A 123931-nucleotide genomic window follows, 5' to 3' on the forward strand; every position below is an offset into this window, starting at 1 on the left:
ATTGGATTTGGGGTAAAGTTAACAAAGATACAAAAGATGCGTTATTTAAGATATTGGATATGTTTCAAAACCAAGATTACGGATTAGGTTTAGTATATTATGAAGCTGTAGATGCAAATGGTAAGTATTTTCGCTAATATATGATAGAATTTGAGAGCCTAGATTGCTTAGAATGCACTTTAATAAACTCGTAAATAACTTATAATGGCACAAATTATTATAGTTAATATGGAAATTTATTTTATTTAAGGCCATTTTAGAGGGCCTAATTCTAAAGAAAGAAAGAAAGCATTGCAAGATATCGATTCAATTCTTCTATCTCTTCAAGAAGAGATCAACAGGCGAAACCTCGAAAACGAAGTAAGTCAATAGTCCCATATATATCAATATTTGGCATTCATGCTACATATTTATGTATTTCTCGTAAATTAAACGTATTAAAATATGATATGTTTATTCAGAATAGATTAAGAAACTAACACAGATAGCCTAATCAAATTATAAGTTTCTTTGAAATTAACAGTAACAACATATAATTTTGGATTTCATAAAAACACTAAAAACTAATTGGTCTCCAACTGTAAAGGATTGGAATCCGTTCATCTTCCAATAATGTCGGTTCCGCAAAGTTTAAAGATAAATATTATCTTTAAAGTTGGCGCCAATGGCATTGGTACTGTAGTTGGTCGCGGGTTCGCTCCTTACTAACATGCTGGCCATGTGGAGTTTTCCGGGTTTTCTTCACGTATGTAACACCTAAATGGAGATCAGTTTCCCATAGAAAGTCTTCACTGGGAACACCCCCTTGGCAGATTGCCCATGTGTTGCGTTGACGTGTTCCACCATTCAAATGAAACACTTAAATGCATTTCGATTCGATATTTTTGATATTCTATGCTCGGTTTATCCTTCTTTAATTAATTTTATTAACTTATTTAATTTTGAATAATTTTTCAAGTCTTTCCTTGAATCCATTTGATACTTTATAACTTATTCTGCATCATGTAATCTTTTGAGATAATGTGCTTCCTAAATCTCTCTTTGCAGATACAAATGATTTTAACTGTGTATTTTTCATTTTCCTCCATGAGATAAAGAGGAAATCTGATGATTCTTTTTATCACTAACATATTCTTTTTATCACTAACATCTTCTATATTTATAAAGTTACTTTCTTTATCTTCTTATCTGTTCTTCAACATATATATTCTCAGGCTCTAGTATAGAAGGAAGCTTTCAGTAAACAAGTTTGACTCAAAGTTTATTATTATATTTTCCTGTTTCAGGTAAATCTAATGATCGTATCGGACCATGGAATGATGCCTGTTAATCAAGATATAAAGATAATTCGAATCGAAAGTGCCATAAAACTTGACGATATTCATCTTATGCTCGATCATGGTCCCATGTCCATGATTCTCCCTAAAGAAGGAAAAGAAGATAAGGTTTAATTATATTTATCTATTTATTTATTTAAAATTATACAGTCTAAACTCGTGACTATCTTATTTACTCGTGATCCACAAGGGTTTTCGGATGATTGAGGTAAGATAGTAGTACAATATGCTAATTAAATGCAGAAAATGTGGTATAATTATATTATGTAACACAATATGCCTTACAAAATATTTTACTAACTGAGGTATTCGGAAAAACCCTCAGAAGGGGATGTAACTGTACTCTGAGCACCCCTAAATCTGCCCTGGGAGTACTCATATGTATGGTGCTCGATGAAATCCGAACTTACCTATTTCAATAAACACTGGTTCTAATCCCACCCAATCCGAAATATATGTTTTTGGGGTAAGCAAGAAATTTTAATCTAATATATAATCGAGACGAGTTGATAATAATAATAATAATTATAATCAGCGCAGAGCCCAAACGGTTAGGAGTTGAAAGTTGAAATTTGGTACACAATTAGGGTACGATAGGAGAACGCACACTAAGAAGGGATTTTTCGAAATTCCTCCCCACGGGGGAGAGGGACAGGATTAAGGCTTAACACTTCCATCAACAATGGAAGTGTTAAGTAACAATGGAAGTGNGTAGAAGTAATTTTTTAAAATATTCTTTTTTCTTGATAAAGTTTTAATACTTATTATTATAATCTAGACATGTTAATTTTTAAATATACTTGTATATTGGGCCACAGTATATATTATATATACTTGTGGCCCAAAACTCCTTGACTTTTTCCAATGCGGCCCAGAAAAACAAAAAGGTTGGACACCCCTGGTATAAATGTTAGCTGTAATTTTTCTATGTATAGCCTAAATTTATGATTTGTGTATGGGTTTGTATATGTGCCGGGCAGTTTTAACCGCTTTTGAGGCTCCGGCCCAATTTCTTTGGATGTATTATACAAATATAGAAGAAAAATATTAGTAGTCAGCAATGAGATATGGCCCCAAAAAAGACAAGGCCCGACCATGACGAGTAAGACCATGCATTACTACGGTTCTATGTATAGAACATGTTTGTGTGTGTGTGCAGCAGCGTAACCAGAGAGGAACCCAAGGGTCTAGGGCCCACCTACAGTAAATAAATAAAGAAAAAAATCAGATAAGTACAGGAAAAAGATTTGAATGTAATCAATGCACTATATATTCTTCATCCACAGTGGTAAAGGGTATTAGAAAGCGAGAAAGTAGCTTATGAGGCAAGGAAGTAGCCCTTTACTACGTTTTAATTCGGGCCTTTACTTAATATTGCCACTGTTATGTGTGAATTGCACATGTGCAAAGTCCCTCAAAGTTCGAAAGAGTCCTGGGTGAATTGCCTTTATTGAGACCCCAGTATATTAAACAATATTAAACTGAGGCCCCAGTATATTGCAAAACAATATTGTATTTTATATTTTAAATACTAATATTTGACAAAAAAAAAATAGAGTTATTTTTCTCCATATACGAGAAATGCAATATAATAATGTGTAACAAATTCGTGGGCCCTTTTTAAATAAGTGATCCACGTAAGTAAGTAGCCCTGCTGGTTTTTTCTATGATAAGGTCTGAGTATGTGTATGCGTGTAGATGTTTATATTTTCTCTCTATCCAACCATTCTATAGATTACTCAGATGAACGTGAGTGTAGATTTCACATTAGCTTACATGTTCACATGCGTTAATTCTTGAAGACACGTATTTCTGCGAAAATTCCTATAGAAATTAATTCATTCGAGGGTGGCATTCAACATAAATCTAATCTGATAAATAAGCTTGATGTTTCCTAACATTATCAGCACTGATTAGAAAGCAAGAAAGTTGCTTATGAGGCAAGAAGGTAGCTTATGAGGCAAGGAGGTAGCTTATGAGGCAAGGTGGTATTCCATTAATTTAGCCATTTTTTGAAAACATTTGCCAATTGTAACAATATTTTGTATTGTAACAAGACTACAGTTTCAATTAATTCTTCGAGAATTCTCAAGAGGTAAACTAATTCTTAACCCATTTATCTAATTTAAAGGTATAGAAGACCTCTAATTCTTGGAATGGTCGAAGGTGAACAGCTCTACTTTCTGTGGCGGAGACAGTTCACCAAGTAACCCAACGACAGGGAAATGTGTTAGGTCAATGCACCTGTAGTGCTATCGCTTGTTGAAGAACGTTGAATGATCGTTTTCTGGGTCACTTTATCGTGTTTTCTAACTTCAGATTATATTCGATCATCAGAATTTTATCTTTATATTATCCGATAGTCAGATTAAATTCTTTGTGTGCGTAACTAAATGCGATCCATTGTGCATGCCAAACATTCAAATGCGATCCATTGTGCAATTAATGAAGAATTGGCACTTATTTCGCGTATTTTGTTACTAAAAATTGTATTTTTTTTTTTACTTGTGTTTTAAAGTGTTTTTCTTGGTAAAATCGGTGTTAAGTGGATTCAATCACGCCCAATTTAGTGGTAGTTTGCACTCACATCGAAATGAATCAACGGAAAAGTCATTGACATGCTTCTTGTAACTTAAATTTTTTCATATTTTTTATAGATTTTTTGAAGTTTTAAGGGGATTTTTTACTTGTTTTTCGCTTTAATTCATCTTAAAATTCCTTACTGGCACGTTTTTGTCAGTAAATCGCTCCATTCACAGCTCATTTACGCCATATCTAATCAGTGAAGAGATAAGTAATATTAACTTCCCATACATGAAAATAGATAAATTATGTTAAATCTCGTTTTAAAATGTATAAATTATGTTAATTTTTCTCATTAAAACATGTAAAATCATATTAATTTTCCATAGTTATCTGCCGTAAAAGAAAAGATCAAAAATTACTCTAATTATCGATACGTTCTGAGTGTTAAAGATTAGAAAAAGCGAGACATTTTTTAATTTTTATACTAATTTTTTCGAATTTTAAAGCATGGCCATTATCCCAAAATTGATTATTTAGCTTTCAATAATCGAAATTTTTCAAAAAATACATTAAAAACATGAGGAAAAGGCATTCAATTACACGCTTCGTTAACTTCGCTTTAGATTTGATATCTGTTATAAATTTAAAAAAAAAACGTTAAAAATAATGTATAAAAAATAAAAATAGGAAGATAAACAAAAAATATATATTATTTTAATGTCAGTTTTTTTTAGAACTTTTCCCAATTTTCATAAATTTCCTTCAATCTCCTCTTTATGTAAAAAAGGACTTCAACCTCCATTTTGTCTTCCTTCCTCGACTTATTCTTTTGTTATGAAAATTTACTATAGAGTTTATTGAATTTTATTAATAAAAATATAACTTACGTCTTCTATTTTTTATATATTTTATCATAATTTTATTATTCATCCTGCTGTGAATGTATATATAACAATTGCATTATGTTGTATACAATGATACAATTAATAACTTCTTTAAGGCTTAATTTTGACTTCTTGAGGGCCTAAATTATAATATAAGAGGCCTTTTACCTCTCTAAAATGAGGCCCTCGTTGCTTGGGGCCTGTAGCTTATGTATAAACCTTTTTTTTTTAATTATATAAAAGGTAAGCTTAATTATTTTATGTAGCATACTTTGATATAATATATAAATATCTCCAGAGCATAATTTAGGCTTTTTTGGACTTAAATTATAATATAAGAGGCCTCTCTTCTTCATTTTTTTTAAAGTACCTTTTTTAAAGACCTGTGCTGTTTAGTCTACGTATAAATCATTCTCTAGCCTTTACAAATGTATAAAAATTTACATATTTTTATTAAAATATTGAACTTAAATTAATATTTTTTAATGAAAGAAGGTGTATATAGTTTATTTATCACATATTTTCCTATACATAATTCAATTCTGTAACGTTATAAGCGATATTTCTTACACACGTGAAAGGCACATAGCATGGTAACTGGTACTAAACATAGCAGCATCTTGAATTTATGAATCATAAAAATAACTTATTTATGCCTCAGACAATTCATTTATTCTGTTTTGTATCACGAAAATATATATATAAATTAACTTTTCCTTTAAGGTTAACACGAGGAAAACAGTGCTTTTAATTGACCAGGTCGTTCACCATTCCATAGTTACATTATGCAACTTGTTCTTCGTTGTAGGGATATTAATAATATAAAATTTCCTAATTTCATATTTAAAAAAACAATAATATGTTTCGTAATTTTGTAAAAACATTATTAAAAATACAGTAGAAATTAAAATAAAATGTAATTTTTAGTAATAAAGTATTGAAAGTGCTTAAGGGGGTTAGAATTAGAAAGGGGTCAATTTACTTGCTAAGATTTACGTAATGTATTGAAGAGAGTTTTAAGGGTTTTAACCTTTAAAACTGCTACAAGGAACTAATAGTATTTTCTATAGTAACTAATTAATTTAAAGAAGGAACTTTCGTGTAAAGAAATAAATAAGGGATAATACTTCTTTAATGATTTAATTTTAGAAAAGAAAAATAATTTAAAGAGATCTTAATAGTGTTAAAATTTGTTATGTTTTTTTATTATTATCATTTTTTACATAAAATACTTAATTTAACTTCTTTCTTTCTATGTACTGGGTTCGTGGGAAAAGATCTTAATGACCCTCCTTTACATACGTGTGTAACATTGAACTCCAGGTTTAAATTGAGTAAAAAATTTAAATATTTTTGTAGAATTAACAATAAAAAAAATATAAGAAAAACCAAGTTTTTATATTTAAATAGCTATAATTATTTATTTAAAAATCTGTCTTAAAGTGAGACGATTATCATTCAATTACAAATATAGAGCTCTTCTCTCTACAAAGATACCAAATTATACGAATAAAACATATTAAAAACAGACTTAATTTAATCTAAATCACTTCCTCCTCATATTTTTAACGTAATTTACTTAAATTTGAGGCCTTTCTGTATTTGAGGCCCGCACAAAATGGTCCATCTCTAAGAGACTTAGAGATGGACCATTTTGTGCGGGCCTCAAATACATAAAGACTAAGGCTTTAATTATATACAGAGGCTCAAATACAGAGACTAAGGCTTCAAATACAGAGACTAAGGCTTTAATACAGAGACTAAGGCTTCAAATACAGAGACTAAGGCTTTAATACAGAGACTAAGGCTTTAATTATATAGGCTACATATAGACTTTGTTCGAACTCAAAAAGCTCAGGACCAGATTCGTACAATAAGCTAAACAAGCAACAGCTTAGGGCCTCGCATTATTAGGGCATTACATTTTTACATGCATTATTATTTGGTAGAAAGGAAGGGCTTATTATGAATTATAGCTTAGGGCCACAACAAGTCTAAGACGAGCCATATGAAAGCTTCTATTTATAACTCTCGATACTCTATAATTATCGAATGTTACTTCTAACAGAAATCATAAGGAAATATACCTTATATTTTAAATATAATTCTGATTATATTTATGAACTGTAATTACTGTAATTTTCCCACGTTTCTTTAGAAGTTCTTAACATTTTTCTTTAGGTCTTGCTGATGATAAAACTTAAATTTAAAATTGATATTAATAATACCTCATTAAACGCTATAAAAACTTATTTATTTTATCAATAAACATTTTAAATTCATATATAAATCATTTTAATAATTATTTAGGCGATAAAACTCAGACTTGTTGTGGGCCTAAGCTATAACATATAACAGGAGGCCCTTTCGCTCTACCAAATAAATGATACATGTAAAATTGTGAGGCCCAAAGTTACAGCTTGTATAGAGAATGAAGCCCTATAAAAAATGATGTTCACTTAAAAGCGTGGGTTCGATTCTCACACAAACCGAATACATTTCCTCGTATTTTACTTTATGATGGGGCATTTACACTTCGTTATTTTTAGCAATGAATAAATTATTTTCAGAATTATGAACCTTCTATAACGACCACCTGTAAATGGAGGCCACTTTTTCAAGAGCATTAGAGGAAAATTGGAGGAAAATTCATACAATTCTACAAACAGCTGCCACTCCCAACAACGGCCTTTTTTATTTATTTATTTATTTATTTTCTTATGTTTTCGTGGCCGTTGTTGGGAAGTTCGATTGTGTACAGGATTCGTTATCTTCCTTCTTAATTTTTTATAATTTTGTATAAATTAATTCTTCGTTATTAATTGCATCATTTTATTAACAAGGAGCTTAATTTTGTAAGCGAATTTTATGAATTTTAAAAAGATTTTTAAACAGAATAATATGAAAATAATTAATTATTAACATCATTTATTGGATAAAATTTTTAAAAAATTAGTATCATATAAGTATTTTTTCCAGTGTTTCCCCATGTTTAGATCACAAGTGAGAACGAAATCTACCTCCTTTCTCGTAACCCCGAAACTCAATTATTAAAAATATTCTTTTATTAATATATAAACCCCGAAAATATAGAAAAAACACTATAAAAAATACCCAAAATTAACAAAAATTTAATTCTTTTGTTATTTTTCTAATGAATATTCATTGTTAAAAACCTTAACAATGACAGTTTGAAAGTTGACAATAAATGGGTTTATTGTCAACTTTCTATAGGGAAAACGAATCAATAACACCAAAATATTGTATTTATATAATAATAATAATAATGAATATAAAGAATTGGGTAATAAAATTCTCACTTTTTACCAAATTTTCCCTACACAATTGTGTCTCGTTACATCTCCACATGATTGAACCTCTTGAAGAGTGTTTGACCTTCCCTGAGGCAACTCTCCCTTATAACCTAGATCGAGTAAATAGGGTCAGATACCCCCCTGAATAAAAATAACTCCTTTCCTTTCTGGTACCGACTAGACTCTCACTTAAATTTACTCCTAAAGCGACTACAAGTTTCCATCACGCGGTTAACTGTGTCAGCGCACAATGTTACTTGACGTAACATTCCTCCTAAAGTTTACCGACCAATAAGCAAGTTGAATTGTAATCATTAAATATTAGAAACTGAGTATATTTTAACTGTTAATTCTTAATTTTCCTACAGTCATGACGCACATATACCGTTTTGGTCTGTTTTTTATGGTACTGTGCTTTGGAGTGTGTTACGCTTCGTATTCCCCTGGCAAACTCTTAGTTATACTTGTAGATGGTGTCAGATGGGATTATATGAATGATAGTAATCTATCGGGATTTCAGATGATTGCTAAAAATGGGATGAAGGCCAATTACGTTACACCTATATTTCCTACAAACTCCTATCCTAATTGGTATACAATTGTTACAGGTAAGCTGTAGAAACGAAAGTAAAATTAATTGTCACACGAAATTTTATATATATATATTTATGAATAATTTACGCTATATTTATGAGGCATTCCATTATATTTTAATCAATACATTGTATAGTGGAAGATATATGTGTTTCAGTGTATTGCTTTATAAGGAAACATCGAAAATATTTAAATTTTCTGTAGAATTACTCGTGAAATTTAGCATAAAACTGGATTATAAACGGTGGTTGTACAAGAGTAATTCAAAAGTCTTCACATTTATGATGCGTGTGTTTGTTTTTTTAACAATAAACATTAGTCTGCATATATTAGGGAGGTTGCGGCCGACGTTTTCAACGCGAAAACGTGTACGTCGGACGTTCAGCACCGCTTTCCTAAAGGCCTAGAAGTTTGGTAATGGTGTTTGGGACGTCGGTCATGATTCCACTGGCTATCCAAACACCATTGTCAAACTTCTAGGCTTATAGGAAAGCGGTGCTGTACGTCCGACGTACACGTTTTCGCGTTGAAAACGTCGGCCGCAACCTCTCTATTGTAAGAGGAATGCATACAGATGTGCATTGGATTAAATCGCATTTATACAGCGTAGGACCTGTATCCTATGATTCACGAGTGTTTAAACAATAAATTGAGTCCTTTGCCTACGTGTACTGACTTATGAATCAGCCTGAATAAACGAATATATTATTATTCCATGTATTTTTTATATTACGTTTCATGTATAGAGTGACCCGCTTAAGAAAGTTTTACAGTGATATTTATATGAGACAAACGTAAAAAAAACACAGAAAGAGGTTAAAATTTAAATGTGCCAAGTGTTCACCATTGTCTTTCACTTAGAAGCGGTTCACACACGACAGACTTTCTAATTTAGATTTTGGCTAATTCTGTATAATGTTATTGTAAATTTTATAGAATTTAAATGTTTATTATAACAAAAATATAATTTTAATATTAAATTTCATGACCAAAAGTAATATATTTTAGGCTAAATTAAATTTTATTATCCCTTCTGAAATGGTTAATTTATGAGATTTTTTTTTTTAATTGTAGAAAGAGAATTTTAATATTTTCGACTATGAAATTTAATTTTAATCCTAATTTAAATTAATATATTAAAAAGAAATACAAATTACTTTAAAAATTAGATAATTTTCTAAGGTAATTCTTAGGGGAAAGAATAAAGGATGATCCGTAAACCCGGCCCTTCTACGTATTGTCCGACAATATCTCACATTGCCACTTTTAAAACCGTATGTAAAATTTAAAAATGAAATATTTTTATTTAAATTATAGGCTTGTACGCCGAAAATCATGGAATAGTACAAAATTACATGTACGACAAAGAGAAAGATGATATTTTCTTGATGGCTCTTCATTCCAACGCTTCCCATGCCCATTGGTGGAATTACGCGGAACCATTATGGATCACAGCTGAAAAAAATGGTATAAAAACTGCAATGTACTGGTGGGATGGATGCCAAGTAGTTATTCGTGGAAAGAAACCGTCTTTCTGTAGAGAATATGAAAATTATTGGATTTGGGGTAAAGTTAACAAAGATACAAAAGATGCGTTATTTAAGATATTGGATATGTTTCAAAACCAAGATTACGGATTAGGTTTAGTATATTATGAAGCTGTAGATGCAAATGGTAAGTATTTTCGCTAATATATGATAGAATTTGAGAGCCTAGATTGCTTAGAATGCACTTTAATAAACTCGTAAATAACTTATAATGGCACAAATTATTATAGTTAATATGGAAATTTATTTTATTTAAGGCCATTTTAGAGGGCCTAATTCTAAAGAAAGAAAGAAAGCATTGCAAGATATCGATTCAATTCTTCTATCTCTTCAAGAAGAGATCAACAGGCGAAACCTCGAAAACGAAGTAAGTCAATAGTCCCATATATATCAATATTTGGCATTCATGCTACATATTTATGTATTTCTCGTAAATTAAACGTATTAAAATATGATATGTTTATTCAGAATAGATTAAGAAACTAACACAGATAGCCTAATCAAATTATAAGTTTCTTTGAAATTAACAGTAACAACATATAATTTTGGATTTCATAAAAACACTAAAAACTAATTGGTCTCCAACTGTAAAGGATTGGAATCCGTTCATCTTCCAATAATGTCGGTTCCGCAAAGTTTAAAGATAAATATTATCTTTAAAGTTGGCGCCAATGGCATTGGTACTGTAGTTGGTCGCGGGTTCGCTCCTTACTAACATGCTGGCCATGTGGAGTTTTCCGGGTTTTCTTCACGTATGTAACACCTAAATGGAGATCAGTTTCCCATAGAAAGTCTTCACTGGGAACACCCCCTTGGCAGATTGCCCATGTGTTGCGTTGACGTGTTCCACCATTCAAATGAAACACTTAAATGCATTTCGATTCGATATTTTTGATATTCTATGCTCGGTTTATCCTTCTTTAATTAATTTTATTAACTTATTTAATTTTGAATAATTTTTCAAGTCTTTCCTTGAATCCATTTGATACTTTATAATTTATCTGGAAAGATTATATGATACAGAATAATGTGCTTCCTAAATCTTTCTTTGTAGATACAAATGATTTTAACTATGCGTTTTTCATTTTCCTCCATGAGATAAAGAGGAAATCTGATGATTCTTTTTATCACTAACATATTCTTTTTATCACTAACATCTTCTATATTTATAAAGTTACTTTCTTTATCTTCTTATCTGTTCTTCAACATATATATTCTCAGGCTCTAGTATAGAAGGAAGCTTTCAGTAAACAAGTTTGACTCAAAGTTTATTATTATATTTTCCTGTTTCAGGTAAATCTAATGATCGTATCGGACCATGGAATGATGCCTGTTAATCAAGATATAAAGATAATTCGAATCGAAAGTGCCATAAAACTTGACGATATTCATCTTATGCTCGATCATGGTCCCATGTCCATGATTCTCCCTAAAGAAGGAAAAGAAGATAAGGTTTAATTATATTTATCTATTTATTTATTTAAAATTATACAGTCTAAACTCGTGACTATCTTATTTACTCGTGATCCACAAGGGTTTTCGGATGATTGAGGTAAGATAGTAGTACAATATGCTAATTAAATGCAGAAAATGTGGTATAATTATATTATGTAACACAATATGCCTTACAAAATATTTTACTAACTGAGGTATTCGGAAAAACCCTCAGAAGGGGATGTAACTGTACTCTGAGCACCCCTAAATCTGCCCTGGGAGTACTCATATGTATGGTGCTCGATGAAATCCGAACTTACCTATTTCAATAAACACTGGTTCTAATCCCACCCAATCCGAAATATATGTTTTTGGGGTAAGCAAGAAATTTTAATCTAATATATAATCGAGACGAGTTGATAATAATAATAATAATTATAATCAGCGCAGAGCCCAAACGGTTAGGAGTTGAAAGTTGAAATTTGGTACACAATTAGGGTACGATAGGAGAACGCACACTAAGAAGGGATTTTTCGAAATTCCTCCCCACGGGGGAGAGGGACAGGATTAAGGCTTAACACTTCCATCAACAATGGAAGTGTTAAGTAACAATGGAAGTGTCAACAATGGAATTGTTACGTAACAATGGAATTATTAAGAGAAAGCGACATGCAAGACGCAGATGCAGTTTTTTCGTTTTTGCGAGAAATCGAACATATTTTTAGACCCATCTAAAAATTCTCTAATTAGTCTGGAAACAAGGGGACCCAATTCTTGCATTCTGTAAAAACGGGTAAGGTTGACTGTAACGTAATAATCTTTATCTTAGTTATCGTTACTTTTGCCCGAACAACGCCAGGCCCACCTGCTAGTAACAGATATATTTAAGAGGCATTAAGAGGAGACTATTAGGATGATTACAGCAACAGCAGTGTATCGAGATTTTGGAAAATTTATCATTTAAACCAGTGTTTTTCCATCTTTCTTTTTATCTCGCGGTACACTCGAACCTATAATTAAATGTCCGCGGAAAAATTACGTAATTTAAAGTAGTGTCTGTAAACATTCTATCGCCATATTACTCGTCACTTAACCTAATCCTGTTTGTCTATATTCTTTGTGAACTAAATAAAACAATATTGTTATTCCTTAAAATAACAGTATTATTAACGTAGGAAATAACATTTGTTATCCATCAGAATACGATGGATCTCAGAGGGATCAATTTAGCTCGATAAGTAACGCGTCATTGACGAATTATTAAATAAATGAGAACTAACTGAAGCAAAAACAAACTGTGCTCATGAAACCATGCTTAGTTTTTATTAATAAAAACAGGAGCCAAAAAAGACTAGTGGTAATACCTCTGAGCATTAAATTAAGATTCAAATTACACAAGACCTGACATTACGTTAAAATCAATTATTAAGTATTTTTTTTTCGTGATAACAACTCGTGTTTCATTATAAGTAAAAGTCAAATTAAATCTTTACTTTTAAGTAAAACGTACAGTTTTTTCGAGACACACACAGAGACACAATGGCGCGTTATAGCTACATGGGGTCTAGGCAAATTTGAATTAGGGGGCCACATGTACAGTGTTGACTTCAAACATTTTTCTTCGGGGAATTTTTTGGGGAATTCCTTGGTATCCTCGTTCGTTTTTTAACGCAATCTCTAGCAGGTTAAGTTCTGCACTGCGCCAGTGCACCCTGAGCCACACCGGCAATCTAGATCCAGATATGGTCAAAATTTAAATTTTGATATTCTTACTACAGTAAGGTGTTTATAAAAGATTGGTTTAGGGGTCCTCTGTTGGTGGAGGCTTCAAGCAATTCCCTATAGGATAAATCGCCATTGAAGACAAACACACACAGGCACACGCTCACAAACTAAATCAGAAAGTATTTATTCAACTGTAATTTAGCTCACAGCATAAATTATCAGCTATTTGCTGCTTCGATGTATGCAGTGTATGTATATCGAAAACACTTAAATCTATTGTAAGTCTTATATTGTTTATATATAGGCCATATACGTAATCGAAGAATTAACGTACGATAATTTTTAGGTATATAACGACTTAAAAAAAGGAAATTTTAAAGGATTGAAAGTATACAAAAAGGAAGAAATGCCAGAAATATATCATTACAAGCACCGACTCGTATTCCCTATTGTTTTAGTAGCCGAAAAAGGATATCTAATACAATCGGTAAATTATTTAAAATAAAAGAAAAATTATATATAAATTTATTTCTTTTTAACCTTATAAATTATATTAAATTATTAAATGCATTTGTTAATTTGTAGCTTTCGGAAAGAATGAAAATGAAGCCGTTTTCTGATAGGATATACAAAGGTTATCACGGATATGACCCATATTTATACGAAGAAATGAGAACTATTTTATATGCCAGAGGGCCAGGTATGAATTTGAATAGTTGTAACACTACTCAGTTATTTATTTTAATTAATATAAGCATAATTTCTACTGTAGCTTTCAAGAAAGGATACATTTCACCACCACTTCAAATGACAGATCATTATAATGTCATGTGCAAAGCGTTGGGTATCGAAGCACTCCCAAATAATGGTTCCTTATCGAGAATTGAGGATATGCTAATACCCGAAGCACTCAATTCTAAGCGCCAAATTAAGAATAAGACGAATAAAAAGGGAAAAAATCGATTTAGTAAGAAGCGTAAGAAGACAATTACACGATTTTGGGGTGGTAGCAGTTCGGTGACGTACTGCAACTGGATTTTACTGTTTTCAGTTATATTAACTGTTTTATTATGAAGATATGTTTTCTCCCATTAACACGTGTATTATAGTCATTTCATAAAGCTTGGCACATTAAATATTTTTTTTTGAATCGTAGAACTGAGTTACAGCGTACTGAGCGGTTAAATGCCATGTTATGATTTTAAAGTACTGGAAAATACAATAATAAATTATTTTATAATAATTATTGATGTATATATCGAATGCCAAGTTAGTTATTGAAGAGAATTGCTCATTTTTTAAAATCGATTTTATCAAATTATCTGGCATTTTTTCTGATGAAGTTTTCATTGACATCGTATTCAACTAACATATTTCAGCAATAAAATTCAATATAAGCGATGCTTTTTGCTTACGTGTGCCGGGCTGTAAACGGCTCACGTATTTGTAAAATCTAAGTGACTTGTACAACATAAAATTCATATAAAACGGAATAATCAACAGTGTTATAGGGAGGGATCGACTGTACTTACTGTATATAATACATAAATGATTCTGGTAGAGTATTATGTCTGTAAGTCAACATTATGCCATGAAAGAATAAGTAAAAACACATGTTGCTACCTTAAATTAAATAGAAACACATAAAGCATTCTATTGCGTAAAATCCAAATATTTAATTTTTTTTAAACCAAAAACATCATATATTTTTGATATAATATGGGTAACATTCATAGCATATACCACGTACATTTATTATTATCTAGAAGCTTGTTTGCATTTATAGCAATTAAATACTCAAATTTCTTAATGGAGATTTTTAAAGGTGATTCAATATATTGTATAATGTTCAATTTAATACATTAATTTAAACAATTTTAAAATAAATTGCTTTTAGTGACTAATTTTCATGTGCATCTAATCTATGTCATCGGGTTGCATGGATGGCCGAGTGGTTAAGAAGTTAGTCTACTGCTATGAGAGACACAGGATCGAATCCTGGCTAGCAACTCCCTGCTATGAGAGACACAGGATCGAATCTTGGCTAGCAACTCCCTAGGTAATTTTCAGGTGTGGTTCTGTTCTATTACGTCAAGCCTGTCCTTCCCTACCCAGTCATCCCCATTGTGGGCATGGAAAAAGGCCATCTTACGTAATGTGCCCACAGAAATGAAAGTAAAGAAAAATTCTATCGTTACTTTTCAGTATCATTATATGGAGAATAATGTTATTATATACAATTTCTTTTATTGTATAATTGATTATAATATTATAATAATTTCTTCCACTTATTTTAATTACTTTAAACCTTAAGAAATGTTTTAATTAATTTAATTAATACTCATTTATTTACTACAAAGTACGCATTCAAACTATAGCTATAATTACCAATTTAAAATTTGTATTACAAATTTATATTATTATAAAAATACTTTGTTAATAACTAAATAAATATTTTAATTAATTATATTTACGTTTGCTCAAAATTCTGTATAATTAAATGTGACTAAAAAGTAAATTAACTGTAATAAATTATGATCTTTATGGTAATATGCAAGCGTGTCAGATGCTTAACAAAATAGATCAGAACTTATCCCCAAACAATTGTAGACCTCACCCCTTTGGAGATAAACCGAAAGAAGAAAAATTTTAATAAATATATTTAAAATTGGTGTTTTATATATTTTTAATACAACTTATTGAAAGCATTTAATTAATATTTCCAATAATTTATACATTAAACTTTTTGCCATATTATAATAATTAAAAATATGAAAAGTTTTTATAATAAAGTCTCATAACAGATAGCGACACACTTAATTTTATTTATTATGATTAAAAACATAAAGGTTTTAATTTAAATAAAACGTTATAACAGCCGGAAAAGTTATAAAACTCGTTGCTGGATTTGTTTTTTACTTTTTTTGGGGTTCAGGTGTCTCAAAACGTGGAGATTTGCAGAAAACTCGGAGGATCAAATTTAGTACGATTACAATACATTACCTTGTTATGTGTATGTAACAGAGGGGAAGTAATACTATCTAAATACGAGATTAAGCAAGTTCGAAAAGAATATAATAATTTTAAATCGTATTTAAATTTGCTGTAGAACGGAATCGTTTCTTTAAACATCGTTCGAAACGTCGAATTCCGTCATTCTGCTTCTATTCCGAAGAAGAAAAACAACGCTATGGACGATCGTCAAAAAAGAAAAGAAGAAACTCGAGCCCCCGAATTAAAGAAAATGACTCCTTTCGACCGAGAAATGATTCGGAGTTTAAAGGATTCCCTCCACGACTTCAGCAGAAATATACGAGGAAATATCCTAAGAAAACGTGGAAGAAGCAGGATAACTCGAAAGAACACATCTAGGAAGATATCGAAGGCCAGCAAAGCCAGGAGAAGACGATCGAAATTAAAAAGGTTGGGGAGGAGGAAGAAAAGAGGAGGATCCAAGGGGAGAAAGAGGAGTTCAGATAGGAGTAATGGCAGCAGAAAAAGAACAGGGCGTCAATAGAACGGAAATCTTCAACCAGAATCGGAATTGCAATTGCTAGATTCCCGTAATTTAGCAATAAAACGGCTCTTTTCAGAGCTATGCTTTTATTGGTGAAGAGTATTGGTAAGAGTGATGCTTTTATTGGTGAAGAGTCGATTTCAACCAACAACGCTTAATGCATTATACGTCGGAGATTCGATTTTATTTTAAATTTTCAAGCGTTTATTCGAATAGACCCCCCCAAACACACCTTAATTAACCCTCGCCCTCCAGTTTAAATCGATGACGACATGATAAAGGCCTTTTCGAAGGCTGAATGGGCGAGCGGTTAAGGTGGTAGCCAGCCTACTGCTCTGGAAATCTGAAATCGAATTCGTATGGGAAAATGCCCAGGAATTCTTCGGGGGGTGGCCCGTTTGGATATGTCGGGCCCCGTCCCTCACCACCCGGTCGCCCCCCTTGTGGGCCTGGCCGAACCTATAATGGGCCTGCTAAAACAAGAGGCCCTCTTAGTGCCCACAGGGTGGAAAGAGTTAAAAAAAACCTACCGCTCTGTGAAATCCATAATCGATTCTGGCCGATAAATTCTCCAGGAAGTTTTCATGGTCAGACTGTCCTGGATACACGGGCCCCGTCCCTCACCATTATTCGTGGACCTAGCCGAATCCATGTTGGGTAAAAATGCCCTTATTAGTGCCCACAGAGCAGAAAGAGCCAAAATTGATAAAAATCTCCGTAATTTATTGTATGCAGTACGGATTGGGACATCGTTCCTATTCCTCATCCATGATGATCCATTAGAGGCAAGTCCTACCAAGTGGATGATTTTTCTTTTACTTTTTCATCCTTGCTGGCATTAAGAGAACTTTTTTCTATGTTCATCTTAAATTTAGCTAGGCCCACAATAAAGACAATTTAGTGATGAGAGTCAGGGCCAGCCACATCAGGGACAGATCACCCACGAAAAATTTCTGGGGTTGCTCTCTCGAATTCGATCTCAGAAGAGTAGGCTGATGCCTTTGCCACCCAGGCTACATTCCTAATTAGTGTAAGAATGGTTGACCGTACGTTGCTTGTTACCTCATAAAGTGGTTTTAATACAGCTTGATAAGCAAACCAATGGTCCGTTTCAAATGAAACGTTCTATGTCATTGGCTTTCTTATATATATCCATTGTTTATCAATGTCCGATGCCTCGGGTTAATCAAATTACATTTGTAAATTCTAACTGCATATATATAAAGAAGTAATACAGTATTAATAAATAATATTTATTTAATTTATTAATTTATTATTTATTTTAAACATTGTAAAAAAAAGTTTCAAAAAGAGGGAAAGAAAAAGGATATTGGCGAATTTTCTACGAACGCAATTTGGTAGGTCGGAAATTTTGGCCACGTGTTTCGTTGTAATTTGGTAGGAGGGAAATTTTAACCACGTGTTCTGTTCTGTTGCGTTGTAATTTATGTTTGTAAACAAACTAAAGCTGTTTTGATATTTTTATATTATTTAAAATGAGTAGCAGCGATGAAGACGACGAGAAATATTTTAAAGAATACGAAATACAATTCAAGAAAGGGAAATATATTAAATGTTTACAATATTTGGAGGAATTATTGAATAATTTGCCTTCAAAAAGCACCTCAGGCAGATTTAGAAAGTTAAATAAAACAAATTTAATTTTTACCCAATGGTCAGTTCAGCATAATATTCTATTATGTAAATTATTAGTGAGTATATGTTCTTATTGTCAAATTTAATTTTGTGTATTTTTAAATTCTTAATTTATAATTAAGTATACAACATCACTACATCCTTTCAGAAATTATTTTTTAAAAATTATGTCAGAAGGGATAAAGATTATTACATCAATATCTATACAGTAAATAAACATATAGCATTGCCTGGTACTGTTAACATTACAGTAATATCAGTTTGATAACACATCATTGACTCTTATCGATATTACATGTTTAATAGCAGTGGTGCATTATCCTATGGACAAAAAGAGCAATTGCCTGGGGCCCAAGCCAATCTTTTATAATAAAATATTTCCCCAAAATATTCTTCCAAAGAAGTCAGCACTATATGTGGGATCCCTAATTCAAATTTGCCTAGGTCCCATGAAGCTATAATGCACTGCTGTTCAACAGATATTACTGATGTCACATGTTTAGGAGTTAGTGCTGGATTAAGCCTCTAGCGGGCCCTAGACAAAATTTAAATTGGCTTTCTTCTAAAATCTTAAATATTGTCACTTAAAATTTTATTAATAAGAGATAATACAAATGCTAATACAATACTAATTCTATAGCAAAAGAGTTTCTGGTATAACAAAAAATATGCATAATTATAGTCATTAATCAGACTTTAAACACTTTAAATTTTTTATTTTCGGATTTTCATATCAGAAATATTCAATAATACATTTTCAATGTAGCCCTTCGAGTATATCTTTTTCTACAGCAAGTATTGCTAAAGACCTTAGCCTTTCCTGTCCTATTGAATTTCTTAAATAATTTTTAACTTCTTTTAAAACAGAGAAAGATCTCTCTCTCTTGTTGCATTACTTACAGGTAAAGTTAAGTAAATTCTTAACATTATTTATGTATTAAGAAAAGAAGATGCACTTTTTGTTATTTTTTATGAACTGGTACTACATATTGTTTGGATTTCACAACTTTGTTTTGTCGCCATTAAAATAAATTGTCAGCTCATCTGGTTCTTCAACATCAATGTCATTGAAGTAAATTTTTTTTTATTTCACTTGTATAATTTGATACATTCTTTTAATCTTCAAATTCTTTAAAAAATACTTTGAGATATTTTGTTAATTTCTTCATACATTTATATGTATTTTGTATCAATTTTGCTAAAAATTTTGTCACAAATAACATTGAATATATATATTTTAAAGTCTGCTTGACCAGTTAAATTGATATCTTCATCTGTTTGGTTATCATCAAAAAATCATTTCTGTTTTCTTCAGTATTAGTGTCAAATTTGATGTCAGATATTGTCACATAAATGAAAAAAATGTTTACGTTACTTGTTACGATAGCAACTGTAGTTGCGTACGAACGAACAGTGAATGATGAACATACAGTTACATACAGTATTTGCGTATTTGAAGTTATCATGTACACATAACTCACGCACACTATACACTGGTACAGTATGTATCACCGAATCCAATGTTATTACTTTATCAATTATTATGATGACATTTATTTGATATTACATGTTCATGGCACATTTAAGAAGTCGACACCAGTATGAGTATTGATATTGACTTATGTGTGCTCTTGAAACATGTCTAGTTGACTATACAATCACAGCAAAGTTTAATAGAAATATTCGTTTTTCAGTTTTTATTACAATATTTACAATTAATTTAGATTTTGCACATGAAACTATGTTTGGTACTAAATATTTTAAATTTCAATAAATATATTTTTAATTTTGTAAACTTTTTAGATTATTATTCATAAATAATTAAAAAATATATATAATTTAAGTTAGCTGAAAACAGAAGTTTAACACCAGTAGCAAATAATAACCAAACTGAAGAGAAAGATGATCTGGTTCTATTAGAACAACTTCAACATCTTTGTTTTCAAGTGAGAGGTAATCTATAAGAATTTAAGTTAATATTAATACTTTTAAATGTTACTAATTTGTAAATCTTTAATTTAAGGTGTTCCTGTAACAAAAGAATCTATAATTTTGGAAATAATAATAATACATAATTGGTTAAATTTCTTACTGTTGAAGGGTGAAAGTAAAATAAAGACTTTGTGTAAAAATGAAGTATGGCAGCAAATAACACTAACTTTACAGCAGTGTAAGTGGTTTATCAATTCAATTTTCAATATCTAATTATTATTTATTCATTATATGATAAATAATGTACAGGGTACAAATGTAGCTCTGAATGAGGTTGTTGGTACCTTATTATACTCTTAAAAGTAAAACACCTCAAAGAAACAGATGGTCTACATGCAACCCTTTGGAAGATATAACCCAGTAATATCTTGACTGGCTGCTTGTTAAACATGCAATAGTCTTAATGGAGCATGCAGTGCGACTCCAATCGTGCCCCAGAAGTAGTCTGTGCAATGGTGTTTTTTGTGTTTTAAGAGCTTTTAGCCATCTCTAGTAAAGTGGAAAACAATTTATTTTTAGCATTGTTTTGAGAAATAGTTCTGGATTTTTTCACTTTTAAATTTTAACCCATTTTTGAGGGTCTTCAAAATTCTAGAGGATGATTTCAGGAAGCTATATCTCATAAAGTATCACATGTAGACCATCAATTTCTTTGATTTTTACTCCTAGGGGCATAGTATACAGCTCTGATAATTTTCCAACTGCCTCATTTAGAACTGCATTTATATCGTAAACAGTCTAAAATAACTTAATTAATTAAGGAAGTTACACTTTAAAAACTTAATGTTTTCTCTACTGTTCTGTTCCATCTTCAGATAACTTTTTAAAACTTACTGTAACTTATTGTACTGGAAGATGGACTCAGAGTAGTCTCAAAATGACTAGTTATTGCTGACTGTTCATTATTAATTTTTGAAATAGTAAATTGAAATAGATATGGGCATTAAATTTCATTTTTTAAACAGTATTTTATGTAGCAACTTCTATAAAACCAACTTCAGGTTCAGTTGATGTTACTACTGCTCTCTCATTTATAGAAGGAATTGGACATCATTTAAATGGTAAATATTTAGCAAGCTTGAGCTTCATATTTAAGCTTGAATTTAAAGTTTTTCTTAATTTCAGAGTTGAAAGACCTTAAGAAAATAGCATTGTTATTTTTCTGCACCATTGCTTGGTTCCTTATACAACATTCAGATGTTAATAATGCTTTGTTATTATTGAAATCTGTAACCTCATTATTAAAAAATTGTGTGTCTGACGATGAAGGTGATGATGAAGAAGTAAGCAGATGTAAATTTATAATTTTTAAATATAAAAAAAATTGTCTAAATATTTTATTCATCAATATTTAACTTAAATAATTATTTAAGTATTAAGTAAATTCTCATTAATTAACAGATGATGATAAATTTCACTTGATTTATATAAATTATCAAACAAGTAACACACAAGCAAGAAATTTTAGGTATAAAAATTAGTGCTACTCAAAGAAAGAAATGAATAGCCAGACAGAGTCAAATACTACAAACATTTGTTTTTATTTTTTAACTCTTCTCCCTGTGTGCACTATGAAAGCCCATTATGTGTTTGGCCAGACCCAAAATGAGATAGCCAGATCGTGAGGGACGTGTGCTGATGTATTCAGACAGATCATCCGAAAAAGTTCCTGGGGTTTTTCCACCCATCCAGATTTGATCCAGGGTCCCTGGAGCAGTAAGTTGCTAACTTAGCCATCTGGCCATCTGTCATAAACAGTTAAGATATTGAAAGTTGTAGTTTTACATTTCAGATAAGATAATCTTTGCCAAGAACTGTGCATTACCTGAAAGTGTCTGTCACGGCAACCTGAGACATGGTTTAGAACCTGTATCCTTCATATAGACTTATCCCTGCTACTTCACATCATAGCTCAGCCAATATTTGTGAAAAATACTCTATGTTTGTGTAGTAACTGAAATATTGCATCTGAAAACTGTAGTACAACATTTAGTAATGTTTCATTACTAAGTTAAAAGTAATTAATAATCATTTTTAACATGTTATATATTGTTAATGGTATTATTTTCATGTACTAAAAGCAACATGGATGTCATACATTCAATTTCAGTACAAAGAAGAGCAGATCTCTTAACTAAATCAATGATCTAATTGTTCTATTCCATCTTTCAAGAACAATTAAAGTCTCAATACCAAGTAAAAAGCTGAATAAATCTTAATTTAACACTACACAAATGTTTTTGAAGCTTAAAAAGTCAAGTATTTAATGTAAAGTTATGACTTTGTTAGTTAATGAAAAGAGTTTTTTACTTGGTTTTTTCAGACTTTCTATATCTTAAGAAGTCAAAAATATTTTGGCATCGTTCAAGATGAATTGGCTTGAATCTTAAGTGGTAGTTAAAAGCTGGCAAAGGTTCTTGCTCAACTTTCCTGGCTTCAGACAGGAAATTAAGAGTCCTGGTAGTGCCTAGTGGAGCGAGATGGCACATATTTGTCTAACAAATAATATTAAAGAAAAAAATTAAGGATAACATTAGGAAGTCCAATAATTTTTAGTTGAACTAGCATATAAAATTTAAATAATAACAAAAGCTTAGAGGGAATAATTTTGTTGAATCATGTTAAAAATCTCCATTTAAAAGACACTATAATATGTGATTTCCTCTATGTTCCAATCCCCTAAATATTAAAGTTTATTATATTAAAAGTTAAGCTAAATTTCATTTCTTTATCTTTGTTTCATCCTGAGATATAAAATGAACAGACACTAACACACTGCATATCATTTATATTTTCTCCAGCACAATAAAGTTTAATAGAGGCACAAATGTTTTCGACTACTTTTAGGGGCCTTCAGGCAAGAGAGCCATTTTTTTCACATTGAATAAGTTACCTTCAACTGAAAAATGGCTCTTTCGCTTGATGAAGGCTCTAAAAGTAGCTGAAAATGTTTGTACTTCCATTAAATTTTATTGTGCTGGAGTAAGTAAAAGTGGCATGTTTCTAACAACTGTTCGAGCTTTTGAGAATGTTAAGAAAAATCAACATGTGGAACTTTTCCCTTCTTTTTGCTTTTATTCTTGTTCAAACTAAGTCAAATATTCAGATAAAAATAAATACATTAATCTAAATATTAAAAATATGTATTTAATTAAACTGTACTATTTAAGATTCTATTTTAATTTTTATAAAGGAGGAAACAGTTAAATTATATTGGAAGACATCAAGCAGTACTCTGCCCATTACACAATGGCAAGACGTCATCAGAATTACTTACGTCTACTGCCTCTCGATGAATGGTAATTTCGAGAAATCATTGAAGGCGTGCAAACGTTTGAATCACTTAAGCAATATTCCATTTCTTCAATACTTAAAAGGTTATTATTGTAAAGATATAATTTTTTAAAATAGTTTATTTCTTTATATTTAGAAAAAAAATTTCATAATGAATTTTAATATTTAAATTTTAAACAGCTGTTTCTTCCTACAAAGTAGGAAAAATATCTGAAGCTGTAAATATTGCTCACGAAGTGTGGAAAAATCAATATAATTGCATTGAAAATTGGCTGAAAGCAAGAATATGTAATCTCCTTGGATGCTGTTTCTCGGATATGGTAAAGAAAATACTGTATACTAAAAATATTATAGATATATAACTTTAAAATATAGGAACTGTTCTACTTTCAGCACCGGGGTGAAATCAACGTTACACTATCTGGAACCTGTGACTGGTGCTATACACGTATATATTGTATATCGCTTGACAAACATTTTCAAGCGATCTGTTCACTCTTCTTTAGGTCAACTGAAAATTCCCTGGACAGAGTGTATATTATTTGTTGGGATTGGGTGTCGGTTCTGACTAGGTGGGTCATTTCTGGCATGCGCGGTTGTGTGGTGGGGGAGGAAGCGGTGGGTTGGCATCTAACAGCGATTGCCAGGCCAGAGACAGGGTTAGCTCTTCCTTCCGGTTAATAATATACACTCCGTCCAGGGAATTTTCAGTCGACCTGAAGAAGAGTGAACAGATCGCTCGAAAACGTTTGTCAAGCGATATACAATATACACGCATAGAGCACCGGTCACAGGTTCCAGATAGCGTAACGTTGATATATAACTTTAAGAGGTTACCTTAACTTTAAAAATATATTAATATTCATAAAGATTTTATAGGAACATTTCAAAGTGTTTGTTAAACTTTCATTGTTATATTTTCAACACTTCCATTATAAGGTTTATTCTGGAGTGGATAAAACCATTGAACACTGGTAGTTGGTTGTGAGTTTGCTCATCATCAATGGGCTGGCCACATGGAGTTTTCTGGATTTTCTTCATGTTTCTAACACCTAAATAAGGACCAGTTTTTCACAGAAAGTCCTTCTGGGAGGATTCCTCCTTCAACAAATCACTCATGTTACATTGCCATTTACAAACAAACCATTGTAAGGTTTATTAAACTTTTAATTTTAATGATCCTTTGATATATAAATTAGATAGAAATGCTTTAACTAAGCTATTATAAATGTTCTAAGTGAATAAAACATTGTTACAACAAATATTTGTGTGTAAATACATGTAATTTTAGGTATAAGTTTTAAAACTTTAACATGTTTATAGTCTCCTTTATTAATCAAACATTACAGCTAGATTCTTATTAGGTTACTATGATGCTGATTAATAATGAATGAAATGTTAAGCAGTTTGGATTAGAAATAGGCATTAAGCCATCATGTTGTGTTAAATCTAATTCATCATCTCTCTAATGTTTACCCTGATTATATTGTTAAAAGTACACTTTTGTACACTTTACAATATAATCAGGATGGGTGGAAAATAAGTAGGCATTGAGAAATCGTTATAATTTCTATACTTCAATTGCAAAGATGATGAAAATTATTTGTACTTTATTAAACATAAATTCAGTTGCATACCTTAACATTCACTGTTGACACTGGCACCATCTACCAACTGTATCAAGCAGCCTTCTGCATGAATTTGAGGTTTTGTTCCGTATGCCTTCTTTGCCCAGCTCCACAGGCATGAGGTTTGGATTTCTTGGGAATCATTCATGAGGTAAGTCCAGACCTCATGCCCTGTGACTTTTTCCTCTGGGCTGGACAATGGAGGAGGTGTACCAAATGAAATCTTGAACACTGGAAGAATTGGACGTATGGATTTGAGATGTTACCACCAACATTCCTCATGACTTCCTGCAAAAGGTTGTGAATTCCATTCCTGGTTGTTTGAGGAAGTTGAGTACATAATGTTGAGGTATGTATCTGTATTTTCATTTAATAAGATGTGTCAAATAATTTTCATTATCTTTGTGTTAGAAATATAGAAATTATAGTGATTTCTCAATGCATAGATATTTCTTGCCCATCCTGTAGATGCTAATGTATTATGGACATTATAAATTTTATTGCTGAATGCACTAACTTAATCTATTAGAAATTAACCATATCTAAAATCTTAGTGTGTAATATCTTTAATGCAACTTTAAGTTTTCCTCCAAATTCCTCTTAATACAAAATTTTCTCATTTTTATTTAAATTATTACAATAATGATCAATGCTTCCAACTGCTTTATATCATTAGTCAATGTAGAAATTATAAATAAATAAAATAAAGTTTATTGCATTCTCTAAAACCTTAAGATTCTTAAAGTGAAGCTATTTCCAATTTAGATTAGAATCATTTTAAACTTAAATTGTTTTATTCATTTAATATTTGTTCCAACAAATGATCTCCTCTTAGTTTAGCTTATTGTATAGCTATTATAAACTTATGAAGTTGCCTTTCTTCAAACATTCTTATCATTGAATGACTACACATGTCCAAAACTTAAGGACAAACAACATTTATATGTGAATAGCCTGTATTTTACACCACTGCAAACACACACTATAATGCTCTCTGGATAAAGGTACACAGACAATAGGCCTTTGAGTATAACCCTACTTTTTGCAGCTGCAAGTCACAGTTTAGTGGGATATTCTTGCTCCTGTACTGGAATGGCGGCAACTTACAAGCTGATTGGCCTTGCCACATTGATTGTGTTTTGCTGTTACTGTTAAATGTAAGTCTCTACATCCAGTCATAGAGTGAGGGCAACCTCCTGCTTTATGCCTGGAACACATTCCAACCCTTTGAAATATTGCTAGCTATCACCTCTAATAATTGCATTCATCCTTAAGTTTGGATATGTATATTCGATCATCTTTATCCAGAAAACATTATAAGAATCAGGAATATCAGGTGATAGTATCTTCTCCTCTATCTCTTCAGTTCACTTTAAATGTGGGGTGCATTTCCTTTTAGTATCTATCCACGTCTTTACTTAAACTTCTCATAACAATCAATTTGTTTTCTCAAGTGTTCGATAGCTAAGAAATATTTTTATGCAATATTATATCTGTAAATGCAATTAAAACATAAAATAATTTAAATTTTATTTTTAATATTACAGAATAAACATCACGTGGCCATGGAATGGTTTGGTCAAGCAATTGACGAAGATGAAACATTTTATTTATCGTTAAAAAATATTTTTGTTGAGTTTCATTTATTAAAACAACCTGATCAGGAGATTGAATCTTTGCAGCTTCTAGTTAAGGTTAATTTCTGTTTAAAGTTTAAAACATTCTATTTTATTTGTAATTTTGGATTATATAATTGTAAAAAAAGCACGTAAATTTTCCATGTTAATCCAGTTCATAATATAATTAACTTTACAGGCTACAGCAAATCAAATTCAACATCCCTATCCTTACAATGCAGATGTAACTCATGTAGAATCACTGTATATGATAGCTAAACATCTTTTAGAAAGAGAACAATATGAAAAATCAGCAGAATGGTTTACACATTTGTTAGAGGTCTTAGAAGAGAAGAATGATAATCAGGTTTGTTTGTGCTATGGCAAGTTTTTTATCATCTTTAAATTTGTTTATAGTTTGAACAAATGAAAAGTTTACTTGCAAGTAAACACTTCAAATATAATCCTTCAAGTTTGGAGTAAATAAATGTGTAAGATTTAAGTGTTTCTCACAATGGATCACAGGGCCTTCTCTTTAAATCTTCTTGCAAGTAAACCTTTAGTACAGTACAGTGATTCTCAACTGTTCTGAGGAACATCATTCATTACTTTTTATTATGAAGAGCAGTAAAAAATACATGAATGTATTGATACAGTATCAATACATTCAAAAATCAATAAGCGATTTCATTTTTATTGTTTCACAAAACAATGAAGCTATAAACTAATAAATTTTATTGTATTGAATAAAATAGAAATATGGAATTGTTTACAAATAAAGTAATATGTTGTTGAACTCTGGAATAAATTTGCAATAAAAACATTGAAATATTTTTTTATTCATGGAACACTCAAGGTAAGTTTGTAGAACATCAGTTGAGAACCACTGATCTAGTATATAATTACAAATAAAAGATTAATTGTGGAGATTTGATTCATTTTCTTAAACTTTATAAGTATTTTAAGTTATTTATGTACAGTTTAATTTCAAAGTAATTTATTTTATAGTGTTACAGAGTATCTAGTAATTTCTTCCTTCAACTTTCAAATATTTATCATCAAGCGGCATATGCTCATTTGCACTCTAAAAATTACAAAAGATGCATTGAAATATGTAGTAAATTAATTGAAGATTATTCTTCTAAAGACGATTTGTTGGAAGAAAATATTTCTAATTCCNAAACTGAAGAGAAAGATGATCTGGTTCTATTAGAACAACTTCAACATCTTTGTTTTCAAGTGAGAGGTAATCTATAAGAATTTAAGTTAATATTAATACTTTTAAATGTTACTAATTTGTAAATCTTTAATTTAAGGTGTTCCTGTAACAAAAGAATCTATAATTTTGGAAATAATAATAATACATAATTGGTTAAATTTCTTACTGTTGAAGGGTGAAAGTAAAATAAAGACTTTGTGTAAAAATGAAGTATGGCAGCAAATAACACTAACTTTACAGCAGTGTAAGTGGTTTATCAATTCAATTTTCAATATCTAATTATTATTTATTCATTATATGATAAATAATGTACAGGGTACAAATGTAGCTCTGAATGAGGTTGTTGGTACCTTATTATACTCTTAAAAGTAAAACACCTCAAAGAAACAGATGGTCTACATGCAACCCTTTGGAAGATATAACCCAGTAATATCTTGACTGGCTGCTTGTTAAACATGCAATAGTCTTAATGGAGCATGCAGTGCGACTCCAATCGTGCCCCAGAAGTAGTCTGTGCAATGGTGTTTTTTGTGTTTTAAGAGCTTTTAGCCATCTCTAGTAAAGTGGAAAACAATTTATTTTTAGCATTGTTTTGAGAAATAGTTCTGGATTTTTTCACTTTTAAATTTTAACCCATTTTTGAGGGTCTTCAAAATTCTAGAGGATGATTTCAGGAAGCTATATCTCATAAAGTATCACATGTAGACCATCAATTTCTTTGATTTTTACTCCTAGGGGCATAGTATACAGCTCTGATAATTTTCCAACTGCCTCATTTAGAACTGCATTTATATCGTAAACAGTCTAAAATAACTTAATTAATTAAGGAAGTTACACTTTAAAAACTTAATGTTTTCTCTACTGTTCTGTTCCATCTTCAGATAACTTTTTAAAACTTACTGTAACTTATTGTACTGGAAGATGGACTCAGAGTAGTCTCAAAATGACTAGTTATTGCTGACTGTTCATTATTAATTTTTGAAATAGTAAATTGAAATAGATATGGGCATTAAATTTCATTTTTTAAACAGTATTTTATGTAGCAACTTCTATAAAACCAACTTCAGGTTCAGTTGATGTTACTACTGCTCTCTCATTTATAGAAGGAATTGGACATCATTTAAATGGTAAATATTTAGCAAGCTTGAGCTTCATATTTAAGCTTGAATTTAAAGTTTTTCTTAATTTCAGAGTTGAAAGACCTTAAGAAAATAGCATTGTTATTTTTCTGCACCATTGCTTGGTTCCTTATACAACATTCAGATGTTAATAATGCTTTGTTATTATTGAAATCTGTAACCTCATTATTAAAAAATTGTGTGTCTGACGATGAAGGTGATGATGAAGAAGTAAGCAGATGTAAATTTATAATTTTTAAATATAAAAAAAATTGTCTAAATATTTTATTCATCAATATTTAACTTAAATAATTATTTAAGTATTAAGTAAATTCTCATTAATTAACAGATGATGATAAATTTCACTTGATTTATATAAATTATCAAACAAGTAACACACAAGCAAGAAATTTTAGGTATAAAAATTAGTGCTACTCAAAGAAAGAAATGAATAGCCAGACAGAGTCAAATACTACAAACATTTGTTTTTATTTTTTAACTCTTCTCCCTGTGTGCACTATGAAAGCCCATTATGTGTTTGGCCAGACCCAAAATGAGATAGCCAGATCGTGAGGGACGTGTGCTGATGTATTCAGACAGATCATCCGAAAAAGTTCCTGGGGTTTTTCCACCCATCCAGATTTGATCCAGGGTCCCTGGAGCAGTAAGTTGCTAACTTAGCCATCTGGCCATCTGTCATAAACAGTTAAGATATTGAAAGTTGTAGTTTTACATTTCAGATAAGATAATCTTTGCCAAGAACTGTGCATTACCTGAAAGTGTCTGTCACGGCAACCTGAGACATGGTTTAGAACCTGTATCCTTCATATAGACTTATCCCTGCTACTTCACATCATAGCTCAGCCAATATTTGTGAAAAATACTCTATGTTTGTGTAGTAACTGAAATATTGCATCTGAAAACTGTAGTACAACATTTAGTAATGTTTCATTACTAAGTTAAAAGTAATTAATAATCATTTTTAACATGTTATATATTGTTAATGGTATTATTTTCATGTACTAAAAGCAACATGGATGTCATACATTCAATTTCAGTACAAAGAAGAGCAGATCTCTTAACTAAATCAATGATCTAATTGTTCTATTCCATCTTTCAAGAACAATTAAAGTCTCAATACCAAGTAAAAAGCTGAATAAATCTTAATTTAACACTACACAAATGTTTTTGAAGCTTAAAAAGTCAAGTATTTAATGTAAAGTTATGACTTTGTTAGTTAATGAAAAGAGTTTTTTACTTGGTTTTTTCAGACTTTCTATATCTTAAGAAGTCAAAAATATTTTGGCATCGTTCAAGATGAATTGGCTTGAATCTTAAGTGGTAGTTAAAAGCTGGCAAAGGTTCTTGCTCAACTTTCCTGGCTTCAGACAGGAAATTAAGAGTCCTGGTAGTGCCTAGTGGAGCGAGATGGCACATATTTGTCTAACAAATAATATTAAAGAAAAAAATTAAGGATAACATTAGGAAGTCCAATAATTTTTAGTTGAACTAGCATATAAAATTTAAATAATAACAAAAGCTTAGAGGGAATAATTTTGTTGAATCATGTTAAAAATCTCCATTTAAAAGACACTATAATATGTGATTTCCTCTATGTTCCAATCCCCTAAATATTAAAGTTTATTATATTAAAAGTTAAGCTAAATTTCATTTCTTTATCTTTGTTTCATCCTGAGATATAAAATGAACAGACACTAACACACTGCATATCATTTATATTTTCTCCAGCACAATAAAGTTTAATAGAGGCACAAATGTTTTCGACTACTTTTAGGGGCCTTCAGGCAAGAGAGCCATTTTTTTCACATTGAATAAGTTACCTTCAACTGAAAAATGGCTCTTTCGCTTGATGAAGGCTCTAAAAGTAGCTGAAAATGTTTGTACTTCCATTAAATTTTATTGTGCTGGAGTAAGTAAAAGTGGCATGTTTCTAACAACTGTTCGAGCTTTTGAGAATGTTAAGAAAAATCAACATGTGGAACTTTTCCCTTCTTTTTGCTTTTATTCTTGTTCAAACTAAGTCAAATATTCAGATAAAAATAAATACATTAATCTAAATATTAAAAATATGTATTTAATTAAACTGTACTATTTAAGATTCTATTTTAATTTTTATAAAGGAGGAAACAGTTAAATTATATTGGAAGACATCAAGCAGTACTCTGCCCATTACACAATGGCAAGACGTCATCAGAATTACTTACGTCTACTGCCTCTCGATGAATGGTAATTTCGAGAAATCATTGAAGGCGTGCAAACGTTTGAATCACTTAAGCAATATTCCATTTCTTCAATACTTAAAAGGTTATTATTGTAAAGATATAATTTTTTAAAATAGTTTATTTCTTTATATTTAGAAAAAAAATTTCATAATGAATTTTAATATTTAAATTTTAAACAGCTGTTTCTTCCTACAAAGTAGGAAAAATATCTGAAGCTGTAAATATTGCTCACGAAGTGTGGAAAAATCAATATAATTGCATTGAAAATTGGCTGAAAGCAAGAATATGTAATCTCCTTGGATGCTGTTTCTCGGATATGGTAAAGAAAATACTGTATACTAAAAATATTATAGATATATAACTTTAAAATATAGGAACTGTTCTACTTTCAGCACCGGGGTGAAATCAACGTTACACTATCTGGAACCTGTGACTGGTGCTATACACGTATATATTGTATATCGCTTGACAAACATTTTCAAGCGATCTGTTCACTCTTCTTTAGGTCAACTGAAAATTCCCTGGACAGAGTGTATATTATTTGTTGGGATTGGGTGTCGGTTCTGACTAGGTGGGTCATTTCTGGCATGCGCGGTTGTGTGGTGGGGGAGGAAGCGGTGGGTTGGCATCTAACAGCGATTGCCAGGCCAGAGACAGGGTTAGCTCTTCCTTCCGGTTAATAATATACACTCCGTCCAGGGAATTTTCAGTCGACCTGAAGAAGAGTGAACAGATCGCTCGAAAACGTTTGTCAAGCGATATACAATATACACGCATAGAGCACCGGTCACAGGTTCCAGATAGCGTAACGTTGATATATAACTTTAAGAGGTTACCTTAACTTTAAAAATATATTAATATTCATAAAGATTTTATAGGAACATTTCAAAGTGTTTGTTAAACTTTCATTGTTATATTTTCAACACTTCCATTATAAGGTTTATTCTGGAGTGGATAAAACCATTGAACACTGGTAGTTGGTTGTGAGTTTGCTCATCATCAATGGGCTGGCCACATGGAGTTTTCTGGATTTTCTTCATGTTTCTAACACCTAAATAAGGACCAGTTTTTCACAGAAAGTCCTTCTGGGAGGATTCCTCCTTCAACAAATCACTCATGTTACATTGCCATTTACAAACAAACCATTGTAAGGTTTATTAAACTTTTAATTTTAATGATCCTTTGATATATAAATTAGATAGAAATGCTTTAACTAAGCTATTATAAATGTTCTAAGTGAATAAAACATTGTTACAACAAATATTTGTGTGTAAATACATGTAATTTTAGGTATAAGTTTTAAAACTTTAACATGTTTATAGTCTCCTTTATTAATCAAACATTACAGCTAGATTCTTATTAGGTTACTATGATGCTGATTAATAATGAATGAAATGTTAAGCAGTTTGGATTAGAAATAGGCATTAAGCCATCATGTTGTGTTAAATCTAATTCATCATCTCTCTAATGTTTACCCTGATTATATTGTTAAAAGTACACTTTTGTACACTTTACAATATAATCAGGATGGGTGGAAAATAAGTAGGCATTGAGAAATCGTTATAATTTCTATACTTCAATTGCAAAGATGATGAAAATTATTTGTACTTTATTAAACATAAATTCAGTTGCATACCTTAACATTCACTGTTGACACTGGCACCATCTACCAACTGTATCAAGCAGCCTTCTGCATGAATTTGAGGTTTTGTTCCGTATGCCTTCTTTGCCCAGCTCCACAGGCATGAGGTTTGGATTTCTTGGGAATCATTCATGAGGTAAGTCCAGACCTCATGCCCTGTGACTTTTTCCTCTGGGCTGGACAATGGAGGAGGTGTACCAAATGAAATCTTGAACACTGGAAGAATTGGACGTATGGATTTGAGATGTTACCACCAACATTCCTCATGACTTCCTGCAAAAGGTTGTGAATTCCATTCCTGGTTGTTTGAGGAAGTTGAGTACATAATGTTGAGGTATGTATCTGTATTTTCATTTAATAAGATGTGTCAAATAATTTTCATTATCTTTGTGTTAGAAATATAGAAATTATAGTGATTTCTCAATGCATAGATATTTCTTGCCCATCCTGTAGATGCTAATGTATTATGGACATTATAAATTTTATTGCTGAATGCACTAACTTAATCTATTAGAAATTAACCATATCTAAAATCTTAGTGTGTAATATCTTTAATGCAACTTTAAGTTTTCCTCCAAATTCCTCTTAATACAAAATTTTCTCATTTTTATTTAAATTATTACAATAATGATCAATGCTTCCAACTGCTTTATATCATTAGTCAATGTAGAAATTATAAATAAATAAAATAAAGTTTATTGCATTCTCTAAAACCTTAAGATTCTTAAAGTGAAGCTATTTCCAATTTAGATTAGAATCATTTTAAACTTAAATTGTTTTATTCATTTAATATTTGTTCCAACAAATGATCTCCTCTTAGTTTAGCTTATTGTATAGCTATTATAAACTTATGAAGTTGCCTTTCTTCAAACATTCTTATCATTGAATGACTACACATGTCCAAAACTTAAGGACAAACAACATTTATATGTGAATAGCCTGTATTTTACACCACTGCAAACACACACTATAATGCTCTCTGGATAAAGGTACACAGACAATAGGCCTTTGAGTATAACCCTACTTTTTGCAGCTGCAAGTCACAGTTTAGTGGGATATTCTTGCTCCTGTACTGGAATGGCGGCAACTTACAAGCTGATTGGCCTTGCCACATTGATTGTGTTTTGCTGTTACTGTTAAATGTAAGTCTCTACATCCAGTCATAGAGTGAGGGCAACCTCCTGCTTTATGCCTGGAACACATTCCAACCCTTTGAAATATTGCTAGCTATCACCTCTAATAATTGCATTCATCCTTAAGTTTGGATATGTATATTCGATCATCTTTATCCAGAAAACATTATAAGAATCAGGAATATCAGGTGATAGTATCTTCTCCTCTATCTCTTCAGTTCACTTTAAATGTGGGGTGCATTTCCTTTTAGTATCTATCCACGTCTTTACTTAAACTTCTCATAACAATCAATTTGTTTTCTCAAGTGTTCGATAGCTAAGAAATATTTTTATGCAATATTATATCTGTAAATGCAATTAAAACATAAAATAATTTAAATTTTATTTTTAATATTACAGAATAAACATCACGTGGCCATGGAATGGTTTGGTCAAGCAATTGACGAAGATGAAACATTTTATTTATCGTTAAAAAATATTTTTGTTGAGTTTCATTTATTAAAACAACCTGATCAGGAGATTGAATCTTTGCAGCTTCTAGTTAAGGTTAATTTCTGTTTAAAGTTTAAAACATTCTATTTTATTTGTAATTTTGGATTATATAATTGTAAAAAGAGCACGTAAATTTTCCATGTTAATCCGTTCATAATATAATTAACTTTACAGGCTACAGCAAATCAAATTCAACATCCCTATCCTTACAATGCAGATGTAACTCATGTAGAATCACTGTATATGATAGCTAAACATCTTTTAGAAAGAGAACAATATGAAAAATCAGCAGAATGGTTTACACATTTGTTAGAGGTCTTAGAAGAGAAGAATGATAATCAGGTTTGTTTGTGCTATGGCAAGTTTTTTATCATCTTTAAATTTGTTTATAGTTTGAACAAATGAAAAGTTTGCTTGCAAGTAAACACTTCAAGTTTGGAGTAAATAAATGTATAAGATTTAAGTGTTTCTCACAATGGATCACAGGGCCTTCTCTTTAAATCTTCTTGCAAGTAAACCTTTAGTACAGTACAGTGATTCTCAACTGTTCTGAGGAACATCATTCATTACTTTTTATTATGAAGAGCAGTAAAAAATACATGAATGTATTGATACAGTATCAATACATTCAAAAATCAATAAGCGATTTCATTTTTATTGTTTCACAAAACAATGAAGCTATAAACTAATAAATTTTATTGTATTGAATAAAATAGAAATATGGAATTGTTTACAAATAAAGTAATATGTTGTTGAACTCTGGAATAAATTTGCAATAAAAACATTGAAATATTTTTTTATTCATGGAACACTCAAGGTAAGTTTGTAGAACATCAGTTGAGAACCACTGATCTAGTATATAATTACAAATAAAAGATTAATTGTGGAGATTTGATTCATTTTCTTAAACTTTATAAGTATTTTAAGTTATTTATGTACAGTTTAATTTCAAAGTAATTTATTTTATAGTGTTACAGAGTATCTAGTAATTTCTTCCTTCAACTTTCAAATATTTATCATCAAGCGGCATATGCTCATTTGCACTCTAAAAATTACAAAAGATGCATTGAAATATGTAGTAAATTAATTGAAGATTATTCTTCTAAAGACGATTTGTTGGAAGAAAATATTTCTAATTCCGAAGCTTCCAGTTATACGGATTCTAAAAAACAATTTGAAACTTTATGCATCGATGATGATAAAGTAATTAGGATATTAGAGAATACATCATCTGATGTAATTTCATTAATGATGAGATCATCTGCTTATTATCATGTAAATGATAAAGAACATGCATTGTTTGATCTTAAAAGGTAATTCACTTTTATTTAAGTAATTTTATATTTAAAAATCTTGTTATTAAATTGATACAGATACTTAATAACTTGCTCTTTTAATTACAAACTGAAGAAAATGTCTATATTCTGTCCCTCTTATGATTCATTCATTTTATAAATATTTGTATTTATTATAAGATGATGTAGCTTGCAAAACAAAATTTAATATAGTGATTGATATTATTTTCCATTTTATGTATGAAAATTCAAAAATAATTATTACAAGACACAAAAAACATTGAGGGTGATCTCATAACTGTAATATTGCATGAATATCATTCAAATACAATACACAAAACCTCAATATACATGATTAATTTACCGTATTTACTCACATATAAGACAAGTTTTTTTATTCATTTATCACAGCTTCAAATTCCTAGATCATCCTATACGCACGAGTGAAGGATTCTTTACATGTTTGCAAATAATTTTTTGAACTGTGTATTTGCATTTTTTACCGGATGCTTGCTCTCTTGTATTTAAAAACATAAGTATATTATCTGGATCATTTCAATCGTTCTTGTATATTGTCAGGAGTAAAGATGAATAGCAATAGGAAAAGCAAAGCTTTTGAATTGAATTCCAGATTGAAATTCCAAAATTATATATGAGCACGATATAAGTTTTAATCCATTCCCATGTGAAAACAGATGATTATTCGGAAATCAGAATTCGGAGAAATTCATAAGTGTAATCGATGGCGAGTGGATTTGACTGTTAAGAATTGGCAAAAAAGGTTTCCGATTGTCCAGCTTTACATGAACAAATTATGTCAATTTTACAAGATTTTTCCTTAAAGTTTAAAATGCCAGTAATTTTTGTAGGACAATGTGTGCATTTACGTTCATTTGATGTTTTACTTGTGATTAAATTAAATAAAATTAGAATTGTGTTAATAAATCGAATTTTCTTTATTTTGGTCTTTAAAGTCACACCTCGTTCTATATGTGAGGTCGTCTTATATGCGAGTAAATACAGTATTTTATAAAAGTATCATATCAAAGTTAACAATCAGTGAAAAATGAATTAATTCTCGAATTAGGACATTGAGCTGTCATCTAAAATCATAAATTTATATTTATTTTCACTTAGATGGAAAATGCAGAAATCAAATTTAAAATTTAAAAACCAAGCAAAATATTTATCAAGCATTATCTGCACAGTTGTTTTCTTTATTTTTTCACAATTTTCTATAAAAGCTGAAGAATTAAAAGTGAAATGTTTGCAGAAATTATACTAAATGTGAAAATAGAAATTAAACTATTCAAATAAGAGCACTGCACTAAGAAAACTATGGTTCAGTTTAGTGGAGAGAAGGAGTCAATTTAGTGTTGCTTTCTCTGAGCTCTGCCAAGCTGGAAACATTGAATTTTCGAATCCGTGCTAACCAAAACCTGTACTGATTGAACAAATCCACGTACATTGAGAATTACCCTTATACAATTTTACATAATATTCATCAGTTTCTGTGTTATATACAAACTTATTTTACATTATTCTGAGTTTAAAATTCATTTTTAATTAAAAATTTACATAGTCAATACTCCAATTCATTCATATTACGAATCTCAAACTGCTTTATTGGAGACTAAATATACATGCAAAATCAACAAGCTATTACAATGAAACACAATTTCCTTGTACTTTCAAACTGTGAAATTCATATTGGAGAACTCTCTAACAGTTCTAAAAATAAAAATGATTATTTAAGAACTGATAAAGAATCCATAATGATGGATATCACAGTATGAAGTTCATAATATGCCATTTTAATTTATACTAGTACATTTCTATTTAGTATGTCTTTGATCATAGCATCATTTAAGCCAAAGTTTAAATAAGACATTTTAAGTTAATGTATTATTAAGTGTAAGTTACATATATCGTCAAACTAACTTTGAAGGAGTTAGTTATTACTGGCAGATAACTGTTTAAAAAACTTTTTTGCTTCATCTTCAGATTAATTTGAAATTTTACACTTTGTTTTTATCCTGCAGATAAGAATAAAAGAACAAAATTTGAATCGGTGATCTAACAATAAAGCAAAGAAACTTTGAAAATGTTCATTAATGAATAATAATTGATTCTTTTAAAGTACTTCTGATGATTTTGATATTATTTTAAGTTATTTGTTCCTTAAAAGGAAGAAAACTGGGCAAAATTAATGGAAGACGTATTTATTAATAAATTATAATTACTTTTAGATTAATAACAATTACATTTGAAGTACATTAAGTAACATTTGAGTGATTTTAAGTTTACTTTTCATGGAATAAATTCTGATGTTTGCACATTAGAAAAAATCTATATTTTATGAGAATTTAATGAAATACAAGTTTATTTATAATATAAAATTGAAATTTCCATAACTTATAGTTTAGCATCACGTGACTTGAAATGAGTGTTGAATAAGATACAGATTTTATTTATGCACACACAATACACTTAATATATATTTTCTTTTTTATTATAGGTTACGCATCATCCTACAGACAAAATCCAGCATGAATACACACACAATACATAATCGTGCAAAACGAATAAAAATTGATGGTAAGTATAATCTGTTTGTTGGATTAAAATTCAACATTTGTAATGGAATTTCCAGTCTCAAACTTCGTGTAAATCCTTCCTAATTGGAGCAGTCGATCATAAACTTATCTTATAAACTTTTGAGCCTTTCAATCCTTCTTTACAATTGAGAGGCTTGAAAATCTGAAAGGAAGACATCACATTGTCTAAAAATTGGAGTTAGAATATCTAAAATTAAGCATGCCATATATAACATATAGAATTTACATGTAAAGTTTACACACTAATTATAATAACTATTTATATTTAGAAATTGAGAAAAAAGAAGAAAATAATGAAGAACCAAGGGAAAATTTAGCAATTATGTGTCTAAGATCTCAAGTGTTTAACAATCTTGGAGTACAGTGTGTGTTAAAAAATCGTTACGAGGAAGCAATGCGACTCTTTCGAATTTCTCTTTCCTGTTTTTCAGGTATGAGTATTTCTAAATATTTATATTTTTTTTATGTACTTTAGATTATGTAACAAAAACTGCAATTATTTAATTTTTCAAAAACCTCTATATGAGTTTGATTCAGATAAACTTCATATATACTGTACCTAGAAAAGGTGCAGCAGGCAAAAGAGGGATTGCTCATTCATTTATCAGATTTCTCAAGATCCTTCCATCTTTGCTTCATCTCTCCTGTAGTATGCTTTCACACATCTCTTATGCTCATAATCTTTTGCATCTTCACACTCATCCACTCACTCCCATCATAATTATCTTGGTTACCTACTTCACTTTCGGTAGATTTTTAAAAGATATCAATAAAACAAATTTTCTTACAGGAAATACTGACGTGGCCTACAATTCTTCCTTGCTTATGGCATTTCTTAATCATAAAGAAGAAGCCATTCTTTCTTGGATTAAGTTCAGAAAAGAAACCGATAATTTCGGTTATCCGACATCTCTTACGATGGAACAAATACAGAATTGCGAGCAAACGATAAAACTTACAACCCCGAAGGAATCCGTATCTCAAATGGTTATCTCGGACAGATTACAATTCTTGCCTTCTACTCATTCGACACATTTAGGATCGATACATATTTTGAAAAATGCTTTTGTTCCGTTATATGCTACCATTCATTAACATATTAAATAAGTATATAATAAGTAATTACCTTTATAAAATCATTTAAATAATTTATTTATGTAATTTTTANATCAATATTTAACTTAAATAATTATTTAAGTATTAAGTAAATTCTCATTAATTAACAGATGATGATAAATTTCACTTGATTTATATAAATTATCAAACAAGTAACACACAAGCAAGAAATTTTAGGTATAAAAATTAGTGCTACTCAAAGAAAGAAATGAATAGCCAGACAGAGTCAAATACTACAAACATTTGTTTTTATTTTTTAACTCTTCTCCCTGTGTGCACTATGAAAGCCCATTATGTGTTTGGCCAGACCCAAAATGAGATAGCCAGATCGTGAGGGACGTGTGCTGATGTATTCAGACAGATCATCCGAAAAAGTTCCTGGGGTTTTTCCACCCATCCAGATTTGATCCAGGGTCCCTGGAGCAGTAAGTTGCTAACTTAGCCATCTGGCCATCTGTCATAAACAGTTAAGATATTGAAAGTTGTAGTTTTACATTTCAGATAAGATAATCTTTGCCAAGAACTGTGCATTACCTGAAAGTGTCTGTCACGGCAACCTGAGACATGGTTTAGAACCTGTATCCTTCATATAGACTTATCCCTGCTACTTCACATCATAGCTCAGCCAATATTTGTGAAAAATACTCTATGTTTGTGTAGTAACTGAAATATTGCATCTGAAAACTGTAGTACAACATTTAGTAATGTTTCATTACTAAGTTAAAAGTAATTAATAATCATTTTTAACATGTTATATATTGTTAATGGTATTATTTTCATGTACTAAAAGCAACATGGATGTCATACATTCAATTTCAGTACAAAGAAGAGCAGATCTCTTAACTAAATCAATGATCTAATTGTTCTATTCCATCTTTCAAGAACAATTAAAGTCTCAATACCAAGTAAAAAGCTGAATAAATCTTAATTTAACACTACACAAATGTTTTTGAAGCTTAAAAAGTCAAGTATTTAATGTAAAGTTATGACTTTGTTAGTTAATGAAAAGAGTTTTTTACTTGGTTTTTTCAGACTTTCTATATCTTAAGAAGTCAAAAATATTTTGGCATCGTTCAAGATGAATTGGCTTGAATCTTAAGTGGTAGTTAAAAGCTGGCAAAGGTTCTTGCTCAACTTTCCTGGCTTCAGACAGGAAATTAAGAGTCCTGGTAGTGCCTAGTGGAGCGAGATGGCACATATTTGTCTAACAAATAATATTAAAGAAAAAAATTAAGGATAACATTAGGAAGTCCAATAATTTTTAGTTGAACTAGCATATAAAATTTAAATAATAACAAAAGCTTAGAGGGAATAATTTTGTTGAATCATGTTAAAAATCTCCATTTAAAAGACACTATAATATGTGATCCCCTCTATGTTCCAATCCCCTAAATATTAAAAGTTTATTATATTAAAAGTTAAGCTAAATTTTATTTCTTTATCTTTGTTTCATCCTGAGATATAAAATGAACAGACACTAACACACTGCATATCATTTATATTTTCTCCAGCACAATAAAGTTTAATAGAGGCACAAATGTTTTCGACTACTTTTAGGGGCCTTCAGGCAAGAGAGCCATTTTTTTCACATTGAATAAGTTACCTTCAACTGAAAAATGGCTCTTTCGCTTGATGAAGGCTCTAAAAGTAGCTGAAAATGTTTGTACTTCCATTAAATTTTATTGTGCTGGAGTAAGTAAAAGTGGCATGTTTCTAACAACTGTTCCAGCTTTTGAGAATGTTAAGAAAAATCAACATGTGGAACTTTTCCCTTCTTTTTGCTTTTATTCTTGTTCAAACTAAGTCAAATATTCAGATAAAAATAAATACATTAATCTGAATATTAAAAATATGTATTTAATTAAACTGTACTATTTAAGATTCTATTTTAATTTTTATAAAGGAGGAAACAGTTAAATTATATTGGAAGACATCAAGCAGGACTCTGCCCATTACACAATGGCAAGACGTCATCAGAATTACTTACGTCTACTGCCTCTCGATGAATGGTAATTTCGAGAAATCATTGAAGGCGTGCAAACGTTTGAATCACTTAAGCAATATTCCATTTCTTCAATACTTAAAAGGTTATTATTGTAAAGATATAATTTTTTAAAATAGTTTATTTCTTTATATTTAGAAAAAAAATTTCATAATGAATTTTAATATTTAAATTTTAAACAGCTGTTTCTTCCTACAAAGTAGGAAAAATATCTGAAGCTGTAAATATTGCTCACGAAGTGTGGAAAAATCAATATAATTGCATTGAAAATTGGCTGAAAGCAAGAATATGTAATCTCCTTGGATGCTGTTTCTCGGATATGGTAAAGAAAATACTGTATACTAAAAATATTATAGATATATAACTTTAAAATATAGGAACTGTTCTACTTTCAGCACCGGGGTGAAATCAACGTTACACTATCTGGAACCTGTGACTGGTGCTATACACGTATATATTGTATATCGCTTGACAAACATTTTCAAGCGATCTGTTCACTCTTCTTTAGGTCAACTGAAAATTCCCTGGACAGAGTGTATATTATTTGTTGGGATTGGGTGTCGGTTCTGACTAGGTGGGTCATTTCTGGCATGCGCGGTTGTGTGGTGGGGGAGGAAGCGGTGGGTTGGCATCTAACAGCGATTGCCAGGCCAGAGACAGGGTTAGCTCTTCCTTCCGGTTAATAATATACACTCCGTCCAGGGAATTTTCAGTCGACCTGAAGAAGAGTGAACAGATCGCTCGAAAACGTTTGTCAAGCGATATACAATATACACGCATAGAGCACCGGTCACAGGTTCCAGATAGCGTAACGTTGATATATAACTTTAAGAGGTTACCTTAACTTTAAAAATATATTAATATTCATAAAGATTTTATAGGAACATTTCAAAGTGTTTGTTAAACTTTCATTGTTATATTTTCAACACTTCCATTATAAGGTTTATTCTGGAGTGGATAAAACCATTGAACACTGGTAGTTGGTTGTGAGTTTGCTCATCATCAATGGGCTGGCCACATGGAGTTTTCTGGATTTTCTTCATGTTTCTAACACCTAAATAAGGACCAGTTTTTCACAGAAAGTCCTTCTGGGAGGATTCCTCCTTCAACAAATCACTCATGTTACATTGCCATTTACAAACAAACCATTGTAAGGTTTATTAAACTTTTAATTTTAATGATCCTTTGATATATAAATTAGATAGAAATGCTTTAACTAAGCTATTATAAATGTTCTAAGTGAATAAAACATTGTTACAACAAATATTTGTGTGTAAATACATGTAATTTTAGGTATAAGTTTTAAAACTTTAACATGTTTATAGTCTCCTTTATTAATCAAACATTACAGCTAGATTCTTATTAGGTTACTATGATGCTGATTAATAATGAATGAAATGTTAAGCAGTTTGGATTAGAAATAGGCATTAAGCCATCATGTTGTGTTAAATCTAATTCATCATTTCTCTAATGTTTACCCTGATTATATTGTTAAAAGTACACTTTTGTACACTTTACAATATAATCAGGATGGGTGGAAAATAAGTAGGCATTGAGAAATCGTTATAATTTCTATACTTCAATTGCAAAGATGATGAAAATTATTTGTACTTTATTAAACATAAATTCAGTTGCATACCTTAACATTCACTGTTGACACTGGCACCATCTACCAACTGTATCAAGCAGCCTTCTGCATGAATTTGAGGTTTTGTTCCGTATGCCTTCTTTGCCCAGCTCCACAGGCATGAGGTTTGGATTTCTTGGGAATCATTCATGAGGTAAGTCCAGACCTCATGCCCTGTGACTTTTTCCTCTGGGCTGGACAATGGAGGAGGTGTACCAAATGAAATCTTGAACACTGGAAGAATTGGACGTATGGATTTGAGATGTTACCACCAACATTCCTCATGACTTCCTGCAAAAGGTTGTGAATTCCATTCCTGGTTGTTTGAGGAAGTTGAGTACATAATGTTGAGGTATGTATCTGTATTTTCATTTAATAAGATGTGTCAAATAATTTTCATTATCTTTGTGTTAGAAATATAGAAATTATAGTGATTTCTCAATGCATAGATATTTCTTGCCCATCCTGTAGATGCTAATGTATTATGGACATTATAAATTTTATTGCTGAATGCACTAACTTAATCTATTAGAAATTAACCATATCTAAAATCTTAGTGTGTAATATCTTTAATGCAACTTTAAGTTTTCCTCCAAATTCCTCTTAATACAAAATTTTCTCATTTTTATTTAAATTATTACAATAATGATCAATGCTTCCAACTGCTTTATATCATTAGTCAATGTAGAAATTATAAATAAATAAAATAAAGTTTATTGCATTCTCTAAAACCTTAAGATTCTTAAAGTGAAGCTATTTCCAATTTAGATTAGAATCATTTTAAACTTAAATTGTTTTATTCATTTAATATTTGTTCCAACAAATGATCTCCTCTTAGTTTAGCTTATTGTATAGCTATTATAAACTTATGAAGTTGCCTTTCTTCAAACATTCTTATCATTGAATGACTACACATGTCCAAAACTTAAGGACAAACAACATTTATATGTGAATAGCCTGTATTTTACACCACTGCAAACACACACTATAATGCTCTCTGGATAAAGGTACACAGACAATAGGCCTTTGAGTATAACCCTACTTTTTGCAGCTGCAAGTCACAGTTTAGTGGGATATTCTTGCTCCTGTACTGGAATGGCGGCAACTTACAAGCTGATTGGCCTTGCCACATTGATTGTGTTTTGCTGTTACTGTTAAATGTAAGTCTCTACATCCAGTCATAGAGTGAGGGCAACCTCCTGCTTTATGCCTGGAACACATTCCAACCCTTTGAAATATTGCTAGCTATCACCTCTAATAATTGCATTCATCCTTAAGTTTGGATATGTATATTCGATCATCTTTATCCAGAAAACATTATAAGAATCAGGAATATCAGGTGATAGTATCTTCTCCTCTATCTCTTCAGTTCACTTTAAATGTGGGGTGCATTTCCTTTTAGTATCTATCCACGTCTTTACTTAAACTTCTCATAACAATCAATTTGTTTTCTCAAGTGTTCGATAGCTAAGAAATATTTTTATGCAATATTATATCTGTAAATGCAATTAAAACATAAAATAATTTAAATTTTATTTTTAATATTACAGAATAAACATCACGTGGCCATGGAATGGTTTGGTCAAGCAATTGACGAAGATGAAACATTTTATTTATCGTTAAAAAATATTTTTGTTGAGTTTCATTTATTAAAACAACCTGATCAGGAGATTGAATCTTTGCAGCTTCTAGTTAAGGTTAATTTCTGTTTAAAGTTTAAAACATTCTATTTTATTTGTAATTTTGGATTATATAATTGTAAAAAGAGCACGTAAATTTTCCATGTTAATCCGTTCATAATATAATTAACTTTACAGGCTACAGCAAATCAAATTCAACATCCCTATCCTTACAATGCAGATGTAACTCATGTAGAATCACTGTATATGATAGCTAAACATCTTTTAGAAAGAGAACAATATGAAAAATCAGCAGAATGGTTTACACATTTGTTAGAGGTCTTAGAAGAGAAGAATGATAATCAGGTTTGTTTGTGCTATGGCAAGTTTTTTATCATCTTTAAATTTGTTTATAGTTTGAACAAATGAAAAGTTTGCTTGCAAGTAAACACTTCAAGTTTGGAGTAAATAAATGTATAAGATTTAAGTGTTTCTCACAATGGATCACAGGGCCTTCTCTTTAAATCTTCTTGCAAGTAAACCTTTAGTACAGTACAGTGATTCTCAACTGTTCTGAGGAACATCATTCATTACTTTTTATTATGAAGAGCAGTAAAAAATACATGAATGTATTGATACAGTATCAATACATTCAAAAATCAATAAGCGATTTCATTTTTATTGTTTCACAAAACAATGAAGCTATAAACTAATAAATTTTATTGTATTGAATAAAATAGAAATATGGAATTGTTTACAAATAAAGTAATATGTTGTTGAACTCTGGAATAAATTTGCAATAAAAACATTGAAATATTTTTTTATTCATGGAACACTCAAGGTAAGTTTGTAGAACATCAGTTGAGAACCACTGATCTAGTATATAATTACAAATAAAAGATTAATTGTGGAGATTTGATTCATTTTCTTAAACTTTATAAGTATTTTAAGTTATTTATGTACAGTTTAATTTCAAAGTAATTTATTTTATAGTGTTACAGAGTATCTAGTAATTTCTTCCTTCAACTTTCAAATATTTATCATCAAGCGGCATATGCTCATTTGCACTCTAAAAATTACAAAAGATGCATTGAAATATGTAGTAAATTAATTGAAGATTATTCTTCTAAAGACGATTTGTTGGAAGAAAATATTTCTAATTCCGAAGCTTCCAGTTATACGGATTCTAAAAAACAATTTGAAACTTTATGCATCGATGATGATAAAGTAATTAGGATATTAGAGAATACATCATCTGATGTAATTTCATTAATGATGAGATCATCTGCTTATTATCATGTAAATGATAAAGAACATGCATTGTTTGATCTTAAAAGGTAATTCACTTTTATTTAAGTAATTTTATATTTAAAAATCTTGTTATTAAATTGATACAGATACTTAATAACTTGCTCTTTTAATTACAAACTGAAGAAAATGTCTATATTCTGTCCCTCTTATGATTCATTCATTTTATAAATATTTGTATTTATTATAAGATGATGTAGCTTGCAAAACAAAATTTAATATAGTGATTGATATTATTTTCCATTTTATGTATGAAAATTCAAAAATAATTATTACAAGACACAAAAAACATTGAGGGTGATCTCATAACTGTAATATTGCATGAATATCATTCAAATACAATACACAAAACCTCAATATACATGATTAATTTACCGTATTTACTCACATATAAGACAAGTTTTTTTATTCATTTATCACAGCTTCAAATTCCTAGATCATCCTATACGCACGAGTGAAGGATTCTTTACATGTTTGCAAATAATTTTTTGAACTGTGTATTTGCATTTTTTACCGGATGCTTGCTCTCTTGTATTTAAAAACATAAGTATATTATCTGGATCATTTCAATCGTTCTTGTATATTGTCAGGAGTAAAGATGAATAGCAATAGGAAAAGCAAAGCTTTTGAATTGAATTCCAGATTGAAATTCCAAAATTATATATGAGCACGATATAAGTTTTAATCCATTCCCATGTGAAAACAGATGATTATTCGGAAATCAGAATTCGGAGAAATTCATAAGTGTAATCGATGGCGAGTGGATTTGACTGTTAAGAATTGGCAAAAAAGGTTTCCGATTGTCCAGCTTTACATGAACAAATTATGTCAATTTTACAAGATTTTTCCTTAAAGTTTAAAATGCCAGTAATTTTTGTAGGACAATGTGTGCATTTACGTTCATTTGATGTTTTACTTGTGATTAAATTAAATAAAATTAGAATTGTGTTAATAAATCGAATTTTCTTTATTTTGGTCTTTAAAGTCACACCTCGTTCTATATGTGAGGTCGTCTTATATGCGAGTAAATACAGTATTTTATAAAAGTATCATATCAAAGTTAACAATCAGTGAAAAATGAATTAATTCTCGAATTAGGACATTGAGCTGTCATCTAAAATCATAAATTTATATTTATTTTCACTTAGATGGAAAATGCAGAAATCAAATTTAAAATTTAAAAACCAAGCAAAATATTTATCAAGCATTATCTGCACAGTTGTTTTCTTTATTTTTTCACAATTTTCTATAAAAGCTGAAGAATTAAAAGTGAAATGTTTGCAGAAATTATACTAAATGTGAAAATAGAAATTAAACTATTCAAATAAGAGCACTGCACTAAGAAAACTATGGTTCAGTTTAGTGGAGAGAAGGAGTCAATTTAGTGTTGCTTTCTCTGAGCTCTGCCAAGCTGGAAACATTGAATTTTCGAATCCGTGCTAACCAAAACCTGTACTGATTGAACAAATCCACGTACATTGAGAATTACCCTTATACAATTTTACATAATATTCATCAGTTTCTATATTATATACAAGCTTATTTTACATTATTCTGAGTTTAAAATTCATTTTTAATTAAAAATTTACATAGTCAATACTCCAATTCATTCATATTACGAATCTCAAACTGCTTTATTGGAGACTAAATATACATGCAAAATCAACAAGCTATTACAATGAAACACAATTTCCTTGTACTTTCAAACTGTGAAATTCATATTGGAGAACTCTCTAACAGTTCTAAAAATAAAAATGATTATTTAAGAACTGATAAAGAATCCATAATGATGGATATCACAGTATGAAGTTCATAATATGCCATTTTAATTTATACTAGTACATTTCTATTTAGTATGTCTTTGATCATAGCATCATTTAAGCCAAAGTTTAAATAAGACATTTTAAGTTAATGTATTATTAAGTGTAAGTTACATATATCGTCAAACTAACTTTGAAGGAGTTAGTTATTACTGGCAGATAACTGTTTAAAAAACTTTTTTGCTTCATCTTCAGATTAATTTGAAATTTTACACTTTGTTTTTATCCTGCAGATAAGAATAAAAGAACAAAATTTGAATCGGTGATCTAACAATAAAGCAAAGAAACTTTGAAAATGTTCATTAATGAATAATAATTGATTCTTTTAAAGTACTTCTGATGATTTTGATATTATTTTAAGTTATTTGTTCCTTAAAAGGAAGAAAACTGGGCAAAATTAATGGAAGACGTATTTATTAATAAATTATAATTACTTTTAGATTAATAACAATTACATTTGAAGTACATTAAGTAACATTTGAGTGATTTTAAGTTTACTTTTCATGGAATAAATTCTGATGTTTGCACATTAGAAAAAATCTATATTTTATGAGAATTTAATGAAATACAAGTTTATTTATAATATAAAATTGAAATTTCCATAACTTATAGTTTAGCATCACGTGACTTGAAATGAGTGTTGAATAAGATACAGATTTTATTTATGCACACACAATACACTTAATATATATTTTCTTTTTTATTATAGGTTACGCATCATCCTACAGACAAAATCCAGCATGAATACACACACAATACATAATCGTGCAAAACGAATAAAAATTGATGGTAAGTATAATCTGTTTGTTGGATTAAAATTCAACATTTGTAATGGAATTTCCAGTCTCAAACTTCGTGTAAATCCTTCCTAATTGGAGCAGTCGATCATAAACTTATCTTATAAACTTTTGAGCCTTTCAATCCTTCTTTACAATTGAGAGGCTTGAAAATCTGAAAGGAAGACATCACATTGTCTAAAAATTGGAGTTAGAATATCTAAAATTAAGCATGCCATATATAACATATAGAATTTACATGTAAAGTTTACACACTAATTATAATAACTATTTATATTTAGAAATTGAGAAAAAAGAAGAAAATAATGAAGAACCAAGGGAAAATTTAGCAATTATGTGTCTAAGATCTCAAGTGTTTAACAATCTTGGAGTACAGTGTGTGTTAAAAAATCGTTACGAGGAAGCAATGCGACTCTTTCGAATTTCTCTTTCCTGTTTTTCAGGTATGAGTATTTCTAAATATTTATATTTTTTTTATGTACTTTAGATTATGTAACAAAAACTGCAATTATTTAATTTTTCAAAAACCTCTATATGAGTTTGATTCAGATAAACTTCATATATACTGTACCTAGAAAAGGTGCAGCAGGCAAAAGAGGGATTGCTCATTCATTTATCAGATTTCTCAAGATCCTTCCATCTTTGCTTCATCTCTCCTGTAGTATGCTTTCACACATCTCTTATGCTCATAATCTTTTGCATCTTCACACTCATCCACTCACTCCCATCATAATTATCTTGGTTACCTACTTCACTTTCGGTAGATTTTTAAAAGATATCAATAAAACAAATTTTCTTACAGGAAATACTGACGTGGCCTACAATTCTTCCTTGCTTATGGCATTTCTTAATCATAAAGAAGAAGCCATTCTTTCTTGGATTAAGTTCAGAAAAGAAACCGATAATTTCGGTTATCCGACATCTCTTACGATGGAACAAATACAGAATTGCGAGCAAACGATAAAACTTACAACCCCGAAGGAATCCGTATCTCAAATGGTTATCTCGGACAGATTACAATTCTTGCCTTCTACTCATTCGACACATTTAGGATCGATACATATTTTGAAAAATGCTTTTGTTCCGTTATATGCTACCATTCATTAACATATTAAATAAGGATATAATAAGTAATTACTTTTATAAAATCATTTAAATAATTTATTTATGTAATTTTTATATCACGTAATAAATTGATTCATTGGATTTATGAAATAAAAATTATTTTTAAAGTTTATTTGATAACATGTAATATATAATTTTAAAAATACAGTAAATTTATATACAGACAATATTTTTATAACAAATTCATTTAGCATAATCATCATCATCATCATCATGGCCATAACTGCATAACCATACTTTTCATAATGATGGCGATTAGAAAGATCAAGACAATCTTTGTCTTATTTATTTAAGTACAGAAATAATACTGTTCAACAAAAATAAAAGCTTCCAGAATTAGCAAGCATAGTACTATACAAATAAGCAGAAGATGGAATGAAGTGGAACAAGGAGCCATGCCTTAACATCAGTTGAAGGTGATCCAAGGTCGGGAAGATCTTCGACACAATACGTATAAACATGACACTTCATCAGCAAAGATGCCTCAGTAGAAGGGAAAATGTTGAGCATATTATTTGAAAATGTATGTTGAATATTCTTTGTAAATGAGTTTCTTTTATGGTTCCAGACTTTCTATAGTATATGCCTGTACTGTATATGCATTCACATTTATGTTATCATCATCACAGAATGGAAGGAAGAAACTGATAAATCTCTGAATTTGAATTCACTTTAAAAATGAGAAATAGATCTGTTTCTATAAATTATAAATAAATTGTAAAGGAGTTTTAATATGTATTCAGAAATCCTACAATTAAATTTTTAACATGTTTGTTACTACATGAGCCATTTGTATATAAAAGATAACATAGATGATGAAAACTAAGGTGGTGATGATGATGATGATGATGATGAAATTATATTTCGTTTAAATATTTCTATAGCAATTATTTTTTATAATAAAATGATTAGTTTTGACATATTTCTGAGGAGTAACTCATACTGTATAAAATGCTTCCATTACTGCCTATTGTTTGTTTCCTTGCATAGCTTACCATACATACAGAGAAGCCGAACATTTACAGGTTCCTCTTGAGAAAAATTATGTACCAGGTATGTAAATGCATTTAAAACGTTTTTAAAAAAGGTAAAGAGAAAGACCTAGAACAGGGTTGTCCAACTTTTTTTTCTAATGGGCCAAATTAGAAATTTACGTATATTCAGCGAGTCATAAAGGTATCTTATATAAATATATTCTTTTAAAAAGTGAATAACAAATTTTAATAACAAATATATATATATNATGCATAGTTATTTCTTGCCCATCCTGTAGATGCTAATGTATTATGGACATTATAAATTTTATTGCTGAATGCACTAACTTAATCTATTAGAAATTAACCATATCTAAAATCTTAGTGTGTAATATCTTTAATGCAACTTTAAGTTTTCCTCCAAATTCCTCTTAATACAAAATTTTCTCATTTTTATTTAAATTATTACAACAATGATCAATTCTTCCAACTGCTTTATAATATTAGTCAATGTAGAAATTATAAATAAATAAAATAAAGTTTATTGCATTCTCTAAAAGCTATTTCCAATTTAGATCAGAATCATTTTAAACTTAAATTGTTTTATTCATTTAATATTTGTTCCAACAAATGAGCTCCTCTTAGTTTAGCTTATTGTATAGCTCTTATAAACTTATGAAGTTGCCTTTCTTCAAACATTCTTATCATTGAATGACTACACATGTCCAAAACTTAAGGACAAACAACATTTATATGTGAATAGCCTGTATTTTACACCACTGCAAACACACACTATAATGCTCTCTGGATAAAGGTACACAGACAATAGGCCTTTGAGTATAACCCTACTTTTTGCAGCTGCAAGTCACAGTTTAGTGGGATATTCTTGCTCCTGTACTGGAATGGCGGCAACTTACAAGCTGATTGGCCTTGCCACATTGATTGTGTTTTGCTGTTACTGTTAAATGTAAGTCTCTACATCCAGTCATAGAGTGAGGGCAACCTCCTGCTTTATGCCTGGAACACATTCCAACCCTTTGAAATATTGCTAGCTATCACCTCTAATAATTGCATTCATCCTTAAGTTTGGATATGTATATTCGATCATCTTTATCCAGAAAACATTATAAGAATCAGGAATATCAGGTGATAGTATCTTCTCCTCTATCTCTTCAGTTCACTTTAAATGTGGGGTGCATTTCCTTTTAGTATCTATCCACGTCTTTACTTAAACTTCTCATAACAATCAATTTGTTTTCTCAAGTGTTCGATAGCTAAGAAATATTTTTATGCAATATTATATCTGTAAATGCAATTAAAACATAAAATAATTTAAATTTTATTTTTAATATTACAGAATAAACATCACGTGGCCATGGAATGGTTTGGTCAAGCAATTGACGAAGATGAAACATTTTATTTATCGTTAAAAAATATTTTTGTTGAGTTTCATTTATTAAAACAACCTGATCAGGAGATTGAATCTTTGCAGCTTCTAGTTAAGGTTAATTTCTGTTTAAAGTTTAAAACATTCTATTTTATTTGTAATTTTGGATTATATAATTGTAAAAAGAGCACGTAAATTTTCCATGTTAATCCGTTCATAATATAATTAACTTTACAGGCTACAGCAAATCAAATTCAACATCCCTATCCTTACAATGCAGATGTAACTCATGTAGAATCACTGTATATGATAGCTAAACATCTTTTAGAAAGAGAACAATATGAAAAATCAGCAGAATGGTTTACACATTTGTTAGAGGTCTTAGAAGAGAAGAATGATAATCAGGTTTGTTTGTGCTATGGCAAGTTTTTTATCATCTTTAAATTTGTTTATAGTTTGAACAAATGAAAAGTTTGCTTGCAAGTAAACACTTCAAGTTTGGAGTAAATAAATGTATAAGATTTAAGTGTTTCTCACAATGGATCACAGGGCCTTCTCTTTAAATCTTCTTGCAAGTAAACCTTTAGTACAGTACAGTGATTCTCAACTGTTCTGAGGAACATCATTCATTACTTTTTATTATGAAGAGCAGTAAAAAATACATGAATGTATTGATACAGTATCAATACATTCAAAAATCAATAAGCGATTTCATTTTTATTGTTTCACAAAACAATGAAGCTATAAACTAATAAATTTTATTGTATTGAATAAAATAGAAATATGGAATTGTTTACAAATAAAGTAATATGTTGTTGAACTCTGGAATAAATTTGCAATAAAAACATTGAAATATTTTTTTATTCATGGAACACTCAAGGTAAGTTTGTAGAACATCAGTTGAGAACCACTGATCTAGTATATAATTACAAATAAAAGATTAATTGTGGAGATTTGATTCATTTTCTTAAACTTTATAAGTATTTTAAGTTATTTATGTACAGTTTAATTTCAAAGTAATTTATTTTATAGTGTTACAGAGTATCTAGTAATTTCTTCCTTCAACTTTCAAATATTTATCATCAAGCGGCATATGCTCATTTGCACTCTAAAAATTACAAAAGATGCATTGAAATATGTAGTAAATTAATTGAAGATTATTCTTCTAAAGACGATTTGTTGGAAGAAAATATTTCTAATTCCGAAGCTTCCAGTTATACGGATTCTAAAAAACAATTTGAAACTTTATGCATCGATGATGATAAAGTAATTAGGATATTAGAGAATACATCATCTGATGTAATTTCATTAATGATGAGATCATCTGCTTATTATCATGTAAATGATAAAGAACATGCATTGTTTGATCTTAAAAGGTAATTCACTTTTATTTAAGTAATTTTATATTTAAAAATCTTGTTATTAAATTGATACAGATACTTAATAACTTGCTCTTTTAATTACAAACTGAAGAAAATGTCTATATTCTGTCCCTCTTATGATTCATTCATTTTATAAATATTTGTATTTATTATAAGATGATGTAGCTTGCAAAACAAAATTTAATATAGTGATTGATATTATTTTCCATTTTATGTATGAAAATTCAAAAATAATTATTACAAGACACAAAAAACATTGAGGGTGATCTCATAACTGTAATATTGCATGAATATCATTCAAATACAATACACAAAACCTCAATATACATGATTAATTTACCGTATTTACTCACATATAAGACAAGTTTTTTTATTCATTTATCACAGCTTCAAATTCCTAGATCATCCTATACGCACGAGTGAAGGATTCTTTACATGTTTGCAAATAATTTTTTGAACTGTGTATTTGCATTTTTTACCGGATGCTTGCTCTCTTGTATTTAAAAACATAAGTATATTATCTGGATCATTTCAATCGTTCTTGTATATTGTCAGGAGTAAAGATGAATAGCAATAGGAAAAGCAAAGCTTTTGAATTGAATTCCAGATTGAAATTCCAAAATTATATATGAGCACGATATAAGTTTTAATCCATTCCCATGTGAAAACAGATGATTATTCGGAAATCAGAATTCGGAGAAATTCATAAGTGTAATCGATGGCGAGTGGATTTGACTGTTAAGAATTGGCAAAAAAGGTTTCCGATTGTCCAGCTTTACATGAACAAATTATGTCAATTTTACAAGATTTTTCCTTAAAGTTTAAAATGCCAGTAATTTTTGTAGGACAATGTGTGCATTTACGTTCATTTGATGTTTTACTTGTGATTAAATTAAATAAAATTAGAATTGTGTTAATAAATCGAATTTTCTTTATTTTGGTCTTTAAAGTCACACCTCGTTCTATATGTGAGGTCGTCTTATATGCGAGTAAATACAGTATTTTATAAAAGTATCATATCAAAGTTAACAATCAGTGAAAAATGAATTAATTCTCGAATTAGGACATTGAGCTGTCATCTAAAATCATAAATTTATATTTATTTTCACTTAGATGGAAAATGCAGAAATCAAATTTAAAATTTAAAAACCAAGCAAAATATTTATCAAGCATTATCTGCACAGTTGTTTTCTTTATTTTTTCACAATTTTCTATAAAAGCTGAAGAATTAAAAGTGAAATGTTTGCAGAAATTATACTAAATGTGAAAATAGAAATTAAACTATTCAAATAAGAGCACTGCACTAAGAAAACTATGGTTCAGTTTAGTGGAGAGAAGGAGTCAATTTAGTGTTGCTTTCTCTGAGCTCTGCCAAGCTGGAAACATTGAATTTTCGAATCCGTGCTAACCAAAACCTGTACTGATTGAACAAATCCACGTACATTGAGAATTACCCTTATACAATTTTACATAATATTCATCAGTTTCTATATTATATACAAGCTTATTTTACATTATTCTGAGTTTAAAATTCATTTTTAATTAAAAATTTACATAGTCAATACTCCAATTCATTCATATTACGAATCTCAAACTGCTTTATTGGAGACTAAATATACATGCAAAATCAACAAGCTATTACAATGAAACACAATTTCCTTGTACTTTCAAACTGTGAAATTCATATTGGAGAACTCTCTAACAGTTCTAAAAATAAAAATGATTATTTAAGAACTGATAAAGAATCCATAATGATGGATATCACAGTATGAAGTTCATAATATGCCATTTTAATTTATACTAGTACATTTCTATTTAGTATGTCTTTGATCATAGCATCATTTAAGCCAAAGTTTAAATAAGACATTTTAAGTTAATGTATTATTAAGTGTAAGTTACATATATCGTCAAACTAACTTTGAAGGAGTTAGTTATTACTGGCAGATAACTGTTTAAAAAACTTTTTTGCTTCATCTTCAGATTAATTTGAAATTTTACACTTTGTTTTTATCCTGCAGATAAGAATAAAAGAACAAAATTTGAATCGGTGATCTAACAATAAAGCAAAGAAACTTTGAAAATGTTCATTAATGAATAATAATTGATTCTTTTAAAGTACTTCTGATGATTTTGATATTATTTTAAGTTATTTGTTCCTTAAAAGGAAGAAAACTGGGCAAAATTAATGGAAGACGTATTTATTAATAAATTATAATTACTTTTAGATTAATAACAATTACATTTGAAGTACATTAAGTAACATTTGAGTGATTTTAAGTTTACTTTTCATGGAATAAATTCTGATGTTTGCACATTAGAAAAAATCTATATTTTATGAGAATTTAATGAAATACAAGTTTATTTATAATATAAAATTGAAATTTCCATAACTTATAGTTTAGCATCACGTGACTTGAAATGAGTGTTGAATAAGATACAGATTTTATTTATGCACACACAATACACTTAATATATATTTTCTTTTTTATTATAGGTTACGCATCATCCTACAGACAAAATCCAGCATGAATACACACACAATACATAATCGTGCAAAACGAATAAAAATTGATGGTAAGTATAATCTGTTTGTTGGATTAAAATTCAACATTTGTAATGGAATTTCCAGTCTCAAACTTCGTGTAAATCCTTCCTAATTGGAGCAGTCGATCATAAACTTATCTTATAAACTTTTGAGCCTTTCAATCCTTCTTTACAATTGAGAGGCTTGAAAATCTGAAAGGAAGACATCACATTGTCTAAAAATTGGAGTTAGAATATCTAAAATTAAGCATGCCATATATAACATATAGAATTTACATGTAAAGTTTACACACTAATTATAATAACTATTTATATTTAGAAATTGAGAAAAAAGAAGAAAATAATGAAGAACCAAGGGAAAATTTAGCAATTATGTGTCTAAGATCTCAAGTGTTTAACAATCTTGGAGTACAGTGTGTGTTAAAAAATCGTTACGAGGAAGCAATGCGACTCTTTCGAATTTCTCTTTCCTGTTTTTCAGGTATGAGTATTTCTAAATATTTATATTTTTTTTATGTACTTTAGATTATGTAACAAAAACTGCAATTATTTAATTTTTCAAAAACCTCTATATGAGTTTGATTCAGATAAACTTCATATATACTGTACCTAGAAAAGGTGCAGCAGGCAAAAGAGGGATTGCTCATTCATTTATCAGATTTCTCAAGATCCTTCCATCTTTGCTTCATCTCTCCTGTAGTATGCTTTCACACATCTCTTATGCTCATAATCTTTTGCATCTTCACACTCATCCACTCACTCCCATCATAATTATCTTGGTTACCTACTTCACTTTCGGTAGATTTTTAAAAGATATCAATAAAACAAATTTTCTTACAGGAAATACTGACGTGGCCTACAATTCTTCCTTGCTTATGGCATTTCTTAATCATAAAGAAGAAGCCATTCTTTCTTGGATTAAGTTCAGAAAAGAAACCGATAATTTCGGTTATCCGACATCTCTTACGATGGAACAAATACAGAATTGCGAGCAAACGATAAAACTTACAACCCCGAAGGAATCCGTATCTCAAATGGTTATCTCGGACAGATTACAATTCTTGCCTTCTACTCATTCGACACATTTAGGATCGATACATATTTTGAAAAATGCTTTTGTTCCGTTATATGCTACCATTCATTAACATATTAAATAAGTATATAATAAGTAATTACCTTTATAAAATCATTTAAATAATTTATTTATGTAATTTTTATATTATATAATAAATTTATTCATTGGATTTATGAAATAAAAATTATTTTTAAAGTTTATTTGATAACATGTAATATATAATTTTAAAAATACAGTAAATTTATATACAGACAATATTTTTATAACAAATTCATTTAGCATAATCATCATCATCATCATCATGGCCATAACTGCATAACCATACTTTTCATAATGATGGCGATTAGAAAGATCAAGACAATCTTTGTCTTATTTATTTAAGTACAGAAATAATACTGTTCAACAAAAATAAAAGCTTCCAGAATTAGCAAGCATAGTACTATACAAATAAGCAGAAGATGGAATGAAGTGGAACAAGGAGCCATGCCTTAACATCAGTTGAAGGTGATCCAAGGTCGGGAAGATCTTCGACACAATACGTATAAACATGACACTTCATCAGCAAAGATGCCTCAGTAGAAGGGAAAATGTTGAGCATATTATTTGAAAATGTATGTTGAATATTCTTTGTAAATGAGTTTCTTTTATGGTTCCAGACTTTCTATAGTATATGCCTGTACTGTATATGCATTCACATTTATGTTATCATCATCACAGAATGGAAGGAAGAAACTGATAAATCTCTGAATTTGAATTCACTTTAAAAATGAGAAATAGATCTGTTTCTATAAATTATAAATAAATTGTAAAGGAGTTTTAATATGTATTCAGAAATCCTACAATTAAATTTTTAACATGTTTGTTACTACATGAGCCATTTGTATATAAAAGATAACATAGATGATGAAAACTAAGGTGGTGATGATGATGATGATGATGATGAAATTATATTTCGTTTAAATATTTCTATAGCAATTATTTTTTATAATAAAATGATTAGTTTTGACATATTTCTGAGGAGTAACTCATACTGTATAAAATGCTTCCATTACTGCCTATTGTTTGTTTCCTTGCATAGCTTACCATACATACAGAGAAGCCGAACATTTACAGGTTCCTCTTGAGAAAAATTATGTACCAGGTATGTAAATGCATTTAAAACGTTTTTAAAAAAGGTAAAGAGAAAGACCTAGAACAGGGTTGTCCAACTTTTTTTTCTAATGGGCCAAATTAGAAATTTACGTATATTCAGCGAGTCATAAAGGTATCTTATATAAATATATTCTTTTAAAAAGTGAATAACAAATTTTAATAACAAATATATATATATATAATTACAAAAAATACTGTATTATTTATTGACAGTAAAAAAATAAATTATACTCATACAAAATAAAAATAAATTCAATGCAATTTTTGACATTGCTTTCCTTTTATAATATTGTTAATATCTGCTTTTATTGTGTGTCGAAACCGTGTCTTCTTTTTTTTGTTTGGTTCAATGTCACGACTGGATGAATTCATAGATATTTGTCAATTTTCATCATCAATTTTTTATTTCAGAACTTTATTTGTCGTGACACGTTTTGGCTTTAGCCCCTCTTCGGTCGGCTACGCAATAAAATATAAATATAAATTTATTATATTATATAATATTCTATTATAACAATTAAAGACATACCATTATATCCTGGAATAATATATATATGACAATCGTAAATACCATTACATCTCGGAATAACATATATACAACAACCGAGATACATCTAGTTCACTGTTGAATACAATCAATTATTAAAATTTGGCAATTAAAACCATGTTGTAAGATAAGAAAATTAAACGACTAAGTAAAAGATTTGAATATCCGGGATTTAAAGAAGTCAAGAAGTGGAAGGATAACGTAGTACTAAACCAAACCGATGTAGAGATTCTAAGAACTATGCTAAAAACACTACAAAATGGATTGGACTTTAACGGCCCGAATCAATGGGATATGCTAGACATCATATCACATCTAGATTATATATGTAGTAATGTAACCCTACCAGAAGATAATGACGACGTAAAAATAAAAATTAGTAATAAATTAAAAAATTATGTAAAAAACGATAAAAGAAAGAAAAAAGTTACCGAAAAATTGTATGTTAAATAAAATAAAGAGATAAAATAGAAAAATTAAAAACCTTCTTTAAAGCTAAAGATAGAGATTATAAAAGCAGATAAATCAAAACAGATTATTATTATAGTACAACAAGAGTGGATTCAAACAAAAAAATTAGAAATAGTTAATAAAGAGGTTAAAGAGGAACAAGTACGACCCATTGTCAACTTCAAAAATTCTATTTTAAATAACTTAGAAAAATACTTAAACATTACAAAAGTATAAAAATTCAGAATATGTGATTAAAAATGCCAATGAACTTATACAAGAAATGAAAAATATAAAAATAAATAACAATTACAAACTGGCAAGCTTGGATATAATAAATATATACCCTTCAATAAAATGGAATTTAATAGAAAAGAACACTAAAAGAAATTAAAATGAAAGAAGAAGAAATAGATTTAATAGAATTCGCTTATAGGAGTAATTATTTTACCGTTAATAATAAGTTTTATATACAACAAACACAGGTATAAGTATGGGATCAGTCATAGGTCCCAAACTAGCAGAACTTGTTATGATATATATGGATCAAGCAATTAATAAAATTACAGGTATAAAGTTTTATAAACGATATGTGAATGATATAATTAACTTATATGACCAAAAAATTATAAAAGTAGAAGAAATATAAGAAGATATAAATAAATTAAATGATGATATTAAAGTAGGAAAGGAGACAAACACAGAAATTAATTACCATGACATAAAGATAACCAGAACTGAAAAGAATATCAAATTCAAACCATATACAAAACTATGTGAGATAAGAAAAGTAATAAATTACAATTCAAACACTCCTAAATACATAAAGGAAAATATATTCAGTATGGAGTGTAAAAAAAATCCTAAAAGATGTCTGGTGTAATAATAAGATATAATCTACCTGCAAAAACACCTCAACGTAAGGACAGTTTTATTTGTAAAAAATCCTTTTATAACATGGTTTTAATTACCAAATTTTAGTAATTAATTGTATTCAACAGTGAACTAGATGTACAGTATTTCAGTTGTATATATGTTATTCTGACATTGAACCAAACAAAAAAAAAATCTGCTTTTATGATCTAATTCTAAGAATGTTAGTTGAATGGGAATCACTCAACCTATTTCTTTTAGCAGTTTTCATGTTTTTCATGCACGTACACAAAAAGAATTGTTCTCAACAGTATGTACTACCCCACACACATAACATTTTTGTAGATGAAACAATTTTCTAGCATCAATTACATCATTACAACATCAAAAGTGAAACGAGAATAATTTTTACAACATACTTTACCAAAATAAATGAAAATGTACATAAAAAATTTAGGGTGCAGTGAGCCACGAGATGGACATCCCTAGCCTAAACAATCGAGGAAAGAAGGAATCTAGAGAACGAGAGAGATATAGAAGAGTGGAGGGAATCATCCAGAGAGTAAAGATGAGGAAAAGATTGATGTAAGAAGCTAGAGAAGGAGAGTTGAATGGAATGGGAGGAGATAGAGGAAAGGAGTGGTCTAGAAAATGAGAGAGATGGAGGGAAGGATTGATGGAGATTGGGAGATGGAGAGGAGAACCAATCTAGGAAATGAGAGAGAGCGTGTGTAGAATAGATTGGAAGAAGGAGGGAAGAAGTGCACCATAGAGCAAGAGGAAAAGAACTGGACTAGAAGATGTAAGAGGTCAAACGACAGAAGGATTGAGTAAGAGCATCCATTAATTACTTATACAATTTAAGGGAGGAGGGGATCGAGGAAATGTCTACGTAGACATTTTTAGTGGTGGTATTGGCATACGAATTATTTCTTATAAGCCTACTTACTAGTTGTGAGTAATATTTACAGAATTTTTAAGTCATTTTAGGGGGTCCATTCAACATTAACTAAAAGGGAAGAGCTTTGACAAAAGTACTGTATGTCATTGTATTCAGTAGGGAAAGAGGAGGTCAAAGTGACTTAAAATTGGACAATGGATGGACAGAAGGTAGATAGCTTCCAGCATCCTGCTGTCAAATACTCTATGATGATGATGATTAAATATTTTAAAATTATGTTTAATTCTGAACTTAATGAATATAAATCTTAATTTCGAGTACTTATATAATTTTACTCGTTATTAGCATTTACAATTTGTTATAAAACCCATCCCTGCCCTGAAAATCAAGCTTTTTGCCATTTTCGAATATTCGGTTACTATTCGGTATTCGGCCAATTTTTCGCTATTCGGCCGAATACCAAATATTTAATCACTATTCGGCCGAATACCGAATACGTAAAAACAGGAGTAATAAATAACAAAAACACAGTAAATTAATCATTTTGGTATTTAGATTTAATGTTATCGGGTTAGTGTTTGTTTATATTTATTTATAACATGCACAAAATAAAAAACAAAATAATANAAACATAAAAAAACTTGAACAGTATTTGACCAAAATGGTTGATATATAATTCAATAAAAATATTTATTTATAATAAAAATATTGTTTTTTCCACAGGAAAGAAATTAACTTACTTTCCAAACAACCCAATATTATGAGATAATTGTATCCTTTTAAAATACAGTAAAACCTCAATTTAACAAACAAAATTCCCAGTCCATATGTCATATGTGAAAATTAACAGGGTGTTAATTTTAAAATGATTTTTATATGTAATTCAATTAATAGTATTTTTTTTTCAAATCCAAGACTCACTGCTCCTAAGTTCATGCCACTTGATATACCTTCATCTGAATGCAAATAAATAGGAAATTCTTTTTTGTGTTTTTGTCAAATTTAAATTTTTTCTTTTCATGAACATTATCTGTTTAGTTAAATAAAATAAAGTGTATTTTCCATAAAATGTTTGTTTCTTTGCTTTGATTTAGATCATATTCTGTATTTGTTTATTGCATTCTCAGGAACTATGGTGAGTACATAAGTAATAATACATATAGAAAACTTTTCTGTGAAATTAAACTTCTCATATATGCTTAATTTTAATTACACAAATGTATCTACATAAGTAAAAACATAAACTAACTAATTTTCAATTTTTTAATGCATGTGTTTAGAAAACCTACTTTATTATAGCCTATAACAGAATTTCAGCTTTAATGAACACCCCTTGCCTGAATTAGTCTGTTAACTTGAAGTTTTACTGTAACAGTAATAAAAATTATTTGTAAATTATTTTTGAATTTGTAGAATATTTTAATCTAGAAAATATAAGAGCAATTCCTACTTCACAAACTACAAAAAATACACAGATTTTATCAGAAAAATAAACAATTACTTACATTTGTATTTTGGTAGCTCAATAGTTTGTAAAAAGATCATGCAGTTTATAGTTATAATATTTCTTTTTTTATATATTTATTTTTTTACTGTCTATGGTAAAATTAATATTGGGAAATTTATAGATACTTATTCAAATAAATATGTTTGGAAATCAGTCAAAAATGAATCATTTGCAAACTTTAGAAAATAATTTAGAAATAGATATAAATATATAAAAGATATAAATAAAATAATTTAGAAATAAATAAATAAAATCTTTAGATAATTTAGAAATAATTTATCTAGCAAGAAAATATTTATGCAACTTATTCATCTATTGAATGAAATTATTTTATCTTATATTTTTTTCTTTTTGTTAATAGTCCTGGTCTTGAATAATTGAATTAAAATTAGAAAAAAATAAAATTTGAAAAATTTATAGTAATTTGTCAAGTTATTTAGTTTTTTGTAATTATTTTTCTCTGAATGATTGATTAACATTTATTTAGTCTATATGTAAAATAGCATAGTATTCTTGTTTATTTAATTTGATTGACAGTCTAAGTTCAAAAATGATAAAGAACAAAATAATACATTTTTAAAATTTATTTTTCCTGTTCAGATAGTGAGTGAAATAATTTCAATTGTAGACATCAGATGGCGGTAAGAAGGCGGAATACGATTAAAAATCTCTTAGCGCCATCTGGTATTTATAATTGTCGTAAAATTAGAAAAAAATAATTATATTTACAGAAAAATTGCAATGCTAATTAAATAAATTATTTTAATTATTATTTATGTCTTTTTAAAAATATAGCTCTACTATGTTTATAATTTTCAGAGAGTTTTATTTATAAGTTCAAAAATGATAAAGAACAAAATAAACACTGTAAAATCTCTATTTGTTAAATTATATGGTTAATATTTGTCCCTATGCTATTAATGTGCATTGACTGTTCAGTATTCATATAGCACTTTTGAACTGCCAATTGATATTTACATCTTTATCTTTTTTAATGTTATATTTATTTTTATATGTCTACTCAGATAATCCTAGAATCCTTTGTTTGTAAATAGAATATGCTGTGTCTAATGTTTCTTCTGATAACAGAATATAATTTAGCACAAAAGATTAATTTTGTAATTTCTTCAGATAACATTGTATCTCATCAAATAAAAATTGAACATAAATATATGATTCTTCCTATATATTCACGAAAACACTGCTTTTCTGGAGTTTTCATCATTATCCTAGCACTTTCAGATTACTAGAAGATTGAAGGAATCTAAAGGCACTAAGTTCCTACAATATATAATTATAGATATATTGTAATACAGATATAGTAGATGTAATAAAGATGTGAACTTCAGAAAAGCAGTGTTTTGGGTTATATATACAGTAGAGCGTCGATTATCCAAAAGTCAATCATCCGAAACGTCAGTCATCCAAAAGAATTCCAGTTGGCAAATTTAAATTTTCGCCAGTGCTGTGGCGCTGCAATCTTTGGCTATGTCTTGGACTACTCAAATATTTTATGTTTTGATATTAAATTAACTTCTGAAGTATAATTTTTTATTGTTTTTATATTTTGCAATATATTTATTTTGTTTGTACAAAATAAAAAATTAATTTTTAACAATACAATAGTCTTCGTTAGGCTTAACATTGACGAAAATTCAACGCGAAGCGAGCAACAGAGAAAAATGTCAAGATGGGATAAATTAATATATTTTTTCGTGCATAATCGGTTATCCGAAACATCAATCTTCCGAACAACCCTGGTCCCCAATTGATTCGGATAATCGACGCTCTACTGTATTTTAATTTGATTTGATTTGATTTTGGGTCGATTTTCTTGAATTTAACTTGTACCATAATTTCATGTGTATTACTTATGGGTTATCTATGTTTAAAAGGTAATTTGAAAGATGCTGCAGGTTATATGTTGATTTTAAATTCCAATTACAAGTTAAAGTTGATTCACACTGTAATTATTTTCTGTTTAATTTTTCCGAGTTTACTTTATTATTATTACTGGACAAAGGAAATTAGTCATAAAATAAAAATGATAAATTGTATTTATTTTTACACTTAATTTATATAGTTGGGACAGTTTGTAAACACATTCAGTCAAATTATGGGGATGGACAATGTGTACAGGAATACAAATATGTACAAATTGTGTAAACAAATGTTAATTTCTCAGTGGACAATTCCACAGTTAATGTTAAGTACCACACAGACATATGATGTGTCTTCAAATGTGTGTTAACAAAGATAATTCACAAGCATGTGCTTGTGGTTATATACCACAGTACTAAGCTAAACTAAGTGTGCATTAGCAAAGATAATATTTTTGCTAATGCACACTTAGATTGAAAGTTATTTAATATTTTAAATTTTATACAAATGTTAGTTTAATTAATATAAAATGGATTTCTACATTAGAGTTCAAAATATAAAACAAAAACATATCTTTTGTTTGGTTTTGTTAATTATTATTTTGAGTTATATTTAACAAAACTATTAAATTCAATTTAAAAATTATTGTAATTATTAGTTAATGTTTGTATGAGAGAGCAGACTAACTGTCTACCTTTGGAAAAAATTATTTTATATTAATTATTAATAGTTAACAAAACTATAGTTCAAATAATCCAGAAATTAATATAATTATTACAGAATATTTGGGCTTGGTTGTTTATTTATGTCTACAATGATTTGTAAACAGAAATAAAAGAGAAAAAGCAATATTTTTATGCTTGTAATTGCAACTTCTAGGTGTATTAAATTTTGATTGTGCAACTTCTAAACTGCATACCAGTAATTATCTTGCTTTCAACAACCAGCCTGGCAGCATGGGATATATGATAGGGCAGGTTATACAAAGGTTCATTCTTGCAATTTTCTGTGGTGTATGTGGACAGAGGTATGTTGGTAAATTTTTAACAACTGTCTTGCTTCAGGGAACAGGGAGAGAATGGGAGGAGAAAGGATAAATAGATGTAGAATTTCCATAAATCCTTTTTTAAAGTATTTATATGTTAAAAGTGTTTTGAAATTCTTTTTAAAACAAAATTTTATAACAACAAAAAAATCAACTTGTATCAGAATTTTAAAGACAGTATATTGAACATTTGTTATGTCACTCATAAATGTTTTTTACTTTTGTATTGCTTTCCACCCTAATAAAGCACAAATTGTCCCCTAGTGACAAATTTTTGAAAAAAATGTTTTTCTTCAAGCAAAATTCCATTGCTTCACAGGTATTCATGCAAAATGTCAAGTCATTCTGACCCAACAACATATAATTACTAGACCCCAAATCAGATAAAAGTTAACGTAGAAACTAGCACCACCATCTGAAGCCAAAGAAAGTAGATGCTGCCATGACAGTCTAACGAAAAAAGTGAATATGCTGTAGACAGATTGTTGTGTGCTGACGATAGCTACTTATGCCACCTGAAGCAGACCTCAGTGGAGGTCAAAAGCATTTGTGGAGTTTATTGCAGACATAACACTTGTAAAAAAAGGTTTTGTGGATTGTTATTATGCCATAATTGCTATTTATTAATTAGACTTAAGTGTGTGGGAATTGTCACAGGAATATAACAGAAATCCTACTGAGTTGCTGTGCAGTTATTGTACAGAAAGGTATAAAAGAAGGATCCAGTANAATACAAAACCACTTGAATATGTAAATCATTTCAAATCGGCGCAATTAATTAATTAAACACCGCGACGTCGTGGCGCGTCGCTTCGCGTACCCAACAATCAAAAACTTATATAAAACACGCCAAGACGATTTCTACTCCTCCCTTCTAGCGCACGACGGAAAAAAATCTCATCGAATTACAATTACTCGACTTTGCCTGTGTGTCTGTCCGTCACGTTCTACGGTCTAAACCATATAACGTGACGGACAGACACACACATATACAGGCATTCGGACATTAATTTTAAACACTGGAATTGAAGAAATTTGAAAATCCTTTCAATGGTATAACCTTGAACGAGGTCCAAGAATTGACCATCACCTCATTGACCTTAACTTGAACCCAGTGTATTAATTTATATATAGCCTACATATATATATAAGAATGTACTTCAGCACGTATTATATGTCCCATCTGTCTCTTGTCATTTATATATATATATAATTTTCTATATTTTAAAGTGCATGTGACGAAATTCTCTGGTGAAATTCTAACTAAAATTGTAATACTGTATTTTGTGTTTATTTAATGATAAATGCTAAATTTAGCTTCGTTGGTATATGTTGAATGTTCAATTAAGAAAGAAATAATGATAATAAAATGGAGAACTTTTTATAAAACTCCTCCATTTTCTGTAGAGAAGTTTTTTTTAGGAAGAGAATTTCTTTAAAATGGATGGTTTAATGGTAGATTAAATGTTTTTAAAAAATTATAAAAATGGAGAATATTTTAAAAAATAAATCCTCCATTTAATAATCATTCACGTTAAATCTTTCGTTTACTTACAAAAAATCTTTACATTAAATTTTCCATTTATTTAAAAAATCCTCTTAAATAAATTCTTTATTTTTAGTAATTTTTTACGTTAAATCCTTCCTTCACTATACTTTCCACTTACTTAAAATCATTTCCATTAAATTCTCTAAGTAAGATCCTCCATTTTTAATTAATAATTCTTTATATCAAATCCTTTATTTATGTAGAAAATCCTCCAAATTAAATCCTTCATTTATGTAGAAAATCCTCCAAATTAAATTCTTCATTTTTTATTTAATAATCCTTCATTTATCCAGAAAATCCTCTAAGTAAAATTCTCCATTTTTAATTAATAATTCTTTATATTAAATCCTTTATTTATGTAGAAAATCCTCCAAATTAAATCCTTCATTTATGTAGAAAATCCTCCAAATTACATCCTTCATTTATGTAGAAAATCCTCCAAATTAAATTCTTCATTTTTTATTTAATAATCCTTCATTTATCCAGAAAATCCTCTAAGTAAAATTCTCCATTTTTAATTAATAATTCTTTATATTAAATCCTTTATTTATGTAGAAAATCCTCCAAATTAAATCCTTCATTTATGTAGAAAATCCTCCAAATTACATCCTTCATTTATGTAGAAAATCCTCCAAATTAAATTCTTCATTTTTTATTTAATAATCCTTCATTTATCCAGAAAATCCTCTAAGTAAAATTCTCCATTTTTAATTAATAATTCTTTATATTAAATCCTTTATTTATGTAGAAAATCCTCCAAATTAAATCCTTCATTTATGTAGAAAATCCTCCAAATTACATCCTTCATTTATGTAGAAAATCCTCCAAATTAAATTCTTCATTTTTTATTTAATAATCCTTCATTTATCCAGAAAATCCTCTAAGTAAAATTCTCCATTTTTAATTAATAATTCTTTATATTAAATCCTTTATTTATGTAGAAAATCCTCCAAATTAAATCCTTCATTTATGTAGAAAATCCTCCAAATTACATCCTTCATTTATGTAGAAAATCCTCCAAATTAAATTCTTCATTTTTTATTTAATAATCCTTCATTTATCCAGAAAATCCTCTAAGTAAAATTCTCCATTTTTAATTAATAATTCTTTATATTAAATCCTTTATTTATGTAGAAAATCCTCCAAATTAAATCCTTCATTTATGTAGAAAATCCTCCAAATTACATCCTTCATTTATGTAGAAAATCCTCCAAATTAAATTCTTCATTTTTTATTTAATAATCCTTCATTTATCCAGAAAATCCTCTAAGTAAAATTCTCCATTTTTAATTAATAATCTTCCATATTAAATCCTTCATTTACTTACAAAATCATACATAAAATTTTCCACATTTAATTTAATAATCTTCACATCAAATCTACTATTTATTTAAAGAAAAATTCTATTTAATTTATATCCTCTATTTACTTACAAAAAAAAAATCTTGCATTAAATCCTCCATTTTTTTTTTTTAAATTTAATAAACCTTCACCTTAAACCCGCCATTTATTTTGTTTAAAAAAATCCTCCGCATTAATTTATTAAATTGATGCGGAGGATTTGCTACAAACAGATGATTTAATATAAAGGATAATTTAAACGGAGGATTTTAATATACTGTATTCAAAAGAATAAAATGTACAGAGTCTTCCGGTCTACGTCTAACTTGATTATAACAGAATAGAATATTGTTTCGTGGTGTTTTAATTACTTGTTTATTCGCCAGAAATCACATCAATTGATGTCCATTCCTATTATTATTTTTTTTTATTAATCATTATTCGTCGTTCCTTTATTCTTTCTTAACAAAAGATTTAAGGAAAAAATTCATTTAAATTATGAATTTTTATTTACGTTTATTAAATCATTTTCGAGGCCATTTCTTTGTCGTAAAATCGCATTCTCTTACAAAGAAAAATTCGATTTTAATTATTATTTTTTTTTTTTTCGTCTTTAATTTTCAGAACTGCAGGCCGATAGATTCCCTCTCGTCCGTTTGTCTGTTCGTTCGTCCTTAGTTAAATCTCGAGAAAAGCGTTAAGATGGATGAAAACCGAGAAAGGATACGGAAAGCTTAGGGACCAAAGACCTCGCTTAACTGGATAGAATTTCCGGCCTGGAACGGAAGTGACGTGATTTTATAAAATTATAGGATGATTAAAAATTGCGTCACAATAAATAATTGATTATAATTAAGCAAACTATGCAAACGAGCTTATCGTAATCAAGCAAAGAAATTTACATCATTTTGTTATGTTTATTTAATTAGTTTATTACAATAAAAATTTTTATATTTAATTAATGATATTTTCCCACAAAGTATTATCATCATTTCCTCCGGAAGAAGAGGCAAGAAAATATGTTTCTATATATATAAACATTACTTTTATTTTGAAGATGAAAAGAAAATGTTGAGATATTCTTAGAAATATTTTTCAATATTTTTAGTAAGAATTGTAAGAATATTTATTAAGTTTAAAATTTATATATATATATAATAATCCTTCCTTAATTACTATTCTTAATTTATTTACTGCAGAAATATAAACTATAAGTGTTAATCATGATGATGATGAGTTTATTTTCTCATATATATATATATAACAATTAATTACTCAAACAAAGCAATTAGTTTCTTAAACAAACGATAAACATTAAATATGATGATGATGATGATGATATTGTGATAGCGGTGATGTTGATTCATAATGATTACTGATTGGTGATGAGATGATTGCTGCTGCTGCTGCTGCTGCTTATGATGATGATACGAGTATTTGATTTAGATTTTTTAATTAATTGCTCAAAAAGGAACACAATTAGTGCTTTAAACAATTGGAAAATTTAAATCCATGATGATGATGATGATGATGATTTAATTATTTCGGAATAAGACACGACATAAGCACTCGTAATTCAAATATATCTGTGATAAATTAATCAAAATAAGAGTACAATAAGAGCTTAAAATGATTGAAAAGTTGTATAATAATGTTTAATTACGTTATATACTTTAAAAGAATGTTTTTGTCATAACAGGTTTATGACCTCACAAATAATTACAAATCTTTTGCAATAATTTATTTGCATTTTGTAATTGCAATTCTTTAATTATATTCATTTTCGTAATGTGTTTTTAACTGCATTTAATAAAAATAAATAAATAAATACAGTGAAACAGCCACCCGTGTAATGCGACCACCTTCACCTTAAAACCTCTCTAACACGGCCAGTTAGGCAGTGTTAGAGAGGTTCTGAACCGCGACCACCTTCGACTTACCTGTTCAGATATTCCTTATTGTATTGTAAGGCAAAATAATAGTTAAAAAGTGCAGTCAGGTAAACTACCAATTAAAAATTATCCTTATTTGTTGCTATTCTATTGTGAGAGACTCGAGTAAAGGTAAAGATAATTAGGAAGCCAGACTCATTATTCTTAAAATATAATTTTTTTTTTTATTCGTCTACAGATCTACAGGAGATAAAAATCCCTTCGAAAACGGAAGGTGGTGGTCGCCTTAGGGGTAGTTTTACTGTATTATTTTCTTTTCCTGTAAAAGCAAGCAATTAATTTCAATTATAAGTGCAAATTTTAACGTATTGTCCTTCACAGCTGCACGTTTTTAACTATTTTCTTAGTTCTTTTTTTGCTTTTCAGACAATTGTTTTTAAATTATTTGCAGACATTTTTACATTCCCGGCTGTTATAACAGAGAGAAAGTATGGCGATCAGGCAAAAAATTACCCGTCCACCCCCAGATTTTTATATTTTTACACTCAGGACACCTTGAAATGTCCAGAAATGCAAAAAAATTCGGGGGTATTTTCTGTGCGTGTGCGTGCAGAAGGCGCGATTTTTTCTTCACCCTCTTTGAAGCTTAATAACTCTTGTACTTTTTGTCGAAAATTGCTGAAATTTTGCGGGGAAGTTTTTGTATTAGAGGAATTGGTGCTATTAAATTTTGGTGATTAAAGGTCGAGGGAGTGGGAAGATAAAGGTGGTCGTGTCATATCTACAATAGGGTGTGATTTAATGACGATTTTACTCGTTATTCGTATTTAAATTTTTTTTTTTTTTTTATAAAACCCACCCCTTTCTTCAAAATTAAGCTTTTTGACATTTTATAATAGTTAAAAAATATAAAAAGTTTGTTTTTAAAAAAATATCGTAATAGATGGCGCTATCAAATGTTGCCGGGAAAGTTAAGCAACTCGTTGCTGGAATTTTTTTTTCTCTTGCATACGTATGATTTTAATTATTTCCTTTTCTTTTGCGACGAAATTTTTACTTTTTTTCCCTTTTCGCGACGAAAATTATTACTGTATTTCTCTCTTTGCAGCGGAAATTTTTACCCTATTTTACTTTTAGCAGTGGCATTTTTACCCTATTTTCCTTTNTAAATAATTTAACTTTCTTAAAAAGTTTGTTTTTAAAAAAATATCGTAATAGATGGCGCTATCAAATGTTGCCGGGAAAGTTAAGCAACTCGTTGCTGGAATTTTTTTTTCTCTTGCATACGTATGATTTTAATTATTTCCTTTTCTTTTGCGACGAAATTTTTACTTTTTTTCCCTTTTCGCGACGAAAATTATTACTGTATTTCTCTCTTTGCAGCGGAAATTTTTACCCTATTTTACTTTTAGCAGTGGCATTTTTACCCTATTTTCCTTTTAGCAGTGGCATTTTTTACCTTATTTCTCTTTTAGCAGTGGCATTTTTACCCTATTTTCCTTTTAGCAGTGGCATTTTTTACCTTATTTCTCTTTTAGCAGTGGCATTTTTACCCTATTTCCCTTTTTCTGAGGCAACTTTTAGACTATTTCCCTTTTTTTCAATTTTTACCCTATTTCCCTTTTTATGCGGCAACTTTTAGCCTATTTCCCTTTTTTTCAATGGCAATTTTCACCCTATTTGCCTTTTTGCAACGGCAATTTTTACCCTGTTTCCTTTTTTCTGCGGCAACTTTTACCCTATTTTTCTTTTGTCAACGGCAACTGTTACCCTATTTTTCTTTTGTCAACGGCAAGTTTTACCCTATTTTTCTTTTGTCAACGGCAACTTTTACCCTATTTTTCTTTTGTCAACGGCAACTTTTACCCTATTTTTCTTTTGTCAACGGCAACTGTTACACTATTTTTCTTTTGTCAACGGCAAATTTTACCCTATTCTCCTTTCTACAACAGGACTTTTTACATTTTCCTTTCCTTTTTACAAAATAATGATAATGATATTCATATTGGAATGCAATTTTCAAATTGCTGATCTATAGTTTCCCTCCGTTTTTGTGTCTGTCCATCCGTTCTTCCTTAATCTCGAGAAAGGAGTTACATAAAAGAAAATCGAGACCAGATATAGAAAGCTTAGGGACCGGAAGACCCGATTAAATACAGTAGAACTTTCGGCTGGACCCGAAGCCACGTGATTTTTTTAAAATTAAAATATGATTAAAAATTGCAACCCTACATAAGAAATGTGTAAGTTGCAGCAAAATTAAGACAAAATATATTCCGAATAATCAACAAACTTGGAATATTTTATTTCAATTAAATTAAATTTATAAATTTTAAAAATATTCAAACATGGCGTTACATAAATTCTAATCATTATTTTCTCCTTATCATTATTATTATATATATATATATATTTTTACTCAACACAATTTATGATTATATAAAATACAGGAAGTGATTGTTATCACCAAACAAGCATTAATTACCCTACAGAGAATTGTTATACAAAGAATTGATTTTTTTTTCTTTAGTCTATGCTATTTTAGGCCCTTAAATGCCTCCATTTTTTACTTGTTTCTTTTTTTTCTTTAATGCAAATTAAGATAAAATTATAGTCGACCCCCCTATAACACCGTTGATTTTTCCGTTTTATATGAATTCCATGTTGTACGAGTCACTTAGATTTTACAAATACGTGAGCCGTTCACAGCCCGGCATACGTATTTGTAAAATCTAAGTGACTCGTATAACATGGAATTCATATAAAACGGAAAAATCAATAGTGTTATATAGGGGTCGACTGTACTTCATTAAAGTACCTATCAGCATGCCATTTTCTAATGGGGAAATTATGTCACCGATAGGCATAAGTAAATCGAATTTTTCCCCGAGGCCTTGTGCTTTATGAGGCCTAAAAACTTATTAACTAGAATACAATATCGTATGTTGCTGCCTTATGTTATATAAATCTATATAAGAGGAGCCTCGCGTATCTACGCTTGTTAAGGCCTCCTACAACATGAAACCTGATCTAGTAGGCCCTACTACTTAGTATAATAATGAATAGTATCGTATCTACCTATGGCTACTTCCCTTCTTTAGAGTTGAGAGGGGTTTCGCCTATGTACTGTACGTTTGTTAGGGCCTTTCACAGTTTCAAACCGAGCTTGCTACTACTATAATAATGAAGATAGAATAGTGTTTAAGTGTTAATTACAATTAAAACTTGCTTATTTTCTGTAAATTTAAGCAAATAACCAAGTACAGGTAAATTCAGCAGCAGCAGCAACGTCGAGTCTCGGCGTTGCTGCTGCTGCTGAATTTACTCCTTAATATTAGTGTAAGAAAACTTGTTTTCAGCTGCAAACCATAATAAAAATAGGGTTAAATAAGTTAAAAAAATCTACTTTAAAGTGTTTTTTAATATTTTCTTTTACTACTAATTTGTGTTCTTTTTTTTTTCTCAGCTCTACTTTAATCGTATCTTACACAGTTTTCAACCTTTCTGGTTCATGAAATGGACCCCTGTGAAGTAAATAACCTGAATAAATGTTATTAATTTAATATTTAGGTTAAGTTTTATGTTACGATATTATCAGAGAAGGATATTTTTACCATTTAAATATTAAATTATCCCCTTTTTATTTTTAACTATTAATCGTTTAACACACGAAAACACGTGGTGCTTGTTGCTATACAGAACGATGGGAGTGTTAACTGATAATTACGTGGTTTAAATTTTTAATTGTTACGTATTAAAACTGCTGTGTTTTCTAATAATAGTCCAGTGTATAAAATATATAATTGCAGGTGTTTTTACTGAATGTCTGCAGTATGTCTTTAGCCTGCACACTGTATTTGTATAGTGTTGTATAGAGGGGAATTTAGTTGTACTGTAGGGATTAATTAATGCATTATTGCTGGCATAAAACATTATTAAATTTTATGTTATTCCATTGTGTAATTAAACTACAAAGTTCATTCGCCGTTGAAATGACAGCAAATGATAACCCCTTAATGATATATAAATAATTGATGTACTTTGTCACGTATTTAAATACATTTTTAAGCGTTACAAAAATTTAATTATATTCGCGAGAAAAATCTCATTGAAATCCTTTAAAAATAATTAGCCATTTAAAACTGAATTTGTCTCACGTTTTCGTCGAGTATTGCGGAATTATTTATTTAGAAATGAATGCTTTCTCACACCCTCGTGAATTAATTTCTAGTAAATATTTATTATTCGGTGAGAATTTTGACAGTGTTTTTTTTCTTGTTTTGGGCATCCTTGTACTTTGAACATTTAGATTTTCAGTTTATATTTTGGCTTAATCGATTACTGTACAAGGGACTTCGTGCGATAAGGATGTCGAGTGAGTGATTGATATGCAATTGATACGAACCCAGGACAGGATTTACGCATAAGTTAAGCAAGCTAAACAGCTTAGGACCTCGAGTTAAGAGGCCTCACGCTTTCAGATTACTTTATAATTGACTCTTCCCAATTACTAAGTTATTATCGTCTGAAAGAAGGGCCTCTTATTTGTTATACGCCCTAAACCTCCATTGTAGGAACCTATAAATTCTTACATTTTGTTAATTTAATTATATTTATATTCAAGAAAAATCGGTGATAAATTGATCTTTGTCTTGTAAATCTTCGACTATTCTCAACATGCCGCAATTCTTTGGCACATTTTAACGATTTAAGGCGTTTAATTATTTAAAAATTCGAATAAATGTATAAAATTTCATATTTAAACCATTTAAAAAAACCAAAATGACCAAAATTTTGAAGATTTTTATGTATTTTTGTGAAAAATTTCCGAGTTTTCTGAACGTCCTCAATGGGCGCATCTTCCATTCAACGGAGGCTTTTAGCGGTAATTGACCGAAATCGGCAATTAACGGTAAAATAAATGGATCGTTTAATGTGAAATTATTCAAAATGTTAAAATAACAAGACTTTAATCTTTAAAATCTCAGAAAATTCAAACAATATTCACGCTAACGGAAGTAAACGATACTGCAATATCGCGTTACCACTTTCCTACTTTGTAGAAATTGTTACAGCTTTAGGATATTAAATTCAGTTTTTTTTTAATATTTTACTGATTGATTTCACTTTTTAACAAGCTTTTCGCATGATTATTTACATAAAAATCAACGTGTAGAAGAGTACATTGCTGTTACTCACGCGATACAGTGTAGAAAATAAGTAGGCTATAGATCGACATACGGTATATTTATATACAAGCCATTATTACATAAACAAAACGATATACTTTCACTATAATCGGCAGTTAAATTCACGTAAATTACAACTTAAATTACTAAAAATTTTGCTGATTGTTAACCAGAAAGTAATGGAACTTCACGTTGATACTTGGACATGGTCTAATTTCTTTATTTTAATTAAAGATTTCGCGTGTTGTTGTTAGTAAAAATACATTAATTTGGTATATTATTCTCACAAATATTCGTAATTAATTAAACGCTATGATAATTTATGTTAAATATTTAAATATTTCTATGTTTTAGCCAATTATAAGATGCCTATATCACACACTAACTTATATATAGGGCCTACGCTTATGTTCATGTATAACAAGCTCATGAATTATATAGACCCTGCCAATTCGTACGTTTTTCACGAATAAAGAAATGTATATGTATATATTCTTCGAAATTACATTTCATTACAAGGAAAATTACATCGAAATTACAAGGAAATACGTGGTTTTAGATACGGTTGATGATGATTAGTTCTTGTTTCTTAAGCTTCTCTTGCACGAATTACATAGAAAATTTAACCACAAAGATTAATTATTTGACAATTAGCTGATAAAATTGAAGAAGTTAAAGCTTTTTTTCAATCAGAATAGCATTAAATCTTCTTCATTGCTCCTTTCAGAACAGCATTAGAGCAACACTAGACCTTCCTCAAGAGACCATTTTTCTCTCTCTTTCTCTAAGAAACTTTAATTTTTCTGTGAAATTTAATATACGGTCGGTATTTTCTACACTTTAACATCTTTTAGAATACACGACAGTTTTTCGAGATGAAGTTACTAGTTAGTGTCAAGTAGAACGTATCTTCAAGGTTATTTATGACGAAATCCGGTTATATCAATAATAATTCATTTATAAAATGATTCAGAAAGTTTCTCCACCCCGAAAAAGAATGCGATTTAATTAATAAAAACTTTAATTAATTAATTAATTAGTTAAAAAGATTGTTATCATCCTCTATATTATTATTATGATTATTTAATTTACGTAACTCGTCGACCTTGTGTTATCAAAGTTAAACTTAGTAAAATAAATAATCTTTATTGATTTAAGTTGATAAATTTATGGGATTATATTATTAAACAGAAATAAAATTTAATTTTATGACGTTTTAAAAGTCGAAAATTGTGTACAGTCGACCCCCCCCCTATAACACTGTTGATAATTCTGTTTTATATGAATTCCATGTTATACGAGTCACTTAGATTTTACAAATACGTGAGTCGTTCACAGCCCGGCACATGTATTTGTAAAATCTAAGTGACTCGTACAACATGGAATTCATATAAAACGGAATAATCAACAGTGTTATAGGGGGTCGACTGTATTTTACGCTCCATAACTGAGTGTGATATACGAACTTATTCGTAACTTCTGGGTATAGATGTGAAGTGTTTAAGCTCTGTTTCTGTTGAGAATATGTCTTATCAGTCTCATCTCTATCATCTCCACACTCCTGAGAGTGTTACTGTACATTATTTACAATATTTACATATTAATTTCTCTTAATAATTAATGTATACAGTTTCTAGAAGATGTATAGGAGTGGTTTTAAGCTCTGTTTCTGTCGAGTCTTCTCAGTTTCATCCTTGTTTTCTCTACACTACTGAGATTTTTACTGTATTATTTATAGCATTACTCCTATAATAATTGTTCTAAACTTCACGTATAGAAGTGTATATGTGGTGTTTTAAGCTCTGCTCCTACTGAAAAAATGTTATCATCATTTTCATCTCTGTTATCTTTATACTCTTAAGGCTTATTTATAGTATTTTTATTCTTAAGTGTCGTACGATCGCCATAGAAACTATATAATGTACAATATATAAGGATGCCCCTTATCTTTCATATGATAAGTTTATAATACGTTTTATCTTAGTGATGGAATTGAAAAGATGTAGGCACATATTTTAATGCTTTTACACGTGCTTGAGTAGCCACGAAGTGAGTATTATCAGCATTTACTAAGCTCAGAATGCCTGACAAATGCTTGATAATGGCACAAAATGCTTTAAAATACTTAGAATAATGCTTAAAATTTTTGAACAAGGCACAGAATATCTGACAAATGCTTGGAATGTATACGTAAAGCTTAAAATACTCGGTGAATGATTACAATGCTTATTAAATGCTCATAAAACGTGATAATCGTTCACAATAATTGGAAATTGCTCAGCATAATTAATAAATATTCAAAATTATTGGCAATTATTCACAATAATTATTAATTATTTAATGCTCAAAAGGGTGGTGAGCGTATTGTAACGATTAACATAAAGCTTAGTACATACTCGAATCGAGATTCGGAGCACTTAAAAATTTCAGTAGATAAATCCCTAACATCCCTGCCAGTCCGAAAAATCCCTAAAATTTATTTTAAAAACGTGGAGGGAAGCAAGGGGAAAAAATAACTACAAATTCTTTAACAAAGGAAAATCACATCGAATTTTACACACGGAAATAACACACAAAGGATGTGTGTCCTGGACAAGAAAACACAACATTTGTTCAATAATAAACCATCGCTCCGTGTTTTCATTATGTCACAAAATCGGGTGTTGCTATAGTAACTGGTGCAGCTGCATCGCAAAATCGGGGTGAGTGAACTCAGAAAAGAGTATCTACACGCCAATTGATTAGTATTATTAAGAAAAAACCGTTATATAACTAAACCAATTTCCACTTATAATATATATCTGTCAAGTGTGTGTGTGTGTGTGTGTGTGTGTGTGTGTGTGTCTGTCTGTCTGTGTGCTGCAAAGTTCGACTGTGTACACACTGAGAACTACATTTATTAATCACTGAGTAAACGTTAGATTTATTTATAGTCCTATCGAAAAGTTTATTTTCCTTTATAGAAAATTTGTTTGTTAAAGTTTTAATAAAGGAAAAACAGTAAAAGGGAAACTCTTTTGTGTACATTTTCGTAATACATTTCCCTAATTGACGCACAATGTTTTCTTTGATTAAGGATTTTTATCCTTGTTAAACGTGTTTTTTTCTTGTTTTTTTAAATTGTTTTTAAGGCATCTGAGTGTACGAAAATTGAGTAAAATTAAATAAGTGACTCTGCATCGTTATTTGTTTTCCTCTGTATCTAGAACAGTTATATATAATACTGAGTAAACACAGCATTATCCTTTCTTCCGCACCTAGAATAGTCATACAATGATGGATAAACACAGCATCATCCTTTCTTCCGCACCTAGAACAGCCATCCAATGATGGGTAAACACAGCATCATCCTTTCTTCCGCACCTAGAATAGTCATACAGTAATGGGTAAACACAGCATCATCCTTTCTTTCTTAGAAAACAGCACACGATGATGCACAACAGAACGAGATTTGTTTATTATAAATGCGCACTTAGAAAAAATATACAAAAATAAAACATAATAACGTCATTCCGAGTGTCTTCTGCTGTTTCTCACGTGTCACGCGCCATTGTTTGTCTCCTGTGTTATTCCACGTGTCTTCTACACTCTTTCTGTGTTTTGCGTCACCATTACGTATTCAGAAAGGCACGCAAAAACAAAAAATAACGTACAGAGACAATACTAAATCTATTGTATAATACAATAATAATAATAATAATAATTTAAATCACTTTCCTTGTTAAACAACGCGACGGACTCAGAAAATAAATCACAGAATTATAATTTTTAAGTCAAATTAAAAAAAAAAAAAGAAACTAAATAAATTAAATGGAATCAAATTTTTGTATTAGTGTCATTTTTCTTTATGAAAGAACAATGAAATCATTTATATCGACTAATCATTTTTTATTCAATTGAACTGATGCTCAAATAAATGTGACCCTCAATCGGATAATTGATAAGGAAAATTGAATAAAATCTTTCTTGGTTATATATTATAACAATTCATAACCATTTAAGTTTATATTAAATGATAAAAAATGAATGAAGACCTTCTACTTTCATTTTTTCTCCTTCTAAATACAATTCTCTTCTGTGTTAACAGTCTCTTATGCAATTTACCATTATAAAAGATTTCTATGGGCATTTTTTTGTACATTTCTTTTATACTTTAAGGCAGATTTTTAACTCGGTATGGCTGTTTTTAATGAAGATTCTATAGCTTTCTAGCGTACTTTTCGTATACATACAAACATAAATCTCATCTACATGTATTAAAATTGAATAATTTATATATAAAATTCCATAAATTTAATATTTGCAGCTATAAAAAATAGTTACTTATTCCTTATCCTGTACAATTTGTACGAGTCTTTATCTAGATAGCTTCATTGTAGTGTATAAAGGAAGAGAAAACATTTATAACAGAGGTTACGGCTGTAAATAACGATAAGATATCTTTAAAATAATATTAAATATAAAGAAATTACAAGTGGATAATCTGTAGTATCTTTATATAGTGATAATTTCCATAATTTATACGGAATGCCATATTTTCTACGTGTTGTATTTACTTGTACTTAACTAGAATGGTTTATTTATTTATAATTATATATCTAGAGGTTTAAGTAGGTTGTTTTGAATAATTTAAAACAAAATGCCAGCTTGTAAACCACTAAAAAAATAAAAAAAAACCTCACCCACATTCTAAGAAGTGTGTTACATATGACACATTACCTTACATCTAAAGTGAAAGAATATATTTGTTTTTCTTACAAAGAAATTCAACCTCAACATCTGCAAATTTTATTGCTCAAGTAGCATATTTAAATTAAAAAAATAGTACAGCAATAGCTAACGACAGATGACATATACCGTGTATGTCCTTAACTAGCCCTCAATTACGTAACGTGGTACGGGCCTATAATATAATTAATTTAAAAATATCTAATTCATATAGATTTCATATTAATATACCAATCGAAAGCCACATTTATGAAGTATTTTGTATAATTATTTTATTTATATTCNTCGTATAACATGGAATTCATATAAAACGGAAAAATCAATAGTGTTATATAGGGGTCGACTGTACTTCATTAAAGTACCTATCAGCATGCCATTTTCTAATGGGGAAATTATGTCACCGATAGGCATAAGTAAATCGAATTTTTCCCCGAGGCCTTGTGCTTTATGAGGCCTAAAAACTTATTAACTAGAATACAATATCGTATGTTGCTGCCTTATGTTATATAAATCTATATAAGAGGAGCCTCGCGTATCTACGCTTGTTAAGGCCTCCTACAACATGAAACCTGATCTAGTAGGCCCTACTACTTAGTATAATAATGAATAGCATCGTATCTACCTATGGCTACTTCCCTTCTTTAGAGTTGAGAGGGGTTTCGCCTATGTACTGTACGTTTGTTAGGGCCTTTCACAGTTTCAAACCGAGCTTGCTACTACTATAATAATGAAGATAGAATAGTGTTTAAGTGTTAATTACAATTAAAACTTGCTTATTTTCTGTAAATTTAAGCAAATAACCAAGTACAGGTAAATTCAGCAGCAGCAGCAACGTCGAGTCTCGGCGTTGCTGCTGCTGCTGAATTTACTCCTTAATATTAGTGTAAGAAAACTTGTTTTCAGCTGCAAACCATAATAAAAATAGGGTTAAATAAGTTAAAAAAATCTACTTTAAAGTGTTTTTTAATATTTTCTTTTACTACTAATTTGTGTTCTTTTTTTTTTCTCAGCTCTACTTTAATCGTATCTTACACAGTTTTCAACCTTTCTGGTTCATGAAATGGACCCCTGTGAAGTAAATAACCTGAATAAATGTTATTAATTTAATATTTAGGTTAAGTTTTATGTTACGATATTATCAGAGAAGGATATTTTTACCATTTAAATATTAAATTATCCCCTTTTTATTTTTAACTATTAATCGTTTAACACACGAAAACACGTGGTGCTTGTTGCTATACAGAACGATGGGAGTGTTAACTGATAATTACGTGGTTTAAATTTTTAATTGTTACGTATTAAAACTGCTGTGTTTTCTAATAATAGTCCAGTGTATAAAATATATAATTGCAGGTGTTTTTACTGAATGTCTGCAGTATGTCTTTAGCCTGCACACTGTATTTGTATAGTGTTGTATAGAGGGGAATTTAGTTGTACTGTAGGGATTAATTAATGCATTATTGCTGGCATAAAACATTATTAAATTTTATGTTATTCCATTGTGTAATTAAACTACAAAGTTCATTCGCCGTTGAAATGACAGCAAATGATAACCCCTTAATGATATATAAATAATTGATGTACTTTGTCACGTATTTAAATACATTTTTAAGCACTACAAATTTAATTATATTCGCGAGTAAAAATCTCATTGAAATCCTTTAAAAATAATTAGCCATTTAAAACTGAATTTGTCTCACGTTTTCGTCGAGTGTTGCGGAATTATTTATTTAGAAATGAATGCTTTCTCACACCCTCGTGAATTAATTTCTAGTAAATATTTATTATTCGGTGAGAATTTTGACAGTGTTTTTTTTCTTGTTTTGGGCATCCTTGTACTTTGAACATTTAGATTTTCAGTTTATATTTTGGCTTAATCGATTACTGTACAAGGGACTTCGTGCGATAAGGATGTCGAGTGAGTGATTGATATGCAATTGATACGAACCCAGGACAGGATTTACGCATAAGTTAAGCAAGCTAAACAGCTTAGGACCTCGAGTTAAGAGGCCTCACGCTTTCAGATTACTTTATAATTGACTCTTCCCAATTACTAAGTTATTATCGTCTGAAAGAAGGGCCTCTTATTTGTTATACGCCCTAAACCTCCATTGTAGGAACCTATAAATTCTTACATTTTGTTAATTTAATTATATTTATATTCAAGAAAAATCGGTGATAAATTGATCTTTGTCTTGTAAATCTTCGACTATTCTCAACATGCCGCAATTCTTTGGCACATTTTAACGATTTAAGGCGTTTAATTATTTAAAAATTCGAATAAATGTATAAAATTTCATATTTAAACCATTTAAAAAAACCAAAATGACCAAAATTTTGAAGATTTTTATGTATTTTTGTGAAAAATTTCCGAGTTTTCTGAACGTCCTCAATGGGCGCATCTTCCATTCAACGGAGGCTTTTAGCGGTAATTGACCGAAATCGGCAATTAACGGTAAAATAAATGGATCGTTTAATGTGAAATTATTCAAAATGTTAAAATAACAAGACTTTAATCTTTAAAATCTCAGAAAATTCAAACAATATTCACGCTAACGGAAGTAAACGATACTGCAATATCGCGTTACCACTTTCCTACTTTGTAGAAATTGTTACAGCTTTAGGATATTAAATTCAGTTTTTTTTTAATATTTTACTGATTGATTTCACTTTTTAACAAGCTTTTCGCATGATTATTTACATAAAAATCAACGTGTAGAAGAGTACATTGCTGTTACTCACGCGATACAGTGTAGAAAATAAGTAGGCTATAGATCGACATACGGTATATTTATATACAAGCCATTATTACATAAACAAAACGATATACTTTCACTATAATCGGCAGTTAAATTCACGTAAATTACAACTTAAATTACTAAAAATTTTGCTGATTGTTAACCAGAAAGTAATGGAACTTCACGTTGATACTTGGACATGGTCTAATTTCTTTATTTTAATTAAAGATTTCGCGTGTTGTTGTTAGTAAAAATACATTAATTTGGTATATTATTCTCACAAATATTCGTAATTAATTAAACGCTATGATAATTTATGTTAAATATTTAAATATTTCTATGTTTTAGCCAATTATAAGATGCCTATATCACACACTAACTTATATATAGGGCCTACGCTTATGTTCATGTATAACAAGCTCATGAATTATATAGACCCTGCCAATTCGTACGTTTTTCACGAATAAAGAAATGTATATGTATATATTCTTCGAAATTACATTTCATTACAAGGAAAATTACATCGAAATTACAAGGAAATACGTGGTTTTAGATACGGTTGATGATGATTAGTTCTTGTTTCTTAAGCTTCTCTTGCACGAATTACATAGAAAATTTAACCACAAAGATTAATTATTTGACAATTAGCTGATAAAATTGAAGAAGTTAAAGCTTTTTTTCAATCAGAATAGCATTAAATCTTCTTCATTGCTCCTTTCAGAACAGCATTAGAGCAACACTAGACCTTCCTCAAGAGACCATTTTTCTCTCTCTTTCTCTAAGAAACTTTAATTTTTCTGTGAAATTTAATATACGGTCGGTATTTTCTACACTTTAACATCTTTTAGAATACACGACAGTTTTTCGAGATGAAGTTACTAGTTAGTGTCAAGTAGAACGTATCTTCAAGGTTATTTATGACGAAATCCGGTTATATCAATAATAATTCATTTATAAAATGATTCAGAAAGTTTCTCCACCCCGAAAAAGAATGCGATTTAATTAATAAAAACTTTAATTAATTAATTAATTAGTTAAAAAGATTGTTATCATCCTCTATATTATTATTATGATTATTTAATTTACGTAACTCGTCGACCTTGTGTTATCAAAGTTAAACTTAGTAAAATAAATAATCTTTATTGATTTAAGTTGATAAATTTATGGGATTATATTATTAAACAGAAATAAAATTTAATTTTATGACGTTTTAAAAGTCGAAAATTGTGTACAGTCGACCCCCCCCCTATAACACTGTTGATAATTCTGTTTTATATGAATTCCATGTTATACGAGTCACTTAGATTTTACAAATACGTGAGTCGTTCACAGCCCGGCACATGTATTTGTAAAATCTAAGTGACTCGTACAACATGGAATTCATATAAAACGGAATAATCAACAGTGTTATAGGGGGTCGACTGTATTTTACGCTCCATAACTGAGTGTGATATACGAACTTATTCGTAACTTCTGGGTATAGATGTGAAGTGTTTAAGCTCTGTTTCTGTTGAGAATATGTCTTATCAGTCTCATCTCTATCATCTCCACACTCCTGAGAGTGTTACTGTACATTATTTACAATATTTACATATTAATTTCTCTTAATAATTAATGTATACAGTTTCTAGAAGATGTATAGGAGTGGTTTTAAGCTCTGTTTCTGTCGAGTCTTCTCAGTTTCATCCTTGTTTTCTCTACACTACTGAGATTTTTACTGTATTATTTATAGCATTACTCCTATAATAATTGTTCTAAACTTCACGTATAGAAGTGTATATGTGGTGTTTTAAGCTCTGCTCCTACTGAAAAAATGTTATCATCATTTTCATCTCTGTTATCTTTATACTCTTAAGGCTTATTTATAGTATTTTTATTCTTAAGTGTCGTACGATCGCCATAGAAACTATATAATGTACAATATATAAGGATGCCCCTTATCTTTCATATGATAAGTTTATAATACGTTTTATCTTAGTGATGGAATTGAAAAGATGTAGGCACATATTTTAATGCTTTTACACGTGCTTGAGTAGCCACGAAGTGAGTATTATCAGCATTTACTAAGCTCAGAATGCCTGACAAATGCTTGATAATGGCACAAAATGCTTTAAAATACTTAGAATAATGCTTAAAATTTTTGAACAAGGCACAGAATATCTGACAAATGCTTGGAATGTATACGTAAAGCTTAAAATACTCGGTGAATGATTACAATGCTTATTAAATGCTCATAAAACGTGATAATCGTTCACAATAATTGGAAATTGCTCAGCATAATTAATAAATATTCAAAATTATTGGCAATTATTCACAATAATTATTAATTATTTAATGCTCAAAAGGGTGGTGAGCGTATTGTAACGATTAACATAAAGCTTAGTACATACTCGAATCGAGATTCGGAGCACTTAAAAATTTCAGTAGATAAATCCCTAACATCCCTGCCAGTCCGAAAAATCCCTAAAATTTATTTTAAAAACGTGGAGGGAAGCAAGGGGAAAAAATAACTACAAATTCTTTAACAAAGGAAAATCACATCGAATTTTACACACGGAAATAACACACAAAGGATGTGTGTCCTGGACAAGAAAACACAACATTTGTTCAATAATAAACCATCGCTCCGTGTTTTCATTATGTCACAAAATCGGGTGTTGCTATAGTAACTGGTGCAGCTGCATCGCAAAATCGGGGTGAGTGAACTCAGAAAAGAGTATCTACACGCCAATTGATTAGTATTATTAAGAAAAAACCGTTATATAACTAAACCAATTTCCACTTATAATATATATCTGTCAAGTGTGTGTGTGTGTGTGTGTGTGTCTGTGTGCTGCAAAGTTCGACTGTGTACACACTGAGAACTACATTTATTAATCACTGAGTAAACGTTAGATTTATTTATAGTCCTATCGAAAAGTTTATTTTCCTTTATAGAAAATTTGTTTGTTAAAGTTTTAATAAAGGAAAAACAGTAAAAGGGAAACTCTTTTGTGTACATTTTCGTAATACATTTCCCTAATTGACGCACAATGTTTTCTTTGATTAAGGATTTTTATCCTTGTTAAACGTGTTTTTTTCTTGTTTTTTTAAATTGTTTTTAAGGCATCTGAGTGTACGAAAATTGAGTAAAATTAAATAAGTGACTCTGCATCGTTATTTGTTTTCCTCTGTATCTAGAACAGTTATATATAATACTGAGTAAACACAGCATTATCCTTTCTTCCGCACCTAGAATAGTCATACAATGATGGATAAACACAGCATCATCCTTTCTTTCTTCCCCACCTAGAACAGTTATACAATGATGGGTAAACACAGCATCATCCTTTCTTCCGCACCTAGAACAGTCATACAATGATGGATAAACACAGCATCATCCTTTCTTTCTTCCCCACCTAGAACAGTTATACAATGATGGGTAAACACAGCATCATCCTTTCTTCCGCACCTAGAACAGTCATACAATGATGGGTAAACACAGCATCATCCTTTCTTTCTTCCCCACCTAGAACAGTCATACAATGATGGATAAACACAGCATCATCCTTTCTTCCGCACCTAGAACAGCCATACAATGATGGGTAAACACAGCATCATCCTTTCTTCCGCACCTAGAACAGCCATACAATGATGGGTAAACACAGCATCATCCTTTCTTCCGCACCTAGAACAGCCATACAATGATGGGTAAACACAGCATCATCCTTTCTTCCGCACCTAGAACAGCCATACAATGATGGGTAAACACAGCATCATCCTTTCTTCCGCACCTAGAACAGCCATACAATGATGGGTAAACACAGCATCATCCTTTCTTCCGCACCTAGAACAGCCATACAATGATGGGTAAACACAGCATCATCCTTTCTTCCGCACCTAGAACAGCCATACAATGATGGGTAAACACAGCATCATCCTTTCTTCCGCACCTAGAACAGCCATACAATGATGGGTAAACACAGCATCATCCTTTCTTCCGCACCTAGAACAGCCATACAATGATGGGTAAACACAGCATCATCCTTTCTTCCGCACCTAGAACAGCCATACAATGATGGGTAAACACAGCATCATCCTTTCTTCCGCACCTAGAACAGCCATACAATGATGGGTAAACACAGCATCATCCTTTCTTCCGCACCTAGAACAGCCATACAATGATGGGTAAACACAGCATCATCCTTTCTTCCGCACCTAGAACAGCCATACAATGATGGGTAAACACAGCATCATCCTTTCTTCCGCACCTAGAACAGCCATACAATGATGGGTAAACACAGCATCATCCTTTCTTCCGCACCTAGAACAGCCATACAATGATGGGTAAACACAGCATCATCCTTTCTTTCTTAGAAAACAGCACACGATGATGCACAACAGAACGAGATTTGTTTATTATAAATGCGCACTTAGAAAAAATATACAAAAATAAAACATAATAACGTCATTCCGAGTGTCTTCTGCTGTTTCTCACGTGTCACGCGCCATTGTTTGTCTCCTGTGTTATTCCACGTGTCTTCTACACTCTTTCTGTGTTTTGCGTCACCATTACGTATTCAGAAAGGCACGCAAAAACAAAAAATAACGTACAGAGACAATACTAAATCTATTGTATAATACAATAATAATAATAATAATAATTTAAATCACTTTCCTTGTTAAACAACGCGACGGACTCAGAAAATAAATCACAGAATTATAATTTTTAAGTCAAATTAAAAAAAAAAAAAGAAACTAAATAAATTAAATGGAATCAAATTTTTGTATTAGTGTCATTTTTCTTTATGAAAGAACAATGAAATCATTTATATCGACTAATCATTTTTTATTCAATTGAACTGATGCTCAAATAAATGTGACCCTCAATCGGATAATTGATAAGGAAAATTGAATAAAATCTTTCTTGGTTATATATTATAACAATTCATAACCATTTAAGTTTATATTAAATGATAAAAAATGAATGAAGACCTTCTACTTTCATTTTTTCTCCTTCTAAATACAATTCTCTTCTGTGTTAACAGTCTCTTATGCAATTTACCATTATAAAAGATTTCTATGGGCATTTTTTTGTACATTTCTTTTATACTTTAAGGCAGATTTTTAACTCGGTATGGCTGTTTTTAATGAAGATTCTATAGCTTTCTAGCGTACTTTTCGTATACATACAAACATAAATCTCATCTACATGTATTAAAATTGAATAATTTATATATAAAATTCCATAAATTTAATATTTGCAGCTATAAAAAATAGTTACTTATTCCTTATCCTGTACAATTTGTACGAGTCTTTATCTAGATAGCTTCATTGTAGTGTATAAAGGAAGAGAAAACATTTATAACAGAGGTTACGGCTGTAAATAACGATAAGATATCTTTAAAATAATATTAAATATAAAGAAATTACAAGTGGATAATCTGTAGTATCTTTATATAGTGATAATTTCCATAATTTATACGGAATGCCATATTTTCTACGTGTTGTATTTACTTGTACTTAACTAGAATGGTTTATTTATTTATAATTATATATCTAGAGGTTTAAGTAGGTTGTTTCGAATAATTTAAAACAAAATGCCAGCTTGTAAACCACTAAAAAAATAAAAAAAAACCTCACCCACATTCTAAGAAGTGTGTTACATATGACACATTACCTTACATCTAAAGTGAAAGAATATATTTGTTTTTCTTACAAAGAAATTCAACCTCAACATCTGCAAATTTTATTGCTCAAGTAGCATATTTAAATTAAAAAAATAGTACAGCAATAGCTAACGACAGATGACATATACCGTGTATGTCCTTAACTAGCCCTCAATTACGTAACGTGGTACGGGCCTATAATATAATTAATTTAAAAATATCTAATTCATATAGATTTCATATTAATATACCAATCGAAAGCCACATTTATGAAGTATTTTGTATAATTATTTTATTTATATTCCTTAATTATTTTTAGAGTTACAGCGAAAAATATTTTGAACATACTCAAGTTTTAAAAATGGAAGGTCAATGAACTATACCTTACTCTAATTTAAAACATAAAAAAAATCTTTGAACTTGTATTATAGTTAATCTTTTTATTTTATTTTCTACATATTTCATGCATTTTATGCCCATAAAAGTTACATAAAATAAGACTTTTTTTCATCACAAAACGGTTGAAAAATATTTAAAATAGTCGCGATTTATCTTAAGAAAACGTGAAAAAATCCTTAAATTTTCTATATATTTAAGATTTTTATTCTATTTTCTACACATTTAATTCATTTTAAACCCATTAAAATTATATAAAATAAAGAAAAACCTTAAATTCGGCGCCATGTTTAACATGTATATGCCATAATTAACACGCGTGAATTACCCAAATTGCAACTTTTACAGCCTGAAAATAGTTTAAACTCTTAAAACCATCGATCTTGCTGCAAATTACTCTTGATTATTTAGCATATTATACTATATCAGATGATAATTTATAGCTTATAAATCTCCTACAACCTTGATACTACTACTACTACTACTACTACAGTAGCAATATATATCTATATAAACACAATAAATTGCAATTCACTTACAAGCTGTAGACTGATAGAACAATAACAATTTGTCATGATTACTATAAACTAAGTGAATGAAACTATCAAATTATTACTGTGATAGTAGCAATAATAAGATAACTTGATAGGATATTTTATTTCAAAGATAGCAGGTCACTAACATAGTTTACAAACCAGTTAAAAATGAGGGACGTTATTGATCTTTCTTTTATTTTGAACCCGTTAAAATAGTCAAAAATCCTTACTGAATATTTATAAGATCGAGCAACTTATTATTTTAATATTATTCGCCAAACTAGTTTTAGTTAATGTAATTTTTCATTATTTTCTTCTTTATTCGTGGATTTTAAAGTCTATTCGATAAATGCCCTGTTTTAAATTCATTTTTTGCAGCATTTCTATTCGAAAATTTGAATTTTTAACGTCTTTTTAAACGTATTTAGATGCTTTGTTGCTGTATATACGTCATCAAAGAAGGCCAATTACGTAACGACAAACAAACCTGACCTCTGAAGTTTGAAAAAAATTAAATTTCGTTTTTAGAATTGAATTAAATTTATATCAATTTAATGTTTTTAATGTAAATTAATATTTCTAAACATTTTTTTATGATTAAAATTTTGTCAGAAATGTCAANCCCCCCTATAACACTGTTGATAATTCTGTTTTATATGAATTCCATGTTATACGAGTCACTTAGATTTTACAAATACGTGAGTCGTTCACAGCCCGGCACATGTATTTGTAAAATCTAAGTGACTCGTACAACATGGAATTCATATAAAACGGAATAATCAACAGTGTTATAGGGGGTCGACTGTATTTTACGCTCCATAACTGAGTGTGATATACGAACTTATTCGTAACTTCTGGGTATAGATGTGAAGTGTTTAAGCTCTGTTTCTGTTGAGAATATGTCTTATCAGTCTCATCTCTATCATCTCCACACTCCTGAGAGTGTTACTGTACATTATTTACAATATTTACATATTAATTTCTCTTAATAATTAATGTATACAGTTTCTAGAAGATGTATAGGAGTGGTTTTAAGCTCTGTTTCTGTCGAGTCTTCTCAGTTTCATCCTTGTTTTCTCTACACTACTGAGATTTTTACTGTATTATTTATAGCATTACTCCTATAATAATTGTTCTAAACTTCACGTATAGAAGTGTATATGTGGTGTTTTAAGCTCTGCTCCTACTGAAAAAATGTTATCATCATTTTCATCTCTGTTATCTTTATACTCTTAAGGCTTATTTATAGTATTTTTATTCTTAAGTGTCGTACGATCGCCATAGAAACTATATAATGTACAATATATAAGGATGCCCCTTATCTTTCATATGATAAGTTTATAATACGTTTTATCTTAGTGATGGAATTGAAAAGATGTAGGCACATATTTTAATGCTTTTACACGTGCTTGAGTAGCCACGAAGTGAGTATTATCAGCATTTACTAAGCTCAGAATGCCTGACAAATGCTTGATAATGGCACAAAATGCTTTAAAATACTTAGAATAATGCTTAAAATTTTTGAACAAGGCACAGAATATCTGACAAATGCTTGGAATGTATACGTAAAGCTTAAAATACTCGGTGAATGATTACAATGCTTATTAAATGCTCATAAAACGTGATAATCGTTCACAATAATTGGAAATTGCTCAGCATAATTAATAAATATTCAAAATTATTGGCAATTATTCACAATAATTATTAATTATTTAATGCTCAAAAGGGTGGTGAGCGTATTGTAACGATTAACATAAAGCTTAGTACATACTCGAATCGAGATTCGGAGCACTTAAAAATTTCAGTAGATAAATCCCTAACATCCCTGCCAGTCCGAAAAATCCCTAAAATTTATTTTAAAAACGTGGAGGGAAGCAAGGGGAAAAAATAACTACAAATTCTTTAACAAAGGAAAATCACATCGAATTTTACACACGGAAATAACACACAAAGGATGTGTGTCCTGGACAAGAAAACACAACATTTGTTCAATAATAAACCATCGCTCCGTGTTTTCATTATGTCACAAAATCGGGTGTTGCTATAGTAACTGGTGCAGCTGCATCGCAAAAATCGGGGTGAGTGAACTCAGAAAAGAGTATCTACACGCCAATTGATTAGTATTATTAAGAAAAAACCGTTATATAACTAAACCAATTTCCACTTATAATATATATCTGTCAAGTGTGTGTGTGTGTGTGTGTGTGTGTGTGTGTGTGTCTGTCTGTCTGTGTGCTGCAAAGTTCGACTGTGTACACACTGAGAACTACATTTATTAATCACTGAGTAAACGTTAGATTTATTTATAGTCCTATCGAAAAGTTTATTTTCCTTTATAGAAAATTTGTTTGTTAAAGTTTTAATAAAGGAAAAACAGTAAAAGGGAAACTCTTTTGTGTACATTTTCGTAATACATTTCCCTAATTGACGCACAATGTTTTCTTTGATTAAGGATTTTTATCCTTGTTAAACGTGTTTTTTTCTTGTTTTTTTAAATTGTTTTTAAGGCATCTGAGTGTACGAAAATTGAGTAAAATTAAATAAGTGACTCTGCATCGTTATTTGTTTTCCTCTGTATCTAGAACAGTTATATATAATACTGAGTAAACACAGCATTATCCTTTCTTCCGCACCTAGAACAGTCATACAATGATGGATAAACACAGCATCATCCTTTCTTTCTTCCCCACGTAGAACAGTTATACAATGATGGGTAAACACAGCATCATCCTTTCTTCCCCACCTAGAACAGCCTTATAATATATATCTGTCAAGTGTGTGTGTGTGTGTGTGTCTGTCTGTGTGCTGCAAAGTTCGACTGTGTACACACTGAGAACTACATTTATTAATCACTGAGTAAACGTTAGATTTATTTATAGTCCTATCGAAAAGTTTATTTTCCTTTATAGAAAATTTGTTTGTTAAAGTTTTAATAAAGGAAAAACAGTAAAAGGGAAACTCTTTTGTGTACATTTTCGTAATACATTTCCCTAATTGACGCACAATGTTTTCTTTGATTAAGGATTTTTATCCTTGTTAAACGTGTTTTTTTCTTGTTTTTTTAAATTGTTTTTAAGGCATCTGAGTGTACGAAAATTGAGTAAAATTAAATAAGTGACTCTGCATCGTTATTTGTTTTCCTCTGTATCTAGAACAGTTATATATAATACTGAGTAAACACAGCATTATCCTTTCTTCCGCACCTAGAATAGTCATACAATGATGGATAAACACAGCATCATCCTTTCTTTCTTCCCCACCTAGAACAGTTATACAATGATGGGTAAACACAGCATCATCCTTTCTTCCGCACCTAGAACAGCCATACAATGATGGGTAAACACAGCATCATCCTTTCTTTCTTCCCCACGTNTATGATGCGTTGTTACGATGACGTTGATTTTATTTTCATATCACAAATTATATCAAAATTTAAATATTCGGGAAAATTTACACATTACTTTTTATCTTAAAAATATATATTAGTCTTAGAGATGATAATAAAACTTATGTAAAACTTTAATTTATTATTTTAAGCTTAATATAATTTAAGAAAATTTTCAAAATGTTTTAAATATTTATTTAATATAAATATTAATTAAATCATTTTAAATATTAAAATATAAATATTATAAATTATTTTGCAGTAATTTTTAAAATAATTTTCAAGAATGACATATTAATTAATTGATGTCTTAGAGAGTATGTAATGTCATACGTAATAAAAAATGATATTTTGAATCTATTTAAATGATGAATATGTCTTTTTATTATTTATTATTATTATTAGATATATATTTACTAATAAGACATTTAAATCATTTATTCAATATTATTAACTAAAATGTGGCAGACGACTTTTAGATCGTAAACTCGTGACGTCACGGATAATAAAAGAGAGTGTTTAATACATTTAATGGATTTAATCTTTAAACGTATTTTAATACCAAAAGATAATTTATTTATAAATTAGTAAAAATTTGTAATAATAATAATAAAAGTTTTATAAAATGATCTATTATGTAAATTATTTTCTTTTTAATATATATTTGATTATAAAATTATCGTAATATTTACGTTATTTATGTAATTTAGTTATTAACGTAAGATTTAAAAAGTAATTTAAACTTTATTCAGCATGCATAAATAATTTTTTTGTTTTTTTTGATTGAACAGGAATGATGTCACTGGTTTATAGTAAAAGCAGAGGGCGCTGAATTTCAGTCAACGAACGTCGTCTGCCTGGAAGAAAGCGAGTTTAAGAGATGGCGAAACCAATTTATCCGTTTTTTAGGATTTTCAGGACGAAAAATATTTATATTAGAGAATTTTTAGCCGAATTCCTCGGAACGTTCGTCCTAATTGTAAGTATAATTAATTTTTTTTACAATTTATTTCAATTTTTACGTGAATTTATATTTAAAAAAAAAAAAAAACATGTAAATTTCATTCGAACCTAACCACATGTTGAAATTGAACAATTTATTCAAATTTAAAAATTTGAAACTAACAACGTGATTGGTTGAATTTTTACGCTTGTGTTTTAATAGATTAAAATTGAATTGATGAATTAAAAATATATTATTTTCTTATCTGTTCCGCGTTATTATTTCTTATCTATAAGAAACCAAAGGAAACTACGTCCTGCATGCTGCTCGTTACAGGCAATTAAAATATAAGTCTTTAAAAGTATTTTAAAGGATAATTAAAAGACAAAAACTAATTTACCAGTGTATATTGGAATATCTTCCTTATTTCTGAGGAAACTCTGCTGGATTTTAGGGTGATTGATACCTGCAGGGTAAGTGCTTGTATGGAGGTAACGCCTTCGGATGGGATTTTCATCTCAGAACTAACTTCTGCACTTAAAAACTCCAGTTGATGACTCTTCCGTGCTGATAAAAACATATTAAATTTAAGAAAATTCAACTTTTAACGCGAAATTATTAATATACAAGTTAATTTCCTCACTTTTTCTATCGAAAAGTGAGGAAATTAACTTAAAATCGGCTTGGTAAAACGTCTAGATTGAGGCAATACAGCGAATTTTCTTTAATCTTCGCCTTAAAACACGCGAAAATTAATTTAATTATTAAAAAAAAATCTTTCAGGTAAACAACGGAGTGTCTTCTGGTGTATTTCTCCTGTTTATTTTCTAATCAATAATTTTGTCTGTGAAGATCTTCAAGTGACCTCTAAGTGACTAGGATTAGCTTGAGGGCCTAATTTCTTGCATCTTCTTCCTTTTTTATAATTTATTAATTTTAATATAAGGAAATTTTTATTAATAAAAATCGATATACAATTGTAACCTTGAAATTATTGATGTGTTTAGCTGATTACACAATTCCTGTTCTATTTATGACCTATTATTGTTTTGTATGAGGGTGAAGGAAGTCTATTGCTTACTATAATAGTAGTTCTTTATGTGAAATCTGTGCTGCCATCTGTTTAATTATAACTAAACTAATTCTGTATGTTTTCTCACTCAGCTGACAATACTTCCTAATTTAATCAGTTTTAATGTGTAGAAATTGAATGTTGTGCACTAATTGATATGTTTAGATGAAATTTTACTTGGTATATGTATGAAATTATTGAGGATAATTATAATTATTGTTTGTTTTTTTCGGTTGACCTTGATTTCTTTCCTCAATATTGTTTTCTATTTGATTTCATTGAACGTGTGTATCATAAGTGTAGATTAATATATAGATATGCTATTGTCTTAACTTTTATCTGTAAAATGGAATGTAAATGTGTGTATTTTTTTATCTACAATTTTGATATCAGTTCTTATTACAAATCGTGTTATAAAAAAGAAAAAAAAAAAAAAAATACTAGAAGTTTTGTTGAATCAGTAAATCAAACTATGAGTCATGCAGAAAAATTACTTCGGTAAGTAACATGACATTTATCGATTTAGCTTAATTGTATTGTTATTCTTGCTGTTGTCGAGTTCATTATTACTGCCTGTAGTACATGCAAAAAACAAATCCATTATGCATGCACTATCAATCTAGTTTATTCCGTTCGCGGCCGCTCTGTCGGAAAACTGTGATAAAAATTTATTTAAATCTTAACGTTCCGATTTATTATCACAAAATCTTTACGGAATGCTAACGGGTAAAATCAATATTTACTTTCGGTATCAAACTTGCTACAAGTTGATGTAATTATAGTTGAGCCAAATCCTTTTTTGTGTTGTAAAGACATTTGTTGAGTTTGCCAGATGTAAAACTGATTGAAACTGCAGTTCTCGGGGAAAAACTTGTTAGAAAACTAGTATTTTTGGCTCTATGCCCGCTTCTGTTGACTTCCGACGATGGCAGTGTAGCTCAGTCGAGAGGCCTTTCTTCCGCACCTAGAACAGTCATACAATGATGGATAAACACAGCATCATCCTTTCTTTCTTCCCCACCTAGAACAGTCATACAATGATGGATAAACACAGCATTATCCTTTCTTCCGCACCTAGAATAGTCATACAATGATGGATAAACACAGCATCATCCTTTCTTTCTTCCCCACCTAGAACAGTTATANGCAGTGTAGCTCAGTCGAGAGGTTGGAGTTTTCTTCTGTTCTCACTCAGAAAAACAGAAATCCAATTAAAACTGCTCTTAGACAACAAATCTTTTAACTAAGATTTCATATTTGATTGTCATTAAGAATGTTTTATAAGAAATTTCTTATTCTAATATTGTAAAAAATAATCACTATACTTTAATATTTAATAAATTTATGTGCCTAGTGTTTGAATTTATTATTTGGTTAACATGCTCCAAATTATTCACAAATTATTAAATATTCATTTACATACTGAATGAAATATTGATTATTCCATTGTATATTTATGTGATGAGTAATTGGATTTTTCTATTGTACTATGTGAGTAATGAGAAAAACCTATCAAAATTGACATTTAAAATCAATTAGAACGTTTAAGTAAAAAGTATTTTGCGCGGTACAAAGCTAGGTCGAGCATAGTTTAGCGTCCGCAGATTACGTTGCATAGTGCCGCAACAGCACAGACTTATGCTATTATTAATGAAATAATTTCTAAATGTAAATTATTTAATGTTGCAAAATAATGTAATTATATAGTTATGTAAATGATTTATATTTATAATTATATATGAATGTATCATAAAAATAATTAGTGTCTATAGAACAAGTAATGTAATGAAGCTGTAATAAATTCTTCTAGCAAAGTCTAACCACATGTTGAAATTGAACAATTTATTCAAATTTAAAAATTTGAAACTAACAACGTGATTGGTTGAATTTTTACGCTTGTGTTTTAATAGATTAAAATTGAATGTGGTATAAAAGTATATATTTGTAAGCATACAAATTGACCAAGAAAAAGAATTTTGTTGGAAGCACAAATATTCCTTAACAATTTTTTAAAGTATTTTTGGACCAAACTGTCCGTTATTAGAGGGGGCCGTGCCGATAGACGAGGCAGAGAGGAAACTGCCTCGGGTGCCAAATTGCAAAGTGTACTAAACTAGCATCATAATTTTTATAGGAATATAAGTACATTGGCACCGTTCTTAAGTTTGCCTCGAGCACCAAATTTATTTTGAATGGTCCTGATCATCGAGGGGAAACGCATAGCCACAAAACCAATTTTTGTGTCTCTAGAACTGCTCCTTTAAAACAGTTCTGTTTTATGAAAAATTACCTCCACCTTTCTCAGTGATTTTATTAGATTATCTATAAAACTCACTGTAGTTAGTTGCATAATGTGAGAGAGATATTGATTTTTAATATTGAATATAAACAATTGAATTGCAGGTATTTTTTAAGTCTAGTGAGAAAAATTTTAAATATCTTTATGCGATTCATATGTATGGTGATTCATCGTTTATTCTTAGACAATTCACATCAAATAATGCTTAATTTATTGTAAAAATGCCTGTTTTTTTTTCTTTTATTACATGAAATTGTTAGACTAATGAGAAATTTAAATAAATTAGAGATATTGCAATGATACTATTGTCCATACATCCATCTGTCCTTTGTTAATCTTGAACAAAGATGAAAATCTAGCATTGTGATGTCACAATAAGATTTTTCTGTGATTAAAAATATTACAGGATTATTAATGAATTAGATGTTATATAATAAACTTTTTCTTAATTTTCTATTAATAATTTAATAATTATAATTAGAAATGATATCGGAATTATTCAGTCAATGAAAATTCTAACTTAATTTTTTGTCTTATTGAATGTTCATCACCTTATTCTACCATTTCAAATTATGGTGTAGCCTCCTGTGGTTAAATAATTGTATGTCATTTGTGCCCATGTTTGCCTATTGTTTGCTTCTCTTCACTATGTTGGGCCTGCTTGTTTCCTTATGTCATAGTCCCATCTTAAGTATAGACGTCCTTTGGGTCTCTTAATTCCCCATGGATACCACATTGTGATTCTCGTGGACCATCTGTTGTCAGTCCTCCTCACCAGATGTCCTGCCCATTGCCATTTGAGAGATTTAATTCTGTTGATCACATCAGTTACTTGGGTTCTTTGCCTAATCTACTCTATTCTTTTGTGATCTCTCTTGGTTATTCCTAGCATGCATCACTCCATTGACATTTGGGCAACTTGGAGTTTTGCTGTTATTTCTTTCTTTAGTGTCTAAGTTTCACTTCTGTAAGTCATGACTGGTAGTACACATTGATCGAATGCTCTTTTCTTCAGGTGGGTTGGTATTTTAGACCTGAAGATTTCAGAATTTCGTCCAAATGTAGACCATGTCAGTTTGATCCTCCTGTTGTTTTCTGGAAGTAGTGAGCCAGATTTAGATATTACTTGTCCCAGGTACATATATTCAACTACCGTTTCTAGTGTGATGCCGTTTATTGTTGTCTTCATTGTCTACCAGTTCATTGTACATGACTTTTTTGTTTTTGCCAAATTCATTTTAAGGCCAATTTCATTGATTTGTCTAAATCACTGATTACTGCTTGTAGTTCTGCAGGATCTTTAGCTATCAGGATGATATCATCAGTAAATCTTAGATGGTTGAGATGTTCTCTATCTATAGATATACCTTTGTTCTTCCAGTCTATTTTATGGAATTCATTTTCTAGGGTTGCCATGAAGAGCTTGTGTGATATTGAGTTGAATGCCTTTGGTTGTGGGAAATTCTAGAGTGTTGTCATAAATTTTTACTTTAGCTTTTACTTCTCTGTATATGTTGGCTAGAGTTTCTATGTATGGTTTGTCAATGCCTTGGTTGGTTAAAGCCTCTATTAATGCTGTGGGAAATATGAAGTCAAGCCTTTTCAAAGTCAATGAAGTCCATTGCCAGTGGTATTCGGTATTCATTGGTATGGCTTAATAATTTTCTGTTTGTATACGATCTATTGTACTGAAACCACTTCTAAAGCCAGCCTGTTCCCGTGGTTGTGCAGCATCTAATGTGTCTTTTAATCTGTTGTTGATAATTTTCATAAATGTTTTGTAAAATAATGGGGCGTAAACTTATGGGTCTATAATTTTTAATGTCCTCTTTGCTGCCTTTCTTATGGATGAGTATTATATTTGTGCTGTTCCAATGATCTGGTATGTGTCTTGACCTTAGGCATTCTGTGTATATATTTGCAAGATTTTCCATATCTTTTTGCCAGCATATTTCAACATTTCAGCTGTTGTTCTGTCATTACCAGCTGTCTTACCATTTTTCATAGTTTTGAGCGCTGATTCTATTTCTTCCATTAGAACTTCTGGGATGTTTTCTCCATTGTTAAGTGCTTTTTCTCCAAGCGTCTCTGGGACTTCGTATAATTCACTGTAAAACTTGGTTACTTCTTGAATTATTTCATTTGTTTGTGGTTCTGGTGTTTTTGTTTACCAGTGTAATTATTTGTTTCTTCCCCACAATTAGTGCTCTTTTTATCCTTTTATAACTTTCTATTTTCAATTGCATTCTCAATCAGTTGTTCATTGTATTTCCTAATATCTTCTGTAATCTGTTTCCTTATTGTCTTACATAATTCTTTGTATTCTATTCTCTGTGTATTAGTATTTGATTTGTTAAACAGTAATAATTGTTATTACTTGAGTAAAAACAGTTCTTCAGAAATTGTTGAATAAATAAAAAGTCATATAAATTAGTAGTATATTTACACATGTACACATGCGAGTTAAATTATTCATTATTTGTACAGACACTGTTTGTTTATACAGAATATGTAAGATAAATATATGGTCGTTATTCATTATTTGAACAGGTTAAACATATATTTATCTTGCATATTCTTACTCATTTGTAAATAAATTTATTTTCGAGCATTGATTCCTTCTGATTTAAGATTGCAATTTAGGGACTCGAATTAAAGGCCCCACAAAATTAAAATTATTTACAAATATGTGACTATTGTTGAATAAACAGAGCATAGTATTGATAGATTTCTTACTGAAAATGTCTCTTTCTCTGGTAGGTCATGGCACCTCTGATATGAATAAGGAAAGGTCAACTATCCAAATTGTTTGAAAATGTAACAAACCTTTTAACTTAAATTTTTTTTTGTGGATATGTTAGTTCTGAATCCCACGACATGCTATGGGATAGCAGACAAGTGGTTACTCGAGACGAGGCCCATCGGTTTTGCTACTTGCCAAGCATATGGAAGACTGGTCGTAGGTTTGTGCTCGACGGACAGTCTGGCAATGTTGGATTTTGTGGGATGTTTTGCATGTAACACCTAAATAGGTGTTTAACACCTATTTAGGTGTTACGTGCAATTACAAACTTTACAAACAATGTTTTAGTATATAAAACCTATAAATAGAACTAGTGAAACATTCACTTGTAAAGGTTTTTACACATGCATAACACCTATATATTATTTTTTACATATATATAAGTACTTAACCTTGTTATATTTAAAATTTTATTATATATTATAATTATGAAATTATTTTATCTTCTAGTTATTTGGTGATGCTGCTTTTGCTCAGGATGTCTTAGCAGGAGGCGGAGTAAAAGATGTCTTCGCTATTGTTTTCGGCTGGGGAGTGGGAGTTATGTTGGGAGTGGCAATTGCAGGAGGAGTTACAGGTAAATTTTGCAGATTATTAATTAGTTAAAGGAAAAATAAATGTACATTATTATTTCACATTGTGTAATTTTAAAGTAGTATATAATTATATTTAATTACTTTGAAGGTTTTATATACTGTATAAATCATTTTTTTAACACACATTTTATACCACAAGATAAACATTTTAAAATACCTTAAGTGTGTGCCCAAAACGTGTAGAAGTACCCATATCAACTGAATAAAGATGGGAAAAAAGCCAAATGTTTAATTAATAACACAATCTTGTGTTCAACACTCAATATCTTAAGTGTTTTAAAGGAGCAAGAAAATATTCAGTTTTTCGTAATCTATCCTGTTTCGTTAAAGCATTTGTTCATACATATTTTGTAAGGGAAATGGTGGTGCATTACAACTTTGTGGGGGCCCGGGTGAATTTGAATTTAGGGGCTCCACGTACAATGTTGACTTCAGACATTTTTCATCTGAGGAAATATTTTCTTACAAAAGACTGGTTTGAGGGGGGTCCCTGCTGGTGTGGGTCCCAGACAATTGCTCTTTTTCCCCCATAGGGTAATGTCACTAAAGGGAAATTGAGTGAAATTCTTACTACAAACATTGTTTTCCTATGAAATTCCAATAGTAAAGCATAACTTTGTTTTTAAAATCTTCATAAATGTTCCTTATATATAGTTTTCATATCAAAACATAGCCTTCATTAAGGAACTCATTTTTTGTTTATAGAACTTGTTAGTGACCCCAGATAATGAAAGTTGAAGAGAGAGTGAACTGCATGCTTTGGCTTGCAGAATTAGTTGGTAATGTCATGTCATTGTACTTTCTTCAGCTATTAGACTAATTCTATCAATACAAGCTGAATCATGCAGTTTGTTTTTACTTTCTCATTATCACTACTTGAGATCAATAATTGAGCTGATTTTATTTTATTTACAGATTCAATGTTAAATTGAATCAAAATTTTTTTATGTAATAAAGTTAAAGCTATGCAATAAACAACAATGGACAGTTTAACATTTAATTATTGAAGTATAAATCATAGACCCTTGTGCCCTTAACTACCGCGACAGTCTCCTTCCATTTCTCCTTTCTCCATGACAGTCTCTGTCCAATCAAGATAAATTACAAACTAAATTAATTAAAACTCCTATAATATTTTATAGTATTAATTCAATTAATTTGGAATTGAATTAATATTAGCCTGTGGGAAATCTGACAATTTTATTTCATTTACTTTGTCAAAAAACAAAAGAAAATCTTCAAGTATTGAGTTTTTTGTTTATATCTATTAAATATATTACTGATAACACTTTTTTTACATAAAATGTTGTATATATTTTAATAATAATAATGAAAAAAACTCTGTTAACAACATTAAAATAGCTTTTTAATGAGGAAGCAAAACACAACGCGTCAAAATATGCGAGTACTTTCGGTGGAATACAATATTGTCGTCAATATTTTGCCAAAAATACTCGCACGTTTTCATGCGCTGTGTGTTTTGTTTACTCGTTAAAAGCTGTTTTAATCTCGTCGGTAGAGTTTTTCTTGTTGTTATTAACATTACTGATGTCTAATGCCACACTCATGTTGTTATACTTTATTAGCTTTTCATTTAAATAAATCATGTAACCCAAATTATTTTTTTGAGAATAATTTATGATTTTCTTCTTTCTAAAGATGATAAATTATGTGTAAGTAGTTTGAAATTCTCAAATGCTCAGTATTTTTTAAATAAATTAGTTTATGTAATCATTTTAATGTTTGTTCAGTGGCACATTATATTTGCTGTTAACATGAGTTATTTGGTAGGAATATAAAGTTCAAGCTGGAAAAACTTTGTAAATGTTCTTTGTTACAATATTTATTTTAAAATGATTAGTCATTTTTTTGAATCACAAATCTTGGTATCATGCTTACGGTTAACATCATAAAATTTAATTGCATTAAATTAACTGATTTTTAATTCCGTTACTGTGCAGTTATTTAAAGCACTAACATATTTTGAAATTTCTATTGATTTTTTTCAAAGCAAATTTATCCAATGATACTATTTTTAGCTATTTGTTTACATAATTTACTACGGAATTATCATTTAAAAGTATTCCTGTAAGAAATGCTTTGCACAAAGAGTCATAGCTTGAAAATTCCGTTCATTCTTAGTATGCATAATTTTTTAAATCTATACCATTTTTAAAATACAGGCTAGTCTGAATAACTTTTAAAGTTTTTACACGATTTTATCAATGAAGAACTAATTTTATTTTCTTTACAGATCCATTAACTGACGCCAAATGGTTTACTCCCTTCTAACGGCTATTACGGACTTATTCCAAAAGTCAAAAATTCAATTTATTTCTTGGTCACTAATGGAATTTGTAAATAAAATTAACGACTTCGAAAGTTGCACTCTCAAATGTTGTTTATTGCATAGTTTTATAACTGTATAGTAAACTTAAATATTAAAGTATAAAACAACATAGCACATAGATAATCAAGAATTTTATTCTTTAAAGTTTTTCAAAATATTGATATATTTTCATTAAAAGTTGATTTTGTACTTCTCTGCATACTTGGGTAATTATTAAATTCAAGAATGCAAAATATTCCCAACTATTTGCTCGATTATTAATCTAGAATCGCAATTAATTAAAAAATTTATAGACGCTTCCTGACACCCTACAAATTTCTAAGTTATTTGAATAAACATTCAGATGTTTGTGAATTTATCATGAAATTTATTAGCTTACAAATCCATTGGAAATTTGATTGACAAACCAAATCATATTTTTATTTATTCTATTCTGTAACCTAAGAAGCATGTTAAACATTTTCTTGAGTTTATTGCAAAATATTAAATGTACTTTAGAAACAGTTCTTATTAAAATTTAAAATTAATATTTAATTTTTTTTTTATTAGGAGGCCATCTAAATCCTGCCGTGAGTTTTGCTTTGGCAACTGTGAAGAAACTTTCCTGGAAGAAAGTTCCTATTTATATTTTAGCCCAACATCTTGGAGGCTTTGTGGCTTCTGCTGTCTTGTTTGCGACATATTATGGTATATCTTTTATAGTTTATTAACTTATTTTTTAATCTCAAATAATTAAAATGAAATTTTTATCACAAAATCTTAGTTTTTATCATAGTAACTGGTAGAAATTAAGTCGAACATGTTAATATATCTATTTGATCAGTCAATGTGTACATTACTTATCTGCGGTTGTTAAGAATTTTGCCGGACACACCGGTTATTTTCAGATTACAAGTTAAGCAACATGAAGATTCCCTGACATAAACCAGTTAAATATGACACAATTGCCAGGCGAGGTTTCGTTACTCTGTCTGAACAGCCAGATTCAGGCCGATTCGAAGTCTGGATTAATGAAAATAAGCTAGTCGGTGGTAAGGAAGAGCATCTGGCCATAAAATGAAACCAAAAATGGGGTGCATGTATGTGTATAGTTTCATTTTATGACCAGATGCTCTTCTTTATCACCAATTTTTGTTAATCCAGACTTTGAACCGGTCAGTCTGGTGGCTCAAGATAGAGTAACAAAGCTTCACCTGGCAATTTTGTGCTTATAAACTTGTCTGTTCGTGTATTATCTTTATATCAGTATTAATATCAGAGCACAGCTTTGATTTCTAATCAAAGTTAAAATATAACAAAAGTTGAAGAAGTAATATAATTGGCTTTCTGGAAGAATTTCATATTAGTTTTTCTCAGAGGATACATAACATCACTAAATTTTGTCTTATATTTTACAAAAATAGAGGGCGTTGCTCATTTGGATGGTGGAACAAGACAGGTTATTGGTCAAAATGCAACTGCACTCATATGGGCAACTTATCCCAAACCATTTGTATCTATTGGAACTTGTTTTCTCAATGAGGTAGCTATTACTAAACTTAATCATAATTTCCAAATGACGATTCAGATATATCCTAATGTATTTTCTAATATTTATCTAAACTAATTGACTCTTAGGTCGTCGGCACAGGCCTTCTGACAATGACAGCAGTTGCTATTATCGACAAAAAGAACTTAAACTTTGATGCAACAGGTATTGCAGTACTGTTGGGATTTATGATTACTGCAGTAGCGATGTGCTTTGGTTTCAATAATATGGCACCGTTGAATCCGGCAAGAGATTTTCCGACAAGATTATTTACGGCCATAGCCGGTTACGGAGCAGAACCATTCACGTGAGTATCGCGTTAGATTTGAATTAAGTACCCGTATTGCTTTCTAACATCACAACTTTTTGTTTTAGACATCGGAATTATTGGTGGGTCGGAATCGTAGGGCCGCACGTAGGTGGCGTCATCGGCGTCTTTATATACTATCTGTGTGTCGAATTACATTGGCCAGACGATAAACCGGAAGACCACTTTGATGAAGAACTCAAAACTAGAAAAGGTGAGTTGCAGATTTAAATGAATGTAACGTTAAAAACTTTTTGCAAATAAATTCAAAATGAAAAAGAACCTGCTATTTATAGAAATATTTTGAAATTACAAATTTGTTTCATATCTATGTTGTAATTAACTAAATTATTTCAGATTTATGGATGCAAACTGATAATTTGTTTAAATCCGTTATCGCGTAATTGCATAAATCAAATTTTTACAAGTAGTTGTAACGTAGTTCATCTTAAAAATATCTTGCATACAATTGATATGCTATTCAGATGATATAGATCGGGCCTGGCCAGCTTGCAGTAGGGTGTAATTAACTTTAATGACTTAAGAACACACGATCTTCACATCTGTTATTCTATAAAAGCTAATAATCCACCCTAATAAAGTTATGCTGCTAAATGTAGTTATATATATATTTATTGTATGGTAATTAACATTTTAAATTATTACATTAAAAAATTATACATTAAAATATAAATTAAACCTTGTCATTTATTTTATACCATAACAAAAAAAAAATTCTTTTTATCTCACAAATTGAGCAAGCAAAATAAGAGCTAAATTTATTTTGAACTTAACTGAAATTGCTTAGAGTGTAATATAATAATTAATAAAATAACAAATCTAACAATGACTGTCAACACAGCACTCCCTTGTATCTGCCTTACATTATCTTATGAAATGGTACTAGTCCGCAGCAAATACTTAAGATGTGTGAAAAATTGAATATTATTATTAAAATTACCCTGTGTTTTAACAGACCAGGTTTTCTGTGATTGACCAAAATGATGATCCGGTCGATCACAATCGACTTGTTGGACACCCCCGATACAGTTTATTATTAAAACTTTAATGAAACTTATTTGAATAGTTCTTTGTAACTAATCATACTGAACAAGTCCCGAAATAAAAATTCAAATTTTTTGTTTTTATGCCCAGTTGTCTTGATTCTTCCTTGTTATACTAATGTTCCCGCTGTCGTGCTAATAGAAATTATACTTTCAGAACCTAAACTTCACTTCATTCTATTTTTTACAAGACTTTTTTCTTATAAAAGCTTGCTTTCTTTTTTGAAATTATGTTTTGATGACGTTGATTATAGAAAAAAGACGTAATTACTCGATATTTATTAGGATATGATGATAATTTTCAGTTGGAGCATACTTTTTGATTATAAATCTGTAAGAAGGAATATACAGACATTGAAACTACACACAAGTTTAATATCTTTTTATTAAAATTTTTAATTATTACAATACAAAATGAGAGATAATTTGAGGTTTATAATTACAATTAACGTAAATAACACATCGGACGATTGCTTAAATTTTAGCTGTGAATGTAGATGAATATGGTAATACTTGACTTTATAAAAACTGAGAAAACCATATTTAATTAAGGAGCTGAGCAATTACTCAACAATTGATGGTAATTAGTAAATAATTAGTACATGAAGCTTAATGTGAATGTATACATGAGTAAAATAGCAGGTAAAATTTTCATTTTGATCAGTTTTGATCCTACAATAATTTAATAATTGCAAGTTTAAGTAGTTTTTTTTAACAGCTAAAACTTGTTACTTGAAACATTCGTCAATCCATATTTTTTTATGAAGATGACCTAATATAATTGTTTGATCATTAAAATTTGTGTTTTGCAGTTGAAAATTATACATTATTCATTTAAAGAAATCATCTAAATTATAAAGGTTTCAAAAGTGTTTATTCTTTCAGCAATATCTGACTTTAGTATGCTTGTAGTCAACACTATAATATACACAGAAAATTCTGACTGGAAATTAATGTTAAACTATTATTGCACCAAAATTTTTTAAATTTTTTATTAAAGTATAAAAATATCTGTGTAAATTTTTGCATTGAAATGTTAATTTTGAATGTGTCTAGGCATTCAAAACCTAGTATTAAGTGATTATCAACTCCTTTATTTTTTTAGATAGATTTTTTTTTACTTTGCTATGCTTGCAATAAAGCAATCTGATTTTATTATTAGAGAGGTAGCTGCCAACATTTTCATCGCAAAAAACATGTACATCAGATGTTCAGCGCTGCCTTCCTGTAAGCCTAGAAGTTTGACAATGGCATTTGGAACGTCGAGCGTGATTCCACTGATGTTCCAAATGCCGTTGTCAAACTCCTAGGCTTACAGGAAGGCGGTTCTGAACGTCCGATGTACACGTTTTCGCAATGAAAACGTCGGCCGCAACCTCTCTAATGTTTCACAAGTAAAATGTAGCATTATTCTATATGATTTATACATATAGAATAATGAAATTTTAAGAATATTTAGTATTGAAGTTACACACAATACACGTGTGTTTTCGTTAATCTATTTACAAATAGTGGATTAAGTACAAATTTTCAGTAAATATCCTATAAGTATGCTGTCATAAAAGGTTAAATTTTAAGAGAGAATAATTTAAATAAATTCTTTTCTTCAGATTATTATTATTATTATTATTTTTTTGTAAAACGGATATGGATGTAAAAGTAATTTTTTCAGAATGAATGATGTGCAACAATTTTCATATTAAGTTTATAGAGCATTTTTTGAAAGTAAATAATTTAGAAATCTTATTTTTTATTTTTAGTATTATTGAAGTTATTCAAAACACCATTTTATATAGATAGATTATTGTACTGTACATAAAATTGTTTGCTCTTTCGAAAACTTCTCATTGCAAAGTAATACATAAGCATAGCACTTCATCATGTCTTTAAGAATATAAGTTTTTACCTTACATTTTTGTGTCGTTTGAATGTTTGACTGGCATTCAAAGCATTTAAAAATTGGAGCGAAAATAAACTAATTGGAGGATTTATTATAAAAGTTAGAAAGGAAATTTTATTTCTTTAATGTTTGAATGATATTCATTAGAAAGTATGTACAAATATTTAAAAAAATTATAGTAAGATCTTAAATTTACACTAAAAATCTATACACTTGCGTAATATTCATGAAAAATTCTCTCTGAACATTGAGTAAAAACAGCTTAATTCCCTTAACTTCTCAGAAATTGTTTTACATTTAAAATATATGTAAATGACATTAAATAATTTATTTTAAAAAATCTGAATATTCTATTAGAAGAACATTAAAATTGTACAGGTTGACCCTACTGATTTTCCAGTACTTTAGGTTCTAAAGCCTGCCCAGATTATCAATCATCAGACCAAGGTCATGTCGGATGTACAGTACATCTGACTACTAATTATGCAGCTTTCGTGTTTCTAAACATTAGAAATTTAACACCAAAATGTTTTGATTTTAATTTACTAAAGTCTGTAATAATTTCCTTTCTAACAGTAAAAGGTAGTCTTTACTGTCTTATAATTTAGATAAACTGCAAAACATTCCCAAATCTAGTTTTAAATATAATTTAATTTAGAGTTTTTACTACTAAAAATTAATTTTAATTAATATTAACTTTACAGATATTAAACATACCGACAACTTGGTTGAAAAGTTATCCGTTGTTTAAATTAACAATGTTTCGTATAATAATCGGTTTTTATCATTGGAAATACTTGAAATGTGTTAATAACTCGGCAGGATTGAGAGATTATTTCTTAATCTTAATAAAAATTTGATACAAAATAAACTAAAATAATTGTCAAATTGAATAGCCAATTAATTAATGAATTGTTTAAAATTGATTGATTGTCATCTCATCCGATTCGATTTATTATAAAATTATATTTTCTGTTAAATTCAATACTTATTAGAGCTGTTCAGTTTTTTATTTAAGTAGTTATTTAATATATTAAGTGGCCCAAAAATATATATTTTATAATGATTTGTTGCATCGCGATAACTGCAGTCTCTAAGATTCTATGGTTCAGTCACTTCCGTTTAAGCAACTGATTATGAATGACATGTAACTGTTCCTAGTATTTGGTTAACTGAATTTCTGCCACCTTGGTATTTTAAGTGTGAATATAAGCTGCTATTTTATAATGTGAAAATTTAGCATTTATAGATGCAATACACTTATAAAGTGTTCTCTGAATAGAGTAGTTTGTCACACACCAGGTTGATTCAAAAGTTCCCAGGCACAAGATAAAAAGCTTTAATGATATTAAAACACAATAACACTGTCATTCCTTGAAATAGCAATCGTTAGCAATGGTCGTGACTCATCTTTTTGTAAATTAGTGGATTCCTTGGCGAGTTTTGATGCCAAAACTCATGAACCTCATTTTCAATATCATGCACTGTATTGAAGGAACGTCCTCACAGAACATGTGCCAACGATCAGAAGAGGTGAAAATCTGATGGAGAGAGGTCAGGGCTGTATGCTGGGTAAGGCAAAACTTTGATTCCCTTCAGCTCTAACATTTCTTGGACCACTCTGAAATGGTGTGCCAGAGCATTATCTTTCACAAAAATGTTCAGTGTCCGGGAACTTTTGAATCACCCCAATACCTTACATCATAATGAATTATTGATAAAGTATGCAATCTAGCATTCTTTTAACATAGTTATTGCAATACAAATTACACACATTTAGAAATTTCAGGTACCCAAATTTATGCATTAAATACCTAATTGTCTTCAAGTATTATTAACAGAGAATTCTGTATAGTTGTATGGAAACGCTTGAATATCTGTGTTCATGTGACAAGACTGCAATTGTTCTTTAATAAAATTTGATTTCACTTTGCATTAATGTGCAAAAATAACCTTTTCTATAAGATATTTAATAATTGCGTGTATATTGTTTTGATTTTCTGTTAAAACATCATTAATAGGAGGACACATTCTTTGTTTACTATATAAATACATAAGCACAGTCTCAAAACATTGTGTGTATAGTTTCAAGATACATTTTAAATTTCCACAATACAAAAAGTGATATTCTCTTATCTTAAAGACACAGTTTAAATTCTTGCTTAGTTTATAGCAAAAATGTGTGTTGATTTCATCATAGGAGTAATGAACTTTATATACATCAACTGTAAAAAATCTTGTGTAATAAGTACAAATTTACCAGACTATTTCACTTTGAAACTGTAGAAGATGGCCTGTTTCAGCATTTCTCGGATCCAAATATCAATAGCAAGTACGGATCCATTTTTGTCGGGTGATACTCAAAAACTGTCATTGTTCCTTCAACTCGTTTTGGATAACTTTACCCAGGAATTAAATAATTTCATGTGATAAGTTTGGATCGGTGTCGTCACAATAAATGTTTTGGACCAAATATTGATTAGGAAATCTTTGGTAAGTTCATATTGCGATATGCTCATCCCACTTTCAATCTTTCATCTGTTACTATGTGGTCTTTACATCTATTTCGGCAGTAAAATTATTGCACTCTAATCTTCCGGAACGTCATTTAGCAGCTTTTAATTTTGCCAGTAACACCTTTTGATTTAGAAGCACGGTAGAACTTGCCAATAGCATCAGTTTCGCTAAAATTGGTATATTAATTGTAATAATTCGGAATAAATTGTACGACTTAATCAGCTTCTACTGTAGTTAAATCTATGAAAGGTCAATTACTTTTTTAATTTTCAGCAAATTAATTTTCTTCTGTATGTATACTTTTTTTAAATTAATGCATTCTCAAATCTTTGCTTAATCTCAATTTATTATTTATTTTAGAGATTTAACATCAAAAATTCCTTTGAAGTAAACTTTTTTGCACTTTTTTTTTTAGATGAGGAACTGGCTTACATTGTAAACCAAGATCACGTCAACAATCATGCAAAAGGACAAGATGATGGAACGGATGGGGTTAAAGGTAATTATAAGAATAGTTAACTCAAAATGAGTAGTGTGCAATTTAACTTTGCAATTTTGAAGTGTAAGAAATTGCAAATATGCACGTGTATACTATTTTCCAATATATACAAGAAAGGATATGAAGCTTTGAGATCAAGAATATGGCTGAAGATACCAGAATTTTAAGATAAAATTTTAAAAAGATTCTGCATCCACCATAGTTTTTTCAAACTGAATATGCTGGATTTTTAAATCTTGTCATTTCATACACTTATGTTTATTTCCAATTATTCCCATAGTTTCCTAATTCGGAGCAATCTGTAGCTGTAACCAATAAGCAAATTGACATCAGAATTTACATAGACTATGCAGGGGATGCAGAAACAACGGAAACACTGTAAATAACAAATAACAATCTTAAAGTGAAATTTAAATCTGTTATTTTAAACAGTGAAAATGACAAGAATCAGAATCAGTGATTACTAGTTGTGCCATTTAAAGAATGTGGTTTATGAAGGAAGGGTTGCAACTTTGGTAGATTTAAAGGATTGTATTACAGTGTGTATGTGAAGCATCACTGTAAAGCAATTGCTATCAGCTAATTGCCTTAAATTTTCACCTGAATGATGATATACAGATTGGCATATTCCTTATGACGGTAAACAGCCTCTGCAGAAGGTATGTTTGCAAATCTTTTTGAAAAATCCTTTTCCTCATCCTTTGACACCAAAATTTGTATACAGACTATGCAATCTGCTTATTAGTTACAGCTAAAGAATGCTCTGAATAGAGAAACTTTAATTATGGCCATCATGTGTATACAAGCTTTCTGGAATTATTTCCATCTGTTTTAAAGATTAACAATAGATTTTAGCAACAAGAAAATCTAATCATTTATACAACTCTTAATATGAAAATATTTTTTCATATCTTACTTTTAAATCAGACTGTTTTTTTAATATTGATTCATTACTGACAATGGATCATTATACTTTACACACATGGATGCTGCCTATTTGAATTGATATAGACTTTGATATTTCCCATTGGTGATCAAACAGATAAAAACTACCGAATGCTTGTACTCAGTCGTGGGTTTACACCCAATCACTGGGCTGGCCGTATGGAGTTTTGTGGGTTTTCTTCATTTGTATGGGGGCCAGTTTACCATAGAAACATCAATGTATTTGTAATGTATATTTTTTATGTTTTTAAATTACATTTAAACTGTTGAACAAATTGATTTTGAAGTAATTTATTACAGAAAAATTACAAAAATTTACAATCAAGCAATTTTTTATTCTTTTTACTGGATGCTACACATTACATATCACATTATAAACCAACTGAAACACGCTATTTTTTATCATGATTTTTGTAAACTCTATATAATTTTTGTATGCGAATGTAGTTTTGGATTTAATGTCTAACTAACATTCTTACCAAAAATTTAATAAACTGAGAACACAACTGTTTTAAATTTTTACATTATCTACACACATTTCTGCAGTTTTAATTATAAATTTTGAAATATAGCTTGCTTGGAACAAACATTTCTAATTGTCCCATCACGAACAAATTTTGTTTGCACTGTTTGTTTACATTTTAGTAAATGTAATCAGTATTAAAATCAAAAAATGCTATTTCTTTAATACTATGGCCACATAATTCAAGTATTTACATAATAATGGTGATTAGATATAGCATCTAAGAGATGTATACTGTAATTAGTATTGATTTTTTATGATACAAATCTTCCATCACATACAAACTTGGAATATTTTGCGAGAGATGCTTTTAAACATTTTTGTATTTTTTTTTTTAACTTTTTTTGATATAAATATTTAAATTTTCAATCTAATATTTTATAGAATACGTGAAGTATTCGAGAAAATAGCAATAAAAGTGTAAAAGTGAAATAAATTATTGTAATAAACTTGTAAATTGTGTTATTTTAAAATAGATTTTTCGACACATTAACATGTATTTTATATTCATGCACAGTATAAATATGAGTTAGTTCAATAATTTTTGCAATATAATAAAAACAAAAATGTTACAATAGCTTTAAGGAGTCAAATTTACTTCACTTTGAGATAAAATGCTTTTACAAAACTGCAACATCTGTCATGTGTGCCTTTGAACTGAATAAGAATGTTGCAAGAGTGTTCTAAAGCCATTTGAATATTTAAAAGAAATTTGAACAAATATATAAAACGTATGAAACAAATTAAACAATATGTGTAGCAAAAATAAGGAATAAATTGTACAACAGTTTACGTAGATCAATTTTTAAAAAAGGAAAATGGAGGAAAAACATTTGGCCGTCGAAGCTAATTTTCAAACAGCTTTAGAACACTTGCTACATAATTATTCAATTCAAAACAATCTTCCAGATGGCCGAACGACCGAGCAGTTGAGGTGGCAGCTTGGTGTTTCGGGGACCCGGATTGAATCCAGACGGGTCAAAAACCCCGAGAATTTCAGTGAAATCCATGTGTCGCTCGTCACCCAGCCGAATCTAATGGGCTTGCCAAAAAGGCCCTCTTAATGTCACAGGATAGAAGAGGTAAAAATAGAAATATAGAATCTGATGAGACTCAAACATTTTATCCAAAAGTGAAATAAATTTCACTCAAATCTATTATCTTGGACTCTTGCTCTGATTTATTAATAGTGTAAGAATTTAATATGTACTAATATTTTCATAATACAAATCGTCTTAAATCTAGACTTATTGGAGAAGTAAATTTTGAACCAAAATTTGTTCCTCCAATGTTTTTAATATGTTCAGTTTTTTAATATAATTAGTCAATAATACATAGATGCTAATTTTTAAGCATTGAAGTGTCGTCAATAACCCATTTAAACTGTAATTGCATTCGGGATTTCTGATAATTTCTTTACGAAGTTGGCAATCGAGTATTTGTCTAGACTTTAGTACCAAGCTGATTCAACTGATGCATTAAAACTGAATGATGGATGTTATTAAGTGAGCAATATTGTTCATTTTATTTGCATAATTCTATCAGTTTGGCACTGAAGATGAACTGGTTTTTATTTATTCATCTGTAAATAATTGTATCTACTAAAAATTCTTTGTTGTTCTAGTTTATGCAATGTTGTTTATAACAATCTCAAACAAAGGTAAAGCAAGGTTTGCACTGTCATACAAACTACTATGAATGAAAGAAAAAAACAAGTTAAAACCAATTGCTGTTTACATCGTACAAACGTAAATTGAAATTGGCTTTGATTTGTGTGTGATCCTTTCACTCATAATAGTTTGTATGACAGTGTGAACCTTGCTTTAATAGCCAAATTAATCTCCAAGCATTGTAATCCAGAAAATAATAAGTTGAACTATGCTACAACACAGAGCCCCAATACTTAAGTAGTTTTGAGACTTTCGGCAGATCGTGAGTATTCCTGGTCGTCGGGGATGCTCACAAAGTACACAGGATTTATTGTTTTAGCTCTTTTTCAATAAAGTAGCATTTTATAGATGAACAAAGAATTTATGGAAGATACAATTTGAGTCTGTAATATATATGTTAGATACTTTTTACAGTAATATCTGGATAATACGATATTCGAACGTTTTGCTCTGTGTAATTTTCATTTGTCGCACGCAGCTAATATTGAAAGTAAGGACCAGTCGCCTAGGGATTAAACGTGCGCTTCAAACCAAGAAATCGCTGTCGGTATAATTGGTATGATGATAAAGTTCTAATTGTGTTCCTCAAAAGCAATGTAGTGTTATGCTTCCATAAGTCTAAGATTGTGATGCTAGTTGTTAAGCTTACGTGTGCGCTGTTTGTATTCATTTTGCCTACATCATTTTTGTTTTATTGACATATTGTTAAAATTAAATATTTCATAAAATAACTAAAAACTATTTGTAATGTCATGCTATTGAAACACAATAGTGTATCCTAAACCAAAATGGAGACAATGCAAGTAATGAAGGGTGTTCCTTTATGTAAGAAGAACAATTCAAGGTGCAGAAGTTAAGTTTTCTGATGATTTTTTTCCCATATACACACATGCTTCTTTTGCAGTATATTTGGAAATTTCAGTTTAAATTATTTGGGTTTCAATCATGAAGAAATTACTTTAGCACTTATGCTTAAATGTTTTTGTTACACACAATTCTAAATGTTACATGATTATTTAACATGGAACCAATGTAATTTAAGCATCTTAATGTTGCTTATGGGTAAGATTGTATGATACAATAATACTGTGATAGGTTGGTTCTACACATCACTTAATGTAATTCAACTTGTAAAAGTTCTCACAAAGATATTTATATATATAATATATATATATTGTTTTTCTTAGAAGCAAATCCAATTTAAATTTATGCTATTTATACCATTTAAGGAGTAGTTTAAATTATAATATGACAGCTTTTTCTTTATTGAGAAGCATCATAATTGATTCTTGAAGCGCAAATTACACTGCAATGTCCGCTGCAGCCATCTCTATACTTTAAACAGTTGTTTCCTCTCTCTACCCATTCCAGATCTGACTGTAGTGTATTTCTGACCATTGCAATGCCTTGTTTTAACATAAAACAAAGCATTGTAATGGCTAGAGGCCAGTGTTGTTACAATGAAACTGGTTCTTGATTATTCAGATCAAAGAACTTCAACCAAATACAAGTAAATAATGCATCTATAATAGAAAAATGTTGGTTCCATGTTGAATTAAGCACTTACTTTACATCATTTTTTGCACTTCTTTTTATAAGTTGTACGCTGTTTTTATATGGAAACCACCTTCGCCTGGTGCAAGATGAGTTTCCAGCCGCACCGGCCCAGTTTTGTCCGCTTGATGTCTTGTCCATTTTGCTATTATGTTAACTATTGTTTGTTTTAATGTTACATTTTCAAAAGTTATTTTTCACTGATTAATTATAAAATTTTTCTATTTTAGTGGTGAACGAGACTTCTCCGCTGGCAGAAACATGAAGACGAAGCAGTTTAAACGTAGCGTGCTCTTGGCTATCAATGTTTTATGCTTTTTTTTTTATACAAAAGAAAACAAAACAAAAAAGTATATATATATTTAGTAAGTTTTAATGATATAAAAGAATATATTATATATATACATATATATTTAAAAAAAATACATTATACACTAAATACTTTGCTTAAAATTGTTCTTTTAAGTATTTTTAAACAAATATATTGCTTTATATTATACATGTGAACTGTTTTAAAGACTCTACTGGTGCAAAACTTCATGTTTAAAGTTACAAAATGATGCCAAATTTAATGTTTTAGTAGTGTGCGGGATGGCTCCATCCTCTTTACAAGACAAAAACTGCATTTTTCTATCAGGAAAAGAAGGGTTTTTAATTAATGAAGTGTGATTTATAAAATATATTTCAAACTTTTATTAATTAGAGAAATGTGCATACATATACATGTATGCAAATTAGCAACATTAATTGCACTCTTTTTAATCAACATTAAAATAAACTTGCTGTTAAAGATCTGTAATTGGTATATATGTATGTGATATAGTTGGTATTTTTAATTATTTTTGAATAAATTTGTTACGTATAAGCCATTGTCATGTTTCAATACATGTACACAGTTACTAATACAAAACACTAGATGGCGCTAGGTTACATCCGCCATGTTGTCAATCTAGTACTTCGAATGTATGTTACACTTGCAATATTGGGTTTATTTGTAACGAAACAAATCGTACATCCTGCACAATGAAGTCATTTAGGGCACAGCTTGAGTAGGGAAACCCATATTGCGCCCTAATTTAATAGGAAATAAAACTGGGGGGAAAGGTTTATTTATACACTTGATGAAACAATAGGATATAATACTTTTTTCTTGTGCGCTCAACATTCAACCATGCTTGTTTTTAAATCAATGATGATGATAATAATGTTTATCCGCATTAAAATAAATCTGAACCCCTATTTTTAGGGTCTTAGATCAAGTTTTGTATACGGTTTTCTGATTGTAACTGGTTTATGTGAATTATTTCCTGTACTAAAGACCCTATTTAGGGTTTTAGGAGGGGAACCAATTATTTGGATTCTACTCTACGCTCATAATTACTCACCCGAGCTTACACTAGTGTATTTATCACAAGTAAGCACACTATTGTGAGCTTGTTCCTCCCATAAGCTACACCTAGTGTAAATAACTTCTGTCAAGAGAAAGTGTGTTAAGATACAAAGTAACATAATTAAGGTAATGTAACTATATCAAAATCGTTTTTTAAATTGCAAAATATTCAAATTTTTATAGGGAAATTTAACCTTCCAGTCACGTAGGTAACAAAGACAAGGTTTGAAATGATAAAATAGAGCCCTGTCAACACACAAAAGCTTACCTCCGCCTAACTTAAATCCATATAGAAATTTATATACCTCACTTATTACATAATTACACGCCAGTATTCCCTCCCAAATAACATACTTAATAATTATTCACCTCGCGCCACACGAGAAGAGGGTGCAGCACTTAAACTCTACATCCCACTTCCTTTCACAATACTACCTCATCAGATATATCACGTTTAAAGCGAATTATTACTATATATATATATATAATGCTAACTGGACTCGATTTAGCATCATTTTATAGGAGTGGGGAGCTAAAATAGCTGCGGAAATCCCCCCCTCTTAAGAATTGGAAGAGAGATCTGCAAATGGGCAATTATAATGGGTCAACGGGACATCGTGATATTTGATGCTACACGTAGGTGTTCGCTCTTTCTCTTGTCAACTTTTCAAGCTCTATTGCTTAATTCTTATCGCTGACAAGTTTAAATTTTTCTTGTTTTGAGAGTGAATTTGGTCTAGAAATAAAGGAAATTTCAATCAAATCTTTGCTCCAGCGGCTCGTGTTGTAAGGTGCAAAGACCTTAACAGTTTTAATTAACAGTTTGCAATCTTGTAAGACTCCTCTATTAACCCCAATTAACTCTTTACACTCGGATTAAAATTCCTGTTTTCGAGTTCTGCATGATCGATTTTCCTTATTTTATTTTTGTTTTTTTTTCCTTAAAATCCCTAAACTCACAAATTTCTCTTTGTGTAATCTTCGAGTTGGGGGTGTTGCGAAACCTCTCGTGGAATTCCCTATTTAAAAATTTCGTTTAAAATTGAATTATTGCGGTTTAGTTTCCGACTTTCTCTCCCCCCTTCTTTCTGTAGGGTTGTTGTGCAAATTTTTCTATCCGAACGAATAAAAATCGGGCCAAACAAAGGCTAAACAAACATTGAGTGTTGAATTAAAAGCAGGTTAATGATAGCGAACGTGTCTGGTTCCCAGAGCGTTGCATTCACTGCCACGATTTCCCACCCAACCGCAACTCCCACCAACAGGCTCCAGGCTAGGAGTTGACAACCTTTTTGCCCATACGCACCCACACCCGATTACGTCATGTGGCCTTTTTGATCACTTTAATGTTAGTTGCATCGCATTATTCCTAGTGTACAACTGACAATTGCTAGTTGTGTATACTTGTATTTCTGAATTACCTGATTTCTCTCCAGGTCATGCTGTTGATTTTACTTTATTCGAACCTTACATGTGTTGGATCTTTCGTGCTGTAAGCCCTTATACTGTAGTTGTAATTTAACTTCCTTCTTTCTCCCTATCACACTACAACTGTTCTGTATTATAAACTGGCTACAGGAGGAAGTAACCTGTTATAGGTCACGTGTTATAGCTATTTTCACCCCCTTAAAGCCTCCTCACCTCTTAACTTCTATGCTAAAAACACTAGAAATTGATATTGTTCGAGCAAATTCCTCCATTAAACTAAATAAAACTATATACATATAGATCTAAACCCCCCAAATTTTGAGGCTCTCTACATTAACTACATCTCGAGTGAAGCTGATCTAGTAATCTTTCACCTGAGACCTATAAAATAGATAGAAATCTCTCCATATTTTGGGAGGAACCACTCAAAAAAGTGGCCTCCCCTTAATTTTAACTTAAAATTAATAAAAAAAATACAACTTCTGATAAAGAGAAGCGTTTAAAAAATGGCTTCCTTTTCCTAAACAATTACCTTTTTGTGTGTTTCAGATGACTACTGTGACGTAATACTAGGGTATCTGTTAGAAAATAAGGAAATTTGCGTTATTAATTCCCATAAATTCCTGATATTTTTTTTAAAACAATCTTCGATACATTATCATTAGAATGCTTTCTAGGTGTGTCACCTGGATAAATATGTGAAAAAGAATATGGGTCACATCAATACATTTACATTATTTACAAAATATTGCTATAATTAAGTGTTAGGTGTTTACAATTTGGCCCATTTGCTAGCTTCTTAGCTTAGTTTTAGTACGATCTAAACCCCAGTATTGCGCGTGGAACATCACGTGTCGATACAGTAACACGAATTTCACACGTTTGTGCGGAAGGTAAGCACAAACGACGTATTGTGAGGAGTAAACAATGAATAATAGTAGTGTCTTCTCGCCAGCTTCCATCCTTCTGCCCCGAGGCATACGTGATATCGATATTAAAACACGATTCTAGAAAGTGGGTGTTCTTCGAAGTGCCGAAATTCGTGCCTAGAAGTAAATTGACCTTTTCTTTAATTTAACATAAGATTTAGGACGCTTTGATACGGATTTTAATGCACCCCTGCTCATTGTTTAAGCTTAAGTCTATTGCCTCGATACTGATTTTTGTAACGAGGAAATTAATTAATTCTATAAAAAAAGAAACACTTCACTATTCTGTCTTGTTAGTTACAGATCGTTTCTCTGCTGATTCGAGTGTTAATTGATGATGAAATATTTAATTTTAGGTTTACGAAAACATGTTTTTTGATTTAAAATTCGAATTAATGGCGTATTCTAAATTATGAAAGGAATTTTTTTTCTTTTGTAATTCCAAGAATAAAAAGGGTGACAAAAAACGGAAGAAATATAAAAAAAAATTTACTTTTTTTGAGGAGGAAATGTTAAAGAATCTCGAGGAAAATCTATCTTTAATTTCCTAGAATTAAGTACAGTAGACCCTCCCCCCCTATAACACTGTAGATAATTCCGTGTTATATGAATCCCATGTTGTACGAGTCACTTAGATTTTACAAATACGCGAGCCGTTCACAGCCCCGCACGCATATTTGTAAAATCTAAGTGACTCGTACAACATGGAATTCATATAAAACTGAATTATCTACAGTGTTATAGGGGGGTCTACTGTATTTAAAAAAAAAATCACAATTATCTTCAGCATCACAAATCATATGAGCAGAGGAATTGCACCATGTGTTGGGGAAGGCATTTCTTAGTGTAATTCCTCTGTTCGGAAAGCCTTTATGGTACAATTCCTCCGTTAACGGAGTAATTTGCACCAAGGCGGCCATTCGAACAGAGTAATTTGCACCAAGGCGGCCATTCGAACAGAGTAATTTGCACCAAGGCGGCCATTCGGACAGAGGAATTTGCACCAAGGCGGCCATTCGAACAGAGGAATTTGCACCAAGAAACTCATTCATATGCAATGATTTTTCTTAAATCTAAAAGAAAAATTTGATATTGTTACTATATTATCCTATAGTATCAATAGTAAGTTATCATTGTTACTACCCGTAGCGTCAAGAGATATTCACAAGGCTATTGATAGGCCTACAACACCTAAAGAAAATTCTACATATGCAATTATTTATAGATGTTAAGGATGACGAGGCCATTCCTTTTGTTACTGGGGTAGCATCGCCGTCTATATACAAGGTTATTTCACAAAAATACGAATTTCGTTATCATCAAAACACTCGTAAATTTGTCATTTACAGTTTCATAATTTACGCTCCATCGATTCATAAAAATATGCCGAGTTGTTATTTATAGATACGACTACATTTTAATAAATTAAAAAGTGAAGTGTCGCAATTATAAAGAAAGATATTTGTCTTGTGGATTTAAGAATTATCCTGAAGACACTTCAACAGCACTTTTTGTTATTCCTGTATGCTTCTATGGTATTAATATCATTGGCGTGATGGGTGACGAAACGGAATTTTAATGGTGAAATACTTAATTAGAATACTTAATTAGCAACTTGAGAGTGAAAGAAACGCAATTAACTACGGTTATAACCTTTTTTTTTCAGTTTTGCAACGTGTAGACCTTGTGATAATTTGTCAATGCTACAGTTTTAAAAGTCTAATACCTTCTTTACTAGGTTCTTAATAATAATAATACCTATAGAAATCAGTAACAAACGTGATAATTGAATTCTCTAATGCAGTTTTTTTGTAATTTAAATTGCTGCGTTGTAGCTTTGTGTAAAGACTTTAGTGAAGCGATGTTTTTTTTACTGTTATAGTAGCAATTAATTTCTTACTGTTTCATAAGATTTTCGCTAATGAAACAATTCATTGTCGTTTATTACTGTTTTATTTGTTGGATCCACAACAATGTTCTATCATTTGCTGTTGTTTCGCTAGTTTCATGCTGCTTTTTCTCTTACCTTTTTGTGTGTTTCTTCTTTCCGTTTCACTAACTTCTTTCTTGTTTCTCTAGCTCGTTTCAATTCTATCACTGTTTAGGGTATTATTTATACCGGGTGGGGCAAATAAAAGTGGCCCGGAGAACCGAGTTCCAGGGTACAAAGAAACACAGCAGAGAAATACAGTACTAACCTGACTATAGCAGGTGTTGAAAGTGACTACCATTAATCTCTTGGCACCTTTGGGTCCTGGTCAGCAAGTTGCTGAAGGCGGATCAAAGCTAATCGTATCCATTCGTCCGGGCCACTTTTATTTGCCCCACCCTGTACATTACCTCAGCTATATTAATGATTTCTTCTAGTGTTTCACACCGTTTCACTGTACTTTATTCCCAACAAAAAAAACTAATTTAGGTTTATATTAATAGTGTTTAGCAGCAGTAGGAGTAGCTACTATAGTTACTAAGCTGCTACTGTAATAGTAATAACAGTAGTAGAAGTGGTAGTAGCAACAATAGCAGCAACAAAAACAACAGCAGCATTGTAGCAGTAACAGCAGTTAGTGCTACTATAGTATCAAAATGTATACTGTTAATTATATACTTCTAATGTATTATTATATACTATTAGATGAACAACAGTGCAATATATACTTTTTAAACAATGGAACATTGTTAAATAATTTGATCAATGTTTTATATAGTTACTATAGTAGCATAATTTAAATTAAAAAAAAAAACGCCGAAATTGAATCCAACCTCGATATTTAATTAACCTATATAGGGGGATGCTGCTTACAATATAAACATCGGAACCATCTGTGCCGTTACGATAACAATCGTAAAAGATGGCGACGATAAAATAACACTATAGTATCAATAAATTTCTATTATATATTATCGGATCACACACTATTTCAACAAGTAGAATTCGAAAGAAGTTGGTGTTTAATTAAGACTGGATGCTCCAGTTACCATCTTCAATAGTAACTAAGCCTACTTCGTGATAATGCTACTACAGTAACAAAGTTATTGTTAAATTAATACGTGATCAGATAATCTCCTTTACGATAACAATTAATCAGCTTTCCAGTTCGTTACGTTCTAGCACGATACACAAATGAGTTTCATCCCATAAATTTGTTACTATAGTTGTATTCCTGGTTTAATTTGTTACTGCTTCTGTAGTTGCGTGCATAAATAAATATGCTGCTGTTGTAGAAATTAATTTATATAATTGTTGTCTTTCTAGATTATGTTCTTGTTTCTATAGAAGCATACTTAGTGTTGTAGATGTTGTTACATGAGCTGTTGTAGTACTTCTAAATTAGCTGTAACTGTAGAAATTAGTCTGTTACTATTGTAGAAGTATTCACAGCTGCTGTTACTACAGAGGCATCGTAACGAGGCATTTGCATTAGCAGTATTTGCAACACAAAATGCTGACTACTGTCATATGGGATGAAGCAACAACTGTAAAGTATCAATGGATGATATCTTGATATCTCGAAAGTATTATTTCCTGTGTGTAAGAGGTCAGTGACAACTGAAATTAATTATGCAAAAATAAAACAGTTTCCTCTAGCCTTAGTTTTCGAGTCGTTTCATTATCTGAATGAGAAAAACCGCAACAAAAGGGGGGGGCGATTTCTCACATCGAACAATGCAAATTGTTGAAAAAAAACTTGAACGTGTTCGCTTCCTCGACCTCCGGTTGAACAATAAGTAAAATTTACTGGAAGTGTAACATTGATGAAGTCAACTGAACCAAAAAGACAGCAACTTTTGCAACACTTGCATTATAAGAATGTAATGTATGAGACATTCCCTTCTGGCATTTTCTCGTGTGACGTTATTCAAATATAAAATGAAGACGACTTGCTTGTAACGGGATAAATAAAGGTAACGTGTATACGGTCTAAAGAAGATTAAGTGATATCATCATGCTTCATCGAGTGTGAAGGTGGAGCTCTTCCTAAATTTCCTTTAACTAAAATCAAGTGTCTATCTTTAGACTATTATAGGAAGAAGGATGATTTTATGGCCTTCATTGAACTTCTGGATCATTTCTTATGCTGCTAGAGTCCTCACTATGCTTCCTGGATCATCCTTACTCTTCTAGGGTCCTCACTATGCTTCCTGGATCATCCTTGCTCTTCTAGGGTCCTCACTATGCTTCCTGGTTTATCCTTACTCTTCTAGGGTCCTCACTATGCTACCCGGATCATCCTTGCTCTTCTAGGGTCCTCACT

The 123931-nt window shown here is 30.0% G+C and overlaps 5 protein-coding genes across 10 annotated transcripts in view; all 5 read left to right on the plus strand.

The window, feature by feature from the left end:
• The window catches only part of LOC111627880 (ectonucleotide pyrophosphatase/phosphodiesterase family member 6-like), a 3661-nt gene extending 2210 nt beyond the window's left edge, over positions 1-1451 (plus strand). Inside the window, exons 3-5 of the mRNA XM_023371564.1 lie at positions 1-120; positions 251-360; positions 1287-1451. The exon at positions 1-120 is cut by the window's left edge and continues 237 nt beyond it. Of these exons, the coding sequence (XP_023227332.1) occupies positions 1-120; positions 251-360; positions 1287-1451 (395 nt within the window). The remainder of the gene's footprint in view (positions 121-250; positions 361-1286) is intronic.
• A 6548-nt stretch (positions 1452-7999) lies between these two features.
• LOC111627887 (ectonucleotide pyrophosphatase/phosphodiesterase family member 6-like) lies at positions 8000-14483 on the plus strand. Its single transcript, XM_023371571.1, has 8 exons — positions 8000-8356; positions 8430-8669; positions 9973-10329; positions 10460-10569; positions 11496-11654; positions 13708-13848; positions 13947-14061; positions 14134-14483. Exons 2-8 carry the CDS (start codon positions 8432-8434, stop codon positions 14433-14435), a joined length of 1422 nt encoding a protein of 473 aa, XP_023227339.1. The 5' UTR covers positions 8000-8356; positions 8430-8431; the 3' UTR covers positions 14436-14483.
• Positions 14484-18253: 3770 nt separating this feature from the next.
• LOC111627512 lies at positions 18254-39944 on the plus strand. The gene is made up of 21 exons (XM_023371105.1): positions 18254-18590; positions 20379-20487; positions 20558-20704; positions 21492-21587; positions 21652-21809; positions 23720-23903; positions 24001-24140; positions 26996-27142; positions 27264-27431; positions 28073-28310; positions 28381-28527; positions 29315-29410; positions 29475-29632; positions 31543-31726; positions 31824-31963; positions 34819-34965; positions 35086-35253; positions 35881-36224; positions 38725-38804; positions 39094-39255; positions 39615-39944. The coding sequence occupies exons 1-21, from the start codon at positions 18375-18377 to the stop codon at positions 39917-39919; spliced, it is 3534 nt and encodes a 1177-aa protein (XP_023226873.1). The 5' UTR covers positions 18254-18374; the 3' UTR covers positions 39920-39944.
• A 12622-nt stretch (positions 39945-52566) lies between these two features.
• Positions 52567-94243, plus strand: LOC111627898. Of its 3 annotated transcripts, XM_023371587.1 has the most exons (7): positions 52567-52716; positions 52837-53004; positions 53632-53975; positions 56476-56555; positions 56845-57006; positions 58679-58741; positions 94150-94243. In XM_023371587.1, exons 1-7 carry the CDS (start codon positions 52588-52590, stop codon positions 94188-94190), a joined length of 987 nt encoding a protein of 328 aa, XP_023227355.1. In that variant the 5' UTR covers positions 52567-52587; the 3' UTR covers positions 94191-94243. The 3 variants fall into 3 exon arrangements, with proteins under 3 accessions (XP_023227355.1, XP_023227360.1, XP_023227350.1); XM_023371592.1 differs by lacking the exons at positions 58679-58741; positions 94150-94243 and adding an exon at positions 69471-69849; XM_023371582.1 differs by lacking the exons at positions 58679-58741; positions 94150-94243 and adding an exon at positions 57366-57695.
• LOC111627918 (aquaporin-9-like) lies at positions 94199-116807 on the plus strand. Of its 4 annotated transcripts, XM_023371626.1 has the most exons (9): positions 94236-94337; positions 100926-101052; positions 103971-104108; positions 104825-104943; positions 105039-105256; positions 105325-105470; positions 111153-111236; positions 114853-114930; positions 116159-116807. In XM_023371626.1, exons 1-8 carry the CDS (start codon positions 94239-94241, stop codon positions 114888-114890), a joined length of 969 nt encoding a protein of 322 aa, XP_023227394.1. In that variant the 5' UTR covers positions 94236-94238; the 3' UTR covers positions 114891-114930; positions 116159-116807. The 4 variants fall into 4 exon arrangements, with proteins under 4 accessions (XP_023227377.1, XP_023227370.1, XP_023227386.1 ...); XM_023371609.1 differs by lacking the exon at positions 111153-111236 and having other exon boundaries at positions 94199-94337; positions 116159-116805; XM_023371602.1 differs by lacking the exon at positions 114853-114930 and having other exon boundaries at positions 94199-94337; positions 116159-116804.
• The last annotated feature ends 7124 nt before the right edge of the window (positions 116808-123931 follow it).

This window comes from Centruroides sculpturatus, unplaced genomic scaffold, assembly GCF_000671375.1.
Source record: "Centruroides sculpturatus isolate CEXI.00-Female unplaced genomic scaffold, Cexi_2.0 scaffold1, whole genome shotgun sequence".
Classification (NCBI taxonomy): Eukaryota; Metazoa; Arthropoda; class Arachnida; order Scorpiones; family Buthidae; genus Centruroides; species Centruroides sculpturatus.

Excerpts from the sequence above, each read along its gene's own strand:
- LOC111627887 (XM_023371571.1), top strand. The coding sequence starts at position 8,432 with ATGACGCACATATACCGTTTTGGTCTGTTTTTTATGGTACTGTGCTTT. Across the intron at positions 8,670-9,972 it reads TTGGTATACAATTGTTACAG|GCTTGTACGCCGAAAATCAT; the intron begins GTAAGCTGTAGA and ends TTTAAATTATAG. Across the intron at positions 10,570-11,495 it reads GGCGAAACCTCGAAAACGAA|GTAAATCTAATGATCGTATC; the intron begins GTAAGTCAATAG and ends TTCCTGTTTCAG.
- LOC111627898 (XM_023371582.1), top strand. The coding sequence starts at position 52,588 with ATGGAATGGTTTGGTCAAGCAATTGACGAAGATGAAACATTTTATTTA. Across the intron at positions 52,717-52,836 it reads CTTTGCAGCTTCTAGTTAAG|GCTACAGCAAATCAAATTCA; the intron begins GTTAATTTCTGT and ends TTAACTTTACAG. Across the intron at positions 56,556-56,844 it reads AAAACGAATAAAAATTGATG|AAATTGAGAAAAAAGAAGAA; the intron begins GTAAGTATAATC and ends ATTTATATTTAG.
- LOC111627918 (XM_023371626.1), top strand. The coding sequence starts at position 94,239 with ATGGCGAAACCAATTTATCCGTTTTTTAGGATTTTCAGGACGAAAAAT. Across the intron at positions 101,053-103,970 it reads AATTGCAGGAGGAGTTACAG|GAGGCCATCTAAATCCTGCC; the intron begins GTAAATTTTGCA and ends TTTTTTTATTAG. Across the intron at positions 105,257-105,324 it reads TACGGAGCAGAACCATTCAC|ACATCGGAATTATTGGTGGG; the intron begins GTGAGTATCGCG and ends TTTTTGTTTTAG.